Raw genomic sequence first — 136,241 nt, 5'->3', positions numbered from 1 at the left:
GCACAGCAGCATCCCACAGCCTCCAGAACTTTTGTTTCTCGTTCCCAGCTCCTCTCTGAGCTCCAGGAACAGGCGTTTGGCACTTCTCCGTTTAACATCTCAGCTCGAGGGAGAAGTTTCAGCCTTTGTTTGTGGGGCAGGTATGATTCTGACTGCTCCAACACTGAGGATTCCAGAAAATGAACACAAAATGGGCTTTTCTGCTGGGAAACAGCTGCTGGCTGAGCTGTGCCACCCCAAATCAGCCTCAGATAGTCAGGAAAAGGGTGAGGAAAAGAGGAGGGCGACAGTTCCCATCCCTGGCAGTGTCCAAGGCCAGGCTGGAGGGGGCTTGGAGCAACCTGGGATAGTGGAAGGTGTCCCCCGATTATCCAACCTGAACCACTCTGGAATCCTCTGAAAGCAGAAAAGCTGCCGGGGCAAAAGTTTTCAGAAGGTTTTAGAAGTTGGAGAGAGAAATCAAAGGTTCTTGGCTGGGTCCCTGAGGCTTTGCAGTTGCTGTTTCACACCCAGACCCCTGCAATTAGCTAGAACCGGTTTATAGGGCTTCTTGAGAAATGAAAATCTCTTTTTTTTGGGGGGTTGTTTGTGCAGGCCACCAGCCCAGCCTGCTGCTGGCTGCCCCTCAGCCCAGCTGGAGCGAGGCCTTTGAAGTCCCTGGGGTTGCACCACATCAGGAGCACCTAAAGCAGAATGGATCCTTTAACATATTTAATATTTTCGATGTCTACCATCCGGGTCCTGGGCGCTTTGAAAACAGCCCTAAAAAGTCTTTTCCATGTGGTTAAGCGAAGTTTGTAATCAGGCTGCTCACCTGGGCCTGCTGACAGAGCTGGCAATTATTTAGCTTTAAATGCAAAGTGCTTTTTTTCCCCCTGCCTGGTCTGGGGTCGTGTTTGAACGTGTGTGATCCTCCTCAGGATGCAGAGTGACTCCCCGGCAGGATCAATGCCGGCATTCAGCGTCAGTGCCTTCAGGACAGGGGTTTACAGCTGGATTTAGCAGGAATGTTTGAATTTCACGGAGGTTTGGAAAGGAGAGGTTTTGCCCCGGGGTGCAGGTAGCGTGTCTGGACTGTTCCTTTTGCAGGATTTGGGGTTTGCACGTGAAGGGAGGCTGCCAAAAGCCTGGGATCCGTGTTCCTTAGGGAGAAAATCAGGAGTTTTCCCCATGGAAAAGGGGCAGGATTAACCCCTGGATGGGCAGAGGTGCCTTCCGTGTGTCAGCCCTGGGTGCTGCAGCTCCTGGGGTACTCACAGGAGGTTTAGATGGGATTTTGGGAAGAAATCCCTCTCTGTGGGGGTGAGGAGGCCCTGGAATGGAATTCCCAGAGAAGCTGTGGCTGCCCCATATCTGGAAGTGTCCAAAGGTCGGGTGGGGCTTGGAGCAGCCCGGGATAGTGGAAGGTGTCCCTGGGCAAAGGGAGCAGCTCCCAGGAGCCACAAACCCGGGAATTCTGTGGTGGCTGCTCAGTCTCCTGCTGAAAAATCGACTTTACTGATGTTCCCTCTTCACTGAGATGACAGAAATTCAGGAGGTCCCGACTTTGTCGATCAGGATTTCATGCAAGAATCACCTGCAACTGCAAAGAAATCACCCTGACTTCTCCTGCACGCCTCGATTTATTTCTTTTTAATACCTTCAGCAGGAAAATTGGGCTTTGGGCTCGTAGGTGGCCGTCTGTCCTGAGGGATGGACACAGCAGAGCTTGGAATCGCACTGGGATGTGAACCAGGGGAGGGTCACAGGACCGTGGAATGGTTTGGGATGGAAGGGGGACCTTAAAGCTCATCCTGCCATGGGCAGGGACACCTTCCATGATCCCAGGCAGCTCCAAGCCTGGTCCAACCTGGCCTTGGACACTGCCAGGGATCCAGGGGCAGCCACAGCTGCTCTGGGCACCCTGTGCCAGGGCCTGCCCACCCTCCCAGCCAGGAATTCCATCCCAATCTCCCATCCATCCCTGCCCTGTGGCAGTGGGAAGCCATTCCCTGTGTCCTGTCCCTCCAGGCCCTTGGAAATTGTCTCTTTCCATCCTTCCTGTGGCTCCTTCTCTTCCTGGAGTGCCAGGTACATCCTCACTGATGCCTCACTGCGACTCTGGCAATTCTCACATGGAATTCTCTGCCTCCCATCCCTTTGGGAAGGCACGGAGTGGCCGCTGCTTTCCCAGCTCCCCACATCACCTCAGCATCCCGGGAGTGCTCCCTGCATTCCGTGTGGCGCCGAGCTGAGCCCCGATTCTGGGAAAAGGGACCAGTAACAGAACCCTCGGCCTGGCTGCCAAAGCCTCTTGGAGCAGCAAAAAGACCCGAGGTGTGGAAATGAGAATTAATTTCTCCCAGCAGTCGCTGTTTGCTTGGCTTTCCGTAATTTTAGAATTTACAGGGAATGGTAAAGGAGCGAAACTGGAAGAGTGACAAGGGAATATTGGTACAGGGAGCCGAGCCAACCTTCTGTGTGAGTGGATTTGTTGGAGGGGAGAGTGGTTCAGGTGCTTTTATTTGCCCTCTGGAAACAAGGACATCTTAAATTAAAGAAATTTTCACCAGTTCCAAGTGAAACAAGAGAATGTTTTCCTACTCCAAGCACGGTTTGGAGCCCGGTTCAAAATAACTGGGGACTCTGAGGATATTCTTCTCTGAGGATAATGGGAATGTCAACAGGAACATTAAGTAGGAAGTGTGAAAGATCAAAATCTTTGTGTCTGCAGGCAAAAAAAAAAAAAAAAAAAAAAAAAAAAAGATGTCAGCTCATTTGTGGATCACAGCACAACCTCGTGTGCTGCCCTGGCGTTGTGCGAGTCCCTCAGCCTCACACTTTCCTGGGAAAGCTCTGAGGGAGAGCGTGGAAGGAGCTGGATTTTGTCTGCCAGAGCGATTGCGACGGATAAAACCCAGCGAAAAGCAAACAGCAGCTCCTCCCTGCAGCGCATCTGCTCCGCGAGGCCGCAGGTTGCTCGGGGAGGAGGTTTTTTGGCAGCTGTGGCCACAGCAGCCCCGGCCCCCGGTGGTTCTTTGTTTGCTCCGGAGTCTCAGTTACCAGAATCTCTTCCCAAACACGTCTGGAGGAGCCGGAGCCGCCGCCTCGGGGGAGCCCAGCGGGGCTTTCTGCTGGGATGGAGCCGCTCTCCAGTGGCCCCAGATGTGCTCGAGGTGAGGCAGGAGACAGAAACAACGCTCGGGGCAGGAGCTCATCGCTCTGCCCAAGGAAGGGCACAATTCCCTGCGGGAGAGGAGGAAGCCGGGCACACACCGAAGCCTCTCCCTGCCCGCAGCCGGACTTGCATCGTCTGCCAGACCCACCCCAAAACCTGGAGTTCTGAGTGCCTGAGACATCCCAGCACGAATGTGGTGTTTGGGAGAAGTTTGTGCTGCAAAGCCGGGTAAAACGGGGGGATTTCGGGAACAGGGGTCCAGGTTCACACTGGAATTCGATCTGATAAAGCTGCACCGGGAAACAATAAGAATTAAGGGAGTTTTTTTAAGGGAGGAAGCTGCAGCCCCCTCCCCTTGCCTCCCTGGCCATCTGCATTCCTTCCCTGCGAACCAGGAGTGGAGATTTCACTGTCTCCCATCTCAGGAGATCCAAAAGGGGAGAATTTATCAAGTTCCATCTCAGGCACTTCATCTCGTGGTGCTGTAGGAGAGGCAGAGTGGCAGCTGGGGCTGGAGATGTTTGATATCACCACCTTCGGGATGAAATCCAGGACAACTCCACCAATTATTTATCATTGTCTCGCTCCTCGAGCAAAAACAATGTGGATAATCAGTATCTCCCTGTTAAATCTTTATGATTTATGTGCTTTTAGCATGGCAGGCCAATTTTGCAGGTCATGTGCTGTTCGTGTACACAGCCAAAGGGGATTTTAGGGAAAATGGTGTTTATTCCTGGTGGAAAAGGCAAGAAGGGGTTGGAGAAACATCTGCCAGGACTGAGGGAGGAAGGGCTGATCCTGCCAGGGCCTGGATGAGCCTTGCTGAGATGGTATCTCAGCCCATGCTGTAAACTTTAAGTGCAAGCTGGCAGCCAGCATTTAGGGTAGGACGTGACTTTGTGGCTAAGCCTGAGCCTGGAATGAGGGTTTATCCGTCCATCAGTGGGATAATTGTGACGGGGGGGGGACGTGCTGAGAAATGAGGGATGAAGTGACTGGACTGGGGCCTGCTCGGTGGGGTGACACTGGGCACCCCACTGGTGACAGTTTAGGCAGAGTTTATTCTGCACAGGCTGCAGGACAGGGGTTCCCCACACATCAAGCCCGAGGAGTTTCAAACCCTCACACTACAAGTAACTCTTAGCAAACAAAGAAATCGAAGCTCCTTGGCTACAGGTTACCTGATTCTTTATCAATTAATGTTCTCCCTCCCCCTGGTTCATCGATTCTCTCTCTTCTCATGTTAATTAGTCCTCAGGCTCAACCTTTCTCTTCACCTGGGTGGGTTTCTCGAGTCGTGATGCCCCTCTGCCAGAGGCTGTGAATTGGCACCAAGCCCGCCTGACCAAGGGCACAGGGACCCGTGTGGCACAGCAGGGGACAAGGGACAACCCGGTGACAACAGCAGGAGCTGACAACTCGGCAGGAAGACCCCCGAGGATGCGATAAAATCCCAGGAGGTCCTGTTGTGCTTTGAAGATCCTGTTTCACTGAAAAGGCAGGACTCTGTTTCCCAAGCCCGTTCTCATTATCTGGGAGAATTGTTAATTATTCCTGGCCCTTGATGGAGCAGCATCCACGGTCCTGTGACCCTCCCCTGGTTCACATCCCAGTGCGATTCCAAGCTCTGCTGTGTCCATCCCTCAGGACAGACGGCCACCTACGAGCCCAAAGCCCGAGTTTCCTGCTGAAGGTATTAAAAAGAAATAAATCGAGGCGTGCAGGAGAAGTCAGGGTGGTTTCTCTGCAATTACAGGTGATTCTTGCATGAAATCCTGATCGACAAAGTCGGGACCTCCTGAATTTCTGTCATTTCAGTGAAGAGGGAGCATCAATAAAGTCGATTTTTCAGCAGGAGACTGAGCAGCCACCACGGAGGGAACGGGACAGGGATGGAGACAGAGATGGGAACAGGGACCGGGACCGGGACCGGACCGGTGGCAGAGACAGGGATGGGGGACAAGAACGGGGAGCGGGGCAGAGGCAGGTTTGGGGACAGGGACCGGGGCAGAGGCCGGTTTGGGGACAGGGAGCGGGGACAGGGACCGGGGCAGAGGCCGGTTTGGGGACAGGGACGGGGATGGGGACGCGGACAGTGACCGGGCCCGGGCCCCGCGCGCCCCCGCCCCGGGGGAAGCCCCGGGCCCGCGCACGCGCGCGCGCCCCCGCCCTCGCCGTCCCTCCCGCGCGCGCCCGGCCCCGCGCATGCGCAACCTCCGCCCCCTCACCGCCCCCTCCCGCCCCCCCGCCGCCGCCGCGCAGGCGCCTTGAGGCCGCCCCCCCCTCCCTGGGCCGGCGCATGCGCGGCGCCCCCCCTCGGCCGCGGGGAGGGGGATGCGGACGGGGGAAGATGGCGGCCTCGAACAACCCGCGGAAATTCAGCGAGAAGATCGCGCTGCACAACCAGAAGCAGGCGGAGGAGACGGCGGCCTTCGAGGAGGTCATGAAGGACCTGAGCCTGACCCGCGCGCACCGGGTGAGACTCGGCGCCGCCGCCCCCGGCTGAGGCGGGCGGGGGGGGGGGGTGTGAGGGGCGGCGCCCCCCCCGCGGAGCCCCTCGGGCCGGGGGCAGCGGCGGCGCGCGGCGGGCGGGGCGGGCAGCGCCCCCTGGCGGGGCGGGCGGCGCCCGCGGGGGGGGGGGAGGTCCCCCTCAGCCCCCCCCTCACGGCCCCCGTTCACCCCCACCCCCGGTTTCGCGCCACCGGGCCCGGCCCGCGCCGCCCACCGGGGCCCACCGGGCCCGCAGCATCCTCCGGTGACCGACACCTGTCGCGGGGGAGGTCCCGGTCCCCCCCGCCGGAGGGTCGGGGCAGCGGCATCACCGCACGGCCGTAGCGGGCCCGGCGGGGAGGGGGCTGCGCTGGGCTGGGCTGCGGCGGGGGCACCCCCGTGTTCCCTGCGAGGGGGCCGAGGAGGGTCCCGGTTCGTCACACCGGGACCGGCCCCAGGTCGGAGGGGGATCCCGGATGCTTTGCCGGTGTCTGAGGGGAGATCCCAATTGCATCACCCCGGGACAGGCCCAGATCTGAGGGGGGATCCCGGTTCCATCATCTCTGGACAGGCCCCGGCTCTGAAGGGATCTCAGTTCTTTCACTGGGGTCTGACGGGGTCCTGGTTCCATTCCCCCGATCTGAGGGTTCCCCAGCTCCTCATCCCGGGACAGTCGCGGGTCTGAGGGGAATCCCGGTTCCTTCAGCCTCGCCTGGAGGGTTCTCCAGCTCCTCATCCTGGCACAGGCCGGGAGCTGAGGTTGGGTCGCAGCTCTGAGCAGGTGTCGCGGTTCCTTCACTGGAGTCTGCGGTGGGCTCCTGGTTCCTCAGCCCGGGGCAAACCCCGGTTGGGGTCCCTCAGAAGCCCCCGGAGCATCCCCCCTGTGCTCCGAGTGTGGGCACGGAGCACCCACGGGCGGGAGCTGCCGGACTCCCTGTCGCTGGTGTTGTTCCCGTTACACTCCAGTTGTCGTAGGTGCAAATTGCTGCACTTCCAAAGCCTCCCTTGGCTGGTGGTGTCTCTGCAAAGCCCATCAGCAGAAATTCCCGGCATAACGAATGCGCTTTCCGGGCACGAGATGCCTTTTCTGGTCCAGATTCAGGGATGTCAAAGCTGTTCTGTTCTGTTCTTGTCTCACCTGCTTGTGTCAGTGTTTTGTTTTTAACTGTTTCAAGAAAATTTACGAGCCTGTTTGCAGGTGAAGCTTTGCAGGAACAACAGAACACACAGTTGGATTTGCAGTAAAAGGTTTCCTTTTATTCCTCCGTGTCAGGAGAGGGTAAATATTTGTTTTGAATTGGTGCTGCTGGTTGGATGTAAAGGAAAGGCACCTGCCTGGGAAGGTGTGAGGCTGGAGCTCTGCTCATGCTCACCTGGATGTTGGATGTTCCTGCTGGAGTTGGTCGGGACCACAGTGAGGAGAATTTGGAGGTGTTTGTGGTCACTGGAATCATTTTGTTTCTCGCACCTGTGTGGCTCAGTATCCTGGGATTTTGCCTTCAGTGGTCAGTCCTTGCTGCCGCTCCAGAGCTGGGTGTTCCTGAGGGAGTTCTTGGAATCTGCAGTTACAGGTTGTCCTTCAATTAGCTCACACGTTTAGCTCTCACCTTCTGCAAGAGAAGTCAGAATCCAGATTCATTTCTCCTCAATCCCATTTCAGTTTCTCCCAAATCCGAGCGTTCCTAACCTGGGTTTTGCTCTTGGAAACCCATCACACTTTCAAGAACCTGGTTTTGAGGAAAGAACCCAAGATGAATAACTTTTCTGAGCATTCTGGGTACTGAAGTGATGGAAACACTGACCAGAGAGCTGAGTAAAATGTCTCCTTTGTAGACTTTTTCTTTCAAATTCCATGATTTCATCTGGGTTTAAAATGCAGCATAAAAGCAAAAAGGGGTTAAGCACAACTTTGCTGTTTGCTCTCATTTTCATTTGGCAAGCAGCACGTTGCTGTCAGTTTGAAAACGCCTTACTCAGTTGGTGGAAGCAGCCCAAATTTTCTGTTGCCTTTTCATTATTAGTAATTGTCTTTTTGCAATGTTTACCATCTTGTCTGCTTTATTGTTGGTTACTGGTCAGAGCAGAGGCAGAAATTCACTGTTCCTCCTCTGAGCTTCCTTTCTGTCTTGGTCATCTCCCACCTATTTATGCTCTTGGATCCGTGTGGGATTTTTAAGTTCTGATCCATCTTTCTCACCAGAGTGTGATATCAACCCCTCCTTTACTGCCCTCAGAAAATACAAAAAAATTCATTTGAGGAAGAGTAAACTTTGTTTTCCAAAGGGTTTCCCTGTTGTGTGGAGCAGCAGAGTCCTGTTTTTCAGCTGGCACAGTGGATTTTTGGCATTTCAGCTCTGCTGGGAGGCGCAGACCTTGCGCAGAGCGGAGGTGGGTGGTCGATGGAAGCTCTGGAGCTGCTTAATTGTCTTGTGAGTGGGACCTTGGTGTTTATAATCCAGAGCTTTCTGCCAGTCCCATAGTAACAAAGTGGGTGAGAAGAGGAGAGGGGGAGTTGTTTTTTTTCCTCTGTGACATTGACTCCTGTTTTTTGTTTGTGGCTCTGCTCCTTTCTTTTTTTTCTGTGAGGTTTGGAATTTCAGGACTACACTGATTTCTGGGGTTGTTTACCAGGGCTTGTCTCAATTTCTGGTGTAACTCAGCCCAGGGATGCTTTGATGCATCTATTTACTCATCCAAGGCTGTTGCTGCCCTTTCAAATTGTAATTAACCAAAAAATTAACGTGCAGCTAACGCAGATAGTGCTGAGCCCTTCAATATGTGACTCTTGAAATGCAGAAAAATGTAAGATCTTTAAAGACAATTTGTGACCTGCATTTTAAGGGTGGTTCTTGTTCACTTGGAGATTTTCTCAGGTTTCCAGGATTGCTTTTTTTTTTTTTTTTTTTTTTTTTTTTTTAATATTCACCTAAAGTCACTTAATTTTGAGGGCTTTCAGCCAGAACTGTGTTTGAGCTCCCTCTGATGGGCCTTGAAGTCTTACCTTGGAAAATAAAAGACCCCCCCAAACTCCAAAAACCTGCCAGTGGGTGCTGTCTCCCAGCCCCACCTGCTCAACCCCGACACCCAGGGAATTAAACCCAGCTTAATGGTGATGTTTGGAAACATTATGCAAAATTTCATCACCCTTTGCTTGTGTATTTTTAGGTGTTATCCAAAGTTCTCTGTGGCTTTTGTGAGTTCCTGAAAACCATGTGAAGTAAAAACACGGTGTTTGTATTTTAAACCTGGGTTATTTTAATACAAAATCCTGCTGAAGTTTGGTTTTGTCAAGTGGAATATGTCACAATGGCATAGATTTGACAGAAGTAGAATGAAATAGAAATAAAATAAAACCCCGTAGTTTGTGATGGTGTGTGTGTAAGACCCACACACATCCCCCTGCCACAAAATTTGTACTTAAAAATGAGACACTCAGTGGTTTTCTGGTTCCTGTTGGCTGTGGAAGAGATCAGAATGTCTCTGTACATCCCCAGCTCAGCGTTGGATGTAGATAATATGCAAAACAGTATTTAAAAGCCTAGTTAAATCAGGAATGCTAATCTGCTTTTAAAAATGAGAAATGCTAATGATGATGATGATGATACAAAGCTGCAATGGTTCCTGATGTCTTCAGCAGGTTTTTATTAAATGATGTGATACAAAAGAAATTCCTAATGACGTAAGAGTGGTTTTGAATGTCTGAGGGATATTAAAGAAATGCATCAAAATCAGGACTGAGCCCTTCTAGCACAGAGATTGATGCTTCCAGCTGGCAGCTCAGGTTAAAAGTGAGTTTCTCTCCAAACACAAATGTGAATTTTTCAAGCTCTAGAAGGTATTTTTTTTCCATTAACTTTCCCAGATACAAAGTTTGGACCCTGAGTTTGCAATTTCCAGACCAAGAAATGAGTGATTTAGGCTTCATCTGTGATCACTCACTGGTGTCTCTGATGAATCCCAGGATCACCAGGTTTGGAAAAGCCCTCCAAGCCCATCAAGCCCAACCTGTGGCCCATCCCCACCTTGTCCCAGAGCACCGAGTGCCACGTCCAGTCCTTCCTTGGATACCTCCAGGACTGGGGACTCCAAACCTCCCTGGGCAGCCCCTCCAATACCTGACCACCCTTTCCACGGAGAAATTCCTCCTGATGTCCAACCTGGAAAGCTTGGAGCCATTTCCTTGTGTCCTGTGAACTTTGTTGACATCATGAAGCAGGACCCCCAACTAAAGCAGGGAGTTTGAAACCCCCAGAGATGCTCCAGGTGCTGTGACCTCGGGCTGTGGCATCACAGGCTGGGTGAGCAAGCAGTGCCCTTAATTCTTTGAAAGAATGTTTGTAGATCAGCAGAGTGAGAGGCAGAGGTGACCTGCCAGGGCACAAAGAATCTCTGTTCTTGTGCAACCCTTGGCTTTCCTCAGCCTGCCTGAGCTGTCCAAGGTAAACAGGGAGCCGGCTCTGCTGTGCCATCCTGGGAAACTCGCTGCACTCAGTGAGCAGGGGAAGGTTTCTTCTGGCAAACCCAGGCAGGTTTTGTTGGATTTTTTTTGTTTTCGCTTTTTAAGGAGACAGTGACTTTTTTACTGATTGTCCCATCACTCCCACACAGCCCAGCTGCTGCTGGACAAAGTCTTTCTGTGTGCAGTGGCCAAATCCCTTGGTGTTAATGATGTAGCAGAGCTCGGAAGGATCTGGCAGCACATGAGGCTGAATTGTACAACTGCTGCATTTTGGGTGTTTGGTTGTAATTCTCAGGGTGAACATGTGGGACTCAGCTCCGGCTGCTGCGTTTCAGTTTTATTTAGCATCAGCACTGGGTGGTAATTTGCATTTATAGAAGGTGCTCATTTAGGAAGAGGATTTTTTCTCAAGGTGAGGTACAGTCGGTTCTTCCAGCTCTTTGGGGTTGATTTGGGGTTTTCCCCTCAGAACAAGCTGCAGAGATGTTTGTGCAGAGGGGAGCTGGGCCTGTGGTTACACTGAAAAGTGGTAGGTGTGGGTACTGATTCTCTTGGTTTTCTAGTCAGAAATTGAAATTTGTAGTGCTGTCTTTGAGTTCCAGCTGTGACTGCAGAAGTTATAAAGGTTCCAGAGCCCTCGGGGGACAGGAGGGGTTGGTGCTGTGTTAATCTGAGTTCTGTGCAGGCCAGGGGTGAACGAGGATCTCTGCGTGAGTAAAACATCACCCCACAAAACAGAGCCACAGGAATTGTGCCTCAAAGTAGTTTTCAAGAATATTTGGTATTGAAAAATGATTTTTGTAGCAATGTGGCCTGAGGGCAAACTGTCTTCAGGATCTGGGAGATAGAATGGAAAAAAAAAGTTCCTCTCAGCACAAAGGAAAAGGAGGGGGAAACCCCAGGCCTGGAAAGCCCAGAACGTGGTTGTGGTTATGTGAGGACGTGGGCTTGGGAACCATTTTTACCTGTTCTTGGGTTTCGTAATCAGATTAGTTCTTATCTAATTTTTTTATCACGTAAACTGCGTTTTTATTTTTGTAACGATCGCGGAAACAAGGTTGATTTAAATCTGCCATCCATCAACCCCCCTGCTCCTCTCACTAACAGTTTGTTCTCCACTTTATAATCAATTTATCAATGCCATTGATTTTGGTTAGGAAGCACTTCCTGCACTTTAGGAATATCAAAGCCCTGACTCTTTGCTGAGGCAGCAGCGTTGGGCACATTTCAGCGGGAGCTTTCACTCCTGTGTCCAGCACCGTGTTCAGTCCACGTGTGGGTGCAGCAGGGATGGACCAGATTAAGTCAAACCCATGGGTTTGGGGCTTTTTGGGGTGAGTTTTAACTCAGATTTCCTGCTCCATCCAAGTGTGTGAATTTTCTGTAAGAAATTCCTCTCAGTGAGGGCGGGGAGGCCCTGGCAAGGGTTGCTCGGATAAGCTGTGGATTTCCCACCCCTGGTAACATCCAAGGCCAGGGGCTTGGAGCACCCTGGGATGGTGGAAGGTGTCCCTGCCCATGGCACGGGGTGGAAGTTGATGATTTTAAGGTCCTTCCAACCTAAACCAGTCTGGGATTCTGTGATTCTGTGAAATTATCGAGTGTTATCGAGCACTTTCGTTGTAGTGGTAATCAAACACTAATTTGGCAAAAAATAGGCATCCTCTCAAAAATGATCAATAGGGATTTAACCAACATGTCTTAAAAGCTAAATATTTATCTGTGTTCTCCATTATCCATCTGTAATTGCAAAGGAACATTTTCTTGAGCAGTGGAAGGGCAGTTTGGTCAATGGCCCCGACAGCATCGATCACTCCCTAATGCTCTGTTCCACACTGGCATCGATATTTTTGTGCCTAATGCAGAATCTGAAACTCAAGCAGACTTCAGGGCACTTTTCAGCAAATGTAAGGCTGTATCTTAAAAAAAAAAAGTAAAGAAAATAAACTTTTCTGGTTTAAAACCATCACTGGTTGTGATGGCTGGAGTTCTACCCCGGTGTTTTTGTAGCTGTGCTGGAGGAGCTGTTGCTGAGGGGTTCAAGTGAGGGAGTGAAAAGCAGCAAATTCAAAATCAGGTAGATTTTTTGGGAACAGGGTTCATTTTGCGGCAGTGACCAGCTGTGACCTCGCTGCTGCTTCCCTTTTTTTCTTTTGGTCTCAACTCCTCGCATTTTGTTAAGCAAATGTGGTCCCCAAGGCTTTGGTGCCCCATCCCTGGAAGTGTCCAGGGCCAGGTTGGACAGGGTTGGAGCAGCCTGGGATGGTGGAAGTGTCCCTGCCCATGGGGTGGCACTTGGATGATTCTTAATGTCCCTTCCAGCCCAAACCATTCTGGAATTCTGTGAGCTTGAGGTGGCAGCTGGATGTGAGTCTTTATTATCAGCATCTCTGATACTTCCTGGAGTTAATATTTAAAGTGCTGCTTTGATTTGTTTGAAATGATTTGCATTTCGTGCTGTTGGAAGTGATATCCAGGAATGAGGATCCATGAGGATCTCCAGCAGTGCTTGTGGAGCCAAGGGAGCACTGCAAAAGCCCCTCTTCATCAGTTGGAGATGTTCTGGCTTGATCTCCTTGGGACTTTATAAAATACAAAGTTGTAAGCAAGTGTTGATAACAGTCTTGTTTTGCAAATTATTTCTTGGGAGCTGAAAATTCTTCCCCGTGTACCAGAACAATCCTTTGCAATCAAACAACACCACCACACACCCACAAAAAACAGCTCTTAAATAATGGAGGAGGCTGAAGTGCTGCAGCTTGAGGCTGCAGCAGTAATTCCACAGCCCTTCACAAGCCTTGGCTAAAAAGTCTCTGCTTCACAGGCAGATTTTCTCCAAGTGTCTTTTACTTCCTCTGCCTGTTCTATCACTTTTCCTGATGATTGGGAAAATCTCCTCTGTGCTCTCCCTGCTGGGCTGCTCACTGGTGTTTTTACTACGGTTACTTATCACTCCAGAGTAGTAAGATGTGTTAACTGCACACTGCAGCTCTGTTAGATGAATTTTCAATTAATTTTGATACCCAGCTATTACTATTTATGTGAATATTATTTTCCTTGGACGGCCGAGGTCTCGGAGGGGAGGGAATTGGAGTTGATACCCAAAATATATGAATTTCCAGGCAGATGGTGATAGCTCCCACCTCAGACAGAGGAGCAGTTGTTGGTGACAGGATGGGGCCTCTTCAGACCTGTTGGAGGAGCAGCTTGTGAAGCTGTGCAGGAGATTTTTCCAGCTCTGGAGCCTCAAAGTGGGATTTCAACATCTGTAAGCTGGATTAAAGGAATAAAAATCCTCCCTGGGAGAAGGGAAGGCAGGGATTGTTTCATACCCTGACTTCTCACCTTTTTATTCCTTGCAGAGTCTCAGTGTAGATTCTACTCCTGACAGCAAGAGGGATAGAGAATATCTTATTTAATATTTATTTAATATCTTAAATATTGCACAAGTTTCCAGCAGCCAGCTCAGATTCAAATGTCTGATTGACCTTCTCCTTGTAATTAGATTTGCCTCTGGTTCAGGCAGATGATTGTGCTGAATGAGCCTTTTGCATTCGAAGAATTTGGACTCTGATGTTGTTTTGGATAGTTTTGATACCTGAAGCGTTGGCTGATGCCACATTTTTCCAGCTCCAAACAATTTTCTGTAGCTTTTGGCCACTCTCAGAGCAGAGTGAGGTGCCCCTGAACCCCAAAGAGTGCAAACATGCCCTGCTTGGCTCCTAATTTACGAAACTTGTAGGGTTACATAACTGAATTTTCATTCTTTAGCTAAAAATAAAAAATGGAACATAAAAGCTATTTTTATCTTACTTAATGAGGGCATCTCTGCTTTTATTTCAGCTTTTCTGAGGCATTTCAATAGGAGGAATGGGGATGGTTGAGGAACTTTTTATTGAAGCTGGACGATTGTTTCCTGGCATTCTCCATCAGATGCCTGCTCAGAAGGAATATTTTCTTTAAGAGCACATTGTTAGCTAATAATGCTCACAGAAATAAACAAGATTTGGAGAGTGTCGAGCTACATCTAAATATAACCAAGAGAATTCTTTGCCTTCTGGATATCAAATAATAAATGAGCTTCAAGTAGGAGCCCTGTCCTCTGCATTATATTGAATTATCAGCAGCATCCACGCCTCCCTGTCGCTGAAAGCCTCGCAGGGAAGGAGGGTGGCACTTGCTGAGCTGCCACGGGCTGGGGTTTGTTTTTCAAAGCTCTCAAATCAGGTTTGGTGCCTGTTGTAGCTTTGCTTGGCTCCCTGCCCGGCGATAGAGCACAACTCGGAAGAATAGTCACTATTTTAAGGCTCCAGTTTGCTGTATCCTGTTTTTGCTCCTCAGTTGTGACTGTGAAGTTTTAAACAGTAAACCTTTGTTCACCAGAAATAGCAAAGTGGTTTTAAACACGGAGTCACAGCCTGTGCATTAAGTTTTATTCTTTATTATTATGGTTTGATTTATTTATTCCAATCCTGCAAGGTGTGTTCGTAATGATTCTTTGCCCTCGACCCCCAAATGGTTCATATTAATTCATTTTGGGGAGAAAAATGAAGTTCATGTATAAAGAAGTGCTTTACAAAATAAATAAAACAGAAATAAAGAATAAAAAATGATCACAGCATTAAATGCTGTTGCCGCCTCTCTCCCCTCCTCTTTCTGGTTTGTTTTCTTTGGGTTCACAAGAAAAAAGGATTTGAGTGCAGTGTGGATTTGGGGGAGTTGTGAATAGTGTTGGGGTGTGAGATCTTTCCACTTTCACATGAATTGGAGGAGGCAGCTGGGAGGAGAGGTCCGAGCCTGGGTGATTTTTACAGCCCCGTTTCCTCACGGTTTTATAGCTCAGGCAATCGGGGGAGTTGCTCGCAGCTCCTGAAGGAGAAGCTAATGGGGCCTTGGAATTTGGAGATGACTCATAACAGGACAAAACAATCCAGTTAAGTGATTTGAAGTCTTAAATAATCCCTTCAACAGGAAGGTGAAGAAAACATGAACTCATGAGTAATAATTGGCTCTCTTGGAGTGCTAAAAGTGCAGTGCTGGGGCTTGGCTGGGGCTCAGATGATTCCTGCCCAGGCTTTGCTGATCAATAGCATCTCAGCTCTTATGAATGAAATTTATTTGACTGGACTGTAATGCTCTTAACAAAGGATTATTTGGATTGAAGAGTTGAGATTCTTGGGATGTCCTGTGCATGGCCAGGAGTTGGGCTTGATCCTGATGGGTCCCTTCTAACTCAGCCTTTTCTGTGATAAATTCATTTTAGGTTGATTTATAGTAATTAGTGATGTGTTACGCCTCAGCTCTCTGGGGTAGGGCCGTGTCTCTGCTTTTTGGGGTTGTTTTTTGGGGTTCCTTTCTGGGTTTGCTTTGTCTCCTGTTCTCCACAAGTCACCCAAGTGACCAAAGTTTGATGATAGCAAAGACAAAGTGATCCTTGTCTCCCAATTCTCTGCTTCGTGGACGTGCAGCCGGCACAAAGGACGTAGTTTTAATCCCAAATCCAAAGGGTGGGAATGCATTCCTCTGGTTATCACAGACTGGAGATAAGAATTTATTCCATCATCTCCTTCCCCTCTGTCAGAGCACAGAATTTGTAGATCTGCCTGAATTTTGGAGAGGTTTTTTAAGCAGCTGCAGGGGCCTCCTGCAGGTGTTGCAGCCTTTGAGACCTCAGGATTTTCCTGGTAAGCCACTGGAAGTGCAGGATTGAAGCCATGCTATCAGGTAACCTTAAAAATAATCAGATTTATAAAGTCTTAAGTCAGCTGCCTCGCTGTGCCCTTCCCTGTGACTGGCAGTTTTCATTACTCTGATGATGAAAACACCTTTCTCTGAATCCCAGTTGGTTTTTTCGTGGAGCTGCTGTTTCATTCCATGAGATTGAAGAGGAGGATTTTGCTTCCCCTTCGCTCTGTGCTGAGCTGGGAGACTCCCAGGCAGCAGCACAACCCTTTGCTGCTGGTCCTTGGAGATGTCACCTCCTGTTCTGTTGTTAATTCCTGAAATTGTGGAGAAAATTTGTGTGTTTCAGTGCATTGGGAAAACTCTTGTATCCTGGTGAAAATCAAAATCCCTGAAAATCAAGGCTGGCCTTGTGTTCTCAGCTCAGCTCTGAAGGCAGGAGTTGCTTGGGAAGTGTCTCAGTGTGGCAGAAACAAAGCTGCTGCTCTTTTGTGGCTGCTAAATTCCAAGATATTACAACAGCTTCCTTCCCTTCAGAAAAAAAAGAGCAACAAAAATGCTTTTTTTTGGCTTTTTCCTGCATTTTTGTTCTTCCTGGCTGCGTTTGGTTGGCCTGAGAGCTGTGTTTTTGTCCTGACACGACGATGGGATAATGGAACAAGTCCTTAAAAGTGACTGGAGTGACAGTTGTGGTGATGGAGGAGTAAACAATGATGTAGCAGTTCCACGAGTCTGGGGTCACATCCAGTTCATCCCATATGTCTGCAGTTTTTCGGGGTAATTTTCACGTAGTTTCTAGTAGACATTTGGCTTCCTGTTTTGGCTTGCTTGTCCCATTCCCTGCAAAATCCATCGCTCCAGGACACCAAGATCCTTGGGAGGCCAGCAAGGATTGGCACAGGCAACAAGGGAAACTTTTGCTGGGCTTGTCCTCGCTCCTCTGTCCGGAGCCAGCCTTCAAATCTTCACTTCTATGACACTAAAAAAACCCTGAAAATTCAACCCCCCCCCCCCAAACCGTTGCAAAACATTTTGTTACAAGCTGCTGCTGGAATCTGTGAACTCCCAAGTGAGGCAGGCAGAGCAGCTGCTCTCACTGTGGATTATCCCTTTCCTCTCAACTTCAGCCTTCATTTCCTTTACCCTCCTTCCTGGGAGGAACAGCTGCGCCTTTGGAGCTCTGCTGCTCTTGGAGCACGGCTGGAAACTGCAGGAAATCGGTGACTTTAGAAATCTGCCTTCTTCCTGAGTGTGACAGCCCAGTGAGAGAGAAATGCAAAGGCTCCTCTCCTCTTTATCCCTGATAAATGAGGCTGGGGGGAGCGAAGGAGCTGCCTGTGCTCTCTGGATCCCGTTCCTTCTTCCTTGTGGCCCTGAAAGGCCGATTATTCCCAAAGAAAGCTCCAGTGCCACTCTCAGTGTGCTCACACAGGCACTGATTTGGATTTCAGAGTCCTCTTTTTTATCTCTCAGCTGACAGCAGCCTGCTCACCTCGCCGGAATCCCAGATATTTTTTATCTCCCTCTGTCTCGAGCCCTTTCCTAGAGGATCAGGGTGGTTTATCGCAGAATTTGAGCTGTGGTTTGCTGTTATCACACCTTTTTCTTTCTCTGAGGTGCTCTGAAAGACAATTAAAAACATGTGGGTTTGCACCAGAAGGTTGATTTCCCCCGTTTATCAGGGCATTGAAGATAAACTCTATTATTTACATATTACAGGTGCCTGCTGGGGTGAAAAGTATTGCTGTTGTCAGATTTCATAATATTAATTTTTAATTACATGGGAAATTAAAATAAAAAGCTAAACTTGCAAATCCATCTCTTCAGCCACCTGTTGAACTATTTGATAACAGCAGGGGTGAATTTAGGTCAGTAACATGTAAATAATGGAAGTATTTGTAATTGTTTGCAATAAATTATCCAAAACACAATAAAGTTATAAAAGCAATCAGTATTCACCCAAGCTCTAAAAGTATTAAAGAGATTAAAAGGTCAGGCATTCCAGAAGTCTTTCCAATCTTCGTTCATCTCCTCTCTGGGAGCAGCAGGATATTTTAATTAATTTATCCTCATTCCCCCAGTGAGATCTGTTGGTGGTGGTGGCTGACTGGGAGCCTCTGGAATATCTTCATTTATCCCCACTTTTCCCTGGGTTGCTCCAGGCTTGGAGCACCACTCAAACTTTGAGTTGCTGATGAGTTAATTAAACCTGCAGGGAAGGAGTGTGAGGAGTTCCAAAACCTTTTCAAAATTCTTCTGGTGGGATTATTCCCATTTTCCAGGAGGATCCCGAGATGGGAACAGTTTGGGATCTAAAACCAAATCCTCTGCCCTTGAAACTTGTTCTGTGCTCAGAACTTTGTGTCTCATTATTGATTTTGATTTTCAGGTTGGGGAGAGGCACCTGGAATTAACGAAATTGTGGCCAACACAAAAATTTCCTTTTCCTTGGCTTACCAGGATTTTCTCTTATTCATTTGTGATTCCTTCCTCATCGAATTAAAGAAATCCCAGGCAGTTTTCAGGGAGGGTGGTTTCATAAATGAGCAGTTATTTGAATGTGTATTAATTTTAGCAGTTGTTTGAGTAGTGCTGAGTGTTTGAAATTCGGATTTTAACGTGACTTTTGGACTGTTAACAGAGAAGGGTTCCCTTGAGGAGCCAAACTCTGGGTGGTCAGAGCTCATTGTTGGAGAGTTTTTGGCACCTTAAAGAACATTTTAAGTAGTGAAAGGGTTAATGAGGTGATTTGTAGCTCGTGGCAGCGCTGCCACTAAATATAAACTCGAATCATTAAATTGCTGTTAAGGTCTCTTTCTTTTTAAGCTTTTATTTGCTTTTCTTATCAACACGAGGATTGTGAATGGGGAGAAATCTCCCTTTGAAGAAGCCAATCCCGCTGGGATTGCACCGAGGAACTGCAGGGTTTGTTTGACTTGGTGTTTAATTCCACACTGCAGAGAGGAGCCAGGCCAGAACTTTGGGAGCCTCTTTGCCTTCTGCTTCCTCTCAGCACAGGCACTGGGAAATCTCTCCCATCAAAAATCCAGTCCTGACACCAAGCCCAAATCCTGCAGCGGGGCTGGGTGCTCCAGGTGAAAACTTCCCTGGGAAAATTCAGCCCTGTCCAACCGAACGCTGCTGAGCACAACGGGATTTACCAATAATGCAGCCTCTAAAACTTCCACTTAATCCTGCCAGCAGAATTTAAGTCCCAATTAGGCTTTAATAATACTTTTCTAATTTTAATCTGCACTGGTTTTGCTGCTTATTAGGCTGGAGGTGCTAAAGAGAACGGGTTTTTTCGAGGGAAAAAAATGAAGTTATAAGAAAGCTTGGTATGGAAACTGCAAGGCGGTGAAAAAGCCGTTATCACAAAATCTTTGCTTCCTGTAGTCATCAGATATCTCGGGGTTTTATCAAACGGACACTCCACCCTTTTATTATGGTTATGGCAGTCCAAATTTCATGTGTTAAAAAAGGCATTTTAAAAGAAACCTTTACAGTGGATTTTGGTTGATTTACAGTGCCCAAACTGCCAAACTTCCCAGTAAGTTCTGCCCACAAATTTGTATTTACTCAGAATTTTTGTGGGAAGAATTTCAATAACTTGAAGTGTTGAATTCTTAATAAATGCTTCATGTGATTCCGATCTGCATATTTTGGTCACTTAGAAAGTCTGTAGGAAAACTGGATTTGTATTTAAGGTTTTGTTTCTGTCTTTATTTGTTATTTTTTTAATTGTAGAACTTGAATCTCTCCCTACAAACACAGCCGTGTGTCCAGCAAATGGTAACCCAAGTGGAAAAATTGATGTATTTCATATAAATGTTCACGTAAATTACTTAATTTTTCAGGATTAAATTGGATTTTAAAGAAAAAAATGGAAGATTTAAAGTTAAGTGGAGTAAGAGAAGTGCTGGTGGAAGGAAAATTACAGATTCCATTTGGACCTGGCGTTTGGGGAACATTTCTTCAGAGCAAGAAAAACCAAGCAGAAATAAAGTGGTTTAACAAGCAAAAGCTGTTTCCTTACCAAAAGCTTTCTTGGGAGAGAGCTGGGATATTTAGCAATATTTTCAGCTGTCAGGGAGCTGCTCTCTCAGCCACACCATAGAGAAATGGAAAAGCTGTGATGTAGAGGCACCGAGTTCTCGTGGTTCATGAAATTAATAAATCTGGTGAGCACTAAGTAATTCCTTATCATCCTTCCCTATCTAAATTCATCCAGAATCCAAGTTGCACTAATTGAATCCAACCCCAGGAGATAACCCTGGGGCTGCCGTGAGCCTTGGTAATGTTTGAAGAATAATCAGAATTTTTCTGTTAAGAAAAGGCTTTTTCTTTTTGTTGTTTTCTTTGAAAATCAAACCCCTCTTAAAACCTCATCCCCGGTTATGCCCTGTACCTGCTCCACCTCGCAGGATGGATGGAGAGGAAAAAGAAATTTCATTTTAGTCACAACATCTTCTGTTTTCCTAAAGGGTGGGGAGGCCCTGGCAGAGGTTGCCCAGAGAAATTGTGGATTTCCCATCCCTGGAAGTGTCCAAGGCCAGGTTGGAGCAAACTGGGATGGTGGGGTGGAATTAAATAATATTTAAGGTCCCTTCTCAAACTTTTATTCTGGATTTCAGTGTTGTTTCCCTCTGAGCACTGAGGTACCTCAGAAGTAAATTTGCAGCTTTTTTTGTTTGCTGAGAAGGGAAAAACTGGAGCTGATTTCACTCCCAATTTCCTGCTGGAATGACAGCAAGGTCCTAAGATTCAAACAAACTTTTTTTTCCAGCTCAAAAGCTGGAGCTTGGAGGCGTTCAGGACACAAATCCTGCTCTGCTTACACTTGATCTTCCCAGATTGCAAGTGGCAGTTGTTGATGGGCTCCAATAAATGTGGAGTCTGGGGGCCACTCTCTCTTGAAAGGCAGGAGGCTGAGCAGAGGAGCGAGCCCAGCTCTCCCCGCCGGTGTGGTGATGGATGAGAGCAATAAGCAGCAATCACTTCTCTTATTTTTGGCACAGATCTCCAGGAGTGTTTATCGAAGGGAGCGTTGCTAAAATTAATGATAGAGCCAAGGCAGTGCACAGGCTCGGCTCCCCAGCTCTGGGGTTGCCTCATTTCCATGCTCAAGTGCAGCAGAAAGACAAATGCTCGTGACCTCCCTGTCCTGTGCTGCTTTGAGGTGGGTATATCCTGAGAAAAGCCCAAACACTGAAAAAACACAAAGCCACCCCCTCCTCCCTGGGTGCCTTTCGGAGGTTCTTGAAAGGAAACCAACACCTGTTGAAATAGTTACTTCAGTGTTTGGCCCAAATCCCAAACAAGGCTTTTTAATTTTTTTTTTTTTTAACAACAAAAACATATGCAGGGGCCAGGGAAAAAGCACAGCTAGTTCTGATATTGTGCTTTTTGTGCTCTGAGTTGGAGGGGCTGTGACTCACTAAGTGATACCAGCACAGGGTTTCTCTAATTTCATGTCTTGCTTCAGGAATTGCGTGGCTAAAGATTGCACAAGAAAAGCAGGGGGGGCTTTCCCACTCCTTGGATGGGATCTTTCTGAGCCATTTGATAGGGAAAACTGGGACTATTTTATAAATCTTCAGCCTGAGGGGATTATCTACCCTTTTGGGAAGAAAAAAACCCTCAGCCACTGAGTGAATGGTGTCTTGTCCAAATAGCTGAGGCTTTTGAGAGCACCCTGTCAAAGGCTGGACACGATCTTGGGGCTGTTTTCCCACCTAAATGATCCTGAGATTCTGGGATCTGTGGAGAGGTTTCATCTCCACAAGTCATCTCCTAAATCAGGGATTAGTTTGGTCCCTCAGCTCAAGCACAGAGATTTTAGCTGTCTGTGCAGTTGGAAATCGGTGGCTTCTGGGGGAAATTCTGTGAATAAAAGGTATTTGAGTTTTCTAGGAATTGTTTGGATGTCAGGAAAATGCATGAGCTGTCCTCAGGGTGAGCTTGTATTCAGGGACTATTGTAATACAGTGTTCTTCCCTGGGAGGGTGGGGAGGGGCTGGGATGGAATTCCCAGAGCAGCTGTGGCTGCCCCTGGATCCCTGGAAGTGCCCAAGGCCAGGCTGGAGCAGCCTGGAACAGTGGGAGGTGTCCCTGCCCATGGCAGGGGTGGCACTGAGTGGGCTTCAAGGTCCTTCCAACCCAAACCATCCTGGGATTCTGTGATCCATGGATACATCCCGAAGTATTTGCATGGAATAAGCAGGCTGGGCCTTTTCTCTGCATCCTGTCTTGGCGTGGGCGCTCTGAGCTCCCCTGACCACCCTGAGCACCCCTGACCATCGCAGAGCATCCTTGAACATCCCTGAGCACCCGTGAGCATCCCTGAGCACCCCTGAGCATCCCTGAACATCCCAGAGCATCCTTGAACATCCTTGAGCACCCCTGAGCATCCCTGAACATCCCAGAGCATCCTTGAACATCCTTGAGCACCCCTGAGCATCCCTGAGCATCCCTGAACATCCTTGAGCATCCCTGACCATCCCAGAGCATCCTTGAACATCCCTGAGCACCCCTGACCATCCCTGAGCATCCCTGAGCACCCCTGACCATCCCTGAGCATCCCTGAACATCCCAGAGCATCCTTGAACATCCCTGAGCACCCCTGACCATCCCTGACCATCCCTGAACCCTTTTCCTGGTGCAAGAACCTTGTGGAGAAGGTTGACCCTCATTTGTAAAAGTTGGATCTGTGCCTTTTAATGGTTTCCATTCTCAGTGATCACTGTCAAGTTGTGTTGGTTAAAACAGTTGAAATTACATTTTCCTCCTTCTTTTCCTTCAGCTACAGCTGCAGAAAACCCAGTATTTGCAACTGGGGCAGAGTCGTGGCCAGTACTACGGGGGGTCACTGCCAAATGTGAACCAGATTGGGAACAGTGCCATGGATCTCCCCTTCCAGGTGAGTTCAAGGGGTTTTTCCTTGGATTTGTTGATGAATCCTGTGCTTGAATGCTGGTTTAAGCTCCTGAGGCAGCTGCTAGTCCAGAAATCAGCACTCTGGTTTAAAAACTTCTGCTCCTTCGGGACGGGATTGGGATATGTGGGTATTTTTTCATTGTAGTTGTGGTAGATTTTAGTTCTCCTGTCCCTGGTTGTGATGCTTTGGGGTCAGGAATGCCCTGAGAGATGCAATTCCTAGTGAAATCTGGGAAGATGCTGTAAATTCAAAGTAAAATGGAAGGAAATAAAGGTGATGATGGAGGAATTGATGTGCATGTTCTGTGGGAATAATTTTGGGAGAGGAGAAGGGGAGTGGGACACAAAGTGGTGTCAGAATAGTCACTTTCTGGGGGGCTGGCTGAAAAGGAAATGTAAGAATGTCCTGGCTGAGTTTTGTGGCTCCAGAGGTGATGCACCATAAACAGAAAGGCAGAGTTTCAGGTGAATATTCTGCTGCTTGAAGCATGGTGGACAGAGGATGTTGTCCAAGGACAGGATTAGTTGGGGGATCCTGTGGGGACTCCTGATTTCCACATTTAGTTGATTTAGAGTGCTCAAAATAATGGAACATTTCTGCATTAGTTTTCCTTTTTTGAGCAATAACAGTTAGAATTTAGCTCATGAGGATGTGGTAAGAAGGAAATTTTGCAGTTTGTGGTTTTCTGATGAAGGGTGCTTAATAAAGATGGAGAAACTTGCTGACCTCTAACTGCCTCTTGAAATAGGTGCAGACAGCTGAATTTGGGCAGGTTAAAAGCTTGAATCTTGTGCAAGAGGAGAGGCAAAAATCTATTTAAATCTTTAAGTCTTTGGGGAATACAGATCCGAGGTTTGCAGTGGATTGAAGACCTCAGTGTTACTCCACAATGTCTGCTCTGTTCAAGTTTTTCTCTTCAGCTTTTTGTTAAGGAGGTTCAGAATTCCTTTTAAGCAATAATATTTCAGTATTTCTGTGCTTGATGGCCATCACTGGTGGTTTTTACCTAGATTGTTTTAATCCTGACTGCTGGAAAGGGAATATTCAAAAATTTATGAATGACTGGAGGAGGAGACAGAAACAAACTGTCCTTAAACTCCGGGGTTTCCTATATTTTTACACACACACACACACACACTAAAAAAAAAATCCCCAAATTGATGTTGTTACAGATAACAAATGGTGACAAGCAACAAAATAACCCCATGTGTTTGTACCAGTGGGGAAAGCTTTCCAGGTTTTTCCAATTTTAAGCTCAAAGCACGACTGCAAATGACTCTGGGATTGTGTGGAGATGCTGAGGCAGAGCCTGGGTGGTTGTGCCTGCTGAGAGCGTTGGTGTCTGAGCATCTCTGCTTCTTTGATTTGCAGCACAACGGAGCTCTGGCTGAAGCCTTTGGAGCAGTTCCCGTCTCTTTGGTAAACAAGTATTTAGGTTTGTGCAAATACGTATTTAGGACTGGTCCTGTTTGCCCAGGTGGATACGTATTTCAGCACACCTGCTCTGCTATGCACAGGATTTATTTGATTCACCTCCCAGCTCCCCAGGACTGCTGGGCTGGCACATAAATACAGGTTTTGCCATGCATCCCAGTCTGGAACATGCAAATAATTCCTGTGCAGACTCCCTGGACTTGCTGTCATGTGGTTCTTTATGATTTATTGGGGGTTTATTTGGTGCAGACAGTGGATTATTCAGTCTTGGCCTGTGATTTCAGCAATCTCTGAGCATGTGCACTCAGCCTGCATGTTAAACTCCATGGGGAAGGGCAGAATGAATTCCCAAATCCTGCTTGGCACCAGGAGGCACCAAAATATCAACTATCACTAGGTACCACTCCTCCTTCCCCCTCATCCACCTCACTTGGGTTTATTTCTTGCTAAATCCTAAAAGGACACTTGGAGAGCACTGAGCTTTTTCCTTCCTGTCTGTATTGAGCTGCTTTTTTCATGGTTTGGGGGGCTTTGGGTCTGGCCTCAAACCCTTGAACGTTCTCTCAGGGGAGCTGAAACCCTTTTAGTTCTTCATTTTCCTAAATAAAATCGATGCTCAGATCTATTTTTTAATCCTTTTTTTTCCCCCTGTAGTTAAATATCTCACGCCATGCAGGGATGGGGAATTTCAATCCAGGCATGTTGTCCTGGTGTTTGGCCCTAAATACATTTTATAGGAAGGTTGCTGAGAGAAGCCTGACCTGTTGGAGGTGATACCCATTTCCTCAAGTGTTTTCTATTTCCCTAAGTTCAGGATTCTTCTGAGATCTTTGTTCCTGGAAAGCCAGGGAACAGCACTGCCCCCAGATCCCTCTCTCTCTAAACTTCAGCCCTGAGCTGGGACACGTTCCACCTTTACTTGTGCCACTGCTGCACTCAAATGAGATTTTTGTTGTGTTTTTAATAAGGAAGTCGTGCCAGAAAAGGGGAAAACCTAAGAAATAGCTGGTTTTACATTGAACTTTTTGTCTTTATAGTTTTATATATCTAAAATTCCTTTAAATTCCGGGTGAGCTCTGTGTTCCCTGTGCTCCAGGCTGGCTGCTCCTTTTTTAGCAGCACTGTGGTGACACCACTGACATAGGAAATTGCTTTTCCTGTTGACCTTCCAAGCACGTATTTGCAAATTTTGCTGCCTTTTGGGCTGTAACAACAGAGCAAAGGAGGAGTTTGAGACCTTTTGTTGCTTTGGAATGATGAATATTCCCACTTCTGTGTGGGGATTGTTGTTCAGTGCTTGCAGCAGAGATTAAAGCACTGTGTTTGAATTTAAAAGCCTTAAAATTGAGATTTTATTTGAGATTTCTCAGCTTTCATACAAGCAAGGAAGTGAAGCACAAACCCCCATGATCTGAAGGGCTGAGAGTCCAGTAAAAAGTCACTGTGCTCCTTTCTAGCCCCCTGTTGCCTTAAATATTCTGCTGCATATAAAATGTTGGCCCTGAAGTGAGAAAATAAACACCACAGCCCCTGTGCATGCAGTTCTGTTAACACAGCCCGTGTGTGCAGAGAGGGTGAGGAGCCCAATATTTGCTGAAGAGAAAAGAGTTTAAAATAGTAGAAAGACTCTTTAAAAAGTTAATACAAACAAAGCCTTTCAAAATAAATGCAAAGCTTTATAGAAATAATCTTTCCAATGGCCAAAGCTGACACTTGGAAAAAAAGAAAAACCAAAAAAAAAAAACCCCAAAAAGAAAAAGGGATGAATGTGGAAGCCAGATGGTTCCATGGCTTGGCAGACAGGACAGTGCATTTGCCACGTGCAGCACCTGAATGGAGGAGGAAATTTTGGATTTCCAAACAGATGGTGTTGAGGGACTCAGCAAAGCTGTTCACATTGGCAAGGAGTGCAGGGCTGGGGAGGTTTTTTCTCCCTGGAGACCCATAAATTGCTGGTGGAGTATGAGCAGAGATTGACCCCTCAGTACTTCCTCTGTCCCCCCCCAGGTATACACTGGGAAAGGCTGTGGAAAATATGAAAGTTTTCCAGTTTAGCCTGGGAATTCATCTTCCCTGTCCTTTCCCTGCCATCCTCCTGCTCTGAAATCATCAGCTGACAAGGAACCGCTCAGGATGTCAGTGCTGATAAGAGTCCAGGTGGGATCATCCCACCTCGGGTCACTGAAGGAGCTGCAGATCACTTCAAAACCGTCAGATGCTGTAACTTTTTCTAGACAGAGGAGGAAGGAAACTGCTTTTCTTTTTCTTTTCATTCTCTCAGTGTCCCCTTAAAATAATTCTGCTTCAAGGAGGGGTGAGAGGAAGCCCTGAGAGAAGGCAGCGTGTCCTGGGGAATGCTGAGCTCAGCGTGCATCTCCTCCCTGCATCTCCTGCCCTCGGAGTCAGGCTCTGGATGTCGGCATGTTCCTCCTGGATGCACCCTGCATGCTGCACCAAGGGCATGTGGACAGCTGCTGGCAGCTCCTGCCACGCTCACACCCGGGGTTCAGGGATGCCAAGGTGTGAGGGCAGCGCTGAGGCAGGGCAGGGCAGCTCCAGCATGGTCCCCTTCTGCAGGAGGGAGCCTTCCCCCAGAGCTGCCGGAGGAGAAACGGATGGCACAACGTCCACATCTTTTCTGGAGTCTGATTCCTTAGAATAACCCAGCCTGGCACAGGTGTGAGGAGGCTCTGGGCAGGCTGTGGAGGTGTTTCCCTGTGGATAATCCCTGTGTCTCTCCCAGACTCCGTTCCAGTCGTCGGCGCTGGACACGAGCAGGACCACGCGGCACCACGGGCTGGTGGACAGAGTGTACCGGGACCGGAACCGCCTGGGCTCCCCCCACCGCCGGCCCCTCTCCGTGGATAAGCACGGCAGGCAGATATCCTTGGGAGCAGGGCTTGGAGCATCAGCACTGCTTTCCCTTTGCACAGTTCCCTTCTCCTTCCCTCCTCACCTGGCAGCGGAGTCGCTTCCCAGCTCCGTGTCACTGCTTGTCCCGAGCTGTGATCTAATCCCTAAATAGCCGCTGTCTCACCTTTCCGTAGCTTTCTGTGGGAATAATGATCCATGTGGAGCTGAGGGATGCTTGGATGGGTTGGTGACAGCCAGCAGGGCTTCACTCAGGGCAGAGGTGCCCCATAAATTTGGTGGCCTTCTCTGATGGGGTTACTGCCATCAGCAGTGGGGCTCGTGGGAGGCATTGGCACTGTCCCATGGGATATCCTTTGTCTAAACTGGATTTGATGGTTGGACACTCAGTGGATCAGGAGCAGGCTGGATGGATGTGTCCAAAGAGTTGTGGTCAATGGCTCAATGTCCAAGTGGATACCGGTGATGAGTGCTGTCCTCAGGGGTTGGTTTGGGCACATTTAATGGTGACATGGACAGTGGGACTGGGTGCACCCCTCACTGCCAGCTCTGGATCCTTCAATTCCAGCCCAAACCACTCCATGATTCCCTGAAAGGTCAGGGCTGACTTGGGGAAATGGAGTTTCCCTCAGAGCTGAGCAAACCCAGCCCAGGATTATCCTTTGCAGCTCCTCGTGCATTTCAGTGCAGGTTGATTCACCTGTTTGGCATTTGGGAACAGGAACGAGCTGAGCATTTCTGACAGGTTTAAAATCAGATGGGATTGATGGGGCTGGAGGGGATGTGTGACAGGGGCTGGAGGGATCAGGGCTGCTTAGGGAGGAGCTAAATCCATGGAAAAGGAGGAAGATTTTTTACTGCTCAAGTATTACAACAATCCAGGTAATATTTTGTGTTGAGTGTCATTTTAAAGTTCCCCATAGAGAATCTGTGAGTTTAGTGGTTCTGACAGCATAATTGGAATTATTCTTGGGAAGAGGTTTCCTGCTTGAGTGGGAAGCATTGCTGCCTTAACCCTGGCCCACGTGGACAGCTGCCCCTATGGCACCGTGTACCTGTCACCTCCGTCGGACACGAGCTGGAGAAGGTGGGTGCCACCATCCTGGGGGGTTTGGGGCTGTTCCCTGACACTGCAGCACTTCCAGCTGCAGTGGAATGGTTGCAAAATTGTGCCTTTTTAAATTCAGAAATGGAGTTTTTAATTCTATTCGTGCTCGTTTTAGTTGAGCTTTAAAATGAAGGTGTGTCAGCAAGTGTCGTCCTTTTAAATCTTGCCAGATGTTCCCAGGCATATCCCAAAATTACTGAGTTGTAAAAGACTTGGATTTTTCTCTGGGTGCAGAAACTCTGCTGGGCTGGGAATGTTCCAATGGGAAGGAACACAAAGTTTTCGAGGGTGGCCACACTCACAAAATTCATCATGAGATGTGTTGGCCATGAAAATTCCCATCTCCACAACATCCTGAACCATTCCTTTTCCTCCCTCTCAACCAGGAAGGTTTGTTCTTCAACCACCACAATAACCAAAGTATGGCTAAACATCTTAAAAATGGCATTATTTGATCGTTTTTAATCTGAACAAAGCAGATAAAACTCTGTTCTTACAAGGGCAACCAATTTATCCTGTGTTCCTCTCAATCCCATTATTGAAACAATTGCTCTTCAAACTTGAACTAATTTGTTCTGCAAATTGATTGTTTCACAAGGAAAGTCTGCCTGCTTTATGCCACATATAGATTTTTGGGGTTTAATGCAGAATATTGAGGTTTTACTGAGTTGTTGCTTTTATCTGAGAGGAAGATTCTTTTATTTCGTGGAGCTGACAATAAAAATGTTGTGGTTTTTGCTTTCTCTCAGGACGAATTCTGATTCTGCCTTGCACCAGAGCACCATGACTCCAGCTCAGCAGGAGTCCTTTTCAGGAGGGTCACAGGACATGCAGCAGAAAAGAGGTGAGCAAAGAAAAGGGTAAAAAGATTTATAACAATGGAATGCCCATGGATTGGGCTCCATCTGTTCGTAAAATTCAGGAGTGCTGACACTTCCTGCATCCTGTGACACAACAGTTGGATCATACTCACCTTTCTGGGTGCTGAAATCCCGGAAAAATGACACAAAACTAAGGGAGAACATTTTCCTGAGCCCTTAATCTTGTCATTCTTGCCCTGGAGAGGATCCTCTGGGCTGGTGGGACTCTGGTGTTGAGTTCTCAGCACTCTCAGAGGTCTGGAGGAACTTCAGGAGCAGTGTGGAGTTCCCAGCATTTCCATCAGGGACACTGGAGATCGGGAAGGAGCAAAGGCTTCGTGCCGTGTTTATTTATGGCCTGAGGATCCCCAGGGAGCCTCCCCTGGGAGGAGGCAGCGCTTCCAAACATCCCCAGAGCAATTCCAAGCTGGAGCAGCTCCGGCACCCACAGTTCTGGTGCCCTCTGCTGGGCCCTGTGCCTGCTCCAGCTCGGGAAAAACGGGAAGCACGGCTGGGGTTGATGATCTCCTAAAGGTCTTTTCCAGCCTTAATATTCCCTGATCCTAAGAAAAACTCCTAAAATTTAATCCTTCAACAAGCACCCAGAGATTAAGAACGGACAGCACAACCCTTGGACACATCTGTGCTGTCCTTCAGCTCTTCCATGTGCTTCTGGAGCTGGAAAACCTTGGGAAATGCTCATCCTAACCAGGATCCCATAAATACGGATTTATACTCATCGGTGTGAAATGTTTTCATTGATTCATCTCTCTCTGGGCTTTTTTTTTTTTTGTTTCTTTGTCACCTTGCAGTTGTTGAACAAAGAAATGTCCTTGGGCTATGGGGAAGTAGCAGCTTTGTGGTGTTTCTCCATGCCAGGGAGGATGGATTGGACTTTCCCCACTGGAATTGTCCTCTTGGAAGCCCTTTAGGTGTTCAGGGTGGACATCACTTGTGCAAAGTGCAAAAGATGGGGAAAACCAGATCCCAAATAAACCCTTCCATGGACGTTTGAGCAGAATAAACTGGAGGCCAGAAGTTTGGAAAGTATTATTTGGGTGGTTTTTTAAAAAGTCTCACTGATTAATTAATTAATGAAATACAGTTTCAGTCTGGCTTCTGGTACCTTGGTTTTTTAAATAATAGAGCGCAGTTGTTTCATCCTCCTTCATAATTTAAACTTAATAAGAATTTTTCAAAGGTTGAACTTCCAATCTGAAAATGTCTCGGTGAGAAACTGAATATTATTGATTATTAATGATTCCTTTTGATCTCCTTGGTTTTTTAGTTTTATTGCTGACTGTCCCTGGAATGGAGGAAACCACCTCTGATGCAGACAAAACCCTCTCTAAGCAAGGCTGGGACACTAAAAAGGTGGGAATTGCACATTTCAAAGTGTGGAGGTTTTGTTTTCGGAACATATTTAGATAAATGCATGCTTTAATTTCTGTCAGGATTAACAAACTACTTGAAGAGATTGGAGATTAAATGTTTTGTTTAAAAACAAAAAATGAACAGTAAATTAGAAAGGATTTTATGTGTGTGTGAATGCACAGGTTTGATTATATGAGGAGAAACTCCTGAAATTTAAGATTTGTTGGGCCAATAAAGCAAAAAAAAGATAAATGTCTTTTTAAGAGCTCCCAGATCTTACATTGAAATGATTAAATTAAACTTATTAATTGAAATATCTCCTAGGCAATACCCTCCAGCAGCATCTTTGCCTTTAAATCTCTCTTCCTTCTATTTTAGACTGGGTCATCGAGACCTAAATCCTGTGAAGTTCCAGGAATCAAGTAAGTTTTCAGCAATTTTTATTTGAAGAACATTGAGATCTTGAAGAAAAAATGTCATGTATTGAATATCCTTGAATATCCTCTTGCTTTGGAATTTTCTGGAAAATCTCTAGATACAAACCAATGCCCTCTATGAGGGTCAGAAATACAAAATCCATCAAAAATACCTTCTTGATGAAATTTTCTTGTTAAATACATTTTAAAAAGCTTTGTCCAGACTGAAATAATAATTAATTGTGGGTTGTTTTTTTTTTCCCCCCAAATTTAGCATCTTCCCATCAGCTGACCAGGAGAACACTACAGCCTTGATTCCTGCCACGCACAACACGGGCGGCTCCCTGCCGGACCTGACCAACATCCACTTCCCGTCCCCCCTGCCCACGCCTCTGGATCCCGAGGAATCCACATTCCCAGCCCTGAGCAGCTCCAACAGCACCGGCAACCTCGCTGCCAACCTGACTCACCTGGGCATCAGCACTGCCAGCCAGGGTGAGGGCACAGCACGAGGTCACCTCCCTGCAATTACGGAATTTATGGAATGTTGTTCTTTCTGAGAGGGAATTTGGCTTCACTGTCGATGGATTTTCCTTTGTGTTGTATGTACAAAGAAGATGAGACGCTTATATTTAGTTACAGGACATTCATCTCATGGTCTTGATGCCCAAATCTGCTTTCTTGGGATTTGTTTGGGGATTTTTTTTTTGGTGTTTATTTTTATTTATTTATTTTTTAATGTGCAAGACTGGAGTTCCTCTCTTGGAATTCCTCATGCTGAACCCCAACATCCCTCGTGTTATGGGAATATCTCCAGCAGCCCTTTTATTTCCATTCCTTTAGAACAGCAATTTTTAAAATGTGAGGATCCTTTTGGAGTCTGTTACTGATTAATACTGCAATTATCGATTGCTATTTTTTAAGTAATTTCACTGATACTCAAATAATTATGATGGGGGTTGATTTTTTTTTTTTTATTGTCAGTGACAGTTGCAGTCTGTTGATTCCTAGAATAGAAATGAGGATTTGTATCCAAAAATACAAATATATTTCCTGTGCTGGGCAGGATTCCCTTTCCCACGTCTCCTGGATTGGGAAAAGGAAATTACTGTAATCAGGTTGATGTGACTGAGCAGGTGAGTTTGGGGAGCAAGAAAAGGATTTAACCATTTGAGGACAGAGTAGGGCAGCACTTTCAGCATCCTTGGAAGAGTTTTTTGGTCTCCAAAGTTTTGGGGATGGCTTTAGAAATTCGGATTTAAGCCACAGTGGATCTCCACATTTTTTTCCCCGTAATAAGCAAAGTAAATGATATAAACCCCAACTGGTGAGTCTGTAATGCTTTGAAAACATTCCCTGATCTATCAAAGGCAGAACAAATTAAAGATACGCTCCCTGACTGTATTCCTGCTTCTCTCTGGAGATTATCCCACAGTTTATCCGTTGCCACACTCCGTGTTTGGTGCTTTTCAAACCGATTTTTCCAACCTTTCCTTGCTGCTCTTCAGCAGAAAACCTCCATGAAGGCTTCTGATCCCTGTGCCCTGCTCAGGGATGTCACAGAATTCCCTGAGGGGAGCTGGGGAAGCCACCTCCTGCCAGGTCCCAGGACTTTGGTGCCCGGAGGGTGTCGGGTCCCTCCCGCACGTCCCGGGAGCCGCTGCTGGGTTTGCAAACACGGCCGGGGCTGTGTTGGGAACTTGCCTGGCCTGAGCCACTTTTCCTGCTGGCTCCTTGGCAGCCTGGCCTTCCTGGCTCCCTGGCAGCCTGCCTGGAAGCCCTGAGCCTTTGCCAAGTGCCTGGGAGCTCGCAGGCTCCCGTGAATTGCTGCTCTCTGGCAGCTCCGGGGGAACAGCTCACTCTGGCTTGGCCTCAAATCCCTTCCCAGGGTGACTCGGTTCCTCTGGGGTGAAGCAGAAGAGAGGGGAGGTTTCTAAACTCCCAGATTTTTTTGGTTTGATCTGAACAAAATGACAATATTTGAGTTGTTTATCCCTACCCCCTGCTGGGTTGTGGCTCTTGGGAGTGTGGTGGATATTTCCTGCACTGGTGTGCCATTAAAAATGGAGCTCTTCCTGCGTAACCAGTTTGGCTTCTGCTTTTTCCATTAAAGAGGTGTTTGTTTTTACAATACCTCAAGTGCCCTCTGATAAGCTTGGTTCCAGGATCTCTTATCTCATTCCCAGAGTTGGAGCCCAAACAAACAGAGCAGAACCTGCTTTTCCTGGGCCTGGCGAGTGCAGGTGTGCGAGGACAGTGCCTGCGGTGTCTGGAACTGCTGAGGCTGCTCTGCCTCTTCCAATTCCTCATCCTGGGCACCAACCTGACCAACCGTGCCTGGGTTTGAGCCAGGACAAACCACAGGGCTCTTCCTCTCATCCTGATGCTCTTCAACCTGACAAAATTAATTACAAATCACCTAACGAGCTCCCGCCCGGTCGGCCGAGGCGCCTCCAGTGTTGTCAGCTCAGGCCGCTCGTTTTTCCTGCTTTAGGGAATTATTTTGGGTACAAATATCACCAAGGCCTTGCTGTGTCCCTGCTGAAGGTGGTTTGTTATTCCTGGCAGGAATGACGACGACACCGGCCCCGTCCCAGCACCGCCAGCCCAGCGTCAGCCCCCTGTCCTTGGGCGCGGACTCGCGGCGACCTCAGTCCCAGCAAATGTCCCCCACGCTGTCCCCGCTCTCACCCATCACTCAGGTAGGAACTCATGGGGGAATCCAAGTTTTCTAATCAGAGGTTCATTGTTTTAATCTGCTTAGGCTGGAAGTTCGGCTCAAAGAGCCACAGGGAAGGGTTAGGTGGGATATTGGGAAGGGATTCCTCCCTGGGAGGGTGGGGAGGGGCTGGGATGGAATTCCCGGAGAAGCTGTGGCTGTCCCTGGATCCCTGGAAGTGTCCAAGGCCGGGTTGGATGGGGCTTGGAGCAACCTGGGATAGTGGAAAGTGTCCCTGCCATGGGACAAGATGAGCTTTCAGGTCCCTTCCAATGCAAACCATCCCATGGTTCCATGAACTTCATCTCTTGTTCTGTAATTTCCTCCTTTAAAGGTGTTCCTTAATTCGGAGCCTTAAAAAGGGAGAGGTTTGTAGAAGTTACAGGTTTTACTTCCTCTTTTCTAGAACTGTGATAAAAACCATCTCTTAGACCACATTTTTTCTGTGATGTCCCAAAGTGAGCTGTGAAATTCGAAAGCCGTTTCTCTAGTTCTTGAGAGAAGCTCAATTATCTTTTAAAATTGATTTTACAAGTGTGACTCTGTGACTGCCCAGGTTGGTGATTTCTGACCTCAAGATTTAACTGGGTTTTAAAGGATTGGTTTATACACTGGAGGTGATGTTGAATCTTTGGAAATACAGAATTACAGAATCCCAGGATGGTTTGGGTTGGAAGGAACCTTAAACCTCATCCAATCCACCCCTGCCATGGGCAGAAACTTTTTCCTTTAGAGCAAGTTCTTGACTTTTTAACCTTTAGGTGCCATTTTTAAAACACAAACCAAGCCTGACTCAATTTCCTTGGTGTGAAGTGCTTGAGCACCCTGGGAATTCCCTGATTCTGCTCCTTCTTTTCCAGGCCGTGGCTATGGATGCATTGTCCCTGGAGCAGCAGCTCCCCCCGTATCCCTTTTTCACCCAGACCAGCTCCCAGCAGCAGCAGCAGGCACCAGTGGCCAGTTCCCTGCCCCAGACCCCCCCTCTACTGCAGAGCTCGGGGCTGCAGAGGGGCCCCCAGCTCCCCCCTCTCTCCGTCACGGTACCTTCCACCATCCCCCAGTCACCTCCAGGGAGCCAGAGCCAGCCCTCCATGGGGATAGACATCAACTCGGTGAGTTTGGGAAGGGCTTTCCTTGGGAAAGCTGGGAACGTTCAGTGTAGGGTGGGAAATGAGCTTGGACAAGCCCGTGAGAAGGAGAATTTTAGGGAAGCTGAAGTAAACTTAGGATGGTTTTGGTTGAATGCACCTTGAAGTGTTTTCTAGAGGAAAAATCGACATTAAATTTTGTCCCGGGTTTGATTAGGCCCAGCTTAAATCTGTCAGCATTTATTGGGGTGTTTTCAGGGTGTCCGGTGTCCCCCAACACATCAGGATACCGACTGGGGGAGCTCCCAGAGCCTTGAGAGAGAATCCAACTACAACAAGCATTTTCCAGTCAAAATACCACCTGGAAAATTTATTTTCCAGAAGTTGTCAAGAACCAGGTATTTTCTGCAGTTTCTCTCCTCGGAACCCTTTTATTTTGAGCAATTTTGGAGCATCTATTCCAAAATGGATTTTGTGGCTGCCTCCAGTGGCCAGAAGAATTGGAGTGAGGATTTATGGACAGGTCCCTTTTCCTGCTTGTTTTAACACAGTCTGTTAGGAAATGTTCTGTCTCAGCAGCTGAAAATCCCAACTCAGGGATCCCAGGCCAGGCAGGGAGGGATGTCCCAGCTCCCCCTGCTCCTTCTGCCCCTGTAGGGTCCTGGTTGTCCCACCTGTGGTGTCCTGGCAGCGCTGTAGTGACAGGAATGGCTTTGGGAATGAGAAGAAATCATTTCTATTGATCTGCCCTCGGCTGTGGATGAAATTTTTAACAGTTTGTGCTCCTTGAGAGCAGCTGCTTCCCTTGCAGGATGGGAAGGGGAAGAGGGAAGGACAATCCAGTGGAAAGGATCCCACCCCACTCAAAATGTGTCCCTGTTTTGATTCTAATCCTCATGTAGCACCAGTACAGACAATTCTGATCTCATCCTTTGCTTTCTGTGTTGCTTTCCTCATCCTAAACCTCTTTATGACCTGAACTTTTAGGCTGCTGTGCTTATCTTCTAAAGCAACTGAAGTAATTCCTAAATAAACAGATTTAAAGCCACTTTGTCAAAAAGCCTCTGGAGCTGTCACAGCCCCGCTGGCAACTTCTACACAGGTTTTGTGAGGCAGAAGTGAAATTTAATTTGTAGTTTGGGTGGCTGCTGACAGGGTGGAAGTGGCAATGCAGAGCAAAAAGGGAAATTTTCTTGGGATTTACAGAATTTGGGGTCAAAAATTGGTAGTGCAGAGTTCTCCCACACTGCAAACCTGATTACATTCACTGGATTGCAGGTTCTCCTCAATCATCCCTTAATTTCTAAAGGAAGTAAAAGGAGAAGAGCTGGGCTACTCTTTATGTTAATTAGTACAACATTATTCAAATACCGCTAATATTATTAATTTGTTTCGAACGAGGGGGGAAAAAAGTGAAATCTTTGAAAATAACTTCTCAAGACACCTGGGAAGAGTGTAAAAATCACAGATATAAACCTGCAAAACACAGTGTGAATTCCCAGAGGGTGTCTGCTCCATGTCCTGGGCTGCAGTGGAGTTTGGGGCTGTGTGGTGACAGGTTTGTACCCCAGGTTTATCAGCTGCACCTCCGTGCTGATAACCCAGCTGGAGGCAGAGCAGGATCCCAGTGAACACAGATGTGGGGCTGGCACTTGAACTGAAGCATGAATGACATTCTTTCTGAATTATTCCCAGCTTCCAAGACTTCTTTGCCCTAAATCCTTGGCTGACCTGATTTTTTTTAATATATTTTGAATCGAGCATAAGCGAGAACAGGCAGGAAACGCTCCCAGCTGTGCCTGTCCCTGCTCCGGGGCAGACCCCCAGAGCTCTCCCCCTCTTTTGGGACCTCATTCACACAATCCTGTCTTCCCACACAGAAACTGAAGAGGATGGTTTCTCCCAGCTCCATCACTCCAGAAGTTTGTATTTTCCAAGCCTCCCTCAATGCCATGGTGTTTAATTCTGTGTTGTTCTGTAGGCCTCACTCCAGCAGTACCGCAGTAATGCTGGATCCCCAGCCAACCAGTCTCCCACCTCTCCTGTCTCCAATCAAGGCTTCTCTCCTGGCAGCTCCCCTCAAGTAAGGGACTCTGTGCTTCCACAGGCCTTGCTTCTCGTGTGTGTTTTTAGCTGGATTTCTCCATCACTGCCCCATAGTTGTCTCACTGTGACTCCGTGTGTGCCTCATGCATCACCGACGTCCCATCTCTTCTGCCCTTCCATCCACTCCCACAGGGTTTCAGGAGCTGCTGAATTGCCTTTCTTAGTGAGCAGAGAATCACAGAATCAGGCTGCTGGTTGAACACTTGGGGTGGTGTTTGTTTGGTGGGCAGAACCTCCAGGTAGAACCCTTTCAATTCCCAGGATCCCAGGGGAGCTGATGGGGGTGAAGTTGGGAGGGCAAGGAAGGGGGAATTTCAGTGCCTCCTGCAGCAGGAAATCTTCCTGGGGCACTAAACATTTAAATATTTACACTAAATATCCCAAACGGATTTAGATCAGGATGGTTTTTATGTGGGAACACGCCCTGTGAGAGAAAACACTGGAGAAAATGCTCTTAAAATGAGCAGCTTGTGGCTGGCAGGGAATGGGTTCCCAGCACACTCCCTTGCATGCCAGCTGCTTTTCCTTGCTCTACGTGTATCTCCTCACACATCCACGTATCCTGGATGGAAATCACAGCTGAGGAGAGTGTGTGATCCTGTGAAGGGGGATTTTTACCTGCCAGCAGCAAGAAATTAAAAAGGAGCAGATTTTGAGGGTGCCCCAGTGTAAGAAAGTGCATTTTCAGTGTCTGATGCTGCTGAAAGAGCCCCAGCTGGCTGCTCTGGAGAATCCCACCTGGAGAAAAGAAGTGCAGGGAATTCTTCCAGAGCATCACAAGAGTCTGCAAATCCATTTTCTGTTTCACCACTGAACGTTGAAGGCTATAAGGAGGATCCTTTCTAAATAAGTGCTGCCCCTTCATGGCTCCCAGGCAGGAGCTCTAGGTCCCCTTCATTAGCCAGGTCATGGTAAGCTCAGCCCTGGATCCAAGTGGCAGGAATTGTCTGGATTTCCTTAACCCTGGCTTAATTGCTTCTTAACCTCTCTCTCTTCTGCCTGCTTCTGTGAGTTCTGCTGTGCTCTGTGTGCCTCCAGAAACCAGCACTGTCCCCTAGAGCAGAGCTTGCTGCAGACTCTCACTTCTCACTGGGCAGCACATCCAGATTTAGGTTTTATGTTGATTTTTCCCCCTTTGATTTCTCAATTACTCTGGCTTAGTTTTGTCCCCAGACTTGTTGCCACTGGTCAGTCCCAAGGACCAGAGTGCAGCAAGTGGAGCACACCCTGGGCTATGATTTTTCCTGCTGGTTTTGTCCTGTAAAAACTTTCTCAGGTTCTGCTCTGTTTGAGAGGGACACCACAGCACTGAGTGGAAGGAAGAGGATTTTTTAATGCTGCTTTTTGTAGTATTGGCCTCTTAAACACCCACAGAATTCCTTAGTTTTGCTGAATTAAAACTGAGGTGGATTTGTTGCCCCCGGGAATGACCCAAAAGCTGGTGGTGGTCACAAATGTGAAACGTAGAGAGAAGAAAAACCAGTTTGGAGGGGAAATTGAGATTGGTTGTGAAGATGGGGCAGCTCCAGGCAGCAGAATCCCTTAATCTGCCCCAAGTGAAGGCAGATCCCTTCCAACAGCAGAATATTCCACTGTGGAGCAGCCTGGCACTGATGAGTGGGATGCAGTGGGTGTGACCAGGCAGGTGCCTCCACGTGCTCCTCTTTCCCCCATGGATTTGGGGTTTCATCCTCCGAGTGCCAAAGGACATTCCTTAAACCACAAACCTGGGCTTTGATTTGTGTCCCACACGGTTCATTCACCACAGGTTCTTCTCCATGCCCCACCTCTCCCAACCCCTCTGCTCCCGTGTCCCAGCCGTGTGTGTGTGTCCCACCAGTCCTCCCTGTCCCCACAGGGGTGGGAAAGCTCTGCCTGCCCCCCCAGCTCTGTGTTTGCATGGCTTCCACCCCCAGTGCCTTGGCTGCTTCCCTGCTCTCATCCCTGGCATCCTGTTCCAGTTAGACAGAAATATTCCTGCTCCAGTGGCTCTGACCTGGAGAACCTGGTAGGTATTTTTAGATGGATCATTCCAGCCAGGGATTTGTGCTTTGGGGTTGGTTTTTCCTCACAGTCGCTCCATGAAGCCCAGAAGATGCTCTGGTGACTTTGCAATGGTTCTGGAGATGGTGTTTGCACAGTGTTGTTCCTGGAGTTGTTGATAAATGATTCCAAGGCTCTGAAGTGTTGAAGGAATGACATTTCCAGTGGGTTTCCTTTGGGAATTCCGGTGCTTGCAGCTGTAGGAACCAGCACCCTTCACAGGAAGAGCAAACCCAGGCTGGCTTTGGGTAGGAGGCTCTGAGCTGGACTTGCACAAGCACATTCTGCTCTCCTGTTGATTATCTCTCACGTTCCTCAAAGTTTTTGGGATGGGAACAGTGCTTAGTGAAACACAGAGATTTTAGGGATTGTCCTCATTTTGGGAATTGTCCTGCCACTCCCATTCTGTGGAATGAATGACAGGAGTTCACGGGAAAAAATACCTCGATCCTCTTTGGAGCTCTCGAATAGCAGTTGGGTTTTAGTGCTGGTTTTGCTTCCCATCGAGTCTGTGTCATCCCAAAATTCAGATTTTCCTTAGAAATGGTTATAAACCATAGATTGGTCTGGAATTAGGTTGGATCCAGTGATCCCTGAGGTCTTTTCCAACCTCACTGATGCAGTGATCACCCAGAGCTGACCCCGTTCCTGCCTCTAGGCTGGGAATCGTCTCCTGATCCACTTGCTTGAGTGAGCTCTGGATTCTGCCTCCAGTTTTTTAGGAGCAGCAGATGGAGCAGGTTGGATAATGGGGAGCTGGAGTAGTTGATCAAAGCCTGACAGGGCAGCAAATCAGGTCTCAGTGGTTAAAAAAACCCCACATTTTCTTTAAATTGCTCTAAGGGGTGCTTTGCTTTTCTCTTACCAGTATCTTATCAGTGGCTCTTGTGGTGTTTGATCCCTCCTGGTGTTTGATCCCTCCTGGTGTTTGATCCTTTCTTTCCAGGGATCCAGCAGCCTCCAGAGTGTTGATGACCAGGTGATAAATTGGAAAAGTGGCTCCAGTTCCAGGCCTTTCCCAGTTTTGGCTGCACATGGAGCAGGGATGTCAGGGATTGTTGGGTGGTCTGCCTGTGACAGACCATAAATGCCCGGGAAAGTGAATCCCAAATCTCTTTTCCAAGTGCATCCAAACCATTCCTGCTCCGAGCAGTTCTGGGATCAACCAGGATCTGCTGAGCCAGGATTTTGGAGGAGGAGTTCCAGCCATGGAGCCTCAGGCTGGGAATTTCTCCCTTGATCCACATTCATCCCAAATCATCCCTATAAATCAACCCCCATCCCAGGGGTCTGGCTGGAAGTGGGGAGGTTTTTAAGGAATATCTTGGTGCTTCTTTCCCGGTAATCCCCTCATGGAAGGACAATTTAGGTGGTTTTTGAATTATTTTTTAATACAGGGTATTTTTTTGAGGGTCTAAAATCTGTGCCTGTTCTGATTCTTCCTAAGCTTTTCCTGAATTTCCCATGCTGAGGTTTTTAAGGAGGAAATTTGTAGCCTTCTGCTTTTGCCATCTGGATAAACCAGCAACTGAATTTTGTTTTCCAAGATTGAGACAATCACTCCATGGAAATTATCTTCTATAGATGTTCTCTTTGTTAGTTAATAGTGTTTTTTTCAGCAGGAATATCAGGATTTGGGAATTTTAAATCAGGAGTGATGTTGCTGATTTTCATCTGGCATTTTTTTGGGACAGGATTAAAACATGGACCTGAAATTCTTGATAAATAATGGAGAATAACCGAGGGAGGGGACAGTGATTTAGCAAGGCTGAGGAATTCCTCCTGGAATTCTTCACTGGGCTTCCCCCTGACCTTTCCTGCTCTGCAGTTCCCATGGAATGACTTTAAACCAGGAATTTCGCCATTTGAGGCTGCAGATTCAGAGCAGAACAGCCCCTCCCGCCTCATTTGTGAACACAAAATTCCAAAAGGAGCAGAAATGCAGCTCTGTTGGCCCTCCCCGTGTTTCCCAGCGCAGTGTCCGTGTCCATAAATCCCAGTTTTCCGTGTTGTCCGTGCTCTGGGAGAAGCCTGTGGGGTTCTGTGGTGTCCCTGTGCCCGTGGCAGGTGCAGGGTCCGGGGCGATTCCCAGCGGCTCCGTGAGGGTCCCAAGGGATTCCTGCCTGCTCCGTGTGGATCCTGTGGGATCCCCTGGGCCCTGTGGGAGTCCCTCCTGCTCCGTGTGGATCCTGTGGGTCCCGAGGGATTCCCTCCTGCTCCGTGTGGATCCTGTGGGATCCCCTGGGCCCTGTGGGATTCCCTCCTGCTCTGTGGAGATTGTCGGGGATCGCCTGGGCCTTGTGGGATTCCCTCATGCTCTGTGTGGATCCTGTGGGATCCCCTGGGCCTTGTGGGATTCCCTCATGCTCTGTGTGGATCCTGTGGGATCCCCTGGGCCCTGTTGGATTCCCTCCTGCTCCGTATGGATCCCCTGGGCCCTGTTGGATTCCCTCCTGCTCCGTATGGATCCCCTGGGCCCTGTGGGATTCCCTTCTGCTCCGTGTGGATCCCCTGGGCCCTGTGGGATTCCCTCCTGCTCCGTGTGGATCCCCTGGGCTCTGTGGGATTCCCGCCTGCTCCGTGTGGATCCCCTGGGATCCTGTGGGATCCTCTGTGCCCCGCAGGACTCATGCGGGCCCCGGGCGATTCCCGCCTGCTCCGTGCAGATTTCTCTGGAATTCCCAGTGCCGGGAGAGCCGGGGGAGGAATTTGGGATTTTGCACCATAAAGCCTCTGTTTTGTTTTCAGCATTCTTCCATGCTGGGCAGTGTTTTTGGGGACTCCTATTATGAGCAGCAGATGACAGCTAGGCAGGCTAATGCCCTCTCCCACCAGGTGAGCAAATTCATCTCGGGCCTGGCTCGGCCTCTCCCACATCAAATTAATGCCAATTAATTCCCAGTTAATTTTCTGTCACGTCCCCGTTCTGTCCATGTAGAGTTTTCCTTCTTTTTGTTTGTGTTACTCAGCAGTTTCTTGTTTTGTTTGGTTTTTCCCCCCTCCTCACTCTCTGTCCTCCCACTCCCACGTAGGTGTTTAAAATGTTCTGCCAAAAAAAAAAAAAAAAAGGGAAAGCAATTAAAAAATAATAATAATAATGAAGCTTTTAAAAGTGAAAATAATGTGAGGCAGCTTTGAAAAGGGAAAAGAGTGAAAAGAAAATGTTAAAGCAGTGAAAATCAGCTTGAAAAAAGAAAAATAAGGTAGTTTGGAAGAGGAAAAATAGTGAGAATTTTTAAATGGAAATGAGCTTTAAAAGGGAAAAATAATGAAATTTGAAAGAGGAAAAATACTGAAAAGAAATTTTAAAATAATGAAAATTCATTTTAAGAAGGAAAAATAAGGAGAAGGAATAAGGAGAAGTAATGACAACTTTAAAAGGGATAAGCAATAAAATTTGAAAGGAAAAAGAATGAAAATATATTTTAAAATAATGAGAATGAGCTTTGAAAAGACATTTTTTAAATAATGAAAAGAAATTTTTAAAATAATGAATTTTTTAAAATAATGCAAATTTTGCAAATTAAAATAATGAAATTAAATTCTAAAATGACAAACCAAAATCTTTAAAACAATGAAAATAAATTGGACAAAATTTAAAACACCGAAAAAAATTTAAAATTAAACATCATGGAAATACATTGAAAAATTAAAATCATTAAATATTTCAAGCTCCACTTTTGTGGCTAGAATTGCAGTTGGGAAGGAGTCAGTTGTAGGTGATTGACTCCAGAGTTTGGGAATAATCCATGGCTGGTTTTATTTGGGAATAGTCAGAGCCTCCCTTGGTTTGGCCGACCAGAGCACGGATTCATTAAATTATGGAATACTTAAACCAGGAATGTGTCCAGAGAAGGAATTCTGGTGGGCAGAGACCTCAGAGCGAGCCTGAACTCCCTTTCTTTTCCTTTAAAACCTCCCTTTTCTTTCGTTCTCCTGATTCCCACGGCCCAGTTTGATTTGTGCATCCTCCTCCCCCTCCTCCGAATTGGGCAGGAAATATCCCGGGAAGCTCAGGGCCAACAGCCCCTCTTTGAGCACCAAAGCTAAAGATGAATTTGTTTGCCTGTCTCTCGTCCCGTCCTCGAGCCGTGTCCGTTGTCCCCGCTGTCCTTCCCGAGGCTGGGATTTAACAATTCCCGTGTTGCTCTGCAGCTGGAGCAGTTCAACATGATCGAGAACGCCATCAGCTCCAACAGCCTGTACAGCCCCTGCTCCACCCTCAACTACTCCCAGGCTGCCATGATGGGACTGACGGGCAGCCACGGCAGCCTGCAGGACTCGCAGCAGCTCAACTACTCCAGCCACGGCAACATCCCCAACATCATCCTGACAGGTAACTCCGGCCTGGGAATGCCGTTCCCAGGGGGGCACCGGGGGCACCGGGCCCTGTGGTGTTGGTGGCAGAGGGAAGAGGTTGTCCTGCTCCTCACCTGGGGCACCTCGGGAGATCTGAAGCTGTTGGAGTGTCCAAAGTTGGGATTCAGGGGTGGGAAAAGGTCTTGACACTCAGGAGGAGACTGAGGGAGACTCTGTGGGTTCTGTAGCTCCTCCCGTGGGGCAGCTCCGATCTCTGGGAGCAGGGACAGGACCCAGGGAGCAGCTGGAGCTGTGTCAGGGGGTTGGGATGGAAAGCAGGGAAAGGTTCTTTCCCCCTGAGGGTGCTGGGCACTGCCCAGGCTCCCCAGGGAATGGTCCTGGCCCTGAGGCTTCCAGAGCTCCAGGAGCCTTTGGACACCACTCTGGGGCAGGGCGGGATTGTTGGGGTGTCGGTGCAGGGCCAGGAGCTGCATTCCATGATCCTTGTGAGTCCCTCCCAGCTCAGGATATTGCATGATCCCGGCCTTGGGGTTTCTCTCTGTTGAGCCAAGAAAGGAAAAGGGGATTGTTGCTGTTGAGAGGTTTGTTCACCTGAGCCACGGTGCCAGTCCAGGTGTGTCCCAGTGTCCCCCTCACCTGGAATCCCAGCACACAGGTAGAGCACCAGTTTTCCTATGGACTTTCCCTGGCTCTGAATTCCGTGGATCCTCTGCCACAGCGAGGAGAAGCTGTGAGAGCCAAACTCCTTCCCCTGCTCAGCCCGAGCTGGCCAGCAAAGGGTTGGAGTGTCACATATGGTGGCCAGTCTGGTCACAGCAGGATTTTGGAAACAATCTCTGCCCAGGGATACTGTGGCTGCAGCCAGGGATTGCTGGTGGGAATGCTGGAAATGGAGGTTATTCCTCCTAAAGCTGAGGGAGAGAAAAGGGACTCGAGTGACACCAAACATCCAGACACGAATTTCGGGTTGCATTTGGTGGTTTGGAGATGCTGAGAGGAGCCTGAAATCTGGAGGAGGATGGATGTTATTTACCTGAGAGCTCCATAAATGTTCCCAGGGTTTTTGGGAGCTGTTTGATGACTTCCAGACCGGTGTTTGTCCGAGTGACCCCCTGTGTGTTCTTCTCCCCGCAGTGACAGGAGAATCCCCCCCCAGCTTATCAAAAGAACTGACCAGCTCCTTGGCGGGAGTGGGGGACGTCAGCTTCGACACGGATTCCCAGTTCCCTCTGGATGAACTCAAAATTGACCCTTTGACCTTGGATGGACTGCACATGCTCAACGACCCCGACATGGTCCTCACCGACCCTGCCACAGAGGACACGTTCCGGATGGACCGGCTGTGACTCCGGCCGGGCTCTTGCGGAGGATCCGTCCCGGAGGATCCGTCCCGGAGGATCCGTCCCGGAGGATCAGCCGGAGCAGCTGCTCCGTGTCCCCCTGTACAATGAGTAACCACAGCTTGTTGTTCTGAGCTTGCCGCGCTGCCGAGCCCCCGTCCCCGTGGCGCCCAGCGATGTCACCCCCGAGCCGCTCGTTGCCGTCCAGCAGTAAGGAGTTTCCCGGTTTTCCAGTTTTCCGTTGGCCTTTTCCTCTCCAGAGCCCCCCTTTCCCCCACCAAAGCCCCGGCGGGATGCTGTCCGTGTCTCTTTGCACTAGAGAAGGGGTTTGGGCAGCTGAGGAAGGGCAGGAGATGCTGGCGAACACCGAAATTTGGGGCTGGAGGGGCGAGCCCCGGCTGTGCCCCCTCCTCTCTCCCGGAGTGGGAAGCAAATCCCTGCATTGCCACCCCCTGGAATTGTGACTGTGCTTTGTGACACTGTTCCTCCCTCGAGGTGTCCCCAGGTGTGTCCCCAACCTCTTGTCCCTCCCTCCTTTCCCAGCAATCCCGGCAAAGCGGAGCCGCCGCCGGCCACCAATCCCAAAAATTCACTTTAAACACTATTTTTTTCCAAGCTTTTTATGTTTGGTTTTGTTTGTTTGGTTTTTTTTAAAATATATATGTAATATATATCTATTTCTATATATGGCTACATATATAGAGAGCATTTCTGAGCACACATGAAAGTTCTATAATTCATTACTTGATTAGACAGAGGATCAGAACATCTTAAAGCAGCTAAAAAAAAATAGAGACTAACCTGCATAATCCTAATTTTTACTTTGTGAGAGATTCCTGGGCAACAGGAAGGGCATTTCCATAGCAATGCCAGGCTCGTAGAATCATGATTTTTTAATTTTTTTATTCTTATTCATTACTTATTCTGTTACTTATTTATGACTTTTTTGTTTTTGTCGTTGTTGTTGTCATTTCTTTTTTTTTCTTTTTTTATTTAAATATTTGGATATTAGGAAAGTAGCTCAACTACATACAGCCAATGGAAGCACTCTACATAACTCTTGTACAGTACATTTTTTTTGTGGTTTTATTCCAGAAATATATTATATATATTATATATATATAGGTATTTTTAAACTAACTGGAATTTTAAACAGATGTTAAGCAGGAATAAGGGAGCCTAAGGCAAGTTTAGATGTTTTCCTTTGGAATAGGCAAAGTAGAGTGGTTGGAACTTAAAAATTCCTTCATTCACCTGAGGGAAAAAAATCTCTTGCTCCACACAATGACCAGGATTGAATCCTCCAAAATTCTGTTGGATTAAATCGAGAATTGATTGTTCCTGGTGGCCCTGGTGAATATTCTGTGCTGCAAATTAGAAAGATCCCATCCAGATTCCTCAGACTGGGAACTGGGGGTTTCTCTGTGGCCGGATCGATGGCGGTTCCCAGATTTCTGGGAATGAGTGAATTTAAAGGGGCTGATATTCCCTGCCCAGGGCACTGATGGAACATCCTCATTCCACTGGGATCTGCACGGGGACAGCATCTCCCAGCACAGGAAAAGGCAGGAATTAATCAGGAATTAACATGATTTGGAGTCTTATTAACTAATTAAAAATGTGACCCCCGACGGTGAGCTGCCCCTGGAGAGGGAAGCACTTCCATTCCACCCAGGATTGGGAGCAGCCACGTGGATTTCATTCCCCACACCCTCCCTAAAATCCCATTCCAGTTCCCAGTCCACACCAGCTGTGGTTTGTTCCCCCACAGTTCCCCTTCCCACCCCTTCTGCACCACCTGGATTTGCTTTTTGCCTCCAGACCTGTCCCTTTCTCAGCCCTTCCGAGGAAATCCCAACCCCCAGCACTCCCAATCCCAGGAAGCTTCTCCTTTTTCCTGCTCGGGAGCGGCGCTGGGCTGCTCTTAACGAGTTCCACCGCAATTAATGAGAGTCCTCCTGCAATTAACGGCCTCTCACTGCCCTCCTGAGTTCTCCTGCTCCTAATGAGTTATACTAAGTTTCTGTGTGCTTCCAGAAATCCGTGGGCTGCCGTGCTGAGATTCCTGCCTGCTCTGCTGAGCGGGAGCGGGCTCGGGATCTCCCCAATCCCGGGGCGTCCGCTCACCTTCCGTGCCATTTGTTGACCATTTGCACTAAAAATGTGGAGTTTTTTCTTGGCTTCCCTGTGTCTTTTGGGGTTTTTTTGGTTATTTTATTTTATTTTATTTTATTTTATTTTATTTTATTTTATTTTATCCTTCCCCATGCCCTCCAGAGGTTTCCCCGCATCTCTTGGCAATGTTTTGGGATTTTTTGGCAGGGTTTGAGCCCGGTAGGACACGCTCACTCCTGGTGGCTGCTTGTTTCAGATCCCTCACGCTTTTTCGGTTTAAGGAGGATAAAAGGCAGCTCAAACAGGAGGAAACCTGGAAAAACCAGGAGGAATTTGGGCCCCAGGTGACTCGGAGCCCTTTGCTGAAGGTACAGTGTGAGCCCAAAGCGCTTTGTGCAGCTCCCGTAGCTCCGGTGGGAATTCCGTGTCGCTCTCCCGTTGGAATGACTCCCGTGCATGTGGCAATCCTTGTCTGTGATGTATTTTTTTAACACCAGAGTCACTTCAGAGCGAAGCATCCGAGCAGGAGCTGAGATTCCTCACTGGAGACTCGGACAGGGAGCTGTGGCTCCGGCTCCTTCCCGGTTTTTTAACTCCGTGTGTAAATAAGAGCTCTTTGTTTCTTACACTTGTAAGTCGACCTTGAAAATGGCCTTAATTTCAAATAACACACCTTGGATGCAGCTGTCACAATGAGGGACCATCCAGCTGAGAGAAATCCAGGTTCTGCTCCCTTGGGAGGGGGGAAGGAGCTGGGATGTCCCCGTGGGAATGCTGTGTGTGCCAGGATGGGCTCCAGCTGTGGGCAGGGAAAAGCTGCTTCTCATCCCGACCCTTTGAGATCCAGGAATTCCAGCAGCTCCTGCCTTTCCCTTCCCCAAGGGGAGCCTTTCACGTGGGAACTGCCCCAGAGGGATTCCCCCCCCCCTTCTCTCTCCTTAAAATTCCAGTTTTTGTGGCATCAGGCTGATCTGGAAGCAAACACAGAGAAAAGCATGGAGCGGACCCCAAGTGTTCCCAGCACAAATAATCTGCTTTTATTTCAAGTTCAGCACTCCCGTGCTCATTGTGTGGGGCTCCCTCCCTGCAGGTGGGAGCAGAAAGGGAGAACAAGAAAAAATCCCAAGGAGAAAATAATGTTAATTGCTATTATTGCTGAGTTTGAGTTCAGTGGTGTTGAAGCTGTCTGGTGTCTCCAGGGGTGACTGTCCCACCCTCCCTGCTGAGTGACCCCCCCTCCCTCCGTGTTTTTATATCCATAACGAATTCATTCCCAAATTCCCAAGCTAGACTGTTGCATTTGCCAATACAATGGGGAAGAACAGGAATAAACCCTCGGTGCATCCAAAACTGTGATTTTTTTCCAGAAGCAAACCCAGCCCTGGTGCTGTGGGGGGGGTGGAGGGAGGCTCTTTTCCCTCTTTTCCCTCTTTTCCCTCTTTTCCCTCTTTTCCCTGTACATAGATTTTCCCTCGGCGTTCCCGCCCCGCTGGCTCCGCACCGGCCGCATGCGTGACCCGGGCCCGGCTCCCACGGCTTCTGCATGGCAGGGAGCGCTTGCCAGCCGCCCCCCCTGTGCCCCCTGTCCCCCACACTCGGCCCGGGCTGGGCTCTGCCCCCTGGGCTTAATTTTCATTTTCAAGAGGGGAAAACGTTTCCAGAAACAGCCGCGGAATCGGTTCGGGAATTGTTCGTTCCTTGCGTGTTCCACGACCTCCTCGGAGGTTTCATGAATTCTTTGGTTAATCCATTTTTAAGAGCGCTCATGGATGAGCCTTCAGCTCAGAGGAGGTTGGGTTTGATGATCCTGGAGGTCTTTTCCAGCCTTGGTTTGGTTGTTCCTTTCCAACCTTGATTCCATAATTCTCTTCCACCCTTAATTTGGTGATTCTTTTCCAGCCTTGATTCAGGTTCTTTTCCCACCTCGATTCAGTGATTCTTTTGCAGCCCTGATTCAGTGGCTCTTTCCCAACCTCAGTTCCATGATTCCAAGAGCAAAAGCTGCCCCAAGTTCACCTAAAAGCAGCTCCTGAGAATGTCCAAAACCACTTAAATTTCCCTCAAAACCGAACTCTCGGTCCTAAAAACTTGGATCAACAATTAAGGAAAGACCCTGGAAACCCCCTCTGGACACGAAGGAAGCAGGAAGGCCCCTCCTCCCCCCGTAGATCCCGACCTTGGCTGTTTTTTTCGGGAGAAACCCCAAAACCAGCGCGTTTATTCCTCGGAGCAACGGCCCCCCCGTCACTGTGATGGCAATGTGAAAGCGCAGGTAGCCTTTGTTACGTGTGTCTGTCCTTTTTAAAAAACAACCAGGAAAACAACAAAAAAAAAAAACCACCCCAAAAAACCTCCCTCCCTCTTAGAATTAAACTTTGTAGTGTTCCTGTTCTTTGTATTTTGAGTTGCATCTTATTTATACGGCGCAGTGTAGGCATGGATTGCATGTCGGTTTTCTATGCGGGCACCACGACATTCTGACTGTGTATTATAAATCATTTTTACCTTTTTAAACAGGAGAAAAAAAAAACACCCAACAAAACAAAACAACAAAAAAAAAAAAATAACACAACAAAATCATTGTGTGGAATTTCTATACTGCAAAGCCAAACACTACATGGAGTCCTCTCTTGGTTTGTGTTATTTATTTTCCGAGGCGGTCGGGGCGGGCGGGGGGCGGGCGGAGCCGTGTGTGCGTTGCCTTATGTGGGCTTGACCAATTTTATCAAAATAAAGGCCTAAAGGGGTAAAATCCGCTGGCTCTTTTCTTCAGGGGGTGGAGGGATGGGATGGGAAAGCGTGGGGAAAAAAAGGGAGAGAATCCCAAACGCAGCTGGGCCGTGTGGGAATTAATCTTGGGAGTAAAGAGCAGAGGTTTGAGTTCGAATCCTACAATTCCAGCCCTGCAATCCTGGAATATCCCTTGTTGGAAGGAACCCACAGGGATCCTCATCCCAGGACACCCCAAGGACCCCATGATCCCGGAACAGCTGGGGTTGGAAGGGCCCTCTGGAGATCCCCCAGTGCAACCCCTGCCCACCCGGAGCAGGGACACAGGAGCGTGTCCAGGTGGGTTTGGGGTGTCCCCAGGGCCTCCCTGGAGCTGTTCCAGGCTCTGCCACCTCCATGGAAAGTTCTCCCCATGTGGAGGTGGAACTTCCACCCCGTGCCTGGGAGCGTTGTCCGAACGCTCCGGAGCCGTGGTGGCCTTGGGGACAGGGACAGGCAGCTCTGAGGGACCGGCCGTGCTGGTGGCTTCGGGTCAGGCCTAAAATCGTTGGATTTTAACGTCCTTTGGGTCAAGTTTTGGTGTTTTCCTTCATTCCGTGTGCTGTGAGTTGGGATGGAGCCACCTTGGAGCTGGGAGTTGGACATGGGGTGGTTCTGTCTTGGGGTCTTTGATCTCCCTGCCCGGTGTCCCAGCCCCTGAGGGGACAAGGGACATTCCCAGGGGAATCCACCCTGATGGCACCTCCTGGTCCAGGTGAGCCACTGGAGAATCCTCCAGCCCATAATTCCAGACACAGAGCTGGGGTTGCTCCATGTGGCTGCTTGAACATTCCCAGGGATTCCTCAATCCTGCTCCTCCCCACTGTGGCTTAGGGAAAGAAAAGGGATCAAAGTCTCCATTCTAAACCCAAGAATGGTTTCTGTCACTGGAGTTGTAAAATTTCTGAGGGAAAAACCATCGGGCTTGAACTTGCTCATAGAAATTGAGTTGAATTATGCCATAGAAAGGGAATTTTTGGAATTCAACCAGATCTCTCCTGTGTGTCCAGCAGGAAAAGCCCTTCCCAAATATCCTGGCTTCTGTCTGATGTCACCTGTGAGAGGAAAAGGTTCAGTTTGGCTCAAATTTGCAATTTTTAAGGTATTAATGAGGAGATAGAGGTGACGTTTCCGCCCTTGCAGAGATGTTGGATATTGGAGTTCTGTTATGTTTGTGGGGTGAAGTTTTGGGGGGTTTAAGGCTCATTAAACCAAACCTTGTTGGATCCTGAGTGTTCTGGCAGGAGCAGCGGCGCAGTCGGAGGGGCCGGGGTGGGGCAGCATCCCCTGGACACATCCCCAGCCCTGGGGCACCGTAAAACCCAGACAGAACAGGGCAGGAGGCTCTGGGGGTTGTTTTGGGGAGGAATCAGACACAACTTGGAGCTCTTCCTGACCTTTTGGGAGCCCCATCCCTGACCAGATTCCCTGTGGAAGGGGGAATGAAGGTGTTTCCTGAAGGGGAGCTTTGATTTTATCCAACCCAACCCAGCAGAGTCTCTGACTCAGTGGCAGCTGAACCCGACCTGGTGGAGGGTGTTGAGCTTGGGGAAAAAAACCAAAATGATGCATTTTCAGCCTCAAAAATGCTGCTCTGGACAAGCAAAACCTTTTCTATTCAGACAATTTGTGTGTGATTTCACTGATTTATGCAAACAAACCCTGCTTGGTGCAGCAGCAGGGGCACAGAAATGCAGGAAAAGTCCCTGCTCCAGCAAAGGTTTATTTATTGTGTTTTTGTCTGGGTAAAGTGGAAAACTGACGTTGGCTTTAAGTGTTTGCAGCCAGGCCTGATGTGAAAACGCAGCTCAGCTCCGTGTACATCCTTTCCCACCTTTTTTTTTTTTGTGTGTGAATGCTTCTGTCTTTGTATCTTTGCATTCTTTGTAAAGGAAATGGAATAAAATTCAAATGTTTTTGCCTCTGGCTGCTCGGCTTTTTCTGTTTCATTTGTTGTTGGTTTGGGGGGGGGGTTCAGTGTCCATAAGGAAACGGCAAAATCAGATTATTTTGGTTGAAAACTGAACTGGGGACTCTTCAGGAGGAAACTGCAGCTGCTCTAAAACATGGTGAGGTCTGAATTTAAACTGTCCCCGAAACACTCCCCGAGTTCTGAGGTCTCTTGGTGGCAGCTCTGCTTCACTTCAGCTTTGGGGCTCCCTGGGGTGGGGATTCTGGGGGAGTTGGTGGATTTTGAAAGAAAAAATGAGAATTTCAGAGCCTGCTGAGAGGGTTTTACACGTGGCCTTGAACAGGCGGAGCTCTCACCCAGGAGATGGGTGGGAGAGGGAGGTTCTTGAGGAAAAGGTGCCTCCTTGCATTGGCACTTCCAAGGAAATTCCCAATGCAGCCCAGGGCTCTCTCAGCCCCACCGAGCTCAGCCCTGGAGGGTTCCTCCCTTCCACATCTGCAAGGGAAAAGCTTCAGAAGAGGGGAAAGGACACACACGTGACCAAGGAGACATCTAGAATTTATTATCCAACATTCCAAGTGTTTATTATCCAACATTCCAGAACAAAGATACTCTCCTTAAAGTGCTTTTTTATTTATTAAAATGAGCAACTTGTACCGAGGCTGCTCCGCGCGTCCTTCTCAGACTCATGCTGGGTTTGCTTTGCAGCAGGTCTCGAAAAGGAAAACAACATTCACACTCAGGAGCCTTGGAGTAGGGGAAAGATTCCTGGGAATCATCCACGCCAAACTTCCTCCAACCATCCCAGCTGCTGCAGGGAGCTTCCAGCACGGCCGCGAGCTGGGGCTTGCAGCAGCTCAGGCTTCTGGTCACACTCCCTGACTCCACCTCTGCCCTTCCCAGAGGATTTGTGTAGCGTTTTAAGGGATTTGCTGTTGGGGAAGAGGAGCTGGAGGCTGTGAGGGCGCAGTGGGAGGTGCTGACAGTTCTTGGGGCAGGATTCCAGAGCAGCAGCGAGCACGGTTTGGGAAGCAGGTTGGGCTGGAGGGACACTCCACGGGGATTAGTCCTGCTGGACCCGGAACATCTCGTAGTCCTCTGGGATGGTGTCTGAGGATCGAAGCAAAGAGAGATCAGGAGCAGGAACAGCAGGGAAAATGGACTCAGCTCCTGTTTGCTGCCCCATTCCCGTGGCTGTGCAGGTGTCCAAGTGAACTGGAAAATGGGAAAGAACTCCATGTTTGCTTTGCCAAGCTCACCGTTGCAGCGGTAACGGAGGTTGGACCAGATGATGTTCTCCTGGGAGAAGCAGAAGACCCCAAGGCGTCCCCCTCTCATGGTGGTGTCCAGGACAACTCCAGTGTCTGCCACGACCTCAGGGCCTTCGTAGAACCGAGCCCTGGAGGGGAACAGGGCAGGGACTGAGCAGGAGCTCCCCAGGCCTCCTGGATGCTCCATCCCCGGGAGAGTCCAAGGCCAGGTTGGAGCAGCCTGGGATAGTGGAATCCCTGCCCATGGCAAGGTTGGAACTGGACGAGTTCCCTCCCAAACCCATTCTGGGATTCCCTGAGGCTGATTTTCCCAGCGGGAATTGTCCTGCCTGGAGCTGAGGGCAGGGGAGGGCAGAGCCTCACCTGATGTAGCCGACCTGGGGCCGGTGCTGCAGGAACCAGCGGTAGGAGGTCTTGTCCTTCCAGCCGGAATTCCGGGGGTCTTTCCAGAGCAGCTTCACCTGGTCCGTGGTGTCTCCCGTGTGCCACAGGGAATTCCGGAGGTACTCCCCAGGGCCGGTTTTGGATTTCACTGCCTGGGACAGAGCAGAGCCTGGTCAGTGTGTGCAGAAAGGATTCACTACAGCTGCTTCTGTCAAGGCAAAAATCCACCAAGGAATTCCTGCTCCGGAGTTCCTTTACCTTCAGCTGAATTCCAGGCTCTGCCACTGCCCGGAAGGGGTTTGCCTGCCAGTAGGTCTGCTCCATCTGCTTCCACATGACCACGTAGAAGCTGGAGCTGTCCTGGTACCCGAATATGAACCCGGCGTAGTCGTCGTCCGTGGCCGTGTTGACGTGGAAGGTGCCCTCGAAGTCCACCCCGTTAAAGGCTGTGTACCCTGTCAGGGGCAGGAGAACAGAGACTCTGCATTCCAGGACTAAACAGACCCAGGACTGCATCTATTTATAGGATCTCTTCCAGCTGGGGAGATGGATTTTGCCAAGGGGAATCTGGACTCTGAGACTACAGGGAACAGTGGATGGATCATTAAGCAGTGGCCAATCAAAGCTGCGCCAAGTGATGATTTTCCAGTGGGAAAAGGTAAATTCCTCACCTACTGCCAGGCCAGGATCGCTGTTCATGGTCTGGACAATCTCCATGCCCTGGAAGGAGGAATTGTGACTCGTTACTGCAGTTCCAGACACACCAAATTCCCTCTTGTGCTGCTCCGGGGCTGCGACTCTGGGATTTGGGCACTGCAGAACCACAGAGGCTGCGGAGTCTTTTAGGAAAAACCATCCAGGATTGTTCCCAGCTGGAGCTCTCCCCTACCTGGTTGAGGACGATCCAGTTGGGGTCGATCTGAGCGTCCCCCTCGGGGTCCAGCACCACGGTCTGGAAGGCCCTGAAGTCGGTGAGCGTCACCTCGGCGTTCTCGGGGCAGACGTCGATCCTGTCGATCACCATGTCCCTGTCGAAGTCGTCCTCACACAGGTTCCCCACGCCGTCCCCTGGGCACGAGGAGGAGGAGGAGAAGGAACGAGCCTGGAGCAGCTGCTCCTGCCCTTTGCTCTGGGTTTGCTCAGCCTCGGGCAGCACCAGGAGCTGCTCAGAGCTGGGACACCCCGAGGAGCTGCAGAGAAACCCCTCAAACCACAGACACGTCTGGAAGAGAGAACCTGACCCCAAACACGATCCCAAACACGATCCCAAACATGATCCCAAACATGATCCTGATGGTGGGGTTGAGGAGATCTCCAAGTGCCACAGGCCTGGCTCGAGTCAGTCCCGAGGAAACCCAAATCCCTGTAGATTCCAGAGCTCGCAGCGACCCCAGGAACCCCCAAGGAGCCCCCACACGGATCCATCCCTCACCATCGGAGTCCTCCTGGCCGGGGTTGGGGACCAGCCTGCAGTTGTCGGGGCCGGGGGGCCTCAGATCCGGGATCCCGTCGTCGTCGTCGTCGTCGTCACACTCGTCCCCCAGCCCGTCGTTGTCCGTGTCCAGCTGGGAGCTGTTGGGCACTGTGGGGCAGTTATCCCGGGAATCCTGGTGCCCGTCCCCGTCGCTGCAGAGACAGGGCCAGGGACACGTTACCCACGGCCACCAGCACAGAAAACCTTCCCAGGGGCTGGGATCCTCGGCAGGAGCAGCAGGATCGGGGATTTTGGCCTTCAAGGTATTTGTCACACCAAGAAAAGGTCAGGAATATTCCTGCTGGAATGTGTGGACAGCTCTGGGAATGGTCCTTACTTCCAGTGGTCACTTTTTTTGAAGACAATTCCACCTCTAAACCTTCCTTTTTTAATGGGATAAGGCCAGGCCAGGTTGTCACAGCCCCTTTTTTCCCCTTCATCCCCAGGATTTCATACAAATAAATGGAATTTTGAATTTTTACAGCAAGGTCTCACCTGTCCTGGTTGGTGTCACAGACATCTCCCACCAGATCGTGGTCGGTGTCTTTCTAGAAAGATAAAGGAAGAATAATTTAAATTTTCCAGAGATCAAGAGCAGGAATAGGGAACAGAGCTGCCAACAGCAGGAGAGTTTCTGTGGGATTTTTTGGGGGGATTCTGAGGAATTCCAGCACTGGGACAGGGCAAGAAGGGAGAGCCCAGGGTGCCAAACTTCCTCCCTGGCTGCCGTTTGCTCCCGAGGGAATTTCCTTCTGTGCCACAGGAGGGTGGCAGCTGGAATTGTCACCTGGGCAGGTGACACAGGCGCTGTTGGGGTGACAGGAATGACCCTGTAGGACTGAAACTGGGAGGGTTCTGTACCTGGTCGGGGTTGCTGAGGGTGGGGCAGCTGTCACAGGCGTCCCCCACGCCGTCCCCGTCCCTGTCCCTCTGGTCAGGGTTGGGCACTCTCCTGCAGTTGTCCATGGGGTTTTTGATCCCTGGAAAACAGGGCAGAGTGGGTCCACAAAAACCCAGAATTCACAGATAAAGCAGCAATTTCAGGATTTGGGGATGGTGTTTGTTGAGCTCCCCCTGAGCAGGGGTGGAACCAGCCCTGGGCTGTCCCACACGGGGTGTCACCAGGAGCAGCACAGGGAACATGAGGTTCCCAAGAAAGCTGTGGCTGCCCCGGCCCTGGAAGTGTCCCAGGCCAGGCTGGAGCAGCTTGGCAGGACCCATCCGTACCCAAACAGCCCTGGATGCGCTGGGAATTCTCTGTCAGTAACTCCCCGTGGCTGGGGCCAGCAGCAGTGGGGATTCCTGGCTGCTGGGAGCAGCTTTTGTGCAAATCGTGACCAGCTCAGTTTCCAAAGCCAGCCAGGTTTGTGTCCACCCCAGGGGACAGCCCTGACACCCCCAGCCTCAAGCCAGGAGCTGCTGGCAGCTTGGATATTCCCAAATGTCTCCCTTGAAATGCAGCACCAGGCAGCCAGGATGAGGCTGGGTGTGATTGTGGGCAATAAAAGGGATAATAAATGAAAGGTTGTGAGCACCACCCTGTGACAGAGCTGAGCTCCAGGACGTGGGGACTGCCCAGTCTGTCACCCCAGGAACTGAGCTGTGCCTGATCCCAGCAGGAATCAGTCTGGAACGTGTCTGGATCTCGGCCCTCACCGTCCCCATCCATGTCATCGTCACACTCGTCGCCCTTCCCATCGCCATCGATGTCCTTCTGGTCGTTGTTCTTCACCTGCCGGCAGTTGTCACATGCGTCCCCAAAGTTGTCCTTGTCGGCGTTGCGCTGGTCCGTGTTCCTCGTGTACACGCAGTTGTCCTGCAGAGGGACAGGGACACGGGCTGGGGACACCAGCACCTCCTCAGGGCGTCCCCAGCCAGGCCTCACTGAGGACAGGCTCCCCAATTCCCAGCCCTTGTGAGCCCAGATGTTTCTCTGCCTGGTTTTAGATCCTCAGAGCATCCAGACCAAGGCCTCTAAATTCCCACTGGAGCCTCTGAATTCCCACTGGAGCCTCTGAATTCCCACTGGGACCTCTGAATTCCCACTGCTGCTTTGGGAAGGGCAGCACAACTCGAACCTCAGCGTTCGGGATCCCGTCTCCGTCGGCATCATCGTCGCAGGCGTCTCCGATCCCGTCCCTGTCCGCATCCTCCTGGCCGGAGTTGGGGACGGTCATGCAGTTATCCTGCGAGGAGAGACACGGGAATGTCACCCAGGCCGAGTTCTGGAGGTCTCAGCAGCACCCGATCCTGTCCTGGATTGAAGTTCCCGATTTCCTGAGGAACGGGAGCCGGCTGCTCTCACCTTGCGGCATTTCCTGTCGGAGCAGCGCTGCTTCTCGTCGGGGATTCCGTCGATGTCCGTGTCCTTCCCGCACACGTAACCGTTCCCTGCCCACCCCACGAGGCACTGGAAGGCAGCAGAGACACAAAATCAGCTCCCCCGATGGCCACAGCCCCCCGAAATCCAAGGTTTTACAAGAGGACCGGCACAAAACGCTGCAAATCCGGGGCTGTGAAAGCCCACAGGGAAATAAACGCCTGGGAGAAACATTCCTGGAATTTGGACAGCTCAGATCCAACTCTCTGCTCGGCGCTGAGGCTGTGAAGAGGCGGCAGCAGGAGTCGGATCTGAGGTTGCTGGATGGATTCTCCCTGCTCAGCTCCAGGGAATTCCGTGCCCGGCAGCGCTTCAGGAAAAACCAAAACCCCGAAGAAGCGGGAGCGGATCGGAGGTGCCGGAGCAGCCCAGGGAGGAGCGGGGGCCGCGGCTCAGGTGCCAGGGGCGAGCAGGGCTGGTTTGGGAAGGGCGATCTCCAGGAGAGGGCAGTGGCAGACCCGGGGAGAGGAGCGCGGGATGCGGGAACGCGGAGCGAGCACAGCCCAGGCGCGGGGCTGGGACCGGAGCCCAGCTGCAGCAGGGTGGGACCAGACCCCAATCTCCATAGGGTGGGACCACCCCCCGGTGCCAGGGCTGGCTGTGGGCAGCCCCCCGCACCTGGCAGGACAGGGAGCCGTCCCTCTCCACGATGCACTCGGCTTTCTCGTGGCACGGGCTGATCTCGCCGTTGGGGCAGCGCCGTGTCCCCGGCGCCGTCTGGCTCCTGCAGCCGCTCAGCTGATCCCCCACAAAGCCCGGCTTACAGGCCCCGCACTTGTAGGATCCCTGCAGGGATAAACGGGGAGGAACTCGGAACGCAAATCCCGGCAAATCTCTGCTGCAGCCCTTCCTCGGCAGCTGGGTTTGCCACGGGGAATGGGGAGCCTGGGAAAAGAGATCCACGAGGATCTCCAAGAATGTCAGGGAATCCTGGAATGGTTTGGGATGGAAGGGATATTAAAGCTCATCTGGTGCCACTCCTGCCATGGGCAGGGACACCTTCCACTCTCCCAGGGTGCTCCAGCCTGGCCGTGGACACTTCCATGGATCCAGGGGCAGCCACAGCTGCTCTGGGAATTCCAGCCCAGCCCCTCCCCTCCCTCCCAGGGAGGAATTCCTTCCCGATATCCCACCCAAATTCCCCTTTTCCAATGTGAAGCCATTCCCTGTGTCCTGTCCCTCCAGCCCTTGTCCCCAGTCCCTCTCCAGCTCTCCTGGAGCCCCTTTAGGCCCTGCAAGGGGTTCTGAGCTCTCCCTGGAGCTTCTCCTCTCCAGCTGAGCACCCCCAGCTCTCCCAGCCTGGCTCCAGAGGGGCTCTGGCCTTTGGATCCTCTCCATATCCCTGAGGATTTACCCGGGTGTTGATGCAGATGGAGTTTGGGACACAGTTCCTGGCAGCTCCGGTCTCACACTCGTTGATGTCGGTGCACACCTGCCCAGGGAGAACAGGACACGCCTTCACCTTCACCCCAAACCCCAGAACCTGGGCAGGGCCAGGGGCACGAGCAGAGCCCTGGCACACCTCACTAGGCCAGGACAGGTAAGTTTCCCTGCTGACAAGCTTGAGGCAGATGCCAGCAGGACTCCAGACCCCCTTTCCAGAGCCAGCAGAGATTCCAGGCTGGGAACAGAGCTGAGCTCTGAGCTGAGCTGCTGGAATATCCTCCCTATGGAAGGGGGTCCATGGACTTGGAAGCTCAATGGGTGCATCCCATGACCAAATACCTGGAGCTTCGAGTGCTCCTTTGTGGGACAGTTATCCCTAAAAACCCCAATCAGCCCAGGCTGTTGGGATTTTGGCTTTCACCTGTCTGGAGCTGTCAGGGAAGCTGGGAGGGGGTGGCAGCAGCTGCGTGAACTCTTCTGTATCCTAGCAGGAAGGGTTCCCATCCCCATCCCCATCCCCATTCCCATCCCTGGGATGGCTCCATAGCCACAGAGGTTGTTGGGATGCTCTGTCCAGCCCCAGTTTGGCACAGGGGAGGTGGCTCTGGGGCTGAGGTGTCCTGGGCACTCTCCTCTCTCCCTGCATTCCCACCAATATATGGAATCACGGAATCCCAGAATGGTTTGGGTTGGGAAGGACCTTTAATCATCCCATTCCCACCCCCAGGGACACCTTCCACTATCCCAGGGTGCTCCAAGCTGGCCTTGGACACTTCCAGGGATGGGAATTCCATCCCAGCCTCTCCCCACTCTCACAGGCAGGAATCCCTTCCACCTTTAGGAATCATCACCTCCCGTTTCCCTCCCGTTTCTTCGAAGACCTTTGAGTCCCAGCTGCAGATGGGAGAGAATTCCCAGTTTCTGAGGGACACGGAACATTCCAGGCCCTTACCTGTTTGTTGGCCCTGGCATAGGCCATTCCCACCCCTTCCAGCAGCTGCCCGGTGAAGCCGGGCGGGCAGGGGTCGCAGCGGAAGCCGGGGTTGGTGTTAATGCACTGGACTTTCGGGAAGCACGGGTTGGCATTGCACTGAAACAAGAGAGAGCGTGCCCAGGGCTGTGCCAGGGGGCAGCTCCAGGGCTGGGGCACGTCCAGCTCACGGATTTTTAGTTTTAAGGAAGGTAAAATCGCCCAGAAGTTCCTCGAGAGCTTCCCCAGCTCGGGTGTCACAAAGCCACTTGCAGATCTAATTCTCCTCAGGTGACACCAGAGCCCGGGCAGGGAGCTGCTCTTGCTTCACATTTTCCTTCCTGGAATCCTCAGAGTCCAGGGAACTGGACAATTCCTCACCCTGGCCTTGAAACACATCAAGAGTTACTTGTTTACCACTCTCTTTCCAAATTTGCTGTGAATGCTTTGCTGTTTGCAACACTTCATTATTTTCCCTGGATTTTTATGCTCTGTGCTGGCTGATGCATCACAGGAATACAGTGGATCCCATATTTTGGACTGACAATCCCAAAATCTCTCATGGAGCCTTCAGCAGGTTTTTAAATTGAAATGCAATTGAGGCTTTGCAAGAGTGGGATAATCAAGTTTAGGAATATGGTTTGGGAAGCACAGAACTCAGGAGCCCTGCAAAAAACCAGTGGATGAGCAGAGCTTTGCACACACACAGAGCTTAAAATCGGTGGAAAGCCACATTTCCTAAAAAAACCCCACAGTGTCTGCTCAGCAAGGTTTGATTTAGGGCCGAGACAAAACCCTGTGGTTAAGGTTTGCTGTTTCAAGGATTATTTGGGAAGTGTTTGATCCCGTTCCACACCTAATAAATCTTATCTCCAACAACTCATCAGCACAGGAGGCCGCTCTGCTCTTCCAAACTCCCTTCCCTGTGTGGCACAAACCTAAGGATTTATTCTGTTGGGAGAAGTCCCAGCTGGACTGGCCCTAAACCCTCCCTGGGGAGAGCGCAAGGAGGGCCAGGCACAGAATTCCAGCTCCCGCAGGGATTCCAGGACTTTCCCTGACAACCACAGGGCAAACCCTGGAACATTCCAAGGAAATGGGGCCAGTGCTGTGGATTCCAGGCTGCCCCCGGGTGTTTTACCTCGTTGATGTCGGTGCAGGCGGAAGCCGGCGCCGGTCTCGGTGCAGGGAACTCCGGGGAAGCAGGGATTGGGGAGGCACCGGTTGAACTGGGTCATGGTGACGACAGGACCTGTCACCTCTGGCCGCATCCCTGCAGGATGAGAGGGGTGGTGAGGGCAGAGCTGGCACTGCCAGCACCTCCCTGGGGTGGGCACAGCTGGGGCATCCCTGCCTGGTCTCTGCCACGGGTGGAAATGGAGGGAAATCCCTGTTTGGGAATGGAGGGAAATCCCTATTCTGGAAGTGGAGGGAAATCCCAGGATTATGGTTTAGGTTGGAAGGGACCTTTAGGATCATCAGCTGACAGATTTCTGAGGCAGAGCGGGCAACAAATAAATAAGAAATCCCAGGAGTCATTGATGGTTTGGGCTGAAGGGACCTTCTCATCTGCCACAGCTCATGGCAGAGGGGGAGAAGCAAAGGCTGGGGCTGAAGGGATGGAAAAGAGCCCTGGGGAGAAGGATTTAGGGGATGAGGGGCTCAGAGCCCAGAACCTCCCCAGTCCTGGGCTGATCCCACAGGGTTGGATGGGAAATTGGGTAGGAATTCCTCCCTGGTGAGGGTGGGGAGGGGCTGGGATGGAATTCCCAGAGGAGCTGTGGCTGCCCCTGGATCCATGGAAGTGTCCCAGGCCAGGCTGGAGCGCCCTGGGATAGTGGGAGGTGCCCCTGCCCATGGCAGGAGTGGCACTGGATGATCCTTAAGGTCCTTCCAACCCAAACCATTCCAGGATTCTGGAAGGAAAGAGAAGCTTTTGGAAGCTCCCCCAGCTCCAGGTGCCCTCGAGCCATGGGAGCAGCCCAGGGCACCAATCCCTGTGTGCAGGGGGCCACAAAAAATTTCCCAAATACTGGGAATAACCGGGGCTAACTGTGATCCAGGCTGTTCCCTTTGGGGACAGGGGCACAGCTGGCATTTCCCTCCTTGCTGGCACCCAGAGGGGGCAGCTGAGCAGAGGACTCAGCCCCGGCACTCACCGCAGGCATCGCACTCCATGACCGTGTTCTTCAGGAATGTTATCTCCTTGATCTGGAAGGAAACAACAGCCACGCTGAGCCAGGGGCGGGATTTGGATCCAAGGATTCCCAGCGCCAGCAAAGCATCGTGGCTGGGCCTGCTCAGCTCCCACCCAGCAGCTCCTGCCACCAAAATTTGGGGATTCTCTGGGAGATGGGGTGGTTCATCCCTGGGGATTCATTCCCTGGATGAATTCCACTGTTGCCACAGGATGATGTTGGTCTCTCACAGAGGAGAAAACACTTGAGCACATAGAAACGAGGAAAAAAAATCTGTTTTCTGCTCCTGGGGATGCTGATCCAGCAATGCTGGAGAGGGAAGGCAGGAGGAGATTCCCTTGGGAATAACCCTGGGCACTGCTGGTGCCATTTTTGTGGATATTTAGAATCTGTTCCTGAAATTCCCTCCTGATTTCCTCTGGGCTCCCCTTGAAAATATTCCCACATGGAGCTGGGATGGAGATCAGGGAAAGGTTCTTCCCCCAGAGGGTGCTGGGCACTGAACAGGGAATTGTCACATTCCAAAGGCTACCAGAGCTCCGGGAATATTTGGACAACGCTCCCAGGGATGCACAGGGTGGGATTGTTGGGGTGTCTTTGGAATCCTGGAATATGCAGAGATAGATCTATCCCAGATCCCAGATCTCCCACTGGAAATGGGAGACAGAGAGCAGAGGATTCAGGGATATCCAAGGATTCTCCAGCCTTTAGCTCTGGAGACTCAACCTGACCTTTAATCGCTTTTATTGCACCCTCACTGCCAACAGCCCAAGATGCTGAATTAAGGGAAAGTCACTTTTTGGGAAATCTTTGCCCAGATGAAGGAATTTCCACCTCGTTTTCCCACTTGGGAATGCGAGTTTGGCTCCTGAGGAAAGGATTTGGGACAGCTGAGAAAAACGTGGATAAAAAAGAAAATAAAAGAAAAGGAAAAGAAAATGAAAAGAAGAGAAAAGAAAAGAAATAAGATTAAATAAAACAAAACAAAATAAAATAAATAAAATGAAATAAAAAAATAAAATGAAATAAAATAAATAAAAACGAAATAAAATAAATAATAATGAAATGAAATGAAATGAAATGAAATGAAATAAAATAAAATAAAATAAAATAAAATAAAGTGTGGCAAGAGGGGGAAAGAACAAACAGGAAAATCTGCCTGGGAGCTGGAAGGGAGCACTGGAATCGCTGCTGGAGGCTGCCAGGAGCCCTGGCTGCCCCGATTCCCAGCAAACACTGGGTTTTTATGCAGGGCCTGGGATGTGAGAGGAGCTCCGATGTTTTTGCAGGATTCCAGCTCCCTGCCCCTGGAATCCCTCAGCTCCCACCGGGAATTGCAGCAGAATGGAACCTTTCTGTCCCTTTCCCAGAGCTGAAGGCAAACCGTTGGATAAAATCCTGGGTGAAACGGGGGAAGAGCACCCAAGAAGTTCCAAATTCCCTAAAAAACTGCTGGAGCCAGGAGGGCTTTTAGGATTGAAACAACAGCAGGAAAGAGGGGATGCAGAGTGTCACATATGGTGGCCAGTCTGGTCACAGCAGGATTTTGGAAACAATCTCTGCCCAGGGATACTGTGGCTGCAGCCAGGGATTGCTGGTGGGAATGCTGGAAATGGAGGTTATTCCTCCTAAAGCTGAGGGAGAGAAAAGGGACTCGAGTGACACCAAACATCCAGACACGAATTTCGGGTTGCATTTGGTGGTTTGGAGATGCTGAGAGGAGCCTGAAATCTGGAGGAGGATGGATGTTAATTACCTGAGAGCTCCATAAATGTTCCCAGGGACCACAACAAAGGGCTGGGAGGGCTCCTCCATCTCCCACACTTGGCCTCTCCCCAGATCTCCTGAGCCCACAAAGGCAAGGAAAAAGTGACTTTGTTTTCCCAGTTCAACCCATCCCAGTGTGTTCCTGTTAAAGGTTCACTCCACGTTTCAGCTCCAAGCAGGAGAATTTGGGAATTCAAAGGAACTTCCAGTGATTCCAACTCAAATTTCCAGCTTGAGTTGCTCAAGTTGAGTTTTTTCCCAACTTGAAGGGTTTTTTCACCTTGTTTTTCCCAACGTGAAGGTTTTTTCAACTGGATTTTTTTCCCAACTTTGGAAGTTTTTTTTCACCTTGAAGTTTTTCCCAACTTGAGCCTTTCCCCAACTTTATCTCCCAATTATAGATATGATGTGAAACCACCTCTGGATTCTGTTTTGAAGCAATAATCTGCTGCTCCCTCCACACAGGAAGCAGCTCCCCAATTCCAGAGCGAGCAGAGAATTCCCAGACCTCAGGAAATCAGGAATTAGGCCCAGGAAGCAGCTCCCCAATTCCAGAGCGAGCAGAGAATTCCCAGACCTCAGGAAATCAGGAATTAGGCTCAGGAAGCAGCTCCCCAATTCCAGAGCGAGCAGAGAATTCCCAGACCTCAGGAAATCAGGAATTAGGCCCCCTCCTCACCCACCTGCTGCTTCAACAAATCCCGAACTTCCAGCAGCACACGATTGGTTTCCCTCATCTCCTGCAGCATTTCTGGCCCAACTTCTCCTCCTAAAAAAAGTCAAAATGGTTGGGAAAATCCCAGAGGATCCCAGGTTTATCATCCAACGGATTGAATAACTTCATATTCAGGATTCAGCCTCCACCCCAGGGAGTTTTTTGCTGGAATTTGGGCATGGAGTGGGATCAGCAGTGCTGGAAGGGAGAGAACAGCTCCGCGCTGGCACAGTGGGAGCTGCTCCTTTGGCACAACCCCTGAACTTCACACTTGGGAAGGGATTTGGTGCCAAAAGCAGCAAATCCCGGATTCCGGGCTGGGAAAAGCTCTGCTCCTGGAGGCTGAGCCTCTCCCAAGTGTGGAAAAGGGGCCCAGCAGCTGCTGCCTCCTCACCTGTTCCCAAGGCATTCCCTGGATTCCTGCTGAAGGCGGGCTCTTTGCGGGTGGCGGCACTTTGGAGTGGCCGGCTGGGATCTTTGGGATACAAAGGACACGCGTGTGCTCATCCAGGGAAAAGCTGGAATGCTGGAGGGTCGGGATGGGCTCCCGAGCTCAGCCGGGGAAGGGGATCCTGCTTATTCCCTCCCGTCTGGATTTGGGGCTCCTTTTGGGATGGGGTAAAAATCTGGGCTCTGCCCAAGGGAGGGGGGGATGGAGCTCGTGGTTTTCTGGGGTTTTAGGGGGTTTTTAGGGGAATTTGATTGTGAAAAGATAATTGGACACGGAGTTCAATTCCCATGAAATCCCAGTGTCCAATTCCTCGTTGGCCAGGAGGATGTACGACCTCATTTCTCTGGGTTTTTTCCCTAATTTCTCTATTTTTCCTATAATTTCTCTGATTTTTTCCGTAACTTCTCCATTTATTCCTCTAATTCCTCTATTTCTTCTATAATTTCGTCTTTCCATAATTTCTTTTTCCCATAATTTTTTTCCCCTGTAATTTCTCAATTTTTTTTCCCTATAATTTCTCTATATTTCCTATAATTTCTCTCTTTTTCCCTTGATTTACCAATCCTTTAACAGAAATCACACCTCACCTACAGCAAAAAGAGAACCAGGAATAAATCCTACAAAAACCTCTGTGTGTCCAGGGGAAAAAAATCAGCTGGAATCTGGGCTCTGCATCCCTGAGCAGGGAGAATTTTCCAGTGCCAAAGGGGAACTGATTGAACAAAAATTCCTCATTTCCATGTGACAAACGAGCCCAGAAACCTCGTGGATCTTCCCAAAAGGGTTTGGTGAATATTTGTAACCTCTCCAGTAAAATTTTGGATTTTGGACTAATTTGGATCCCACAGATCCTCCTGGAGCTGAGAATTCCCCAAAAACAGCATTTGGAGAAGTGGAATTTGTCCATTCCTAGAGGTCAGGGCTTCCCTGAGCTCCATGTGCAGAAAATCCAGGGATTCTGTGCTGGGACACTCTGTGGGATGGGGGTTCTTTTAAACTTAACTCAGATGTAAAATGCAGATTAATGCAAAGTGTCTCTGGCAGCTCTTTACCAAACCCAACAATAAATATTTTCCTTCAAAAAAAAAAGGAGGGAAACGGGGGAAAAATCCCACGGAGCATTTACACAGTTTTCCTACAAAAGCCCCAAATCCCTCAACATTTTCAGGCTCCACTGAAACATCCTCCCTCTTTATCCCCTTCCACCCCCCAGCATTTTCCGAGCAGCCTAAAAATCCCCCCCCAAAAAATCAGAATGAAATCAGAACTTAAATCAGAATGAAACAAGAATGAAATCAGAATGAAATCAGAATAAAATCAGAATTAAATCCGAGTTAAATCAGAATGAAATCAGAATTAAACCCGAGTTAAATCAGAATGAAATCAGAATTCAAACCCCTTACCTATTCTTCTCTGCTGACACAAGGAGAGGGGACAGGAGAGGAGGAAAAACACAACCAGAGCTGGAATCATCTCGGAATTTCGGGGCAGGGTGGGTGCAGCAGCTGCTCCTGCAGGGAGATCTGAACCTGCAGCTTTGCCTCTGCTCCCCATTCGTGGTTTGCTATTTATGAAGCCACATTCCTTCCCCTGGAGTTCTCCCTCGGATGCTGGGACGAGGGGTGGACGTCATTCCTGGCTGCTCCTCCATGGAGAACGTTGCAAAAGTAAACAATATGAGAAACTCATCAGCAGAGGAGCTGAAATTTCTTTTTTTTGCCTTTTTTTTTTTTTCTTGGTACTAAAATAGGTCAGAAAATTCCAGAATTCAAGGGATTCTTTTTTTTTTGGGGGGGGGGAGGTTTGTTTCTTCCTCACAGACACGGGGCAGACGATGATTCACAGGCGGATTTTCCTTCTGAAACTGCTCACAGAGGCTCTGAGACATCTGGAGTGCACCAGAATTCCAGAAAAAAGCTCTTTAAGCTCCCCACAGGCAAATTTCACCACTCAGAATTGGGGGAGAATCATTGGATCATGATTCTATTCCCAAATTCTGTTCCAGAAGGATTGGGCACATCCTTGGAGGGGCATTTTTATTCCTGAAGGAAGGATGAAGTGTAAAACTGAGGGAAAAGAAGGGGGAATTTTCAGATTTTTGTCTCCATCCAGCATTTCCCATCAGGAAACATGGAGCAGATTGAGAAATCAACCCGGGAGCAGCCGAGGAAAAGCTGGAAAACCTTCCAAGAATCTTCCAATTCCAAGAAGAATTCCAGGTGGAAGTGTTACCTGTCAGGAAAGGCCTGGAGACAAACCCCTGCTGCCACATTCCCAGAGTTTGGCCTGGAAATCCAGCAAGAAACACCCCCAGAGAGGCTCAGGGAAGCCCCAGGAAACAGGAGCTCAGTCTTTAAAATGTGGGAGCTGCAGGAATTTGGGATATTTACAGAAAGATGGGATTTTTTTCCTGCTATAACCTCAGACCTCCCGTGCTCAGGAAGAGCTCCAGGTCCCTGTGGTGACGGGGCCTGGTCCTGTGGGCGCTGCCGGGCCCACACAGGCCCCAAAATAAACGGAATATTCCCGGTTTGGAGTCCCAGGGATGCTGGAACATCACGGATTTTACACTTTCTTGCAGCAAATTCACACTGGAAATAAAATAATTTGCACTTAGTGACATTTGGGTGGCTCTGCTGGCCTGGCACAAGTGGCCTCTGCTGGCACTCAGCCCACAGCCTGAAGGATTTGATCCATGTGGGATCAAAACGATGGAATTCCCCAGTTTTTGGCATTTCTGGACAAATTAACCCCATGCCATTCTCATTAATATTACTGAAGATAAGAGATACCATTTTTTCTCCCTGATGTCCTGAGAAATCTGATTTATAATTTGGATTTTCCAGCAACAAATGAGGAGTGAGGGATTGAAAAATTCCCTGTCCCACATCCCTCAGGGATCAAATCTTTCACCCAGAGCTGTGATCATTGGGGTTCATCCAGCTGGGGAGGGCAGGAGCAGCCAAAACAATCCAGAATTTTCACATTCCCACTCCAAGGAAATCCAGCAGTGCCTGTTATGGCAGTGCAGAGGTTGAAGGAAAAGCACATTACTTCACCAGAGGCCTGATAGGACATTAATAAAAAAGGGTTTTGCCAACTATTCATTACAAAAAAGGGTTTTTTTTAAACTGTGGAGAAGTCATAAAAGAGCAGAAAGACAAGATGTAACTCCCATGGAATGAAGAGTGGTCAGGGGTCACTCGTGAGGTCACCTTGGGAACAACTGACCAAAAATCTGCTTTGTGTGGGGAGCAGTGAGAAGCCAAAGCCCTCATTCTGCAGGAAAAGGAGCTGTGGGATCGTGGAATCAGGGATTATGGGATCATGGCATGGTTTGGGTCTGAAGGGCCTTAAAATTCAACCCCCTTCCACCACCCCAGGTTGCTCCAAGCCCCCTCCAACCATGAACTGTTCCCAAAATAAATCTGAGCAGAAGTGATGTTTTCTGCCACCTATAGATATAAAATTTAATTTTGATATATTTTTATATTTTTTTAAATTTTACTTTTATTTCTTTATCAAATAAATCCTCATTTAAAAAACCCCAACCCAACACAAACCCTTGAAAGTCCAGTCTCCAACTAATTCTGTGTTGCTAAATTTTCAGTGGCCCAAATCCCACCGGTTTTGGAGAGGAGAAACAACCAGTTTGGAGAGCACTGGAACTGGTTTGTGACCCCCAGCAGCAAGGGAGGGTTTTTTAAATTTAATTAGAGCTTTTGAAGCCCATCAAGAGTCACCTGCTGCCTCTGGACAGAGCTGAGCACTTCCAAAATGCCATTTTCTAATCCTATAAACTGGTGATCCCGTTATATATAAAAATAATCCTATTTTCTATTCGTTAACAGCCAAATTAACTCACCAAAACCACATTATTGACAAGTCAGATAATTTCCTCTAGGTTTTTTGCTGCAGGCTGAAAGAAACCCCAATAATTGCCAATAAAAGGAATTAAGTCTCCTGCATATCAAGGCAATTTTTCCACATCCTTTTAGAAACCCAAAGGAATTTTTCTTCAGGCTGCAGCAGATTTTTGGGATCAACTCTGGCCGCTGAGAGCAGCAAAGTCCAACGGAGCTGGTTCCTCCTGGCTTGAATTGAGCAATTGGTGGCTCCATGGGCTGAGGTCATTCCTACCTTTATTTTCCTTGGATTCATCTGATTCCTTTCTAAACTCAGCCGTGAATTCCCTGTAAATCACCCTCCAACCCGAGCTCAGCACAGGAGCAGAGCAGAAAATGTTTGCTTGTTCCTGTTGAAAAATCCCAAATTCAGAAGGAGCTGCTGGGGAAACATCTCCCAGCTTGGAGCAGGATTATTTTTTGAAGCTTTACTGATTAAAATAAAAAGATCCAAATATGGAGTAGAAAATGTTTATTTGGTTTTTTGGAGTCTGGGCACTGCCAGGTTCGTTACACCTTTTTTTTCCTGCCTGGAGTTGACATCACAAATGAGAGGAGCTCACAAACAAACAACAAAAAGCAAAGCTCCCGCAGCCTGAAAGTCGAAATATTTTCCATTTCTCTGTTTTGAAGTGGCCTCTGCCAAGTGAAGGACAAAAGTCAGAAGAAGGAAAAAGTTATTTTTCAGCCTTGGAAGGTCAGGTTCTAAAAATAAATGGAAAACATCTCCGGCCTGGAGATGGGGTGAGAAGGGTTTCACAGGGGTTCTGATGCATTTATGGTGTAAAAAAAGCAAATTATGGAGGAAATATATGGAAAGATTTCAAAAAACTTCTCATTTACCTCACAATTTGGGCTCAGTTGCTCCTTCCAAAGGTTTCTCTTCCCTGGTTTTAAATAATTCCAGTTAGGGGGATCCATGCAGCATCCAAGGCAAAATTCCCACTATTTAAAGGGATACAACTTAAGCCCATTCCTTCTGTTCTTATTCGCCATGGATTCAAGGAGCAGATTTTTCTGAACTCACATTATAGATGAAAAACGTGCATTGCAATTCCAGGCTTTCACAGGATCCTGGAATCCCAAAAAATCCCAATAAATCCTAATAAATCCTAATAAAAATGACACTTGGAAGCCCAACCTTACTTGAGGGAACTGTCCTTGTCCCAAGGTGCCAGTCCCTGTGTCCCTGTGCTGGTGGCCCAGCCTTGCCATGGCTCAAATTCCATAAATAGGGAAGAAAACAGCTGGAGAAAGAAACAACAAAAGTTAAAAAATTAGGGATGAAGTCAAAACATTAAGGATGAAGTTAAAAAATTAAGGATAAAGTGCACAATGGAGCTGCCTCCAGGTTTAATTCACTTTGCCACTGATTAAATGAAAGACAAAGCATTACAATTCTTTCTAAAAGGTCTTTAATGCCTGAGGAATTCAGATTTAGAGACACAAACCAGACTGCAGCAGGCTGGGACTCCTCAATCCTGTGACAAAGCACAGCCTTTAATGGATTATTCCATGGATGGGCTGCTCTTCCCATGGATTAATGGATTTATTTATAATATTTGCATCACTCTGGGTGTTTATCTGAAATAACGAGCCCAAAGCACGGTGGCTACTGGTTTCCATTATAAATTAATGCCTAAGTGTCGTTACCTCAGCACTGCCAGCAGCTCCAAGTGGATCCTTTCGGAATCCTGTTTATTGGGATTGTGTTTTAGCAACGCCTGAAGTCAGGATTTGTACATGATCAAGCTGGAAAATCCTGGTTTCGCAGACTTTTAAAAGCAGGATTTTTGTTTTGTCTGGGAGCACAGGGCAGAAAGGTGGGACAAGACCGAGGATCCTGCCTCCAGCTGCAGTGTCCAGTTGTTTCCATGGATATTTTGGGAATTTGCAGATGTCAGACTGGAGCACTCAAAGTAAGGAAAAGCTGCTGGGAAATTCGGGTTTCTCTGCGGGGCTTCGGATGGATCTGCTCCTGCTGAAGTGGGTCAGGCTGGTTCCACTTCAGATTACAGAATTCCAGGATGGTTTGGGTTGGAAGGACCTTAAAGCACATCCAGCTCCACCCCTGGGACACTTCCCACTATCCCAGGGTGCTCCAGCCTGGCCTTGGGCACTTCCAGAGTTGGGGCAGCCACAGCTTCTCCAGGAATTCCATCCCAGCCCCTCCCCACCCTCACAGGGAGGAATTCCTTCCCAGTATCCCATTAAACCCTGCCCTCTATTAATGTAAAGCCCATTTGTTGCAGGGCAATAATTATTTGATATCTTCTCCTCTTGGTAAAGTCCAGTTTCCCTCCCTGATGCTCCTCGGAATTCCGGCCTTGTCCCGTGTCCTTCCCAACGTGGGCAGGCCGTGTCCCTTCCAGGGAAACCAGCTGCCCACGCCATGTGTGCTATCACTTATTTTTGGGATGAATGTGCACATCCTCTGCTTGGTTTTTTTTAGTGTCTTTCCCTGCCAGAGGTTGTGAGTGAAGATTCCCCTGCTCCAGGAAGAGACGGATCCGTGATTCCAGAGCTGGCGGAGCTGTGGCCCTTCCAGGCTCCACTGAAGCTGCTGAGCCTTGGAGTGACTCCGTTCCAGGCCTGGAGAGAGGGATCTTCCTTCCTCACGATGGGAATGGGACAAGGAAAAGCCAGTCCTGGCCTGGTTGCCTCGGTGGGAGTCTCCTGAGAGCGAGCAAGGAACAGGCACGGGGTGCGATGAGATGGGATTTAGGGCCCTTCCAGCCCAATCCAGTCTGGGATTCTGTGGGATAAAGAGTGAGTGCACAGGGAGAACTGGGGTGATCCTGAACTTCCAGAGCTCAGGGAGCAGCGGGAGGAATGCAGAGGCTCATGGAGACCCTCCAGGTGGGCTGGGTTATTTGGTCTCCTGCAGCACATCCAGGGAATCGGCTTGGGAACAGCAGGAGGTGACACCAGTGACAAAGCCCCGTCCCAGGTCCAAGGTTTATCCAGAACCAGGGATCCAGGATCACCCTGGACATGATCCTGCATTAAAACACGATCCAGGAGTTCTGCTGGATCCAGAATCTCCTCTGTGGCCCTGGGCAGGCCCCAGCACTGTTGGACATTCCCAGTCCCACAGCGGTGATCCCAACCCATTCCCAAATGCCTGAGCCTGTGTGTCAGCAGGATCCTGTCCCAGGAGAACCGAGACACCTGGAATTCATCTGGACTTGACCAACCCGAGGGCAGGAGGCCAAGGAAGGTCCCACAAACTCCCTTTGGGACCAGGCAGGGACAAAGGGTGACCAATCCCAGGGGTGCGTTGGGATCGGGAAGAGCTGTCTCCCATCCTTCCCCGCCTCTCCTGTAACGAGCCTTGCAGATGGGGGTGGGAATGCTGCCAGAGCCACCCTGCTCCAAGCAATTCCCCGGCACATGGCGCAATCCCACACCCAGGAGGGTCGTTAAAACCCTACAGGAAACGTCCCGCATTTTTTCCTTTGCTATTCATGCCATTTTCTAGCAGGGACAATAAAGATTTGGAGCTCTGGATTAAGCTCATTTGTAACAATGAGCTCCTCTTCCTCCAGCAGCCAGCGGGAGCTCAGACGCACTGAGGAAACCGGGAATAATTAACTGGAATTGTACTGGAAAATCGGGGAAGGCTGAGGGATGTTTTGTCTGAGAGAGATGCAAAATGATCAGAGGGTGAAGCTTGCTGGGAATTGTTGTTGGGACTTTAATGCTCACAGTATTCAGGTTTTCCCAGTAAAAGTCCTTTGGCTGTGATCACCCGGTTTTTTTTGGGATTTTCTCCTGAAAAACACCTCCCAGAGTCATAATGACAATAACACAGATTTACTGCTCCGTGTTCCCAAAACTCCTCCGGATGGCAGAGCTTAAAGAACCAAAGCTCTTCGAAGCAGCCTGGCTTTTCCTCTTCCCCTAAACGATGCATCCCATTGATCTCTGTGGTCAAAGCTCCCAATTTTGGAATGCAGGGATCTCCAGGCAGGCAGTAAACAGGAACTGGCTCCTCGCAGGCAGGACTGGAAGTGCTCAGGGCTCTGAGATCACGGTGGAGGTGGGCAGACAGCACGTCCACGCTTTAATAGCTTTGGGACCTCTCTTAGGGAGCACTGAGCTGGCTTTGAACACATCCCAAGAATTATTAACTCCAAAGGAACATCTGGCACCGACCCCTGGACAGGCAGAACCCTGGAGCTGAGGGATCCTGGGAATCTCCTCACTCTGGAGCTGCCTGAACACGGTGGGCTCAGGAGCTGCACAAAAATGCACGTTTTGGGTAGGAAAAACGGCATTTCTGCGCTCCCAAGGACCTCCCAGATGAGGATTTGGTGTCCTCAGGTTGCTGCCTCCTGGCACAGCTGGCACAGCCCTGGGGACACCCAAAACAGAGCTTCCATCACTCCTTTCCGCTGGGAGGATCCCAAGAACCTGACAATATTCACCCCTAATGACAGGGACAGGGAGCGCAGCCAAAGCCAGGCAAAAAGGGAAATATTCAGCTCGGGGCTCCAGAGGAAACCTTGTTTTTTCCAGAGAGCCAAGGAATGGAGCCTCCATGCCCTGGAGACAGAGCTGGGCACATCCCCCAGGGAAAATCTGGATTTCTCAGCCTGTCCCGCCCCACAGGGAGGAAAAGTGGGGAGCTGGGAGTCGCCTTTCCCAGGAACTGTGGCCAGACTGCCCACAAAGCTGCCCTTTCTGTGGGTATCCCAAGGGAACACCGGGATATTTTCCATGCCAGGGGTTTTATTAAGGAAACCTGCCCAGGTCTCCTGAATACACACAGCAAAAAGCAGCTTTTCATTAATTAATTCAAAATTAATGCCACTTCTCTTGCCTCTTCCTCTCACCGACTTCAGCAGGGGCTGGGTTTCCCCTCCCATTTTCCCTTTTTCCATTAAAACCCCCCCAGCAAATCCAGCAGGAAGATATCTGGGATAATTTAACAGCTGGAAAAAGGCAAACCCAGCAATCAGGTCTTTTCAGGACACCAGTGATCAAAGAGGTGCTCTGTACAAATGGTTTTGCAGCCAGTTCTTGGCAGGAGACAGAAACCTTTTCCCTGCTGGAAATGAGATTTAAGTTGTAAGGAGAGGAAGAAAGGATCGATCACTGTGTGTTAATTCCCTTTCTCCCAAACTCAAAATACCAGGTAGGACAGAGAAAAGGGGGAATAAATTGATTATTGAATGTAATATTCTCTGTCTTGTCTCAGGAAGAGATTAAATTCACCTAAATTCACTTAAATTCGGTTTTAAAAGGAGTCATTGAACATCTGTGTGAGGAAAAAGGGCTTTTTGTTATATAGGAAAATGGGGAAGAAAACCTTTCTGAATTACAACGAAAATTCTCTAGGACAGGTGGGGTTTTTTTGCTGTGGAATCAGGAATTCGTGGAGGACATAAAGAATAGGGGGGTAGAGGAAGCACCAGCAAATTTTCCATGTTGTTCCCTCTAAAGTGGTCTCGTTATCCTTATGCAAAATGAGAATCTTGAATAAGAAAATGGATTTATTACAAAATTCTTCCTCTTCTGGGGGGGTGCTGGAGCAGAGCTTTGGCTCAATCCTTTTTGCCCATCCCCCCTTTCAGCCGATATTTAATCCCCAGCAAACCAGAACGAAGTTTTCTTCCCAAAAACTGCCTTTAATGCCTTCAGGAACTGCTCTCAAAATCTGAAGGATTCCAGCTCCTGGGGGCCGAGAGAGGGACAATCCCCTGGTGTATCAGTTCCTCACTGCTGTCCCCTTTCCAGGGATTTCCTGAGGCATTCCAGAGGTTTTCCAGCAAGGATCATTCTGGCTGTGACCAGAATGAATCCACGGAGATGCTCTGGGCATGGGGAAGGACAGGGACACCCTCAGGAGCAGGAGCACTTTGTCTCTCTCCAAAGAGATTTCCTCCAATAAAAAGATGCATTTCCAAAGAAGAAGAAAAAAAAAAAAAGGAAATTCCAGAAATAAAAGCCTGGAGCAGTTAGGGAGCAGTGGGAAACACTTCCATGCAGGAGCATCTCCCCTCTCAGCCCGGCAATGCTCTGGAGCTGCAGCTCCTTCCTGAAGGTCATTAACAAATTCAAATCAAAATAATTCATTAAAGAGGTTCAAACAAACAGCTGCACTCGTGGGAGTGCTCTTTTCACCCCCTCATGGCTTTTGAGACAACCACTGGATCCTAACTCCATCCTTTTCCTGGCTCCCACCCCCTCAGCTCCCCTTACCACCCGTCTCTTCTCACACACACGTTTTATTTTGCTCGCCTTTGAGACATTACAGATTATTGGCCCCAGCTGAAAATGGTGCTGCTTTGGACATCCTTGATGAGCTCAGAGGAAAATTCAGCATCATCCAGGCTGTGGGGTTGTTTTGGGGTTTTTTGTCACTTCCAGAGAAATGGAAAAATGGCGTGTGCAGGCTCACAAGGGGTGGGAAGTTCTCCAGAAAGAGGGAGGCTGGAGACTGATCCAAACCTCTGGAGTTTTCCAGAAAATATCAGCCCCAGAAATCTCACAGGAATGAACTGGCTCTGGAGAATGCTGGCACTGCCTTCTCCCGACCCCACCCAGAGCTGAAAAACAGTCTCAAGGGCAAATCTGCTCTTTTTCCACAACAATTTTCAGGATCATGGGCTGTGGAGAGATCCAGAGTCAGTCCTTGCTTCATCTAAACTGCTCTTCCCACCCAAAAACTGCAAGGGCACAAGTTTGGCCTGATTGTGATGGTCCCAAATTCCTTTAATTTTAATTCCACATGGAAACAAGATCAATTCTCTGCACTTTTGCAGTGTTCCTTCCATAAAATTCCAATTACTTTTGGCCAGCACAGGGTCAGGTTCTTCCCTGAACTTTTCCCTCGAGCCAGAGCACGTTGGGTGTGACATCAACAGCCGGAGAAATACCCACCAGGAGAGAGAATTCCAGGAGCTCTCCCTGAATTCCAGCTGCCTCCTGGACATCTTTTCAGCCTTGGAGTGCTTTCTGTACAAGCCATTACAGCCTCCACCACTTCTTCCAGGAAAAGCACACACAATTCCAGGAACCCCACGCCTCAGGTGGAGAAATGGGAATGACAAAAGGAACTTTTCTGCTGGCAAAGTGGAGTGTCCGGACACAAAACGCAGCAAAAGCTGCTGAGAGGGCTGAGATTTCCCAAGAAAATCAAATATCCAGGCATGGCTTGGAGAGGGGAACTTCTGGAGAAGAGGAATGAACAAGCCTAACCCTGTACACTCAGCAAAATCTGATCTCACAGCCTGAGCTCATTCCCTGGCTCCCAACACAGCGGGAAGAGAAGTTGCTCCTGGGGAGATCCAAGTCCTAAATCTCCTCCTAAAACAGGAGCTTTTTGTCATTTCGAGCTGCAGGTGCCCCTTCCTTTGCTTGCTTTGTGGTTTTTTTTTCCCCAGCTGAGGTTTGTGGTGGCCTCTAGTGGAACAGGGAACAAAAAAAGGACAAAATGTGCGAGGCATGTGCAGCTTTACCCAAGGCTGTAGATGGCTGAATTAGTGGGAATTCATTTAAAACTCCACGGAAAGGGCTGATCCTATAGCTTGGCCTGAGGGTGATCCTCCATTTCAGCCCATGAGCCATCCTAGAAGGGAAGAACCCCACAAAGCCGTTTTTAGATGGTATTTTTGATGTCCAAATCCACTGAACAACGTCCCTTGGTTGTTTCAGCCTTTTGGCCTCCTCGGGCAAGGAGGAGGATGCAGATTTTGGCTGGATTTGGGTGGAGCCCCAGGAGAAGAGCTCAGGATTGCTCTGGGATCACAGTCTGGGGTCACAACAATCCTTCAGGCTGTTCTTGTGCTCCAGCCCCCCCAAGATTTGGCCTCTGACTTCCAGACAGAAGAGTGGACACCCCATCCAGGGCTGTAGCACCTTCCTGCCCTCCATTTCCTTGGAATTCTCATGCTCACAGAAAATTCCAGGGTTTTTATCCACCTTTCCTCAGGATTATTCTGATAGGGTTTTCCATCATGACCTTCCACGCTTTGGACTTTCCATTTTGCTGCAGCTCCTCCCCACCCTGGCTGCTGGCCCCGGACTCCTCTCGCTCCAAAAGAACTCTTTGCCCAAACTTTAACATTATTTTTCAGCCGAAATGACATCATTGCTGAAGTGCTGTTTAAAATTATTGCTCTCCAGACCTTCCTCACATCCCCTTTTGCAATCCCCTCTTCATCTGGAGCCAGGAAGGTGGCCCGAAACTGGGGTGTCTTGTCCAAGCCTGGAATGACACGTCCAAGCCTGGAATGACACATCCATTCCAGGACTTTTGCTCTGCCTCCATCCTATAGCCAAAAAACCCTCCACAGGATCCAGTTTAACATTTCAATTTTTAATAACACTTGCTAACAAGTCCATAAAAATAATTCTGTGTTCTGGGCCCTCTCCACATGACATCAGGCTCATGGATTTCTGGACCAGGCTGGAGAAGCCGTTCACAAACTTCTGTTTGCTCATAAATCAAGGCCAGCAGTGACGTTTTTAGCAAAACCAGCCCCAGTTCAGAGTTTCCAGACTCCAGGGTGGGTTTGCTGTGTTGCCACGGGCCTTGCTCTGAGTCCAGCAGGCTCCACTTCCCTCAGAGCACCTGTAGCAGCCTCTGGAATGTGAATCCTGACTGGCACCACTGTCGGTGGCTCTTCTGCGTGATCCTGGAGGGATCAGCATGGAAAAACTCCTTATCTCTGTATTTTCATGGCTCTTGCAGACCCTTTCCAGTGATTATTCCTTGGCCAGCTGGCTGCCTTTCCCAGTGGGAACTCTGCCTCCTCACACAGCACATGGAGAAGCCAAGAGGCTCCAGTGGCTCTGGAAGGGCAGCTTGGGTCAGGGCCAGGGAGGTCCTGAGGTGTTTCCATCACGATCCTGAGGCAGTGACAGGACCCAGCATCACCAGTTTGGGGTGGGAGGATCCCTCCCGAGGCTGTGGAGCCACATGGAAAAGGGAAAACTGATAATCCTTGGCAAAGGAAGCAGCAGGAACACGCCTGAACATCGGTGGGATGGGGGAAACCTTCCCAGCACGTAGGGGCAGATCCAGAGTTTAAGGATCCCTCTGTTTTCAGGGTGTTGGTGCCATAATGGAATAGGAACGTTCCCCCTCGGGAATGTGGGGAAATCTGGGAGCCCACAGCCCCCTTGATCTTCTCCCAGGCTGTTTGATGACATTCCACCAGTGGCCTGGGTCCATTTCCAAGGAACTCCTGACTTCTGGGAAGGCCTTACAAAACTACACTGCAGCCATTCACAGCCTGAGGGCAGCCCTGGCTGGATTCCTCCTCAAGTCCACAGGATTCTGCAATGAAAACATTCCTTCCCCTTCAGGCTTCTCCCCCTCCTAAAAGCATCACCCCAGACATGACAAACACAGCTCCTTGGAAGGGCTTCCATGATGGCAAAACAACTGCAACACCCAACACTTTTGGGTTCCCGCAATTCCGGCTTATTTTTATTCAAAGAGGAATGAAAAATAAGTGTAAACTTGATGAAATATCACCAGCCTTTCCTATAGCTGTGGAAGCATAAATGACTTCACACTCCTTGTTTTCCAAACTCGGAATATTTGCAAGGAAAAGATAAGGCCGAGCTGGCGAATTCTGTGTTTAACATCAAAAGGAGCTGAATAGGAAAATTCTTCAGAGATGGAGGCCTGAAAGTGAAATTTTCCTGTTTCAGGGTCTTTTTGGATGAGGGTGTTCAGTCCTGGAGCCACATTCCGTGGCCAAACATACCTTGCACATGTTGGGACACTCAGACAAACCCCAATTATTGATTCCTTACATTATTTCTTACTTTTAAGAGCCAAATTAAGATTTCTCCCACAGCAGGAAAGAAGGATTTCCTTGGAAGGATTTTCTTTCTGTGCAGAGAATGCAGATATGTTATTCCCTTACAGAAAAAGTACAGAAAAAGCCAGGGTGGGACTGCAAAAACTCCTGATTTTTAAGTGATTTGTTCTTTGAAGAAACAAACCCAACCTCAGGTTTAACCCTGAGTCTTCTGCCTGCCCCAAAATTAAAAACCTGCTGTGCATCAGCAACAATCTGAGGAGAAATCAGCTGTCACCACATCCAAAACCTGCTGAAACTCCACATATTCCCAAATTTCCACAAGATAACCTGAAAATTCCTCATTTTCCTCTCTTTTCCCCACTCCAAGTGAGGATCACCAGCTCCACACACACATCCCAGCCCTGTGGGAAGCCTGGATTTTCCATTACTCCACAATCACCTCCATCTGCCCAGGAAAACTGCCAGGAATCCCAACAAACAAGGACACTTTGGAGCCCATCAAGAGCTCCAAACTTTGTTTTTAAGCTCAGCTACAACATCTGCTTTGGAGAAATCCCGGGGTTTTTTTTCAAGAGCTGCCGATGCCCCTTTGGAAACTGAGGATTTTTAACAACTCTGCTCCTTCCAGCTTTAATAGGTAACAGATCCTCCCAAATATCTCAGGATATCTCTCAATATTCAGGAATTCCAGCCATTTATTTTTTGCCCTTTGATTTTATGAACTCTTGTCTTTTTCCTAGCTAGTTTTAGCTTCACATCACTTCACATGGTAATTCTGCAAATAAAAACCTACCAAAAGCCACGAGTTCTGTCCATAAAAAGCTTTTTCTTCCCTACATTAATTTCTTGAATCCAGGTCCTGTCCTGTTGTTTGGGATGAACACTTCAGCTCTTTTCAAGGAGAGGGAGTTTTAATACATTTTTGGAGGGAAGGATTTCAAGTTTCCTACTGAAACACAGTATTTTTAATTCTTATTTGAATATTGAATTACAATTTAATGGCTTTTTCATGTCCATTTGGCTGGTTTAGAGCACCAAGTTTCATTTCCTGCTTTTCATCTCCTGCTGTTATCTTTTAATGTCTGTTATCTTTTATTATCTGTTATCTTTTAATGTCACTCACCATCCTTAATTTCTAAGAACTTTCTTCATTCAAAATCCCTGCAGAAATGCCAAAAACTTCTCCTCTTTTTCCATCATGAAGTTACATCCCCATGACTTGTTCTGGGAATATTTCTACATCCACAATTAAACCTGCAGGGAAATCAGAATTAAACAGATTTATCACAATTTGCTGAAGGAGAAAAGCAAAAAAAAAAAATCAAGAGTAAAAACCCTTTTCTCTCTACTGAAATAAAAGCTGGATTTGCACTTCCCATTGCACTGAGGTTCCTGGCACCTTAAAGAAATTCGTACATTTATTTCATAACACTTTTTGGAGATGTTTTGAGCTTGTGAAAACATTCTGGGCATTAAGGGGCTTGGTAAAAATATAAAAATTAAAAAGATAAAAAGATAAAAATGACCACTCAGTGTCCCAGCACTCAGTGGATCTTTCAATGAGATGTGAAAATGCTGTGATAGGAATGTGTTAAGACTGAAGTCTATAAAACTATAATTAAAAAAAAATAGGATTTTTTCCCTCCCATCTTCCTTTTTCCCAGCATTTTTATCCCAATCCCAGCCTGCCTGGCCAGGGCTGGAAGTGAAGCTTTGCTGACATTAAGGATGAATCCAGCTGCAGATCCCTAAAAATCCACGCTGCATTACTTCCAATCCAGGGCATTTTAGGTCTGGGCTTATTAATTCCCCGAGAGCCCACTAAATATTCAGTATTTCCATCAGGAGGGTTTATGGGGCCATTGCTCCATGGAGGAATTTTATGGGAGCCGGGACCTCTCGGCATTTGCATCATCAGCCACTAATTAGTGAAAATTCACTGGGAATAAACATAAATACCTCCCCAACCTCCATCAACAAAAATCCACTGGGAATAAACAAAAATATCTCCACAAATCCACAAAGTCCTGCGGGATTTGTTGCTCCAGAAGCTCGGGATGGAACAAAATCCCAGCCAGCCCAACCTCTCCCTGTCCCGGCATTCCAAAGGGAAAAAGCTGAGGGAAAATGAGGAAATTCTGGGGGAAAAAATCCATTTTAACTATTCGTGTTTCTTAGCCCATTTTCTGGGAAGCTTTTTTGAGGATTCTGTGGGATGAAGGGAGCTGTAGGAATGGTGCGATCCCCAATATTCCTAAACAAAAGGGAAATGTGCATTGCTATGATCCCTCCTCGAGCTGTTCCTGGGATTCTTTCTTTCCCAGCTCCTTTAGCTTTCCTTCTGTGTCCCTCTCGTGGTAACTCAGGAGAAATGGCCCAGCTGCCCTGGAAAAACTCATTCCCATCCATCCCAAATTTTTTTTCCTATGGATTTACTGTTTTCCTTTAAATAATAAAAATCGCTTTATCGGACTTTTGTCAGTATAGAGAAGTTTTTTTCTTAAAGAAAACCCAGAGCAGGTGGTTTTCTGTTCTTTCTTTTATTGGTATTCAGGTGTGGTGAATTAAGTAAAATTTTAAGGGATTTTCCTTTAGGATTTGTTGTAAGGAAAAGGGAAGAAAAAAGGCAAAACAGAGACAGGGAATGGAGAATTAGGATGAAATTCTTTATTATAAAAGGCACTGGAACAGATTGGTTGTGAATTCTCCATCCCTGGAAGTGTCCAAGACCAGGTTGGATGGGGTTGGAGCAACCTAGGATGGTGGAAGTGTCCCTGCCCACGGCAGCGGGTGGGAATGGATGGGATTTAAGGTCCTTCCAACCCAAACCATGCTGGAATTCTGTGATTTTTAAACACTCTGAGCTCCCTGAGCATTAAACAAAAGGATGTGAACAGAGCAAGGGGGAAAATAAAGCAAATAAATCTCCTTAATGAACCTCCTGGGTGCACTTATTGCTCTGTGACCCAGCTCTGGGTGGGAGCTTTCCTTGAGCTCCTCCCTCCCCACCTGATTCCCTGCTCCACCCTCACTTCCCCCTAACCTGGATTGTTTCCTCCCAGGATAAAAATATCCCTTTTTTCCCCCCCTTTTTGCCAGGCTGGGCTCCATTGGCTGTGCCCCCCTCACGTCACGGTGCCATTCCAGCACTATCTCCATGGCTGGGAATTCCTGGAGACCAATCGCTTCCTCCCTTCCCCTCACAGCTTCTTCCCAGCCCCGAGTGGGGGATGCCAGCAAATCCCAGAGCTGCTGGGCTTTGGAATTCAAATCAGGTTCAAGGAAAGGCCTCTCGTTATTTCCAGCGCTGGGATTTCTCCCAACACTTCAAACTGCTCGGGTTTGTCACTCATCATTAGCACCTCGGGATAATCACCTGCACATTTTCACCTCCTGCAAGCAGAAAACATCTTTTAAAATATTAATTTACCTACATTTCTTCTCTTCTTATGGTTCTGTCTTGTGAATTCCAGCTTCTGATCTGCAGGAAAATGGGAAACTCGGTGCCGTTTTCAGGGAATTGTGCCAGTTTTCCCAAGTGTTGCCTTTTTAAATTCCGTATTGGCTGCACAGCAGTCAAGCCCAGTGAGTCACAGTGCCTTCCCTCTGCAGCAGCCCAGATTTGAGGGAGAAAACTTGCACAAAACACACACACACACACACAAAAATACAGTCTGAGAGCTTTGTAGCCTGGGTGTTGTCTCCATTTTACCCTTAAAAGCTTCAAAGTGGCCCCCAGAGCTTCCAGCGCATGAAATTCAAATGCCTCTGCTCTGTGTTGGTGTAAAGACAATTTCAGCCTCCAGTTTAAACACAGCACCACGAACACGCAGTTTGGTTTTTCCAGCTGCTTTTCCAGCCTCTGCTGTTCCTTCTGGCCAGGCCCAGGCTGTGGTGGGGGATCTGAGGCTTCAGCACCTCAGACAGCAGCACCCAAGTGTCCCCAAGGCCATCCTCAGGGGACAAATCCACCTCCTGCCGCCACAGGAGCTGCAATTCCCGGGGAGGTTTCCACGCCACTTGTCCTTAAAGGCACCGTTATTCCCTGAGTTGTGGCAGGGACAGGGAGAGGAACCCGGCAGAGCAGCAGAACTTTGATCCCTTTCCAAGACTTTTGAGGATTCTGTCAAGCAGCCAAACGTTTCGAGCACGTTGTGTTTATTAATAAATAAAGCGTTCGCAGCAAGCAGCCACCTGGCTTTGCACATTCTTTTCCCTCCGGTTCCACTTTCATCCTCAAATGTTATTTCACACTTTCTCCCCGTTACGCTTTGGTCTGAACAGTTTATTCTACTCAGAGGCTTAAAAATTAGATTAATTCAGTCTCTCTCTACAGAAGCGGTGACTCCTGTGTTCTCTTGACTTGTTTTTCCCCCTCCTTTTGCTGCACAGTATTCCCAGGACAAGGATGTTTTCCAATCTCCATCTACATCTTTTCAGCCCACCAGCTGCAGATCTGGTACATGTTGTTTCAGGCCGGGCTTTATCCTACACCAAAAGCAAGAATATAAAATCAAAGTTATTTATAAGAGAAGGTACATACTTGCATCTTAACTTGGTAGGGAAGAAGGACTGAATATCCAGCCTTTCCCAACACAGAAGTCCTCTTAAAAGGGATTTATTGTGTGCTGATCAAATGGAATAAGAGTAAATCCAGAGCTTTTTGTTTATTCAGGGATAGAAATGTGGCGCTTTTTTGCACAACCCTGACCTCGGAAAATCCCCAATCCAGCACCCTCAGAGCAGCTCAGCTTTCTCTCAGGGGTATGGGGTATTACAGGTGTAGCAGGAATTACAGCTGAAGCAGGTATTACTGTAATTCCCGATTCTTAATTCCCACTTAACCCCCTGTGTCCCTCCCGTCAGTCCCAACAGGAACAGGCAGAGCTGGCAGCTCATGCGGGGCACAGGGCATGAAGGGACCGCACTGTCACCGCAGGGTCACCCATCACAGCCCCCTCATCTCCTCACAAGCGCCCAGAGCCACCGCATCCCCCTCAGCGACCTCTCCACCACCTCAGCCCCCACAGCTCCCGCCCCTCATCTCGACGTCCCATTGGCTGCAACAGCCGTCACTCAGACCCAACCCCCGCCCACAAGCTAATCTCAATAACCCATTGGCCTCCACAGCCGTCACTCAGATACGAGCCCCGCCTCCTCAACGTGTGCGATGGGTCGGCGGGCGCCCCCCCCCGCCCTCTCGCCCTCATTGGCTGCCACACCTGTCACTCACTCAGAATCAAACCCACCCCTCCGTGTGTGTGCGCACACCCCCCCTCTCCAGGCGGCTCTAAACGCTCCCCCACCCCTCCTTTCTCCTCATCTCGATGGTCCATTGGCCGCCGCCCGCAGCACTCAGGGCCCAACGCCGCCCATCCCCACCGCGTGCAGTGGGCGGGCGGGGCGCGCACCCCTCCGTCCCACGAGCCCATTGGCTGCCGCCCCCGTCACTCAGCGCCGAGCGCCGCTCCCGCCCTCCCGCGGGCTGCGGGGAACGGGCAGCGCTCCCCCTGGCGGCCGTGCGGGGCCTCGTACGTGCTGCGTGTGCGTCACCCCTGCCCGCCGCCCCCTCCCTCCCTCCCTCCCGCGCGCGCGCTGCCGTCGGCGCGTCCCCCGCGCGCGCTCCGCGTCACCGCTCACGGGCCTGGCGCGCGGCGGCCGCGGCCGGACGGACACTCGGACCCGGCCGGACAGTCGGACGCGGCCCCGCTCCTCTCCCTTCTCCCGCCCGTTGGCTCCGGGGCCGCCCGGCGACCCGGCCCGAGCGCGGCGGCGGCGGCGGGTTCGTTTTTGTGTGTGGGGGGGGGCGCGCGGCCTGGTGCGCGCGGCGGATCCCGCCGCTCGCGTAGCGCGGCCGCCCGGGCTCGCTGAGGGGGAGGCCCGGGGTTGGGGGGGGGGGGTGGGAGCGAAGGCTCCCGGGGAGAGGAAGCGCCGCCGCCATGAGCGTGGAGGCGTACGGCCCCAGCTCGCAGACCCTCACCTTCCTGGACACCGAGGAGGCCGAGCTGCTCGGCGCAGACACACAGGGCTCCGAGTTCGAGTTCACCGACTTCACCCTCCCCAGCCAGACCCAGACCCCGCCCGGGCCCGGCCAGGCGGGGCCGGCACAGGGCCAGGGGCCCCCCGGCGCGGGGCAGGGAGCGCCGGGCCCGCTGGAAGCGCAGGTGAGGGGGGTCGTGAGGCGGCGGAGGAGAACCGGGGGGTCCGGAAGGGGCGGGCGGCGTTGGGCGCTCGGGGCCCCCCGGGCCGGGCGGGGAGCGGGAACCGCGTGTGGAGGGGCCCCGGGAGCCGGAATTGGAGCGAGTTACTCCAGGGAGAAAACTTGAGGCCGGCTGGCTGTGTCGCGATAGTTGTGTCGTTGTGATAGGGAGCTGAAAAAAACACCGAGGGTGCGTGTTAGTTTCAGGTTCTTTTTCCTTAAAACAAACACGGCTTTGGGTGGTGTTTGGTTATCGAAAGTTCAGTGCTGAGGAAATTCGGCTGGTTTACTTCCTGTCGCTAAAATGCGCTTTAATTTCTTCTTATTATTACTATTATTGCTATTTTTTTTTTTTCATTAATTTCCCCTTTTTTTGCTGCACGGCTGTTGGGCTGGTTTGTTTGGGGGTTGTATGGCAGGGACAGGCCTGAGACAAGTTCTGAGCTCTGTTTCCTCGTGGCTTAAAAACAGGTTTTAGTTTGGGGGTTTTTTATTTATTACATTTTGTTGATGGTTGGTACGCAAAAGACAATGAAATTGTATTTATTTAACAATTCACAGCTCGAAGGTGGGGGAGGAATTAGGATTACAGCTCATAAGAAGTGGTGCAAATGAAGATAACAATCTCAGTGTGCCCATAGTAAACAACAAAAACACTGAAGAACTCTCCTGTATTTTTTAAAAAGCCACACTTTTCTCCAGTTTAAAGATCATGGAATATTCAGTTTCTTTACAGACTCCTGAAATCCTGTTATTAACAGTTAAATGCTTGTGCATCACCCACGTGTTAAGGGATGAGTTTAAAGAGGCGAGCTTTAAGTGAGTTTTTATCCCCAAACCAAACATCCTGAACCTGGTTTTTGTCCTTTTACTTGCAAAACCTGCCCCAGCTGGGTCTGTGAGTGCAGCAAAGTGGGAGCAGGGAGCACCTCCAGCTCCACAGGTGTGCAGTGCAGGACTGAGGGAGGTTTTATCCTGTCCTGGGGGGTTATCCCAGCACAAATTGAATATTTTTTTATGCCTGAAAGTGCTCAGTGGCAGCAGGGACGTGCTCAGGTCACAGGGTTTGTAAGGCAGAGTCAGAGAGCCCTGGGCTGTTTGGTTTTTTTCTGTTTATTTGCAGCATTTGGATTTGGTAGAATTTATCCAATTTGGGCATTGAGAGATCAGAAATATTTTCTGCCAGGAATAAAATCTTTGTGTACATTCAGACTATACATTAAATGACTAAAAAGAGCATTTGAATAAAGTTTAATTTTAAGGCTTTAATGGGTTGTGATCACTCCAGAACTCCCAGTAGAGAATATGTGGCCAAGGAGAAGAAAAACCACCTCAAAATAAGCCTCATAAGCTAAAAGTCCAGACAAGAGGATTATTAGTTGGTCTTTTCTTTTTGTCTAAACATGTTTGAAAACTCTTTGAAGCCAAAGTAAAAAAAAGTAATAAAAGATCTGGAGAGCACATTCAGGTACTGGTTTTGTCTCCTGGCAAGAAGGAGGGGGTTTTATGTTGATGATTTTTTTTTAAACCAGGGTGTATTTAGGTTTCTGCAAACTTTTGTGGTCATCCTGGTCCTCATTTTGATGTTAGAAATGTCATTTTTGGGGAGGAGGGATGGACCTGTTGCAACAGGGGCTCTCAGAGGTGGAACAGGCACCGTTTCCTCTTGAGCAAAGTAAAACAAACCCCAGGATCTGCTCAGACCTGTCCCTTTTCAACGGGCTCAGGACTGATAAAATCAGAATTCAGGTGGTTTTTTAAAAGGTTCTGGGCAAAAGTTTTGCTGCCCTCACCAGATCATTGAAGTTATTTGTGCTTTTTGGCAGAGGGCATCTTAAATAATAACTTCTCCAATTGATCAGGTTTTGCTTAATGAAATATTAGCCCTGTGATTATAATTAAAGCTAATTAAATAAATATTTGGAGCTGAGGAATATTGTAAACTTCTGCTCTGCTGTTTCTGGTGTCTTTTTAAAAAGATGAGTTGAACAGTGCAGAGCACCTCATTTTTTAGAAAAGCGTGGTGGATTTAGTCTAAAAGAACTTTCTTTCTCAACCTATACTTAATTAATAGTTTAATAGTGTTAAAATTGATTAGTATGCAATTGACAAAAGTAAGAGTAGAGCAGAAACATTCCCTGTTGTTTTTGGTTTTTTCAGAAAATTCGGTTTCCGTTTTTTCCTAGAATTCAATAAACATAAGGATCGATTTTCTTAAGTATTTTAAGAGGAGTCTAAAAGTTGCTCAGAAGTGTCCAAGGCCAGGTTTGAGCAACCTCGGGTCATGGAGGGTGTCCCTGGATGGGCTTTAAGGTCCCTTCCAACCCCAAACCATCCTGAGATTCTCTGGAATTCTCATTCCTGCCTCATTTTTTCACTCCTGCGGGTGGGATTTTGCTGATGGGTCCCACAGTGTGGATGTAACTCAGCTCCTGGAGTGGCTCAGGGAGGCTGGGGCAGCTCTTAGGTTTGTGGTCTAGCCTAGGGAGGCTGGATTTAATTTCCAGTCCTAACAAAGGCTGTTTTGTCCAGGCCAAATGAGTCCTTGTTGCTCAGGTCCCATCTGGAAGCTCCACTCCCTCCCAGGGGTGAGGCTTTCCCCAACATCCACTTCCTCCTTTGGAAAGGGAAAGCAAATCACCCTCACTGAGGGATTACAGCAAAGCTCAGGCAATGCTTTATAGCTCTAAAGAAAAGAATTACAAATAATAACAGCTGCCTTTGCCATACAACTCCAAAAATGTGGGGTTTTTTCAAACTGTGAGGGGGAATTGCCTGAGCTGGGACATTGTGGTGTTGAAATCCATCAGCAGGATGGGGCTGAAGCCTTGGTACAGAACTTTTCTAGCAAAATACCTGCTGAAGTGCAATTAAAGTTCTTGTTGCAGCTTGAAATGCACCACTTTAAAGCAGAGCTGCATGAAGTGGCTGCAGGTGTGTTCACCTGGGGCTCTGCTCCTGGGCTGGGTGGGGTGTGGGAGCCAGGAGCAGGAATGGAGATGGGAATATTCTCTTGCCACTGATCTGGGGACTCACAGGCAGCAGAGTCCTGGAATGATTTGGGTTGGAAAACCTTAAAGCTTAAAAGTCCTAGAGGCAGGGACACCTTCCACTGTCCCAGGGTGCTCCAAGCCCCATCCAGCCTGGCCTTGGGCACTCCCAGGGATGGAGCAGCCACAGCTTTCCCGTCCCCCACTGGTTTCTATCCTTTAACTCAGTCCCTGGCCCTTATTTTCCCTCCCAGTGAGTATTTTGGAGGCCAGGAGAGGAGTGAGGAAGGCCCCAGGATTTCGGGAGTAGTTTAGTGGCACCTCAGCGCTCAGCCTGGAGCTGCCAAACTCGCTGTGCCAGAAGCTGCAGCCAAGGCTTTTTAAAATAGAGAAGCGGCCCCCCTGCCACCACAGCTGCTGGTGCCAGAGTTTTAATCCTATGCACATAGGCTGACATCACAGGAGGGTTTGGAACAATCACTTCCTCATTGTGAGCCTGCCAAGGGCTGGGACTGCGTTCACAGGACAGGTGACATCACTGCTGCCTCCCTGAGGGCTGGGACAGCACAGTCACTCCTGCACGACTTGCACTTGGAATTTTTTCATTTTCTGCCTTTAAAAAACCCCAAACCAAACCCAAACTTCGCTGCTTTTTTTTTTTTTTTTTAACAGGAAGTCAGTTTTTTATGAGCACTCCAACAAAATGTATTAAAATCGACTGATCTTAAAGCAATGCATTGTGATTCTTTGGGATAGAAATGCCTGGGAATGCTTGTAAGGAATTCAGATCAGCTTTGGCTTTGGAATTCCATCTGTGCCACGATGAGTTATTAAGTTATCTCGCTGTTTTATAAAATGGCTTTATCAATTGGAAATGGATATTTCAAGTGGATATTTATCTGCTCACATCTGTGCAGATGCTGTTCCACAGCGAGCTGATGGGATTTGCCTTCATCCCACTAATGGGGTTGTGCTGCTGCTGCTGCTCCTTCAGTGGGGTTTTATTCCTTTTTCCATCTTGCCTTTTGCACGTTTGGTTCCTTTTGGCTGATTCTTTCTATTAAAAAAGGCAGAGCTTGGAGATAACGTCAATAAAAAGCCAGCCCATTTATTTAGATGGTGTTTTACAAATGCTCTTCATTTCATTTGCAGAGATGGAAACGGAACTGGTGGCTTTGAGGGCAGGTCCTGACGGCTCAGGGCAAATGTGGAGTTTGGTTTTGAGTTTAACTCTTGCAGTTGGCTGTTAAATTTTTAATCTGGAGTCTCTCTAAGTGAGAAATAGGCTGAGTTTGCTTCGCTTCTGAGTTACGGCTTGAAAAGGGCAACTTTTTATTTATTTTTTAATTTCTTTTATAAAAGCTTTAGTGTTCTCCCTGGGAGCAGCTTTCTGTCAGAATGAAGTTGCATCTACCAGATAAATTGCATTAAATCTAAGTTGTTAAAATATTGTATTCGTAGATAAAGGCCTTGAGTGATTTTTGTCCTGTTTAGCTGGTTAAAATTTATGAATAAATCTTACTCTCAGAAACATCAGGGGGGTGTTAATGATCCCTGTGATGGGGAAATGACCCCAGCACTCCCCTCAGATGTGCTGTGAATATTACAGGCAACCCTTTCCCACATTTTCCACTCAAAATGAACATGGATTAGGATAAACGTATCCCCATTCAGCTTTTGGTGGGCTCTTGGCTAAAGAAGGCAAAGAATAAAGTGTCAGAACCAAGTTTTGGGGTCTTTCCCAGCATAATGTTGAGGTGCTAAAGCCCCTCAGGGATGGAGAAATTAAACCAGGACACCTGGGAAGCCCAAGGGGCAACACCTGCAGTGGCCATGCCAAAATCCCAGCGTGACATCCACACCTCCTGGTGGTAAAAGTGCCAAAAAAAGGAGTTATTTTTAACAGGAGAAAGGCTGGGTGTGGGAAAGTTGCTGACACAGCACCAAATGTTGCAGAATTCCATGGTTCTGGCAGTCCATGGTGGATACAGAACAGGACTAAGCAGGGAAAGTCCTGTGCAATAAAGATCCTGTTTCCAGGTGGATCCCTGGAATAAAAAGAAGGGTGAGAAAACAGCTGCTGGAATTGTTGAAATGGAATTTTGTTATGTAAGACTGTGGAAAAATATAAATGCTGAAAAGCAATCTGATTTTTTTTTTTCCTGCTTATCAGTTGGAGTTTAAATAATCCTGTGAAACAGGAGGTAATGGAGCAAGTGTTGATTATAGGATTGTATGGAAAAATACAATCTGCAGGAAAGCAATCTCCTCCAGTTAACTTTTTCCAACTTATCAGTTGCAGTTTAAATAATCCTGGAAAACAGCAGTTGATGAAGCAAATATTGGTTATATAATGGGTGTGTTTCAGCTCTTGGCAGCATTTTTCTGTGGAGATTTTTAAATGGCACACAAGATTTTGGGTTGAAGAGGAGTTTGGGGTTTATTTTGGGTGTGCACCTCCATTCCAGGTGAATGGTCCTGATGGAATCCTGCAGAATGGAGCTGTGGATGAGAACGTGGCCAAGACCAGCCAGCTCCTGGCAGAGCTCAACTTTGAGGAGGATGAAGAGGACACTTATTACACCAAGGATCTCCCTGTGCACGCCTGCAGGTGAGAGCCAATCCCTGAGAATTCCAGAGGGAGGGAAAGGTGGATTTTGGGAACAACTTCCTGTGCTGCTCTCTGAGTTCTCATCCAGATGTGGAGCTGCCACATCCACTTTTGGCCACCTCTGAGCTCCCCTGGGAATAAATCCCAGGCTCAGCCAGCCCAGTGGTGGGAAGTTTTAAAATATTTGTGGCTCACAACAGAAATTTGGCTCCTCTTTGATGCTTCTCCCAACACTGTTGTTCCCCAATTTCCACTTCCCCTTATTTTTGTGCACTGTAAATTGAGTTAGAGCTTGGATTTGGATTTTCCTCTAAGTAAGTAGCCAATCACTTCCTGTTTTTTTCCCTTGGAATTGCAGTTACTGTGGGATCCATGACCCTGCCTGTGTGGTTTACTGCAACACCAGCAAGAAATGGTTCTGTAACGGGCGTGGAAACACATCTGGCAGGTAAATGGGGAAATGATGGAAATAAAAATGGCAGTTGTGTACCCATTTCCTCTCCTTTCACACTCAAAGCATCCATGCACTGAGAAACTTCTGGAACTGTTCCCAACATCTTTGCTTGGATGGAACGAGGCAGATCCTACCAATGTCTGCCACCATAAACAGATTTGTGTTTTAATAACTAATAATCAAGACTAAATGTGATTTAGCTGTGAGATTGCTATAAACCTGTGCTGTTTGCTTGCAGCCACATTGTGAATCACCTGGTGAGAGCCAAGTGCAAAGAGGTGACTCTGCACAAGGATGGACCTCTGGGAGAGACTGTCCTGGAATGTTACAACTGTGGCTGTCGGAACGTTTTCCTCCTCGGCTTCATCCCAGCCAAGGCTGACTCTGTGGTGGTTCTGCTGTGCAGGTGAGAGAAGGCCTTTGCTGCCAACTCTCCTGCATAATCTGGTTTTTAAAAAGCAACCCTTGCTTTCATTTTGTCCCAAAATGTGTTTTATGTTCTGGTTTGCCACCCTTTTTCCTTCAGGTGGTCATAGAGAGTTCAGGAGGGCAGGTGGATAATGCAGCAAAGGGAGTTCTGTTACGCTGGGCAAACATCTTAGTTCTGTAGAAAAGTATTTTTCCAAACTTGTGCATTCCTTAATGGAAGAAAGGAGTTTTTTCCCTCTTTTTTGAGCTTTGGAAGAGCCACAGATCAGTTCAGGAAGTGACTCTGGAGCCATGGAACAGTGACTCTCCCTCAGGGTGTTTTTCTCTCAGCTCACAGAATCATTTGAGACCACAATAAATCAGAAATTGTTCTGACAGGCTCAATCAGAAATGAAAATTTATAATTGTGTGTGTTTTAATTCAGTGCTGTCACTGTGTATCTGACAGTAGAAATTGTGTTTCTGTGAAAGGAGTTCTGTTTGGGAAATAATCCCATTTTCTGATCTGTGTGTGCACAATCCTTATGGATTGTAACCACCTCCGAAGGTGTCATATTTAATATTTTAAATGCAAACCTTTTCAGTCCTAGAAACACCCAACAACACTTCTCACAATCCTGACCCTTCCCAGTACTGAAATAGCAAATACTGAAAAATGAATTTTCCCAGCAGACTGGGGTTGTTCTGCTGGTTTTTTCCTGTTTCTTGAGTAGTTTCAGGAGCACACCAGCCCTGCTTTTACCCTCCACGCCAGGCTTTTCCTTACACTTGTCTAATCTCCCAATACCTTGCCGTGTTTTGGTTGTGCAGGCAGCCGTGTGCCAGCCAGAGCAGTTTAAAGGACATCAACTGGGACAGTTCCCAGTGGCAGCCCCTGATCCAGGACCGCTGCTTCCTTTCCTGGCTGGTGAAGATTCCGTCGGAGCAGGAGCAGCTCAGGGCCCGGCAGATCACAGCCCAGCAGATCAACAAACTGGAAGAGCTCTGGAAGGTACAGCCTGGGGGTTTTTGGGGGATATATTTTACCAATTCTGATTTTTTTTTGAAGGAAGGACAAGACTTTTAGGAACTCTGTAATGCAGAAATCACACAAGGTTTAAATCCTGCTGTGCCACTGGGAATTGGTCAAAGGATTCAGGAAACTGTTGAAAGCTTCACCAACTTGAAAAGCAGCTTTCCTTGCTCATATCTTCCACATATCTCTGCCTTAAGTGATGCCCAGCAGAGCAGGGAATTGTTGCCCCATTCAGTTACTGGGTTTTTGAGAGGTTTTGTGTCCATCCTTTAAATTTAAACTGGGTTTAACCATGACTTGTAGTGCCTCGGTGTAGTTTTAAGGGTAGTTCCACCTTGATATCACTCCCTGTATCAGTAAAACACAGTTCTATCAGTCCTGCTGTCACTTTCTATACTTCAGACTTTGAAACAAAGCATCTGTGCTTTGAATTCCAGGAAAATCCATCTGCAACCCTCGAGGACTTGGAAAAACCTGGTGTTGATGAGGAACCCCAGCATGTCCTGCTTAGATATGAAGATGCTTATCAATACCAAAATATATTTGGTCCTCTGGTCAAGCTTGAAGCAGATTATGACAAGAAACTCAAGGAATCTCAGGTAAAATGTGTGAGATTTGCCTGTTAGAGGGGCTGCTGATCATTCTCTGGTGTCAAACGTGGTCACTTCCCAGCACAACAGGAAACCTTGAGTGAAATAAATAAATATCTTAATTGTTGTGATAATCAGCATTGATGGTGCTGTCTGATAGCAGGGGGAGGAGAGGAAAATCCTCACAGTGAGGGTTTTTAAGAGCTTGAAACACTTGGGAACTTCTCACCTTTTCTGTGTTAAAGTTTTTTCTGTCCCAGAACTGCAGCTTTTTGTTACCCTCAGAACCTGCAGTTCTCTGTCAGGGAAATGGGAATTCTGGGAGGTCCTGGAAACATTTAATGAGTGTTTGAAGGGTGGGAGAATTACACAGCTGGTGAGCGGGACTTTGTTTCTCATCATTAATTCTTGTAGAACAGAATTCACCTTCTGCAGGTGCTGTGAACTCAGCCACAGGAATAAATACAGATTTTTGTGATGTTGGAACAGCAAGTTTTGTTATTTCTCCACTGTTTTGAAGCACAGGACTGTGGTGGTTGGCAAACAGCTCTTCAAGAACATAATAGGTGCTTTTTTTTTTACCCTCAGACCCAAGATAACATCACAGTCAGGTGGGACCTGGGCTTGAACAAGAAGAGAATTGCTTATTTCACTTTGCCAAAGACTGATTCAGGTAAGGACACCTCGATTGTCTCTTTGTCAGGGTTTTTTTTTCTGTCTGCTGAATAAAATCAGTGTTCAGAGCACTCTGGGGATTGGCCTGGGATAGCTCTGGAAGGTTTTTGTGGTTGCTGAGAGCTTTTTTTTGTCCTTCCTTTGCAGACATGCGCCTCATGCAAGGAGATGAGATCTGCCTGAGGTACAAGGGAGACCTGGCCCCCCTCTGGAAAGGAATTGGGCACGTTATCAAAGTTCCTGATAGTATCCTTTACTTAGAGAGAGCCCTCAGCAAGGCCAAGCCAAGGCTGGAGTCGTTAAGAAAGTCATTAATTATGTCCAAAAGTAATTCTCAGCTGATTTTAAATTTGTCGGGGGGAAGCGGGGGGGCGGAAGTGCTGAAGAAAATCACCAAAATTGGGAAGAATAAAATTCAAATGTTTGCTCTAAATTACTACTTAACGAGGTTCTACAGATTATGGTGATGAGATAGCCATCGAGCTGAGGAGCAGCGTGGGAGCTCCCGTGGAAGTCACTCACAACTTCCAGGTGGATTTTGTGTGGAAATCGACTTCCTTTGACAGGTATTGAGGCAGCACCTCGGAACTCGGCAGGCACTGGATGCACTCGGTGTAGATTTTTTGTTCTTTGCCTTCAGGGAGTGTTTTTGAGCAAAAAAAAATTGTCTTGCTTTGGCACCACCCATCAGAAATCCCAGTGTGTGGTGAATGCCTGGCACCTGGTTCAGAGAGCCTGACTTGGGCTAGAAGTGGAATCAATGGCATAAAATGGCCAATTGTTCTCATTTTGAAGGGTTTGTTGCAAATACATCAAAGGAGGAAATTTACCTTGTGTTTAATTAGAAACATAAGAAGGAAAACCATTTTGTAGTTCAGCTTCCTGAAATTGCTTTAAGTAGTTAAAATTTCAGAATTTGGCTGTGGGGCCCACAGGCTTCAGCCGTGTCTGTGTTTTGTAAGACAGCAGTTGGCTTCTTATCCTATTACTAGAATTCCCTATTATTAGTATATCCTATTGTTATTATCTCCTCTTATCCTTTTATTTTATTCATTATGGTTGCAAATTTTCTTCAAATCTTTCACCTCAAATTACTGTCACAGCTTCTGTCAGCACAGGCTGGTTCCTGTCCACATTTTTCTGGGAATACCTTGTAATTTTCACATGGGGGAAAAGGCAAAATCTGTGTTCTCAGTGTGTCATTTTTGTGATTTTAATTAGTGCTGGATGTTGTTCTCTTTCCCATTTGCGCCTGGTGTCTGATTACCCTCCCTGTAGGACACCTGTGGGTGGTTGACTTGAGGCCACACTTACCTTTAGGAATGATTTTCCTGCTTTTCCCTCATTTCAGAATGCAGAGTGCTCTGAAAACATTTGCAGTGGATGAGACCTCGGTGTCTGGCTACATCTACCACAAGCTGCTGGGCCACGAGGTGGAAGATGTCATCATCAAATGCCAGCTGCCAAAGCGCTTCACAGCACAGGGACTCCCTGATCTCAACCACTCTCAGGTAACCTCATCTCCTCTCACTGTACAGGATGAGAGAAAGGGTTTATAAATAGAGCTTAAACAACTTAGATCCTGTGCTTTGAATGTTGAATAGCAATAAACCTTATTTTTTAGGTTTATGCTGTCAAGACTGTCCTGCAGCGTCCTCTGAGCCTTATCCAGGGTCCCCCTGGCACTGGGAAGACAGTGACATCAGCCACCATCGTGTATCACCTGGCCAGGCAGGGCAATGGGTGAGAGCTGCTCTCTCTGAAGCTTTAGGAATGAGGCTACTTGATTCATGCAAAGCATCACCTTGATTTTAAAACCAAAAATCATTTGTATCATTGAACTGTATTTTCTGGGGGGACTTGGGGTCCTTTCACAAAACACCCTCCCCCGTATATTTTTAGGGGATATGTCATTATTTATATTTTATTGCAAGTTTAATGGAAAAAAAATTCCAGTTGATTGAGAGTTTGGGGTGATTTTTGCAGGCCTGTGCTGGTGTGTGCCCCCAGTAACATCGCTGTGGATCAGCTGACGGAGAAGATCCACCAGACTGGCCTCAAAGTGGTTCGTCTGTGTGCAAAGAGCCGCGAGGCCATCGACTCACCCGTGTCCTTCCTGGCACTGCACAACCAGATCAGGAACATGGACAGGTGAGGAATGAACGAGAACCTCAATTTTAGTGTTTAAGATGGACACAGCTGATGGGCATTGTCACCCTTGCACCGTTATTTGCTTGATGGAATTACTTCTGCTTTAGTTAAAAATCACTTTCACTGCAATCCTACAAAGTTGGTGGTTGGGCTGTGAAGCAAAACTCCTGCTTTTTTTGCAGCATGCCAGAGCTTCAGAAGCTGCAGCAGCTCAAGGATGAGACTGGAGAACTTTCCTCTGCTGATGAGAAGCGTTACCGGGCGCTGAAGCGCACGGCAGAGCGGGAGCTGCTCATGGTGAGGCCCTGGGGCTGCCACCCCAAATCCCTGCCTGTCTGCTGATATCCCAGTGCTGATCCCTGCTTTCCTCCCTGTCCCAGAACGCTGATGTGATCTGCTGCACCTGTGTGGGAGCTGGAGATCCCAGACTGGCCAAGATGCAGTTCCGCTCCATCCTGATTGATGAGAGCACCCAGGCCACCGAGCCGGAGTGCATGGTGCCCGTGGTGCTGGGGGCAAAGCAGGTAAATCCCTGGATTCCCTCTAAAAAGGAATTTATAAACACAGCAGGAAATAGCACTGAGCACTCACATTCCCACTGTAGGTGCACAAAATGTTTTTTTTTCCATAACATAGACCTAACTGATTTTATTTTGGGTTAGCCCTGTTAGTTTTCTGTTCCCATGGCCTGGAAGGTGTTGGTGCTGTTGGAACAATCTGGAGAGTGAATAAGATTTTATATTAAAATGATCAGCTGCAAAGAGAGTGACACTAAAGGTTTCTGAGCCTTTGGGGAGATCTGAAGCTTATCACAAGTCAGTGTGATTAATTCCTAATATGTCAGGCAGTGGTTTAAACTGACAGAGAGTGGGTTTGGATTTGATATTCAGGAGAAATCGTTGCCTGTGAGGGAGGGGAGGCAACAGGTTGCACAGAGGAGCTGTGGCTGCCCCATCCCTGGAAGTGTCCAAGGCCAGGATGGAGAAGAGAAGCTCCAGGGAGACCTCAGAGTCCCTTGCAGGACCTAAAGGGGCTCCAGAAAAGCTGGAGATGGACTTGGGACAAGGGATGGAGTGACAGGACACAGGGAATGGCTTCCCACTGCCACAGGGCAGGGTTGTATGGGATATTGGGATGGAATTCTTGGCTGGGAGGGTGGGCAGGCCCTGGAATGGAATTCCCAGAGCAGCTGTGGCTGCCCCTGGATCCCTGGCAGTGCCCAAGGCCGGGTTGGATGGGGCTCAGAGCACCCCGGGACAGTGGAAGGTGGGCAGGGGGTGGCACTGACTGGGCTTTAAGATCTCCCCACCCAAATCACAGTTCCGTATTTCCCAGCAGGATATTTTTATTATTCTAAACAAGCTCCAGCAACCAAACTGAGCTATCCCCAAACTCTCCCCACAGCTGATCCTGGTGGGTGACCACTGCCAGCTGGGCCCTGTGGTGATGTGCAAGAAGGCTGCCAAGGCTGGGCTGTCCCAGTCCCTGTTTGAGAGGCTGGTGGTGCTGGGCATCCGGCCCATCCGGCTGCAGGTGCAGTACCGCATGCACCCCGCCCTCAGCGCCTTCCCCTCCAACATCTTCTACGAGGGATCGCTCCAGAACGGGGTCACCGCAGGTAAGAGGCTCCTGCAAGCCCCCCTTCCCCTCAGCAGGGATCAAAGCAGGCGTTCTCTCATCTAGCTTAGGGTTTTGAATTAAAAAAATGGCATCGCGCTCCCTTTCGAGGTGCTTTGATATGGAAATTGCAAAGTGGTGTTGCTGATTTGTTGTGTTCCCTGTTCTTGTGCTCCTCAGCTGACAGGGTGAAGAAAGGCTTTGATTTCCAGTGGCCCCAGCCTGACAAACCCATGTTTTTCTACGTGACCCAGGGACAGGAGGAGATTGCCAGCTCAGGCACCTCTTACTTAAACAGGTGAGCAAAACTCTGCTATCTAAGCTTGGCCTCAGTGTTCAGGGCAGGGCTGGTGATTCCTCAGTCAATGAATAAAACCTCCTTTGCTGCTTTAATAAAAGCTGCCAGCAAGGGGGGTGCAGCCTGAGCTGCATTTCAGAATTGGTTTGCCCTGGGCTCCTTTTTTAGCAAACCAGGAGAAAAAGGCACCAGGTGGGAGCAACTCAGAGCTGGAGTGGGCTGGGATTGTTGTGTGGAGGAGTTCTTCCCTCACTGGGTGTAGGAGCATGGGATGATGCAGTGCCTGATGTGGATGAATTTGGGCCAGCAGGAAATGCTGATCAAGTCACATTTTGAATTCCAGTAACTCCTGAAGCAGAATCCTAAATCTCAGATTTTGGTGGCAGTGCAAAATGGATGGAAATGAACTTTTTTTTCCTATCCCTTTTTTCTGCACATTCCAACTTCTTTGTCAACAAATAAACTTAAAATTTGCTCCTCTTGGGTCATGATTGTTCATGTGCCTGGCAGGGAAACCAGCCCAACTTGTGAAAAAAATATCAGCCGAGATATTTTTAATCTCATTCTGTTTCCTGAACAGCATGTGCAAGACTGGATACAGTGCAGCAGATTGTGCACAGTCAAACAGCACAATAGTTGGCTGATAGGGGGCATTGACATTCAAAACATTCTATATTTAAAGCTTTAAGATAAAGCAGCTGAAGGATCTGGGGGATGTTTGGAATGATGTTGATTATAAAAGTTACACGTGTACATTCAACTCCAGCAAGAAATTTCATTTGGAATTAGCGGGGTTTGCTGTTCCAGGAAGTCCTGTTGTGCAGTTCTGAGAAGGTGGGGGTGAAATTTGTGTTTTTTCTGAGATCTCTGAGATGTTGGGTCTAGCCCCAAATTCCTCTGTGCCTGTCCTGAGTGAGGAGGTGACGGGTGCTGAATGTTCCTGCCGAGCTTGAGCCGAATTAATTGGCGGTGCTTGAGCAAAATTGATCTTTCTATTGAAGCATCCTCACGTGGAAGGCTTTTAGATCCCATTAACTTGCTAAAAACTGAGCCCTAATGCCCTGATCCTCCTTGGTTGACCCAATCTGCCTCTCCAGGACGGAAGCTGCCAACGTGGAGAAGATCACCACGAAGCTGCTCAAAGCTGGGGCCAAACCTGACCAGATTGGCATCATCACCCCCTACGAGGGGCAGCGCTCCTACCTGGTGCAGTACATGCAGTTCAGTGGCTCCCTGCACACAAAGCTCTACCAGGTACTGGGCTGCACAGAAGCCCAAAAGGCACAGATTGTGAAATTCTCAGTATTTTTATGTTTACTCCATCTTCAGGCTCTTGGTCGGTGTTGATTCATTTTTCAATTTTTAAGCTGGATTTGGTTAAAATCGAGAAGAGTTAGGAGGTGCCAGTGGGAACAGGTAAAGGAGGAAGCCCTGCTAAAATCTGTGTGGAAAGAGCCTCCAACAAATCCTCTGAGGCACAGGAGGGAGAGGTCACTGGGGCTCCAGCTGTGGAAAACCTTGTGCCTTCATCAACTCCCTGTGCCAAGGGACGTGCAGGAAACCAAGCAAATAAATCCTGGTGGCCACATGATTTATTTGCTTGGGAACATGTCCTGCCAGCAGTGAACTCCTCCACCAAACATAAAAATGAGCTGCTACAAACAGGACAGTTATTATGTTTAATATGGCCTTGTTTTGCAAGACTGAGAACTTGAGCAGTGTTTTCACTGCAGGGAAACTTGGTGGAAATACTTTTCCCTGTGCCAGGAATGATGTGTCCCTCAGATTCAGGTTTCTCAGAGCTAATTTGGAGCGCTCATCCTACAAATTTTGGAACAGTCAGAACTTTTTGGCAACACCCTCAGCAAAGAGCTGCTTTCCACAGTTTTGGGGAAACAGGAGAACCATAAAGCGCTGAACATGAAAGGAATTTCTCCTGAACTGAGACTCTCTGTTCCCCTCTGGGGAAGCTGTTCAGTGCCTGGAGGAATTACCAAATCATCCCCCACTCCAAAAACAACATTTTTCTCAGATGAGGGGAAGGTTCAGTGCGTGGCCAGAGCGTTTGGCAGTGCCTGTTGGTGGCAGAGCTGTTTTGCTTCCGTGATTTACATGTTTTCCTCTGTTCCAGGAAGTGGAAATTGCGAGTGTGGATGCCTTCCAGGGCAGGGAGAAGGATTTCATTATCCTGTCCTGTGTGAGGGCCAATGAACACCAGGGAATTGGGTTCCTCAACGACCCCAGGAGGCTCAACGTGGCCCTGACAAGAGCCAGGTAAAGGGACATTGGGCACGTGGAGGGAGCTGCAGGGATGGAGTGGCAGGACACAAGGAATGGCTTCCCAGAGGGCAGGGATAGATGGGAATATCGGGAAGGAATCCTTCCTGTGAGGGTGGGGAGGGGCTGGGATGGATTTCCCAGAGCAGCTGTGGCTGCCCCATCCCTGGAAGTGTCCAAGGCCAGCTTGGAGCAGCCTGGGAACAGTGGAAGGTGCCCCTGCCCATGGCAGGGGTGGCACTGGATGGGCTTTAAGGTGCTTCCAACCCAAACCATTCTGTGCCATTTTTATCTGCTCATCTCAGCCCATGTCACCATTTGGCATCAGTAGATTTTAAAAGGCACCGTGTCCTTCCCGTTCTCAGGACAGATCCCTTCCCCAGCAACCATTTCTTGGCCATTTTGCTTTTTGTAATGGATTTGATTCCAAAAAGGCTGATCAGGAATCCAGCCCGATGCTGCTTGGCTTCCCTGCTGTCTCCAGCCTTTAAAACCAGCACAGGGTGGTTTGGTTGAACACAGAGCAAGCCTGAAGGAGGAAGTTTGTGCTGATTGAGAAACTGGCTGCAGCAATCTCCTTCCAGGTGTTGAGCCACCCTCTGGAAATGATTGCTGTAAACAATTCCAGTTGCATCAGGCTCCTCCTGGAGCTCCCATTTTGCTGCCAGAGAGAAGAACCCGGGGGCTGTTCTGACATCAGCGTGGCTTTAACTGTGACCCAGTTAATTTTGCTTCCTCTGCTGTTGCACAGGTATGGGGTGATCATCGTTGGGAACCCCAAAGCCCTGTCCAAGCAGCCCCTCTGGAATCACCTCCTGAATTACTACAAGGAGCAGAAGGTGCTGGTGGAGGGGCCCCTGAACAACCTCCGGGAGAGCCTCATGCAGTTCAGCAAACCCCGCAAGCTCGTCAACACCATCAACCCCGTGAGTGACCTCCCCTGGCCCTCAGGGCTGCTGACAGCAGCCAATTAGGCCTTGATGGATTAATTAATCATAAATGGCTGCAATGAGCCACCCACACAGCCTCACACCCCCAGAAGTTTCCATTTTTGCTGCTTTTTGATGCAGCGTGACTTCAGGGGGAAGCAGCTGCTGCTGCTGCTGTCCCCAGGCTGAGCACTGGGAGAAAAGATTTCATTATTTCTTTTTAATTGCAGGATTTTATGAGGGGTAAATTCTGAGGTGAATGAAATAAAGGAACTGGTTTGTGTAGAAAGGGCAAGCTCACTTAACCCTCAAGCTGCAAGTTTTATGCTTGATTTTTAACATAAATGCTTATTTTGGGGGAGCTTGGTAGCCACCACAGACAGTGAATAAAGCAAGGGAATTATCAGGGCCTCAAAATAGACTGAAAACTCATCAAATGTTTCACAGTTTGGGAGAGGCTGCTGTAAAATCTTTATTTTTGGTGCTCAAGATGTGGCTGGAATAAGAATTAAAGGTTTTCTATGTGTTAGAATTAATGTTTCCTCAACACTTTTGTGATCTGTGGAGTTTCACTGCGTTTTTACCCCAAATAACTTCCACTGAGGTTAACTTCCACTTAACTGAGGTTGCAGTGCAAGGTCTTCTGGAAAAACAATTAGGATGAGTGCCTAATTCCCAAAATCTCTGCAGGGTGCCCGTTTCATGACCACTGCCATGTATGATGCACGGGAGGCCATCATCCCAGGCTCTGTCTACGACCGCAGCAGCCAAGGTAAAGGAAATTCCCAAAATTTACTTTTATGGGTTTATTTTTCCCCTAACCAGCCCCTGAGGTGTCACACCTTACACACTTCAAACTTGGAAACTTCTTAAATTAAACTTGTGAAACTTTTGGATTTGTTAAAGTTTTAAACTTCAAACTACAGAAAAATACAGAATTTGAGGGCTGAAAATGTTGGGGATGAAGTTGAGGGCTGAAAATATTTGAGATGAGTTTGAGGGCTAAAAATGCTTTGGATGAAGCTGAGGGCTGAAAATGTTTGGGATGAATTTGAGGGCTGAAAATCTTTAGGATCTGCCTGGCTTTTGCTCTGTGTAAATAGAATCCCAACCTGATGTGTGCAGAGCAAGTGCAAAATGAGGGGAAAAGGAGGGTGAGAAGCATTTCAGGAATCTCAGACGGTTCTGTGAAGAGGAGCTGTGGGAGTGAGCGTGTGTTGGATGAGTTTATGGGATTTCCAGGTGCGGAATAAACAGCGAGGCAGAAATGCTGGTGGCTCTTGGCACTGGGAGCTCGTCCTTTTCCACGACTGCTCCATCCTGTTCCACCCCGTTAAAATCAGGCCTAGGAACTGAGCTTGGAATATCCAGGATTCCTGCAATCCCTGTGCTTTTCCCCCTTTCCCAGGGCGCCCATCCAACATGTACTTCCAAACCCACGACCAGATCGGGATGATCAGTGCTGGCCCCAGCCACGTCACTGCCATGAACATTCCCATCCCCTTCAACCTCGTGATGCCCCCGATGCCTCCCCCGGGCTACTTCGGCCAGGCCAACGGCCCTGCTGCAGGTACGGGGGGGGGAAAAGTGGCCAGGAGCCACTTGGAAGGGATCAAATCTCTTAAAAAAATGTGGTTTTACCTATAAAACCTCTCACTGTTGGGTGGGATGAACTCTTTTCCAGGCCGTGGGGCTCCCAAAGGAAAGACCGGCCGTGGCGGGCGGCAGAAAAACCGATTTGGGATTCCTGGCACGAGCCAGTCCAACCTCCCCAACAGCCAGGCCAGCCAGGACGTGGTGTCCCAGCCTTTCTCCCAGGGCCCCCTGACTCAGGGCTATATCTCCATGAGTCAGCCCTCACAGATGAGTCAGCCTGGGCTCTCCCAGCCGGAATTATCCCAGGTGAGCGTGGCTGGAGGGATGTGGGGAGGTTTTCCTGGGGGTTGTGTTGGTGAGCCATGCCTGCACATCTCCTTCCTGAGGGAAATGAAACCGAAAGTGCTCTCGGTGACTCAGCTGCAGCATTTACACCCTGCACTTGTTGGACTCTCAAAGTGCGCAAGGGTGTGAAAGTGAAATGTTGCTTCAGCTGGGGCTTAACTTTGAGCTGATGAGCAGCTCAGAAAAACCTTAATTTGGGGAAATTCTGCACCAAAAAAAGCAGATTTTAAAAAACCAATCAAACCCTCTCAGCTTTATCATTAACCTGCTTCTGCTTTGCACTTGAGCTGACACTGACTTGGAGGCTTCCCTCACCTTTTCCCTTCCAGGACAGTTACCTTGGTGATGAGTTTAAATCCCAGATTGACGTGGCGCTGTCACAGGACTCAACTTACCAGGGGGAACGTGCATATCAACATGGTGGAGTGACGGGACTGTCACAGTATTAGAGTGTAAGAACCCCCCCGAGTCCCCCTCCCCTGATTTAACCCTTTGGGCAGGGTTTGGATGAGCAGGGCCATCCCTAACCAAGCTCTCGTTCTGCCTCCAGGTTGAGGAAGAAGAGCTAAGCTTGTGTGGAGCTTAGTTCATCAGCATTTTATTCTGGGTAATAAAAAAAATAAAATAAAATGGATACCTGTTTTCCACTGCTAAAACTGAAGCACCACTGTGTGAGAGCAACAGGAGAAAGAAACCAACCAACGGAGAGGAGAGAGAGAGAGAAAGGAGCGCGCGAGAGAGCCACTGCTAGAGCTCACTGAGACAAGGAGACTGACCGAGAGGAGAGAGAGCCCTGAAGGACTGGCTGGCGCCTCACTGGGAAGGAACTCACCCCAACAGGAGTGGTCAGCTGAGTCCCTGCTCCCCCAGTCACCCCCAGCTCCAGAGAAGGGCCTTAAAAGCAGGTTTCACTTCATTCCATACTTCTCTTTGCGAGCAGGGCATTAACTTTTCAGAGCAGATGGGGAGAGGAAAACCCTCATCTCAGAGTTGGGCTCCTTTTGCAAGGGGTACTAAAATATTTTAGCAGTAACTGTTTACATTTTAGAAGCAGAGTATCTGAGAGAGGGGAAAAGAGAGAGAGAGAGAGAGAGTCCCTGACTGGGTGACAGCCAGCCAAGCAGAAATCCAGCTGCTGCTCAACTCTGAGGTGCAGGTTTTGTTGTCCAACACTGGCTCTGAAATTTGTGTCATCGTGTCGCCCACATTCTGAACGAGGTGGTTTTAAAAGAGATTCTTTCAAAAGGAGCACTGAATTTTTTAAGAAGTTTTGTCTCTGAATTCTTAGTGGTGGACCTGGGAGATTTAGATCCTTGTTCTGAGAAGCTTATATTACAAAAAACTAAAAAAAAAACCAAAAAAAAAAAGTTTCAAACAAAAAATTAGAGCACCAACCTTGAGAACTTTCAGTGTGATTTAAAGTTGCAGCAATCAGCCTCTTCTTCCTACATGGGATAGCAGTTAGAGTGAGAGGAGCCTGCGTGCTCGAGCAGGAGGGTTTCAAAGTGTTTTCTGTATGCTTTAATTGGCAACTGTCTGGACTCTACTCTGTGAAAAACAGCCTTTCTGTAAGATGAACTTTATGCTTGAAAGGGGACGGGTTCCTGTGCCCTTCGGCCCTGGAGGGAAGATGCAGCCAGGCCTGCTTTGGTCCCCGCGGATTTGGGGGAGGAGTAGTGGAAACTGGGGATTATTTTGGTTGGGAAGTAAAGACTCCACGCCACTGCAGGAGCAGGATGGACAAATGGACAAAGCAGGCAGGTGGTGGAAGGTGGCCTCTGAGAGAGAGCTGGGTTTAATGGGAGAGAATGGGTCAGGCTTTGGGGTGGCTCCTTCGGTGATTAAGGCAGGCAAGGGACAGATTTGAGGTGTTGGAGCGAGCCCGGAGTTTTCAGGGAGTGGCCACGGCTGCGCCAGCCCAGCTGGGGATCAGGACTGAGAACAGCACACGAGGAGAAGCCATCCACGTTCTGAGTTGTACCCATGTCTTAAACAGTCATAGGGGGACACTGGGAGCATTTCATTTCTGTCAAAACCTTTCTAGAAACAGTGCAGAGAGAATTGACGATTCCTCCAGTCCCATTTTTAGCAGACCCTGAAATTAGAATAACCTCTACCTCCCAATTGGCAGCAGCAGCAGCAGAGATTGATCCAGAACCTGGGTGTTCCTCAAGCTGGAGTGAAGGTAGCTTTACACTCTAAGGGCTCCAAGTGTTTCTAGTCTTTTTTTGGGGGGGGAGAACTCAAAATACCTCTCATGTGAATGTACTTCAAACAGCTCAAACCCCATTTTTTGTACCCGGGGCGGGGGGAAGCCCTTTCATTCCTGTCCTTCCTGTAGATCCTTGCCCTGGATTCGCCCCGAGTGTCTGACCTGGTGTGGAACAGCCCCAGCCCGGGAGGGACGTGCTCCCCCACCCCCCGGGGGGAGCTCCAGAAACTGCAAAAACTCAACTAACAAAACCCATTCTTTTCTCATCCAAAGCCTCCAGAGTTTAGACTTCTAAAACAGTGAAAGAATGGAGACACAGGCCACCTTCCTTCCTTGTGAGATGGACTGTTTTATTTATTAACATTGCCGAAGGGCTTTTTAATTTTTTTTCCTTCGTAGGCTGCGTAGTGGCGTAGACTTTTCTGATAGGTTTAAGCTGGCCCCCTCTGTGCAAAGCTATCCATGAGTAATGTAGCCCCCTCCTCTCCCCTCACCCCTTTATTTCACTGCTGGGAATGCTTGCCTCTGCTTCGTGCTGGTTTTTTCCTTTGTAGCAGTTAAAACTCTTGAGTTTTACAAATCCAGACATCAGTGCTAGCACGGTGTTAAAACTTCTTTTTTTTTTTCTTTTTTTTTTTTTTTTTTGGATTAATTATATTTTTTTTGTCTCAGTTTTGTTTTAAAACCTGTTTGTCATCAATAAAAAAATAACGAATAAACAGCTCTTGCATTCAAGGTGGCCCCTTAAGTTTCAATGAGGAAACCATGCAACGTTCATTAAAGCTTTAGTCTGATTGTATAAACTTCAAGTTTATTACTTTTTTTAAACACGGACTAGTACAAAAGTGGGGGTGTGCATAGCAGAGGGGGGTGAGCAACGAAACTGGGGAAACTGGGAAATGCCCCCACCCTCTTCCAGCCCGTGCAGGGGGTGGGAGCCCCAGGATTTGGGAAAAGCTGGAGCTGGAGGGGCCCAGCCCAGCCTGGAAACTCCCCCTGCCCTGCAGGAAACACGAACATGGCTTTGCCCTGCCAGGCTCGGGGGTGGGGACTCAAAGCTGGGCCTGGGGGGGTCGGGGTGGGGGTTTAGGCCTGGCCTTGGCACCACCCTGGGCACAAACTCACGCCAGGGTGACCCCAGGTCCTGTCCTAGGTGGCCACAGGGACAAACCCAGGAATACTCAAAGGTTTTCTTCCTCCTGCCCGTCTTAAATCAGAACTAAATGGCTCCTGCTGGCTGGAGTTAAGCCCTTAAAACACTAAAATGGAGCAGAGCAGGGCTGGGTGGAAAAACACCTGGATTTGGGAACGTGAATCCAACTAAAGCTGCTCCAGGCTCGGTCTTCAGCTCCACATTTGAGGTGTTAAACAAAAAAAAAAAACACCATCACAGGGGACCCACAGTGGTTAAACCCTCAGTGCTTCCCCTGGGGGGAGGAGGTGGGAAAACTTCATCAGACCTCAAAAGACACAACACTGCTACAAAAACAGCAAAAAACCCAAAGCTGCGCTACGGGGTCAGGTTCACAGTTCAAAAACAAAGAGAAAAAATTCAAGTCTGCCTCGGATTCCTTTTCAGTTCCCCCAAAATCCCGAAAGTGGTGGCAGGAAAGCCTCACTCTGGCGGCTTTACACGCTCAGGGAACAGCTCAGGAGCTGGGCCCGGGCTCCAAACCTCTCCGAGCCCACGCTCTGGAAGTGGAAGAAAAGCGGCCAAGGATGGGAAGTGGTGGAAATTCGGGTCCCTGCTGCCCAGCCCTGCCCCGTGAAGCGACTCCTGAAGAGCTCAGTGACACCACCGCGCACAAAAGCCAACAAATAAACCAAAAATAACCCGAAAAAGCGCAAGAGTGCAGAGCTCTGTGCTCTGCCCTCGCCTGAGGCTCGGCTGCCACCTGGCTCCTGCCCCGGGACACTCAGGGACACCCTGGGCTCATCGATTTGCAAATGAGGTAAATTAATACTGACTCGCAGCAGCCTGAGAGGGGAGGAGATGCCACTGACCCCACCACGCCTCCCTGAATTCCCTCAGCCACAACATCGCCTGCAGGATCCTGCCCTTGGCACGCGGCTCCCAGGGGATTTTTTAGGTAAAACCTTCATTTCTTAAGCAAAACCTCCACTGCACTTGGCCACCCAACACAACCCCTGTCCCTAAACCACCCCATCACCAACCACACCCTAAAAACAGCCCCCACAGCACAAGAGAAAGCTCCTGCCTGGCTCTGCCTCTGCTGGGAAGGGATTTGGTCACCCCATGCCTGTCCCTGCAGCTGGATCACACCCCGGCCCCATTTCACCCAGAAAAGTCATTTATGCCCTGAGAAATCTGCAGAGTTCAGCCAAAAACCCAAAAGCTGCAGCCCTGGGGTGCCTGGCACAAGCAGAGGGGAAATCTGGGATTCACAGCCCGGTGCCACCATCACCTGTGGAAAAGGGAACCAGCACCAGGCCTGGTCATAATCCCATAATCCCATCACCCAACTAATCCTTAATCAACTCCAGCAATGCCCCCTTAGTGCCAGACCATCCCCAGTGCAGAGGGGAGTCCCTGACGCTCCGGAACCACCTGAACACAGCGGGGATTTCACACACATTTCCATCCATCCATCCGTCCGTCCCTCCATGATCCATCCATCCATCCATCCACCCATCCCCTCTGCCCATCCTTCCCCCACAGACCCCGCTACCTGCAGCCACACTCGTCCACCACCATGTCCTGGTAGTGCCGCAGCACCACGTTGTCGCTGTTGTCGTAGTAGAGGATGGAGATGGGGGAGAGCCTGACGGGGACGCAGCAGGGCTGGGGGGTGCCCTGGGGGTCCAGCGAGTGCACCATGGTCTGCAGCACGGCGTGGTTGGTGCTGTTGAGCTCGGCCGCCAGCGGGAAGGGACAGTCCCCGCGGCAGTAGTTGGCCAGGTAGCCCTGGGGGGCGATGATCCAGTTCTCCCAGCCCACGTCGCTGAAGCTGATGTAGAGCCGGCGGGGCTTGCACAGGGTGCTGGGGGTCACCGAGGGGCTTGGGGCGCTCCTCCTCCTGCGGGCAGCCTGGCACTGCTGGCCCAGCGTCACCACCAGCAGCGAGGTGGCCGCGAAGGCGTCGGTGCTGGCGCAGAGGCTCCGCAGGGTCCCGCTGTCCCCGGCGCGGCCGCTGGCCGAGATCTCCAGCACCAAGGCCAAATTCCTGCCCGGCATCTTCCCGTCCTTCACCGCCGCGCTCAGGTTGAAGAGGAGGGATTTGTGCAGCTGGACAAATGACCGCTCCACCAGCGGCCTCCGGCTGGGCTGGGGCAGCCCCCGGGGGGACACCTGGTAGAGCCGGAGCTCCAAAACCTGGCCCGGGCTGGGGGCGTGGTAGGAGTTGTGGTGGAACTGGAGCTCCAGCTGGGCCATGGTCAAGCGCTCGCCCTCCTCCAGCGCGGAGAGGTTGAAGAACAGGAGCTTCCGCAGACACAGCCACCCCTGGGGCTGCCCCTCGGGGAGGAAGCGGCCTGACAAAGAAGGAGAAACAGGGGTGCGGGTGGCTGAACCCTGGGGCTGGGCAGGATCAGCTCCCGGGGCTCCAATCGAAGCTCCCGCAAGAGGCATCCGGGGCTGGCAGAGCTGCAGACGGTGCCAGGGCTGCAGGGAGGGTTCCCGGCCCCATGGCACGGCCTGCAGGGAGCTCGGGAGGCCCCGACCGGGCTCCAGGCTGTGGCACTGGGACGCTGCAGCCACTCCAGCATCTCCTCTGGATGCTGCCCCGCATCCTGGGGCGGTGTTTTCCCCACCTGTCTGCCCCAGGCTGTGGGTTCCGGCTGTTTGGGATGGACGGGGAAAAGAGGGCGAACAGCAGCGAATTTGGGGAGCTGCCGGGTTTAGCCAGCCCGTGGCAAAATGGAACCACAAAAGAGCTCTGTGGTGCCTTGAGACCTCCAGGACACAACACAAACAGGGCGCAGGGAACCGAGAACGGCTCAGAGGAGCCAGATGTGCCCTGGGGTCAGCCAGATGTGCCCTGGGGTCAGCCAGAGGCGTTGGGACAATGAGGAGCGGGGGGGACACAGCCCAAGGGCCGAGCATCCCCTCCCTGCCCCATCCCCGCTCACCCCCACCACCGCGGATCCCAAAGCCTGGGATCAAACCAGCACCTCGGGAGGGATTTGGGGGGGCTCCAGGACAGAGCCTGGCACAGCTGCCCCCCCTCGCCCCCTGCCTCGGCATTCCAAACCCATAAACCATCACCTACAACTTCCAGAGGGACTTCACACAGCGGGGATTTCTCCTGGGATCCAGCTCTGGGCGCTGCCCCGGCCTCGGGACACAGGGAAGGAAGGAGCGGAGCCAAGGCTCGATCCCAGGGAAAGCCCCGAACGCGGCGTGGCTGTACCTTGGTCAGCGAAGACACGGACGATGCTCCCGGGCACATTAAACTCCTCCACCCTACAGGCATCCAGCTCTTTGTCCGGCCAGGGCAGCGCCTTCCTCTTCTGGAAGATCCTCCAGAGCACGGGCGGCACCGGGACGGGGCTTTTGGGGCTGGGCTTGGCGCTCAGACCCAAGGATTTTAACAAGAAACTTTCCTGCAAGCTCAGCTCGGTGGCCAGGACGGGGCTCAAGAGAGCCCAGGCGAGGGTGCGGAGAAGCCACATCGCTGCCGTCCTCGCCCAGACAAAGAACAGCCCGGGCTGGGGACCCGGGGGTGTTGATTCCCTGATTGGAGCCTTTGATCTGATTAGTGCGCAATTAGCACCGCGGGATTCCCGGGACTGGGCAGAGGGTGGGATCCCTCCGGGGCTCCCCGGCACCCCTTAACCCTTTCAGCAGCTCCGCAGTCTCTCCCGCATCTCCACCGCGTCCACTTGAGGTCCAGCACAGCCCGTGGGGTCAGGGCTGAGGGTGGAAAATCCAGCGCTGCTCCCTAAAACCCCGCCCGGATCCAGGGGCAGACCCTGAGCCGGCTCTTCCTCCCCAAACCCTTTTTTTTTAACCTAATCACGGCGTCCAACGCTTTTCTCTTAAGGCCACCAACTGCCAGCACATCAAACCATCCAAGTCCTGCTTCACACAGCCCCAAAAGCCCCCAGTCCCTGCCCCAGCCAGGCACCCCCAGGTCCCACGGTCCCCTCCTGGCCATCACAGCAGAGCTGCCACCACCACGTCTGTCACAGCCCCCCCCAAAGCAGCTGCAGCCACCCAGCTCTAAGCCAGAGCTGGAAAACTCCGTTTTATCCCTCCAAGGTCACCCCAGTTCTGCTCTGACCCACCCTGGGTTATCAATTCCCTTCCTGCCCTGAATCCCACTGGAAATGCAAGGAATTCCAGCACTCGGATGCTCCTCTGACACCCTGAAAGTCACAGAGAGGGACAAGGCCCTGCCACAGCTTGGGGACATTTCCACCAGCCCCATTCGGGACCTTTCCCTGGCTCACACACAACGAGCCTGGAGGGGAAGCAACGTGAAGGACCAAACATGGAAAAATCCCACAAATTCCCACCCTCTCACACCTGGAATTAATGCCCTGGATCCCCCTCCCTCCTCTGGCTGCTGTCCCCAGCGGAGAGGGAGCTGCAGGTCCTGGCCCTGGGAGGGGACAGCGAGGGGACAGCGGGGTCTGAGGGCCCCAAACCCACAGAGCTCCCCAGGACAGGGACCTGGGAACCTGCAGGGCTGGAGCTGCCTGGAAAACCAACATGGGGAGCAGGAATTCTCTGTTCTTCCTTCAGCAAGGGGATGGTGCTCAGGGAGGAGGCCCTGTGGGACTCCTTAAGCCACTCCAAGACCTACTCGGGCTTTTCAAGCAAATTAATCCTCCCGGGCCTCCTCCAGAGGGCTGGGATAAAGCTCCTGAGGTGGGAGCTGCCCACAGGAGCTGCAGGTGACAGTGGTCCCTCCTGAGGGGACGCTCCGAGGGTCCCTCCATCACCTTCCCAGAGCAGGACTGGACCTTTCCCTGCCCAGTTTGGAGCTGGACCCTGCAGGAGCTGCTGGGGAAGGGTCTGAGGGAGGGTCCAGTGCCAGCCAGGGGGAATCAGAGCGGGGCTGAGAACGACAGGAGCAACACCAGGGACACAAAGCCAGCCTCAAATCCTACCTGGGCCAGCAAAACCACCGGTCTCCCAGCCAGACTGGGCCACGGGGAGCCCCCAGGCCCAGGGGACAGGTGACAGGGCACAGCCCAGCCCCGAGGGGCACAATCCTGTCAGTGGCGTGTCCTCCCCGGCCCCAGGCAGGGCTGGCAGGGGGTCAGGGGTGAAGTTCTCCTTGGGCCTGTCCTTTGCAGGGTCCCAGAGCAGGGTCCTGGTCAGTGCCAGGCCCTGGCAGCTGCCCTGGCCACGGCCACGCCGCCCTCACAACCTCTTGTCCTTCACGAGGCCGTTCTTGAGGTGCAGCCTGGGGAGGAGAAGAGCCCATGGTCAGCCTGGCGTCCACACCACATTCCCTCCCTCATTTCCCTGCTGAAGCCACTCCTGTCCCCAGATTTGGGCAGTTGGACAGATCTGCCCCCAGGATCCAGCATGGGAAGGTACCCCCAGCAGGGAGAAGGCTCCAGGGAAACCTCAGAGCCTAAAGGGGCTCCAGGAGAGCTGGAGATGGACTTGGGACAAGGGATGGAGGGACAGGACACAGGGAATGGCTTCAAACTGGAAAAGGGGGATTTGGGTGGGATTTTGGGAAGGAGTTCCTCCCTGTGAGGGTGGGGAGGGACTGGGACGGAATTCCCAGAGATGTGGCTGCCCCTGGATCCCTGGAAGTGCCCCAGGCCAGACCCTGGGATAGTGGAAGGGGTCCCAGGGCTGGAACTGGACGTGCTTTAAGGTTTTCCAACCCAAACCAGCCTGGATTCCCTGTGTGCCACCCGCTGGCCACGCACCCTTCCTTCAGAGCCTCGGGCAGTTGGATCCCAGCCTCCTTCTTCCTGGGATTCCTGCTCTCCTCCATGTCGTACTCGCGGAGGTCGTTCACCTCCTGCATCTGCCCCAGCAGCACCTTGGCCACGAACAGCACGATGAACTGGGGGGGACAGGGGGAACAGAGACCCTCAGGCCCGGCCCGAGGCTGGGGGGACCTTTTCCTGCTGTCCCGGCCCCAGTTCGGGCAGGGCAGCTCCCCCCAGGATGGGGTTTGTGCCTTAGAGCAGAATTCCTGCACCTCCCCTTCCCTGATTTCATCCCAGGGGATGATGGAATCAGCAGCTCCCCTGCCCTGCCCCATGGGATCCCTCCTCATCCTCCTTTCCTTCCTTCCTAGGGGAATGATGCAAGGAACATTCCCAGGCCATTCACACCTCTCCCCAGTTCCAGCTGCTGTTATCCCTCCCTCCGGATCCCCGGGGTATGAGACAGTCTGAATTCCAGAGTGGGAACCCCCCAGCCTTCCCTCCTGCCCTGAACCCTGCAAACCTTCCTCCATCCCTGCAATCCCAGCAGCAGAGCAGGGACGGAGCAGCGAGGACAGGGGGGACCCCAGTGAGGGGACATTTCCCTGCTGTCCCCAAGCCCAGTTTGGGCAGGGATGGCCACCAGGATCACCCACCAGGAACCAGTAGATGTTCATCAGGGTGAGCACGAGGAGCATGGCGTTGAAGAAGAAGTAGAAGGGGATGTTGGGGACGGACTGGAGGCTGGAGTGGCAGGTGGCGTAGAGCACCTTCAGGGGGAACCAGTAGAGACGGAACCAGAACCTGCCGGGGCACAGGGACAGCAGGGGTTTAGTGTCTCCCTGGCAGGGGACAGAGCCAGCACAGCCTCCTGCTGCCCTGGCATCCCAATCCCTGCTCCTGGCAAAGGGCAGGACAGCAGCACATCCCAGAGGTTTGGTGCAGAGGCTCTGCGGGGCCTCCCAGCTGGGTGGGAAAACCTCTGGGAAGCTTTTCCCAGTCCTTGCACCTGCAATTCCTCACCAAAACTTCCCCCCAAACTGAGGCTGTGGCCCATCCATCCATCCATCCCTCCATCCATCCATCCCTCCATCCCTTTGTTTTCCTCCTGCCCGGCCCCAGGGGCAGCTGGAATCTGGGACAGCCCCACCTCCCTTTTCCTGCCGGGAAAAGCGCTCCTTGCTGCTGAACCCAGGGAGTGGGAAAATGGCAACAGCTCCTCCTCCTCCTCCCTCCGTCCCTGCCCGGGGTCATTTGTCACGCTGGAAGCGCAATTTCACAGCAGCCGGGTGGTGACAGACGGCCCGGGGACTACAGAGGGATTCCGAGCCCAGCATGGGGCCGGGCTCTGCGGGGAGCTCTGCACAAACCGCGCCTCAAAGGGCTCCTTCCCAGCACAAAACATCCCAAAGCAGGCGCTGGGGGGGTTCCGAAAGCCGGGAGGAGGGTGGGGAGTGGGATCAGGGGGATAAATCCAGCAGGGAGGGTTGGGATTGGGATCAGAGAGCCAAACCCATGGGAGAGGGATCAGAGACATGAACCCAGCAGGGAGGAGGGTCGGGAGTGGGATGAGGGACACAAATCCAGCAGGGAGGAGGGTCGGGAGTGGGATGAGGGACACAAATCCAGCAGGGAGGGTCGGAGTGGGATGAGGGACATGAATCCAGCAGGGAGGGTCGGGAGTGGGATGAGGGACACGAATCCAGCAGGAAAGGTCAGGAGTGGGATCAGGGACACAAATTCAGCAGGGAGGAGGGTCAGGAGTGGGATCAGGACAGAAACCCAGCAGGGAAGAAGGTCAGGATTGGGGTGAGGGCCACAGAGCCGGCAGGGAAGGAGGTCGGGATTGGGGTGAGGGCCACAGACGCACCAGCTGACGCTGAAGGTGAGGCAGCCGATGTTGGAGATGACATCGTTGAGCCGGTGGTAGACCCCGCCCCGGTGCTTGAAGTACACGTTGAGCTTGGTGAACTCCAGCTGCACGTCATTGACGTCGTGCAGGAACAGCACCAGGATGCCCACGTTGTGGTACCTGCGGGAAAAAGGGGGGAAAATGGGAAAAATGAGGGGGGAAGGAAGGACAAAGGAGGGAAAACGGGGGGGAAAAAGGCAGGAAAAAAAAAGGGGGAGAAAAATGGCCAGGAGGAAAAAAGGGCAGGGGGGAAAAAAGGGCAGGAAAAGGGGGGAAAAAAGGACAAGGAAAAAAGAGCGGGAAAAAAAGGGCGGGAAAAGGGGGAGGAAAAAAGAGCAGGAAAAAAAGGGCAGGAAAACAGGATCAGAGAGAGGGGAGTGTTGATGTTGGCTCCCAGCACCCCCGGTCTGTCATCCCCTGCGTGATCCAGCTGCACATCCAAGGGCTCGGGAGCGTGGAGAACCCACGCTGAGCCCACCCCGCTCCGCGCCCAGGAGATTCCCATGGGATTCCCGTGGGATTCCGCGGCCGGGCTGGGCTCAGGGCTCACCTGAAGGCGTAGGAGGAGGCGATGAGGGTCAGGGTGACGACGTGGTGCAGCAGCATCACCACCGAGTCCTTGCGCCACGTGTCCATGTAGGCGGTGGCGTACAGCGAGTGCCCGTAGAAGCTGCACTGCAGCAGGTAGGCGATGGCGATGTCCGTGGGCACCTCCATGCCCTGCTTCCAGTCTGGGGGGGGCACAGGGACACCACTCAGACCAGATCAGGGGGCCACAGTGGGGCTCAGGGGGTCCAGGTCCCTCCCAGGACAGCACAGAAGTGGAGGGTGGGTGGGGATCCAGCTGTTCCCAAACTCTGCCTCTGGCATCAAACCCTATCCTAGACCTAGAGGAAAACCTTGATTTTGATTTTGTGACCCTGCCCATGGCAGGGGGTGGGAATGAGGTGATTTTAAAGCCCTGATTTAGCCCAGGGGGTGGGAATGAGGTGATTTTAAAGCCCTGATTTAGCCCCGGGGGTGGGAATGAGGTGATTTTTAAACCCTGATTTGGCACAGCAAATTTGAATGAGGTGATTTTTAAGCCCCGATTTGCTGCCCCGGCCCATGGCTGTGAGATGATCTTTAGGATCCTTTCCCACCCAACCCATTCCATTATTTAATTCTCTCCTGATTCATCCACTCAACCCCTCCAGCAGCCACCAAGCGACTGAAAGAAATGCTCAGACACCTCCTTGTGCCCTTTCTGCACCCACAGCGTCGTAAGAAATGGGAATTTAGGGGTTGTCTGCTGCTCTTCTCATCCCAACTCCCGTCCCCTTGAACATCCCAACCCCTCCCTGGTTCCCACTGTACCATAAAAGACCGAGGGGGGGTCGTGGAAGAAGGGGTAGTCGGTGCAGAAGAGCAGGTAGGCGCCGTAGGACCAGGACAAGGAGTAGAAAAGCAGCTTCCAGGCACTCTCGGGCATCTTGGCAGCATCTTTGGGCTGCAGGTTGCACCATTCCCCGAAGGGCTGCGAGGAAAAGGGGGAAAATCATCGGAGAGGGGGGAAAGGAGCATCCCCAGGGGGGGGATCAGCAGCATTCCAAGAGCTCTGGTGGTGCCAGCCAAGCTCAGGATCCCCATTTTTCCAGCAGGAATGAGGCCCAGAGAGGCTGGGGAAGGGGAAATCAGGAGGTTGGAGATCCTCCCACCCAGCCTGGAGCTGTGGAAGTGGAGCCAGGCAGGAGCCTGGAGCATCCTCCCACATCCTGAGAGCATTCCCAGGGCAGCTGGCTCCGGCAGGGCAGAGCCAATAACCGATAAAATAAAAATAAAGCCCAGGGAAAGCCCGGAGGGGAGGCTGCAACCGCGTTATCCCGGGCAGAGGGAGCCGGCGGCGCCGCCAGCTGCCGGGAAAAAGCCTCTGGATGGGCAGGGAAAGGCTCGGCAGAGCCCTGGGCACGCTGGCACTGCCACCAAGTGCCATCAGCACTGGGGACCGAGCAGGACGAGCACCTCGTGCTGGGCCACCCCTCCCCACACTCCCAGCGGCTTTCCCAGCCCCAATTCCCCGGGGATTTCCCCCTGTGCTGTTTGCAGCTCCCTCCTGCCTGCTGGGAACAGCGGAGACGAGGCCAAACCTCCCCCAGATCTGCCCAAAATCAGGGTGGGGAGGACGGGCAGCTCAAACTCAGGACAAAATTCCTCATCCTGGCTCCCGAGGGGGACAGGGACACCCCAGACCTGGCAGGGACAGCCTGGGAACTGCAGGAAAACAATGGAGCAGCCTCGGTTTTGGGGAATAACCAGACCCAGCATGGAACAGCCTCAGGTTTTTTGGGAATAACCGGAGCCAGCATGGAACAGCCTCAGGTTTTTTGGGAATAAACGTTGCAGGGGATGCTGCCCTTCCCCGTGTGTGACCCCTGCTCCCAGGGGCTCCGGGCAGGGAGGTTTTCCCTCGGTGGCAGCTGAGCAATTCCAGGCCCCGTTCCTGCTTCCCATCAGGGCAGTGACAGTGCCAGGGGCCCCTCCGGAGCCCCCAGGACACAGCACAGGGAAGGGGAGGGCACAGGGAAGGGTTTGAGGGAACCGAAGCGCCGATAACACCCAAAGCCCCCCCTCTGGGAGCTCCTGGGAGCTGCAGATAAGCTGGAGGTGAAAACAAAACGCCTGGACAGTAACAGGACCCTGCCCCGGGTCAGCACTTTCTGCAGCCTCGCTCCTAAATTAAGGCCCCAGCTGTCCCCAAGCTGTGGCTGCACTGGGTTTTGGCCCCTCTGGCTGGGTCCCCTTTTCCAGGAGCTCCAATCCCAGCCCAAAAGCTCTGGATTTCCCAGCCCTGGAAGCCCCGACACGTCCCACGTTCAGAGCTGCTGCCAAGGCCTTTTCCAACGGGAGCCACGGAGAGGAAAAAGAGGAGGAAGCTCGAAGGGTGAATAAATAATGCAGAGACACAAAGTCCTGAGCCCAGAAAGCATCAATTATTGGGATGCCCACGGGACAGGGACAGGGCACAGCTCACGGTGCCAGCGGGGCTTTGGGATGCTGGGCTCGGCCTCAAATCCCTGCTCACCCCACAGGGGTTTGGGGTGGAGGGGCCCACAGAGATCCGTGGGGTCCACGGGGCAAGGACACCTTCCCCTATCCCAGAGCTGGGGACTGGAAAATTAAATCCTGGCCGTGCTGCAGGGTGAGGAAAAGTTGCCTAAATCGCTGAAAGGGACACCAGGAATCCTTAATTTCCAGCTTCCGCATCCTCCCTAGGGCTGCTCGGAATCCCTCCCCTCCAGCCCTGCTTCCCTGAGCACATTTTCCAACCTTTTTCCCTGCAGAGGGTGGATTTGGGATGCTGAGCTCGGCCTCAAATCTCCGCTCACCCCACGGGGGTTTGGGGTGGAAGGGACCACAGGGATCTGTGGGGTCCATGGGGCAGGGACACCTTCCCTTATCCCGGAGTGGATTTGGGATGCTGAGCTCGGCCTCAAATCCCCGCTCACCCCACAGGGGTTTGGGGTGGAAGGGACCACCGGGATCCTCCAGTTCCAACCCTTCCCTGGTCCCAGGGACTCCAGGAATGGGAGCCGGCTCAGGGAAGGATGGGAAGGGACCAGCAGCGCCTGGGGGGCACGGGGGGGACGCAGGGACGTCCCTGGAGCAGTTCGCAGGAGCCACCTCTGCCCTGTGGGGTGGGAAGGGGGGTGGGGGATGTCCTCCCATCACCCGGCTGCCGTTGCCATGACAACGGCGCAGAGATGCCTGTTGCTACGGGCGACGGAGCTGCGTCGGGAGCCGGGATCTGGCTCCGGCTGGAAGAGCCCAGGGCTCCTGGCGAGTGATGTAATGGGGCTCTGCTTAAAGGGCAACCTCCTCCTCTTCCTCCCCCTCCTCCTCCTCCTCCCCACGGGCACCCTCCGATTCACCGGGAGCACCGATGGGCCCGGGGGAGGAGCCCGTTCCCGCAGCATTCCCAGCAGGATGAGGGGAAGGAGCTGGGAGAGGGGTTTGGAGCTGCGGAGAGAAACCCAGCGGGAGCCGGGGCTGCCCAAAGGGTCAGGAAACACCCGGGGCAAGGAGCAAACGCAGCTCCTCTCCCTTTTCCCAGCCTCCAGCACTGCCAGGGATCCTTAAATCCACCCCCAGCTCCAGCAGCGGGACAGGGAGCAGCCGGGGATCCCTAAATCCATAGTCGGGGATCCCTAAATCCACAGTCGGGGATCCCTAAATCCAGCCCAGCTCCAGCAGCGGGACACGGAGCAGCCGGGGATCCCTAAATCCACAGCCAGGGATCCCTAAATCCACAGTCGGGGATCCCTAAATCCACAGTCGGGGATCCCTAAATCCACAGTCGGGGATCCCTAAATGCAGCCCAGCTCCAGCAGCGGGACACGGAGCAGCCGGGCAGGGACACGGGGGCTGTGAATCGAGGTTTGCTCCAGAGGAGCTGGATCCCCCCGCCCAGGGCCGGGGCCTGGCTGAAGCCCAGCGGTGCCAGGGCTGGCTGCGGGCACAGCGAGTTCCCGAGGGACACAAAGGAGCGGCTGGCACGGAGCATCCCCGGGAACTGGCAGTGCCACCGCGGCTTTTCCTGGGGCACAGGGGAGGGATGAGCCCGCGGAGCGGCCCGGACACATCCAGAGCTCCGTGTGTGGCTTCCCAGAGCCCCGAGGGGCTCTGTCCCCTCTGTCCCCAGGCTGGACGCTGCTCCCAGATCTGGGATGGGGCTCCCAATGGATCCCAGAATGGCTCGGAAGGACCTTAAAATCAACACCTGCCACCATCCCAGGGTGCTCCAAGCCCCGTCCAGCCTGGCCTGGGGCACTCGCAGGGATGGGGCAGCCACGGCTTGCACGGGAAATCCATCCTGGAGGAATTCCTCCCCAGTATCCCACCCCACCCCTGCCTCTGGCAGCTTTAAACAAAGGAACATCCAGTAAAAGGTCCCTGATCTCTGACCCCAAACGAGCCTGGGGACCCCGGGGCAGTGATTATCCCCCACCCCCGAGGGGAAGGAGCCGAGCAGGGGGTGGAGAGCCCCAGCTCTCCTCTCTCCATCCCTGCAGCAGCTCCGTGCCTCAGTTTCCCTGCCCCGTGCCAAGCTCTGGACGACGCTTCCCGCACAGACCTGTGGAAAAAAGCGCTTTTCCCACCAAAAATATTGACCCGATGTTATTTTTTTTCCCCTTGATTTCTTGTCCCTGGAGGGCAGAGGAGCAGCAGGAGACGCTCTGAGGACGCCCCACGTGCTGACACAGCAGAGCAGCCCCCGCCGAGCTGCTCCGGCCCCAGGGAAGAAAGAAAGGGCCCTTTGTTGTGGCTTTCCTCCCCTCTGGAGCTTCCAGGGTTTGTGTTCAAAGGAGGGAACAGCAGAGCCTCCCCCCAGCTCGGTGTGCTCTGCTCCCAGACTGTGCTGGGGGTCACTTCTGGGGACATTCCCCTATCCCAGTGCTGGGGACTGGAAAAATAAATCCTGGCCCTGCTGCAGGGTGAGGAAAAGTTGCCTAAATCGCTGAAAGGGACACCAGGAATCCTTAATTTCCAGCTTCCACATCCTCCCTGAGGCTGCTCGGAATCCCTCCCCTCCAGCCCTGCTTCCCTGAGCACATTTTCCAACCTTTTTCCCTGCAGAGGACACTGGGATGTCCTACAAATCTGGGCACCACCGGGACAAAAACCCAGCTCCTGTCTGGGCCAAACCTGGAGAGTTCCGCCCTCTGCAGCACAAAGCCTTGGGGACAGAGGGGACACCTGACCACCCCCAGACCCAGATTTCCCACCCAGACGATTTTCATGGACTCACTCCCAGTTCCCTTCAGGGATTTCCAGTCCAGCAGCTCGGCGGGGTTGGGGGCTGGAGGCTGGGGCTGGTCACAGCAATTCCAGCTGTGCCTTAAATCCAGGGTTCTCCTGGATTTACCTGCCCGAGGGCACTGCCTGGGGAAGGAGAGAGCTCCAAGGGCTTCTCCCAGCTTTTCCCGCTCCTTTTCCAGGCTCAGGTGCCCTCCAGGGGGTTTAATTAACACAGATGTGCTCAGGTTGCTGCTTTTTAATCCAAGTCCTGGCTCCAAGGGCACAGCTCGGACACCAACGTGGCACCAAGGGGGCAAATCCAAGGATTCCAGGGCTAGCAGCACTTCCCTAGAACTTGGTCTGAATTTCTGGAGCTGGTCTGCAACCCCAGGGAGCTCCTGCAGAGCACCCAGAAACCAGTGAGACAAAGAGCAGAGGCTCGGGCAAGGCCTGGGAAAGGACAGATAAATCCCACAGGGATGTCCACATGCCAGCACAGCTGACTCTGATGGTCTTTCCTTACCTTTTAATCCACATTTCCTGCCCTAACTGGGATATTTCCCACTCCAACACAACCCCTTGATGTGTTTGCACTGAGGATTCTGTGAAGAAGCAGCAAAAGGACAAAAATTTGCTCTGAGAAGGATGAGGAGAAAACCACCAGCACCAAAACTGCTGGAAAATCCACTCAAACCCAACCCAAACCCTTCCCAAACCTGCACCACCTCTGCTGCTGCTCCAGCCTGGCTGGGGAACCTGCTGGAGCAGAGATTTGGTGGGATAAGAGCTGGGGGAGAGCCCAAGGCACCAGCTCTGACCCCACAGAGAGCACAGGAAGAGGCTCCAGCACCTTCAGAGGTTTCTCAGAGCAGCCCTCGTGGCCGGAGCTGAGCGAGGTGCATCGATGCTCTTGTGGTGAGAGGCGCTTCCTGCCCAGCTGCCGAGGGAGGACCGTGAGATTGATGGTTCCTGAGCAGGGAGGGACGTGCTGGGCACCCGGAGGAGTCATTTCCATCCCCGGCAGCTCTCGGTTCTCACAGGGAGAGGCTCAGAATGAGGAAGGATGCCCCAAAAAGCAAAATCCTGACCAGGGAAGAAGTTCCCAGGGTGAAACAGTTCCTTTTTCTCCCCTCAACCACCCCAGCCCAGCACTGCCCTTCCAGGGGCTGCGAGATCCCACCTGATCCAAACCGACCTCCTGATGGGTTTTATGGAAAAGCCACAACTCCCCTCCTCTCCCACAGCAGCTCCAGCAAGGAAAAGCTTCCAATCTTTTCAAAATGCAGGCCTGGAGAGACAGAGCTGTCCCTCCCTGCTGCCGGGGGAAAGCTGATGCCGCCGGAACCGCGCTCAGCATCTCATCAGGAGCAGCCACACGCAGATGGAGCCACAGGAACCAGCCCTGCTCAGCCCCCCTCGCCCTTCTGCAGTTACAGGAGTGACCCATTTCCCCAGGGAACGACGCCCTGGTGCTCGCAGGAGCTGCCAGGAGCCTCCCAGAGCTCCGGGTGGGCTCCCAGGGCTGAGCCCTCGCTCTGGGGGGGCCTCACACAAGGGGGAACTGGAGCACGAATGGAATCGGCTTCAGTTTGTTCCAGCAGAGCCGGGGCTCCCTCCGGCCTCAATCCAGCACTGCCAGGTGCCCATCAGAGCCAGACGGGGCAGGGAATGAGGGAAAATCCAGTCTGGCACAAATTCCCAACACTTTCCTCACCCACAGCCCCTTCAGCAGCTCTAAACGGGTCCGGGGGGCTCGGGCTGGACTTTGCACCCCAATTAAGCAAAGGAGGAGCCCCTTTAGGGCAGGGGGAGCAGCGGCTCCCACAGGGACACAGGGAGCTGCCTGATCCATGAGGATCCAGCTCAGCCGGGGAATGAGGAACGAGGCCTGTCCCAGCAGCTCCGGGAGCTCCCCAAGGCCCGCTGGCACAGCGAGGTGACAAAAGGGTGTCGCCGCCAGCTCGGGGCTGTCCCCTGACCCCAAAATCCTCCAGATTTCCGGCAGTTCTGCCCTTAAAGTCCTCTGGAGGCCGGGGCAGAGCCTGCAGCATCTCTCGAGGAAACAGGGACGGAGCCACGGCGCAGGGAGGGGAGCTCCGCTCTCCTGCACGGCCGCGAACGAGCCAGAGCCGCTCTCCCCGCCCGGGGACCCCCTGCTCGGCCTGTCCCCCAGCCGGGCGGTGACAGGAGCGGGGGACAGCGGCCAGCGAGCCCCTCCGGGGGATGCGGGGCCGGGCGGGAGCATCGCTGCATCCCCGCGCCCCGGGAAGGTCAGGCCGGCACTGCAGCACCGAGCCAGCGGCCCCGCGCCATCGCTCCGCCGCCCCAAAACCGCGGGGGGACACGCGGGGATGTGACCCCGCTCCTTCCCCCGGGCAAGGGACAAGCCGGGAATAACCGGGAAGGAACAACCTCAGCCTTGTGGGGATGCGGGGATGGGAACGGGAGGGGGGGAAGGAGCAGGGGGGGCTCTCCCGGCGCACCGGGATGCTCAAATCCTTCGGGATGCAGCCCCGGGAAAGGCACGGAATAACCCGGGAAGAAATCACCTCAACCTTGCGGGGATGGAAACGTGGGGGGGAAATAAGGGGGAAAGGAGCAGGGGGGGCTCTGCCGCTGCTCAAATCCTACAGGATGCAACCCCCGGGCACGGGAAAGGCACGGAACCACGGAACAACCTGGGAATAAACCGGGAATAACCGGGAGGAAAAAACCCTCAACCCTGCAGGGATGCAGGGATGGATCCAGGGGGGGATGGGGCGGGGGGAAATGGAGCAGGGGGGGCTCTCCCGGTGCACCGGGATGCTCCATCCTCCGGGATGCTGCTCCGGAGGAAGACACGGAACAACCTGGGAATAACCTGGAAGAAAAAACCCTCAACCTTGCGGGGATGCAGCGATGGAAAGGCGGCGGGGGGAGGGGGCGGAAGGCGGCGGCGGGCGGGGGGGGCTCTCCCGGTGCGGCGGGGGCTCTCCCGGTCCCTCGGGATGCTGCAGCGCCGGGAGGGGAATTGGGGCGCATCCCTCACCCCCTAAAGCACGGAAAACGCGCATCCCCCCCATCCCCAACCCCGCGGCCGGGGGCGGGCGCTGCCCTCCGCGCACCCCCGCTTCCATCCCCATCCCGTCCCCGTCCCATCGCCCTCCCGGTGCCCGGCACTGACCCGAAAGAGGCGGCGGGAGCAGGCGCGGCGCAGCGCGGTCCAGCCCAGCGCGCAGAGCCCGCACAGCAGCACCTCCGCCCAGCCCAGGTGCGCGTTCTCGGCCCAGGTGCGGCGCGCCAGCTCCCAGCCGCAGTCCCCGCAGCCCCGGGCGGCCGCGGCCAGGCTGCCGTAGCCCCGGCGGAGCAGCTCCCCGTAGCCGGGCATGGGCTCCGGAGGCGGCATCGCGGAGCTGCCACGGCCGCGGCCCCGCGCAGGCTCCGGCGGGGCGGGCACCGCGCTCCCCCCGCGCCGGTACCGGGGTAGGAGCCGCCCCCCGGCACGGCCCGGCCCCCCTCGGGCTCGGCCGGGGCTCCCGGAGGGGGCAGCGGCTCGGGAGGGACGCGGGGAGCGGAAAGAAAGCGAAACCAACGCGGTGGGAAGGCGCTGGAGAGGGGAAGGGCGAGGAAAACCCCAAATTTCGGTACCGGGGGTGATGGAACGGTGGGGAAATTCCTGTGACTGCCCTGGGGAACCCTCGGGGCTGGAAGGCGCTGGGCACAATTATGTGGCAACACGGAGCTGCCGCTTTGGGGTCTCGGGTGCCAATTTAGGAGGTTCAAGGGCAAATTTGGGGGTCTCAGCTGCCAGTTCAGGGGATTCAGGTGCGAATTTGGGGGGTTCAGGTGCCACTTCGGGGCGGGTTCAAGAGCACGGAGCTGCACGTTCAAAATCCCTACCTGAGCCTTCTCCTGTCAGCGTTTCACTCATTTGATAAGCCAAGGAAATTGTTTCTCCAGGTATTTTTTCCCTCCCTCTCAGCACAAACCTCGGAGCAGCTCTGGCCCTTCCCAAGCTCCTCGGGAGTTTCCAGGTGTGTCCAATCTCCCCCCACAGCTCAGTTTTGGGCACCTGTTGCAGTTTAAGGGTTTGGAATTATGAAAGTCACCTTCAAGATGAGTCTGGAATAATAAAATCCACCTGTGAAAATCGAACTCCCTCCCAAAGGTCACCCCTGATGAAAAGACCTCACTGAGCTCCATCATCATCCTCATCCCAGGCACCCCTGGAGCTGCCAGGGAAAGGAAAATCCCCAAATAAAACCGAGTTTAACCTCATTTGGAGTCCCTCAGGTTGTCTGCAACCCCCAATTTCTCTGGGGCAGCAGGGAGGAAACACAAACTGAAACATAAACTCGTTGCTCTGGAGGTGCCCCCGTGTCCCCCCGGTGTCTCCCAGCCCCTGCTGGCTCCTGCTCTGCCACTTGCTCTGACTGTTTACATTCTGCAGTCAATTTATCAGGGCCCTGGAGTGGGGCAGGGCTGCCCCGAGCACACACAGGACCCTTTCAGGCTCCCTCAGACAGCTCCACAAAGGGAACATTCATCCCCTGAAAAAGCCCGGCCTGGAAGGAGCCAAGCTGGGCACAAAGGGCCCTTTCAGTGCCAGCACGGCCAGGGGGGCACCCAGGAACCCCCCTGGGATGCGGTGCCAGAGCACAGCCCCCTGCTCCCCCTGCCTGAGGGAGAATTCCAAAGATAATCCCAGAATTCGGGGTCAGGGAGGGCTCCACGGCCACAAGAATTCCCACGAATCCAGGCTCGACCTCGACATTCCCGGCAGGGATTGGTGTCAAGGACGCTGCAGGACACTCCTGGCTCTGCTTCACTGCCTGAGCCTCAGCCTGAGCCTCTTACAGGAGGATTCTTTTCATTTGGGGATTTTCCCTCTCTGGGATCTGAGCCCAGGATCCTTCTCCCGGCTCCTGATGGGCTGAGATGGTGCAGAACTGGGGACTGATCTATGGAGGTGCTGGAAATTCACCTTCCCACTCTACCACTGCGATCCCCCCGGGCTCAGGGCTGGAATCCCAGAAATCCAAGCCCACAGAGATCCAGGAAAGGCTTTATTAGGAATGGATCTGGATCTGCAGTGTCCTTTAAGCAGAGTTCAGGGCTCAGGTGGGGCTTCCATCCCCCAAATTCGGGTGTTCCCACAGCTGCTGGGGTGCAGAGGGGATTTTTCGTGTTCCAGGGGGGATTTTCTGAGTTCCAGAGGGAATTTTTCGTGTTCCAGGGGGGATTTTCCGTGTCCCAGAGGGAATTCCCACGTCAATCCCAGCTGGCAGGGCTGTCCCAGGGCTGTCCCAGCCCAGCTCAGGCACTGGGTGCATATTGCAGGGCCAGGCGGTCAAAGTCGTTCTCCTGCAACCACAGCCAACCAAAAATGTATTAAATTAATTATTAATTAATTATTATCGATCACTTATCCCCAAATTTACATTTATTAACCCTCCTCTAGCTGAACACACCACTACCAGCTCCCTAAAGCTGAAGGAATTCCAGCAACATCATCCCATGCATCCCTAGGGTTTTTTTTTTTTCCCATTTTGCTGCTTTTCCCTTCCCCTCTCCCCAAATTCCCTCTCCTGGTTTTTTTCCTGTTGGAGCACAAATTTCCACCTGGATTAAGAATCTGCATCTCAGAGCTTTTCTTCCAGGTCTGGGATTCCCAAAAGAGCTGGAAAAAGTGAACGAGATGGAGCTGCCCCCTCAGAAGGTGTTTGTAAAGAACCCGTCAGGACGTGGAGAAATTCAATTTATTTTCTTTATTTCTGTTATTGTTTCTATTCCCTTCCCTTCCCTACCTTGGCCTGGTACTCCTTGATGAAGGGGTGGTTTTTGTGAGCATCCTTCAGCTGCGACAGGTAACGATTGGTGACCTGGGAGGACGAGAAATTGAAATTTTGGGCTGACAGAGTGAAACAAATCCCACCCCAGTGTGGTTTTTTTTACACCTAAAATCCCGATTTTCTCTGTGTCCCAGTTCAAACCAGTGGGATCCACGCACACACACTGTAAGTGTAATAAGTAATAAAAATAAGTAATAAGTAATAAAAATAAACTTTCAGTGGTGGTTTCAAGTTAAAAAAAAAAAAATCAGGAGGAGCTGAATTTAGAACCCAAAATGGTTTTTCTGCCCTTTTCCCTCAAGAACCTGGAATTATGGAATGGTTTGGGTTGGAAGGACCTTAGGGATCATCTAATTCCATGGGCAGGGACAATTCCCACCACTCCAGGTACCACCACCACTTCCCTGCAGCTGGGAGCTCCCCACTCCCACAATGATCCCATGAATCCCCAAATCCTGCTGGGGACACCCAGAATTCCAAACCCCCCAGGGAACACCCAATCCAACAAATCCAACCTCACCTCTGGGGGTTTGCCCAAGTGCTGGGACAGGACCACGAGGTTCAGCAGGGTCTCAGGGTGGCTGCTGTCCTGGAAAACAAAAAGCCCTGGATTATCCCAGGAAAACCCAGGCCAGCTCTGCAGGAACAGGCAGGGAAGGACTCGGGGCGTTATCAGAGAGATAAGAGAGGCCCAGGACACAGGGAGTGGCTTCCAGAGGGTGGATTTTGGGAAGAGATGCTTCCCTGGGATGGAATTCCCAGAGAATCCATGGCTGCCCCATCCCTGGAAGTATCCCAAGCCACCTTGGAGCCAAGCTGGGATTGTGGAGATAAAATCATCCTTAAACCCCTCCCAACCCAAAACCCTCCGGAACCCCAAGGACAGCCCTGCCCTCAGCCAGAGGGATCCATAAACCCGGATTTCAGCAGGAAAAACCCTCCCTGTGCTGGGCAGCTCTGGGAAGTGCAGGCTGCACCTTGTCCAGAGCCTCCTGGAGCACTCCCTCGGCGTCGTCCCACTTGCCCTGGGCCATGCAGCAGGCGGCTTGGCCGTTCAGCAGCAGCAGCGTGGAGGAGTATTTGTCTGCCAGCTCCTGGAAGATGTAAAAGGCATCCTGGAGCTTCTCCCCGCCCTGGAAAAGCAGGAGGAACATGCACAGGGTCATTGCCTGCTGCTGGGGATCCTCATTCCCCACCAAAGCTCCTCTGTGGGGTGTGTGAAGCCTTCGGGGGAACGGTGGGATTGTTGTGGGTGACGCTGCCGGGGTTGGGATCCGCGGGATTCCGGAGGCTCAGGAAGAACCCAGAGCAAAGAAATGCAAAAAATGGTCCAAATTCAGCACCACTCAAGGGACCAAAGGAGGCAGCTTTGGCTTCAGAAGGAAAAATCCACTTCAAAAGAAGCAATTTGGGTGTTTGGTGCCGTAAAGGAGGTGGAAAATGAGGGGGGTGGGGATTAAACACAGAGATGGACACCTGGGCTCTCCAAAGGCTCTGGACGCAGGAAGGTTCTCCAAGAGGTGGGGTCTCCACTCAGAGGGGAAAGTTCAGATTCTCAGGAAACCCAGTAAAGGCAGGGAGAGATTTTGTAACAAAGCCAAGTGCCAGAAGTTGTTTTCATGGAACAACAGGCTGGGGAAGCCTGGATTCCGTGGAATTTTAGGAGTTTATTCAGCCCCCTGCACTCCCAAACCGAGTGGTTTTGCCTCATTCCCAAACATCTTTTGGGATATTTGTTGTCTTGGAGTCTGGATTGGGGCAGCAGAGCAGCTCCCCAACCTCCTCGGGAATGTTTTGGGAATATTTGAGTGTGTTTTGGCTGCTTCCTGGGAGCAGGGAGGTACCCACCATGGCCAGGTTCACCCAGGCTGTGGCCAGCTGGGTCAGGGTCGCGTCCTCATCCTGCTCCTGCATTTTCTTCAGCTCCTTCCTGCAGGAATCACAAAGGAAAGGTGGTTTCAACACAAAAACCAAAACCTTGGGGGTTCTCCTCTTGAGTTTTCCATGCTGGGAATGTGACAAACAGCAAATATTTCACCAGGAGAGGCCTGGTTTGATTCTCACATGCAGGAGAGAGATTCCAAACACGTCCTGCTGGAGGGGAGATCAAACCTCGAGCTCCAGCTCTGTCACCTCCAGGGCTTTGTGCCTTTCAAAGCACAATTCTGCAGCACAGAAGGTGCTGGGTGTTCCCTTTTCCAGGCTCTCCCCACACAAACACCAGGAGAAGGAGAAGGGAAAGGGAAATCCCACCTGGCCAGGTCGAGCCTGTCGAGCTTCAGGAGGATCTGGATCATCATGGCCAAGCTGCAAGGACAACGAAAGATGGACTGATCCAGCTCAGGCACAGATTCCCAGAGAATTCCCACCCCTGGGAGCGTCCAAGGAAAGGCTGGACAGGGCTTGGAGCACCCTGGGATGACCCTGAAGGCCCCTCCCAGCCCCAACCACTCCGACTCCCAGAGCTGCAGCGCTGCCAGCTCCCTCCCTGGCATGGAGCCCACCCGGATCAATACCAGGCTCTCCCATCCCCCTCGGGAACCAGAACCCTGGAGCTGCAGGAAAAGCCCCAAATCCCCGAGTGCCTCGAAAGCAAAACCTCTGAGGAGCCTCTGGGTGCTGCCAAGGCTCAGGCAGCCCCTCAGGCTGTGGAGAGGAGCACGGCCCTGGTCCCAGCTGGGAATTCCCTCACCATTCCAGGCTCTCGCCCTGGTGCAGGCTGCGCAGGGCAGCGTCAGCATTCTGCTCGTGGAAGTAGATGGAAGCTGCCATCAGCAGGAAGGTGCTGTTGGCCACATCCACGCTCTTGGCCATCTTCTTGTCCAGATCTGCCACAATTGCATCCCTGTGGGCAGGGAGAGAGGGAACCTGGGGCTGGCTGGATGAGGGACAACGATGGGAGAGGCTGAGGCTGCCCCTGGCAGGGTCCAAGGCCTGGCTGGATGAGACTTGGAGCTGGTGGGAGGTTTGGATAATCCTTAAACCCCCTCCAAGTCACAGAGTCCCACAGCTCTGGGATTCTGTGGAATTCTGCCTTTTCCACACTCACTGCAGCACCACAAACCCCACAACTCTGCAGATTGTCCCCCGTGGGGAGAGGGGAGGAGCAGCCCTCACCTCTGGCTCTCGCTGGACAGGAACTCTGCGAACATCCTCACTGCCTGCAGCTCCGCGCTGGCGCTGGCCTTGATCTCGTCCAGGACCACCCCGTATTTCCTCTAGGAAAGGCAGGAAAGGCAGGCTGGAGTTGGAGCAGAACTCAGGGGGATCAGGACACAGGGAAGGGCTTCCCAGAGGGCGGGGATGGATGGGATACTGGGAGGGAATTCCCAGAGCAGCCGTGGCTGCCCCTGGATGTGCCCAAGGCCGGGCTGGACGGGGCTTGGCGACAGTGGAAGGTTGGTTTGAAGGTCCTCCCAGCCCAAACAGTTCCACAGTTCCTATGAAACCCCAGTCAGCCTCACCTGGGCGATGTAGGCTCGGAACAGGAACACGTCCCTCTCCACCTCCTTCTCGGGGCTGGACGGCTGAAGGGAGGGAGGAAACAAGAACCTCTGAGGGCTTCAGACATCCACAACAAACCCCCGGGCGAGCCCCACACAAACACTCCCGGGGCCACCAACACCCTCAGGGAGCCCCAACCCTGCGCCTTTAGTGTCCCTGCGGTGGGCCCCGGGCAGCGGCCCCTCAGCGCCGCCCGCCGTGCCCGACCTTGGCCCGCTGCGCCTCGTTGATGGCGGCCTGGTAGGCGCCGATGTAGAAGCTGTTCCTGAGGTCGAACAGCTCGTCCACCTCCCCGGGCGGCGCCGCGCCCGCCCCGGCCGCCATCGCCCTCAGACACGTCCCCGGAAGCGCCCGCGCCGCAGGGGCTGCCGGGAGCCGCCGTCTCCATGGAGACCGCCAATAGCAACGCGAGAAGGAGTAACGTCATCAAAGCGACGCGCTGCATCGAGTGTGGGCGTGGTTAGAGCGAGCGAGCCAATGAGCGACCGGAGCGGCGGTGACGCCATCGGGGCGCGCCGGCGCGCACGCGGAGCGGGCATGGCGGAGTTCCGGGCGCTCGGGCTGGCGCCGTGGCTGGCGGAGCAGGCCAGGCAGGTGGGACTCGTCCGGCCCACGCCCGTGCAGGCCGCCTGCATCCCGGCCGTGCTGCAGGGTGAGCGCCGCGGGCCATTCCCGCACCCGGGAAGGGCCGTTTGTGCGCCCGGTCCTATCCTGGGGACGGCCGCTCGCGGGCCTCCCATCCCTCCCTCGGGACCCGCCGCTCTCCCGGCCCCTTTCCCCCGTCCCGGATCGCGGGCCCGGCCGCTGACGCTGCCCCGGTGCCTCCCGCAGGCCGGGACTGCCTGGGCTGCGCCAAGACGGGCAGCGGGAAGACGGCGGCCTTCGTGCTGCCCGTGCTGCAGGTGCTGTCCGAGGATCCCTACGGCATCTTCTGCCTCGTGCTGACGCCCACCAGGTACCGAGAGCCCCGGAGAGCCCCGGGAGGGTCCCGGAGAGCCGGGGCCCGGCTGAGCTGTCCCTCCCCGCAGGGAGCTGGCGTATCAGATCGCCGAGCAGTTCCGAGTGCTGGGCAAACCCCTGGGCCTGAAGGATTGTGTGGTGGTGGGCGGCCTGGGTGAGTCCTGCGGGGCATCCCGAGCTTCTGCCTCCCCCTCGGAGCCCGGCGGGGGTAGAGGAGGAATTCCGCTCACTCCCTGAGCTGGGAGGGACCGTCCCGACCATTCCTGACACCCCAGAATCCCATCCTGTGCCTCGGAGCGGTGTCCGAACGCTCCTGGAGCTCTGCCAGCCTTGGGGACCGTTCCCTGGGGGAATTCCGTGCCCCAGCACCCTCGGGGGGAAGAGCCTTTCCCGGATCCCCATCCCAACCCCAGACACAGCTCCAGCCCTTCTCTGGTTCCTGTCCCTGCTCCAGCCCTTCCCTGTCCCCTGTCCCTGCTCCAGCCCTTCCCCTCGGTCCTGTCCCTGCTCCAGCCCTTCCCCAGGTCCTGTCCCTGCTCCAGCCCTTCCCCTCGGTCCTGTCCCTGCTCCAGCCCTTCCCTGGCCCCTGGCCCTGCTCCTATTCCAGCCTGGTTGGATTCTCCGCTGCCCAGCAGATCCTGCTGGGAGCACACAGAGTGGCATCCCCCAGCTTCACAGCCCGGCTGGTTCTGGGCTCCCTGCCCAATTCCCTGCCATTCCCGAGGTTCTCCCTGCAGACATGGTGGCCCAGGCCCTGGAGCTGTCCCGCAAGCCCCACGTGGTCATCGCCACCCCCGGGCGCCTCGCTGACCACCTGCGCAGCTCCAGCACCTTCAGCCTCAAGAAGCTCAAATTCCTGGTAAGCCTGGGGCCCTGCCTGGATTTCAGGGATTCCTGCTGCTGCCTTTCCAGCCGGGAATCCAGCTGAGGGAGCCGATTCCCAGGTGCTGGACGAGGCTGACCGGCTGCTGGAGCAGGGCTGCGCCGACTTCACCGCCGACCTGGAGGTGATCCTGGAGGCCGTGCCCGCCCGCCGGCAGACGCTGCTGTTCAGTGCCACCCTCACGGCCACCCTGACGGAGCTCAGGGCCCTGGCTGCCAACAGGCCCTTCTTCTGGGAGGCTGCATCCGAGTGAGTGCCCACGAGTCGGGTTCTTCCCCTGTTTGCTGCTCCTTCTGCTGCTTTTCCCCTGCTGCGTGTCCCACGCGCTGTGCTGGCGCTGCTGAGGCCTTTTGGGGCGTCGGGACAAGGATGTGGAGGGGCTGGAGCACCTGAGGGAGCTGGGAAAGGGCTGGAGTATCCCTGAGGGAGCCGGGAAAGGGCTGGAGAATTCCCAGTTGGGAAGGGGCTGGAGAATTCCTGAGGGAGCTGAGAAAGGGCTGGAGAATTCCTGAGGGAGCCGGGAAAGGGCTGGAGAATTCCCAGTTGGGAAAGGGCTGGAGAATTCCTGAGGGAGCTGGGAAGGGTCTGGAGAATTCCCAGTTGGGAAGGGGCTGGAGAATTCCTGAGGGGGCTGGGAAGGAGCTGGAGAATTCCTGAGGGAGCTGGGAAGGGGCTCAGCCTGGAGCAAAGCGGGATCAGGGGGGACATTCCCAATCTCCACCAGTCCCTGCCAGGAGGGCACAGCCGGGGGGGGATCCCAGGGGACACCAGGACAGGAGGGAACGGCCCCAAGCTGTTCCCATCAGCGGGAATTTCCTCCTGGAAAGGGTGGCCAGGGCTCGGAACTACTCAGGGAGGCGTCCAGGGAAGGGCTGGGCGCAGTTTGGGACGGGCACAGCTTGGCCTGGGTGATCCTGGAGGGCTTCCCAGCCTCAGCAAAGCCGGGCTCTCCCTGTGCCCGCTGCCTGTGCCCGCTCCCTGTGCCCGCTGCCTGTGCCCACTGCCGGCCGCAGGGTGCGCACGGTGGAGCAGCTGGAGCAGCGGTACCTGCTGGTGCCAGAGGCGGTGAAGGATGCCTACCTGGTGCACCTGGTGCAGACCTTCCAGGACGAGCACGACGACTGGGCCATCATCATCTTCACTAAAACCTGCAAGTGAGTGGGGTTTTCCCTTGGGGTTGTTTCCTTGTGCCCTGGCACGGTTTTCCCATCCCTGGAAGTGTCCCAGGCCGGGCTGGAGCACCCTGGGATAGTGGGAGGTGTCCCTGCCTGTCCCAGCTCTGTCCTGATCCATTCCTTTGGTGCATCCTGATTGTTTTCCTGGTTTTTTTTCTCCTTTCAAGGGACTGCCAGGTGCTGAACATGATGCTGAGGAAATACAAATTCCCCTCTGTGGCTCTGCATTCCATGATGAAGCAGGTGAGGGAGGCACAGCCCTGGCAGGTGGCTGCTTCCAGGTGGATCCCACACCCCTCACACGGAACTTTCTGCTCACAGAAACAGAGATTTGCAGCTTTGGCCAAGTTCAAGTCCAGCATCTTCAAGATCCTCATCGCCACTGATGTCGCTGCCAGGTAAAACAGAAGCGCTCACACCTGGATTTGTTCACCAGAACCAGTTTAGGCTGAGTTTAGCAAGAGCAGACCCTCAAATCCCCCACTTTTGGGTGGGACAGGGCTGTTCCCAACCTCTCTGAGCTGTGGTTTGCAGCCTGTGGGTGCTGTGGTTCCTGTGGGGTTCCTTGGGGCTGCCAGGGAGCAGCTCCGAGGGGAGAGGGAATTGTTTAACTGTGTGAGGAAGGAGTTTGTTCTCCAGTCAGCCAGTAAAGCCTCTCTCCATGAGGATATGGGACTCCTGGAGGAAGCAGGAATGAAACTGAGATCCTTGGGATAGTGGAAGTGTCCCTGGCCAAGGCAGGGCGTGGAGCTGGATGGGCTTTAAGGTCCCTTCCACCCCAAACCATTCTGGCATTTTACAACCCTATGATATTAAAGCTGTTTTTCAACATCTGGGTGGGTTGTTTGTTTGGTTTTTTTTTCCCCCTGCATTCCAGAGGTTTGGACATTCCTGCAGTCCAGGTCGTCATCAACCACAACACCCCCGGGCTGCCCAAGATCTACATCCACCGCGTGGGGCGGACGGCGCGCGCGGGTGAGCGGGGCCACCACGGCTGCTCCGGGGGCCACGGGGATCCAGGGAGGGGCTGGGCCCTGCATGGGTGTCCCAGGAGTGTCCTCAGATCCGCTGGGATCACTGGGATCCTGCCCTGGTGTGTGTTAGGATGGGTCACACCAACGTGGAGCTGCGCCGATGGTTAACGGGATTTCAGAGCAAAAAGAGCCCTCTGAGCACCCCAGGGTGGCTCCCGGGGATGGATGGGTTTGGAATGGCTTGGATTCATCCCTGTGTGCCTGCCAGGATTCCCCCATCCCTGTTTTTCCCCCATGCCAGGGCGGAAGGGCATGGCCATCACGCTGGTGACGCAGTACGACATCCACCTGGTGCACGCCATCGAGGAGGAGATCAGTGAGTGGGGCTCTGGTCCTGCTGCCAGGAGGTTCCTTCTCCACGTGTGCCAAAGGCTTGGGAGAGAGCAGGAGCAGCTGAACCCCTGATTTCAGCTCCTGGGGGTGTCAGGCAGGACCTTGTTTGTTCTGCTGCTGTTTTTAGTGGAGGAGAAATCGTGTGGAGCTCCTCTTTATTAAAGCAGCCCAGGTTGCTTCAGGTTCAAATTCCCTTTTTTTTTTTTTTTCCCTGGGAAATGGACCAAAAAATGCAACATCCCGTGCTGTGGGGGATTGCAGGCAGAGGGGAGGATTTAATCCCTTGGAGGCTGAGGAAGTCAATGATCACAGCGTGTAACAATCTAACATTTAACAACAGAACATAAACCAGTCCCACCGATCGTTCCAGGGACTGCACTGGGATTTTTTTTCCCTTGAGGATTGGGATTTTGTAAGCCTCTCAATGTCTCACCCTGGTTTAGAGCTGAAGCTGAAGGAGTTCTCCGTGGAGGAGCAGCTTGTGCTGGACATCCTGACCCAAGTGAACGTCACCAGGAGGGAGTGTGAAATCGTGAGTGTGTTCCCTGGAAATCCTGGGAAAAAATTCCTGCAGAACCCCGGGGATATGTGGGGGAGGCTCAGTTTGCTCTCTGCCCGTTGTTTGCTCGGTTTTTTCACAGTTTTTCAGGGTTTTTTGCTGCTGAGGGTTGAGGTTTCTGGGTCTGCAGCCCTGAAGTTTCCAGCACACTGAGCTCCTGCTGTGCTGCTCTTCCCATTCCCGACTGCTCTGCTGCTTTTTCCCTTTTCCAGGAGCTGGAGGGGATGGATTTTGATGAGAAGAAAGAAATCAATAAGAGGAAACAGATGATCCTTGAAGGGAAGGTGAGAGCTGCTGCTTTATGAATTCTTAAAGGCCGATAAAGTGTGGAAAAGGGAAAGGCAAAGGGAAGGACAGTCCCTCCTTCCCTCCCTCACTGCTGGGCTCACTCCCCTTCTGGGTGGGGAAGATTTATTTAAAATAATCCTAAAATAAATATGAAACATTAGGATCTTAAAAACATGAAATACTATGAGATCGAAAATATTAAATATTATGATGCTAAAAATGCTCTGGAGAAAAGGGAGAAGGGTCTGAATTGTGGAACCTCCTCAGTCGTGGGCACCTGGGAAAGGCCAAGGGCTTGTCCTGGGCCTGTCCCCGATGTCCTGGGCCTGTCCCCGATGTCCTGGCATTTGCCCCCGCAGGACCCAGACCTGGAGGCCAAAAGGAAAGCAGAGCTGGCCAAGATCAAGAAGAAAAACAAGGAATGTCGGGAGAAGGTGCAGCAGACCCTGGAGAGGAAGAAGCAGCTGCAGCTGAAGAGGAAATTGCAGAAGAGGATGGAGAGGAGGAAGAGGAAGATGGAGAAGGAGAAGGAGGAGCAGTGACATCCCTGGGCCTGGCCTGGCCTGCTCTGCTTTGGGAATATTGGGATTTAACACTTTAATATGGACATTCCTGACCTGAAATCGGTGTTGGGGAGAAGGGAAGAATCCCAGAATCCCAGGATGGTTTGGGTTGGAAGGACCTTAAACCTCATCCAGTTCCACCCAGGGTGTTCCAAGCCCTATCCAGCCTTGGACACTTCCAGGGATTCCCAGCTTCTCTGGGAATCCATCCCAGCCCCTCCCCAGCCTCACTGGGAAGAGTTTTCATCCTCCTGCACAGCTGGGGCCATTCCTGGCAGGCTGGGTCGGTCTCCTGTAGAATTCCTTTCAGGAGGATCTTTCCTTCCTGGAGCAAAGGAGAGGCCAGGCCTGGATTCCTGCTGGGATAAAGCTCCCCTGTCCCTGCCCCTTCCGAGGGCTCTGATTGCCACTCACACTTGTTTGGATCAACAGATTCTCCCCTGAGCCAGAGTCTAAAAATACTGGGACGAGCTGAGCTCAGCATCTGTGCCAGAGCCTGGAGTTTTCCGAGGGGAAAATTCCTGGAACACGGGGGAGGTTGTGTAAGGGCTGATCCTGGGACTTTGGGAATAATCCTGCTTTTGCAATAATCCTTGTATGTTTAAGGTTTGGAGACAGGGCCCCGTTTTCCTGAATTTCCAAGATCGTTCCTGCACAGAAGAGCCCCAGGAGCAGGATTCCCTTGGTCCTTGTTCCATCCAGAGAAACCAGAGTTGGGTTTGGGGCCTCCCTGGGTGTGTTTGGAACAGGGTTAGGCTGGGGAGGGCTGAGCAATCCTAAAATCCAGTTCTGTTTCCCTCTGGAGACAAAAAAAATCCCAGATTTTGGCCAGCCCTGTCCCAGCTTTGATCCTCAGTGCCTTTTCTCTGACTGAAACCCTGTTATTTCTGTCCTGTACAAAAACAGTGGCTGTGGCCCGTGCCCAAATAAATATTTATTGCTGCACATGCCTGGAAACTGGAATATTTGGGGGAATTGGGGAATTATGGGGCCTTTGGGGTAGGGAGCAGCACTTGTGTGGAGAGAAAACGGGGTTTGGGTAAAGATTGAGCATTTTGGGGGTGTTTTATCCCTCAGGCAGCCTGAGCCCAGCTCCTTCCCTGTGGTGCCTTTTCCCTGATTTCCCTCAGGGATCCATCCGGTGTTCCCGGGCTGGGAGGGGCCAGGTCCATCCCTGGTGGCCTCAGGGTGCGTTTGGAGCTGCTCCTTTGTCCTGGGTGCCCTCCAGGAAGGAAAAGCCCTGCCCTGCCCGGGAGCAGCTGCAGCAGCGGTTTGGAGCAGGCTGATGCTGTTGGAATACTAAATCCTACAGCCTTGGAATGCTGTTTTGGGGAGTCGGGTGGGGATTAAAAGCCACCCTCCCGGAGCCAGGCTGCTCCCTGGGAGCGTCACTCCTGCAGATGCTGCCACCCCTCTGTCTGAAGTCTCCGCCTCAGCCTGGTGGGGTTTCTCCCTCTCCTTCCCCCTGTGCCACGCGGGGTTTGATCAAGGATCTTGTCTGGAAGATTTATTCCAAATTCCTTTTCATGCAGCGCTGTCTGAGCAGCCCGAGCTGGGAATCAGAGCGCTGGGTGCGGCTGGGAGTGGCTGAGCAGGGACAGAGGCTGCTCTGCTGCCCGGGACGGAGCAAAATCCCTCAAATTCCCAGCCTGGGAGTTCCCTGCGCTGTGCAGGAGCTGTGCCCGCCCCGCTCCCCTCCTGCAGCCGCGGGTCTGGGGGTTCCCTGCCTGCGTTGCCATGGAAACCCTTCCCAATTCAGCATCGCTGCTGCGGCTGCTCTCACCTGGACCGGGTGTGGCTGCTGAGGCTGGGCTGGGGTGCGGGGGAGAGCCCTGGACCCTCCTCATCCTCCTCAATCCTTCCTCATCCTCCTCAGTCCTGCACCCCCCTCATCCTCCTCAGTCCTTCCTCATCCTCCCTCAGTCCTGCACCCTCCTCATCTTCCTCCACTCCTGCACCTTCCTAAACCTTCCAGTCCTGCACCCTCCTCATCCTCCCTCAGTCCTTCCTCGTCCTCCTCCAGTCCTTCCTCATCCTCCCTCAGTCCTGCACCCTCCTCACCTTTCTCCACTCCTGCACCTTCCTAAACCCCCCAGAGTCCTGCACCCTCCTCATCCTCCCTCAGTCCTTCCTCATCCTCCTCAATCCTTCACCCTCCTCATCCTCCTCAGTCCTTCCTCCCACCTTCCCAAGCAATTCCTGACAGGTCACGTGCCAAGGCTGCCTTTCTTTTTTGGGTGCATTTAAGGCAATATTTGTCTGTTCCTGGAGCGTTCCCCCACCTCTGCCC

The 136,241-nt window shown here is 51.2% G+C and overlaps 7 protein-coding genes and 2 long non-coding RNA genes across 16 annotated transcripts; 4 read left to right on the top strand and 5 right to left on the bottom strand.

Moving 5' to 3' along the window:
• Positions 1 to 2,791: 2,791 nt before the first annotated feature.
• On the top strand, positions 2,792 to 5,014 carry LOC109146331. 2 transcript variants are annotated; one of them, XR_002048300.3, is made up of 2 exons: positions 2,792 to 3,155; positions 4,409 to 5,014. It is a non-coding gene; the product is annotated as an uncharacterized LOC109146331 (long non-coding RNA). The 2 variants fall into 2 exon arrangements; XR_002048299.3 differs by having other exon boundaries at positions 2,792 to 3,385.
• A 432-nt stretch (positions 5,015 to 5,446) lies between these two features.
• Positions 5,447 to 49,271, top strand: CRTC1 (CREB regulated transcription coactivator 1). 6 transcript variants are annotated; one of them, XM_039566414.1, is made up of 15 exons: positions 5,447 to 5,633; positions 22,591 to 22,707; positions 24,097 to 24,144; positions 26,903 to 27,040; positions 28,056 to 28,117; positions 28,888 to 28,982; positions 30,287 to 30,372; positions 30,751 to 30,794; positions 31,063 to 31,283; positions 33,357 to 33,490; positions 34,368 to 34,619; positions 36,577 to 36,678; positions 41,493 to 41,579; positions 42,900 to 43,080; positions 44,199 to 49,271. In XM_039566414.1, the coding sequence occupies exons 1-15, from the start codon at positions 5,457 to 5,459 to the stop codon at positions 44,408 to 44,410; spliced, it is 1,956 nt and encodes a 651-aa protein (XP_039422348.1). In that variant the 5' UTR covers positions 5,447 to 5,456; the 3' UTR covers positions 44,411 to 49,271. The 6 variants fall into 6 exon arrangements, with proteins under 6 accessions (XP_039422348.1, XP_039422351.1, XP_039422350.1 ...); XM_039566417.1 differs by lacking the exon at positions 36,577 to 36,678; XM_039566416.1 differs by lacking the exon at positions 41,493 to 41,579.
• Positions 49,272 to 51,737: 2,466 nt separating this feature from the next.
• LOC104697387 (cartilage oligomeric matrix protein) lies at positions 51,738 to 66,028 on the bottom strand. The gene is given in 20 exon segments (XM_019293519.3): positions 51,738 to 52,310; positions 52,460 to 52,599; positions 52,835 to 53,007; positions 53,114 to 53,310; positions 53,527 to 53,575; positions 53,745 to 53,923; positions 54,288 to 54,481; positions 54,825 to 54,877; positions 55,191 to 55,309; positions 55,986 to 56,145; positions 56,408 to 56,515; positions 56,635 to 56,739; positions 57,328 to 57,495; positions 58,064 to 58,141; positions 59,048 to 59,185; positions 60,207 to 60,225; positions 60,227 to 60,338; positions 61,225 to 61,276; positions 63,714 to 63,799; positions 65,600 to 66,028. Coding segments are annotated over 20 exon segments (2,328 nt in total). The 5' UTR covers positions 65,751 to 66,028; the 3' UTR covers positions 51,738 to 52,263.
• Positions 66,029 to 70,245: 4,217 nt separating this feature from the next.
• LOC120411437 lies at positions 70,246 to 83,949 on the bottom strand. The gene is made up of 3 exons (XR_005603740.1): positions 83,867 to 83,949; positions 81,317 to 82,374; positions 70,246 to 79,140 (listed from the first exon to the last, which is right to left on the bottom strand). It is a non-coding gene; the product is annotated as an uncharacterized LOC120411437 (long non-coding RNA).
• On the top strand, positions 83,781 to 103,444 carry UPF1 (UPF1 RNA helicase and ATPase). 2 transcript variants are annotated; one of them, XM_039566262.1, is made up of 24 exons: positions 83,781 to 84,050; positions 89,544 to 89,686; positions 90,045 to 90,134; positions 90,379 to 90,546; positions 91,379 to 91,559; positions 92,021 to 92,182; positions 92,762 to 92,846; positions 92,996 to 93,094; positions 93,306 to 93,414; positions 94,200 to 94,359; positions 94,473 to 94,591; positions 94,835 to 94,999; positions 95,182 to 95,296; positions 95,380 to 95,523; positions 96,404 to 96,617; positions 96,797 to 96,914; positions 98,012 to 98,168; positions 99,046 to 99,188; positions 99,943 to 100,117; positions 100,811 to 100,892; positions 101,529 to 101,690; positions 101,805 to 102,022; positions 102,391 to 102,513; positions 102,612 to 103,444. In XM_039566262.1, the coding sequence occupies exons 1-23, from the start codon at positions 83,826 to 83,828 to the stop codon at positions 102,508 to 102,510; spliced, it is 3,354 nt and encodes a 1,117-aa protein (XP_039422196.1). In that variant the 5' UTR covers positions 83,781 to 83,825; the 3' UTR covers positions 102,511 to 102,513; positions 102,612 to 103,444. The 2 variants fall into 2 exon arrangements, with proteins under 2 accessions (XP_039422196.1, XP_039422195.1); XM_039566261.1 differs by having other exon boundaries at positions 93,297 to 93,414.
• Positions 103,445 to 105,062: 1,618 nt separating this feature from the next.
• GDF1 (growth differentiation factor 1) lies at positions 105,063 to 108,925 on the bottom strand. Its single transcript, XM_039566263.1, has 2 exons — positions 108,644 to 108,925; positions 105,063 to 107,765 (listed from the first exon to the last, which is right to left on the bottom strand). The coding sequence occupies exons 1-2, from the start codon at positions 108,903 to 108,905 to the stop codon at positions 106,960 to 106,962; spliced, it is 1,068 nt and encodes a 355-aa protein (XP_039422197.1). The 5' UTR covers positions 108,906 to 108,925; the 3' UTR covers positions 105,063 to 106,959.
• A 36-nt stretch (positions 108,926 to 108,961) lies between these two features.
• On the bottom strand, positions 108,962 to 122,241 carry CERS1 (ceramide synthase 1). The gene is made up of 7 exons (XM_039566264.1): positions 121,985 to 122,241; positions 114,403 to 114,562; positions 113,597 to 113,777; positions 113,005 to 113,166; positions 111,791 to 111,938; positions 111,129 to 111,268; positions 108,962 to 110,647 (listed from the first exon to the last, which is right to left on the bottom strand). Exons 1-7 carry the CDS (start codon positions 122,204 to 122,206, stop codon positions 110,605 to 110,607), a joined length of 1,056 nt encoding a protein of 351 aa, XP_039422198.1. The 5' UTR covers positions 122,207 to 122,241; the 3' UTR covers positions 108,962 to 110,604.
• A 1,610-nt stretch (positions 122,242 to 123,851) lies between these two features.
• On the bottom strand, positions 123,852 to 128,520 carry COPE (COPI coat complex subunit epsilon). Its single transcript, XM_039566265.1, has 10 exons — positions 128,364 to 128,520; positions 128,117 to 128,179; positions 127,770 to 127,870; positions 127,345 to 127,497; positions 126,906 to 126,959; positions 126,501 to 126,582; positions 125,630 to 125,785; positions 125,173 to 125,241; positions 124,608 to 124,682; positions 123,852 to 124,164 (listed from the first exon to the last, which is right to left on the bottom strand). Exons 1-10 carry the CDS (start codon positions 128,478 to 128,480, stop codon positions 124,117 to 124,119), a joined length of 918 nt encoding a protein of 305 aa, XP_039422199.1. The 5' UTR covers positions 128,481 to 128,520; the 3' UTR covers positions 123,852 to 124,116.
• A 153-nt stretch (positions 128,521 to 128,673) lies between these two features.
• Positions 128,674 to 134,896, top strand: DDX49 (DEAD-box helicase 49). The gene is made up of 13 exons (XM_039566371.1): positions 128,674 to 128,808; positions 128,988 to 129,111; positions 129,185 to 129,270; positions 129,854 to 129,975; positions 130,061 to 130,248; positions 131,013 to 131,153; positions 131,342 to 131,417; positions 131,496 to 131,572; positions 132,052 to 132,149; positions 132,450 to 132,524; positions 132,985 to 133,073; positions 133,313 to 133,384; positions 133,748 to 134,896. Exons 1-13 carry the CDS (start codon positions 128,694 to 128,696, stop codon positions 133,928 to 133,930), a joined length of 1,446 nt encoding a protein of 481 aa, XP_039422305.1. The 5' UTR covers positions 128,674 to 128,693; the 3' UTR covers positions 133,931 to 134,896.
• Positions 134,897 to 136,241: the final 1,345 nt, after the last annotated feature.

Source organism: Corvus cornix, chromosome 28, assembly GCF_000738735.6.
Source record: "Corvus cornix cornix isolate S_Up_H32 chromosome 28, ASM73873v5, whole genome shotgun sequence".
Lineage (NCBI taxonomy): Eukaryota > Metazoa > Chordata > Aves > Passeriformes > Corvidae > Corvus > Corvus cornix.
This window is presented reverse-complemented; position numbering and strand designations above follow the sequence as displayed.

What these genes read in the sequence shown, in the direction of transcription:
- CRTC1 (XM_039566414.1), top strand. Translation starts at nt 5,457, where the DNA reads ATGCGCGGCGCCCCCCCTCGGCCGCGGGGAGGGGGATGCGGACGGGGG. An exon ending in TGGATAAGCACGGCAGGCAG is followed by an intron (nt 27,041 to 28,055) that starts ATATCCTTGGGA and finishes ACCCTGGCCCAC; the next exon opens with GTGGACAGCTGCCCCTATGG. An exon ending in CTAATGCCCTCTCCCACCAG is followed by an intron (nt 41,580 to 42,899) that starts GTGAGCAAATTC and finishes GTTGCTCTGCAG; the next exon opens with CTGGAGCAGTTCAACATGAT.
- UPF1 (XM_039566261.1), top strand. Translation starts at nt 83,826, where the DNA reads ATGAGCGTGGAGGCGTACGGCCCCAGCTCGCAGACCCTCACCTTCCTG. An exon ending in TTTGCCAAAGACTGATTCAG is followed by an intron (nt 92,847 to 92,995) that starts GTAAGGACACCT and finishes CTTCCTTTGCAG; the next exon opens with ACATGCGCCTCATGCAAGGA. An exon ending in GGCACCTCTTACTTAAACAG is followed by an intron (nt 96,915 to 98,011) that starts GTGAGCAAAACT and finishes CTGCCTCTCCAG; the next exon opens with GACGGAAGCTGCCAACGTGG.
- GDF1 (XM_039566263.1), bottom strand. Translation starts at nt 108,905, where the DNA reads ATGTGGCTTCTCCGCACCCTCGCCTGGGCTCTCTTGAGCCCCGTCCTG. An exon ending in CCGTGTCTTCGCTGACCAAG is followed by an intron (nt 107,766 to 108,643) that starts GTACAGCCACGC and finishes CTTCTTTGTCAG; the next exon opens with GCCGCTTCCTCCCCGAGGGG.
- CERS1 (XM_039566264.1), bottom strand. Translation starts at nt 122,206, where the DNA reads ATGCCGCCTCCGGAGCCCATGCCCGGCTACGGGGAGCTGCTCCGCCGG. An exon ending in TGAACATCTACTGGTTCCTG is followed by an intron (nt 111,269 to 111,790) that starts GTGGGTGATCCT and finishes TGTCCCCCCCAG; the next exon opens with TTCATCGTGCTGTTCGTGGC. An exon ending in CCCGAGGCTCTGAAGGAAGG is followed by an intron (nt 110,648 to 111,128) that starts GTGCGTGGCCAG and finishes TCTCCTCCCCAG; the next exon opens with GCTGCACCTCAAGAACGGCC.
- COPE (XM_039566265.1), bottom strand. Translation starts at nt 128,480, where the DNA reads ATGGCGGCCGGGGCGGGCGCGGCGCCGCCCGGGGAGGTGGACGAGCTG. An exon ending in CCTGGGTGAACCTGGCCATG is followed by an intron (nt 125,786 to 126,500) that starts GTGGGTACCTCC and finishes CTGCTTTTCCAG; the next exon opens with GGCGGGGAGAAGCTCCAGGA. An exon ending in TCAAGGAGTACCAGGCCAAG is followed by an intron (nt 124,165 to 124,607) that starts GTAGGGAAGGGA and finishes CTGTGGTTGCAG; the next exon opens with GAGAACGACTTTGACCGCCT.
- DDX49 (XM_039566371.1), top strand. Translation starts at nt 128,694, where the DNA reads ATGGCGGAGTTCCGGGCGCTCGGGCTGGCGCCGTGGCTGGCGGAGCAG. An exon ending in TCAAGAAGCTCAAATTCCTG is followed by an intron (nt 129,976 to 130,060) that starts GTAAGCCTGGGG and finishes GCCGATTCCCAG; the next exon opens with GTGCTGGACGAGGCTGACCG. An exon ending in CGCCATCGAGGAGGAGATCA is followed by an intron (nt 132,525 to 132,984) that starts GTGAGTGGGGCT and finishes ACCCTGGTTTAG; the next exon opens with AGCTGAAGCTGAAGGAGTTC.